This window comes from Cupressus sempervirens, chromosome 4, assembly GCF_028749045.1.
Source record: "Cupressus sempervirens isolate cs-2001-9-10 chromosome 4, ASM2874904v1, whole genome shotgun sequence".
Classification (NCBI taxonomy): domain Eukaryota; kingdom Viridiplantae; phylum Streptophyta; class Pinopsida; order Cupressales; family Cupressaceae; genus Cupressus; species Cupressus sempervirens.
In genome coordinates, this window is record NC_143121.1 from 723,583,530 (window position 1) to 723,727,708 (window position 144,179).

The 144,179-nt window shown below is 34.6% G+C and overlaps 1 protein-coding gene across 2 annotated transcripts; it reads left to right on the forward strand.

Annotated features, from left to right (window-relative positions):
* Positions 1–34,264: 34,264 nt before the first annotated feature.
* On the forward strand, positions 34,265–108,875 carry COS1 (6,7-dimethyl-8-ribityllumazine synthase / DMRL synthase / lumazine synthase / riboflavin synthase). Of its 2 annotated transcripts, XM_089826655.1 has the most exons (9): positions 34,265–34,523; positions 40,634–40,764; positions 40,912–41,007; positions 41,414–41,509; positions 42,635–42,713; positions 75,045–75,101; positions 75,376–75,422; positions 75,816–75,875; positions 108,471–108,875. In XM_089826655.1, exons 1-9 carry the CDS (start codon positions 34,394–34,396, stop codon positions 108,510–108,512), a joined length of 738 nt encoding a protein of 245 aa, XP_089682781.1. In that variant the 5' UTR covers positions 34,265–34,393; the 3' UTR covers positions 108,513–108,875. The 2 variants fall into 2 exon arrangements, with proteins under 2 accessions (XP_089682781.1, XP_089682782.1); XM_089826656.1 differs by lacking the exon at positions 75,045–75,101.
* Positions 108,876–144,179: the final 35,304 nt, after the last annotated feature.

A 144,179-nucleotide genomic window follows, 5' to 3' on the forward strand; every position in this document is an offset into this window, starting at 1 on the left:
AGATATTGCTCTCTCAATACCCTCTTGAACTTTATCTATTGTATTACACTCTTTTCTGAAAAATGCTCTTATTCCACTCCTACCAAATAGCCCACACGACTGATGTTGGAATACACTTCCAAAGATTTACAAATAATGAGTTTGAATAAAGGACTGGCCAAGATTGAAAGAGACCCCATAAATTATTTTGGAGTGGAGTACTACAGTTTAACTTATTCATGATGAAACTCCAACATTGATTAGCAAATAAACATGTAATAAGAAGGTGATCTACTGATTCTGCACACTCATTACAAAAAAATGCAATTAAATGACAGGTCAATGTGCAATCTATTCAATCTGTCATTAATCAATATCCTATGCTTTAATGCAAGCCAAGAAAAGCAACCTACCTTTGGAAGCACAGTATGATTCCAACAAAATGTGAATGCTCTACTAGTAGCTTTATTCGGTACATTTTGTTGCAAGATTTTATAACCCTCTTTCACTGAATATTGACCATCCTTAGCTGGAGCCCAAAAAATCTTGTCTTTAGATCTAGAAATGAAGACTTGTTTAGATGCCAAGATTTCTTTAAATTGAATAATTTCCTAAGATGTCAAAGGTAACTCATCTAGATTTTTTCAATACACTTTCCTAAATTTTCACAAATATTAGCTACATACTAATTGAGTTGTGTACCCCAATGAATTTTTGAAACCTTGATAATAGTCTAAGGTGTCAAACTGTTTGATTGAGGAGGTTGGCTATTCCAAGAATCCCTCCAAAAATTTACCTTACTACCATTATTTACTTCACAAGAAACATATTTTACTACAATATCCCATGAAGCAATCATGAAATCCCAAATAAGTGAGCCTTTTGGAGGATTCGAGATAGAGAAAATTCTTATAGAGTCATTATTGTCTAGATATTTTTGTTGCATAATCTTGCACCATGTGGAATGAGGCTTGTTGTACATTTGCCAAACTAATTTACCACCAAAGGCTTCATTTTTTTAGTTAAATCACGCACTCCTTCTCCACCCACTGTTGGGATATGTGTCATATCTTGCAGAGAAATAAGTGGTATTTTTTGAGAATCATTCATATTGCCTATCCATAGGAATCCCTTAATCATCTTTTGAATTTGAAGTAAGGACTACAATAAAGTAATTTGGAATTACTACTAAAACTGATTTAATCAGCAAAATTCTACTAGCCAATGACAACCATCTAGCTTTCCAGGCCACTATTCTGCTCTGAATACGTTGAAGAACTAAGGACCAATAACAAGCTTTATTTGATCCCATAAAGAAAGGAATTCCCAAGTATGTAGATGGTAAGAAGTCCATTGTGAAGCCTAACACTAGAATAATTTTGTCAGATATCACTTTGTTTGTGTTGAAAAAATAAATCTTTGACTTCTATGCATTAATGGCTTACCCATAAACCTCTGAGTAAAGATTGAGTACATGTTTTATTTGTTGAGCCTCCTGAACATTTGGCAATCCAAACAATAATGTATCATCTGCAAATAAGGAATGTGTGATAGATAGATTTGTACCCAAAATATTTGCACCATGCCACTTGTTGATCTCATGTTGATAATTAATGGTCCTGCTAAATGCTTCAGCCATAATGATGAAAAGAATTGGAGATAATGGATCTCCCTGCCTGACCCCTTGTGTTGATGGGAAAAAACCTATTGGCTTTCCATTAACTAAAACTGAAAACCAAGCACCTAAAATGTATGCTTTTATCCATTTACACCAACCTTCAGAGAAATCCATTTTGATTAGCACTTGAAACAAAAACTTCCAACAAACTCTATTATGTGCTTTCATCATATCTAATTTGACTAAAAAATTTGATGAGTGGTTTGAATTTATGGAATGAAGAACCTCATGTGCCACTAAATCTCCTTCCATAGTTTCTCTTCCCAGGACAAATCCACCTTGTTTTGGCAAAATGATGTGAGGAATAAGATGCTACAATCTTAAGTAAATAGCCTTAGTTATAATCTTATAAGACAAATTACACAAAGAAATTGGCCTAAAGTCAGTGAATGTTTGGGGATCCTTGATCTTAGGGATTATTGAGATATTTTTAGTATTGAAATACTTAAGCATACTCTTGCTCTTCCAAGATTCTTCAATAGCAGCTAATAAATCCCAACCAATGATATCCCAGCAACTTTGATAAAATAGAATAGAAAATCCATCTGGACTAGGAGCTCTATCTAGAGGAAAAGAAAAAACCACCTTACGAATTTCTTGGATGGTAAAAGATGCCATCAACATGTCATTTTCTTGAGATGATATCATATTTGGTATGGATTTTAGTATCTCATTGACTTGTGAGTCACTAGGAGAAGATGAAGTAGTAGGTGCAAGGAGATTCTTAAAGAATTTAATCCATTCATGCCAAATGAGATTTTCATTTGTGATAAGATTTCCTGAAGTAGCATCTTTGATTTGGAAAATTGATTTAGAGACTCTTTTGTTTAGCTGAAGCATGAAAAAAAATTGTGTTTCTATCACCATCTTGAAGCCATAACTCTTGAGTTTTGCCTCCAATAAGTTTCCTCTCTACTGCACAGTTCTTCCCACTCTTGCTGAAGATTTTTTGGTGTTACATAAGTGTCTTCATTCATACCATTCTAAATGATACAATTGTAGACGTCTTCTAACTGTTGTTTAACTACTAATTTTTGAGTGAAGACATTTTTGAACACTTGCTGATTCCATTGCCTAATTTGAGTTTTCACAAATTTTAGTTTCATAGCAAATTGATGCATCTTGAATCCATCAACATGTGGTGCCTCATTCCACCATTGTTGAACATTATTCAAAAATTGCGGGTGATGAAGCCACATTCTTTCAAACTTGAAAGAAGAATGAAAATGATTATCAATTCCTTTATCAATTTGTGAGAGAGTTAATGAAATAGGAAAGTGGTTTGAACCTGGTAATGACAAAATATATGAAGAAATATCCAAGCAACTCAATTTTTAGTCTTGTGATAAAAGAAACCTATCTAGATGAGCAGCAATATGTGCAAACCTAGACCTTTTATTTGTCCAAGTGAAAGATCCATTCAACGGGTGGATATCCATGAGATTGTTATTATCTAAAAAATAATTAAAGTCTTGTAGAGTCTTAAGAGGAGGAGTAATACCCCCAGTTTTCTCCTCCTAAGATAACAAAGCACTGAAGTCACCTCCAAGAATAAAATTTTGAGAATCTTGAGACTGGACGAAATGAGTAATGATTTCCCAAAAACATGCTTTGTCCTATGATGAAGATGGGCCATAAACATTAATCAAAATAAAAGAAATATCGAAAGCATAAATTTTCAACATTTGCCAATTGTTTTCTTGATGAATGGATTCTGCATTAATTGTAAGGGGATTCCAAAGTATTGCAAGACCACCAGAGGCTCCAATTCTTGGAGCATGTAGAGACTTCCATTTTTACCATTTAGCAATGGTTTTTTCAAAAGTGTCCTGAGATAACTCTGTCTCCTATAGCATAACTACATCTACCTGCATAGAATCAACAACTTGTTTAATTCTATGTCTCTTGTTAGAGGCATTAATGCCTCTGAAATTCCATGAATTTATTTTCATTGTGGACAAGGAGAACACCTTGTTCTCCTTGTCGATCTTTTGGAAACAAGAAAACTGTCATCCAAAGTAGTTTGTATTCCACCTGCAATTTTTGATCTAGTCTTAGAACCCTTTGGCCTGCCTCTGGACTTAGGCATTTTTGGAATGAAGATAGATTGTGACAGGGTTTTCATAATTGAAGGTGATTATTTCTTAGTAATATATTGGCTTTCATTAATGGATTCATAATCCTTTGAGAATTGTGAATGCTCATTCTGAAAGTAAGGAAGTTGAGGAAGCAAATAATTAGCTGATTTCTGCACTTGTTGGTAAACATTGTTTTCCAACCCCAGGGAATCCTCTGAGGCTAAGATTTCATGCACTTCTAAGCTGTTAAGTCGTGACCCTTGAGTGGTGTTCATGTGAATAGATGCATTTTTCATATTCACAATGGGATCTTCACCTTCATTAGTAGACATTTTATAAACAAAAGATTGAACCTGAATCAAACTATTCTAGTACTGAAATTCTCTAAGAAAATTATCGATCATAGGTGAGATATACTCGTCATCTAAAATGCCTTCTTCTCTTGCAATTCCAAAGATGATAGATGTGGCTATTTTTGAAATAATTTGATCTTCTACTTGACAGGACTTCAAATCTACAGATTTTGGATGGATAGACAAAAATCGAATGGGGCATATAGATAGTGAAAAACTCTTATTTTGGAAAATGAGAGATTGGATTGAACTTGATACCGATAATGTATGAGAGTCAGGAGAAGCTGTAAGGCTAGGTACCGAAACTGAAAAAGAATCAAGTGTAGCTAATAAGAACAATTTTGAACAAACAAACACCTGCTGGAAGAAATCCATAATCCATCTAAGAATGTACTCAAAATTAGTCATACTCTTTTGATTAGATGTTTCAAAAGAGCCTTGCTTGCCCAATGCCACAGAGTTATGTTGAGCTACCTATTCATATACTTTGGATTTCCAAGAACAACTCTTTGGATCAAAACAATGATCTAGACAAATTACCATATCATTAAGATCACTAGTTTGGCAATGGGTATTGAAATGACCAAGATTATGTTGAAATTTATTAACTGTGTTTGCATCTTGAATGTTGACTGACTGACACCATTCACCCCATTGAGATATGAGAGAAATTGAAGTAGGGAAAGATTTGCACATATCAATCAACAAACAAACTATAACTTCCAATTATGGACACTCAAAGGGAATGAGGTCATGTTTTAAGAAGATTCCCAACTTTTTAGTTAAGATTTCAATTATCTCTAGATCATGATACTCAAGTGGCAATAGTGGAAAAGAGATCCAATATGGAAAAAACTGAATGGATGAGTCACAAGATTTAAAATTTGGAATCCACATCATAGTATGCAAACCTATCCCTTGACAAAACCAACCTTTCTATTTGTGGGCAAAATTTCTTTCTTCCTTAGTCACAAATAAAGCAATAAAAAACTTGGATTCCAGATTAGTGTAGAAAATATCCTTTAGCCCAGGTCAAGTGGAAAATGCCCAATCCTTAATGTCCAAAAATGACAAGGAAGATGAAGTGAACTTACTTATGAGAGCCGACTAACTAAGTATATCAATCGAATACTGCAACAAATGACATGGAAAGCTAACCTGCAATTGGTTTGGTCCATGCCTATGAATTTGCAATCAATCATCATTACCCTAAACTTTCTTTCGCCAAATCTATTTTGGAATAAAGGGAGCTCTTGCAGAATTTGAAATAACTGGAACCTCCGACCCACCTTTAACCTCCTTGCTTTGAGTAGCTAACAAAGTACATTGAATTTGTAATGATGAACCAAGAGGAGCCCCCTCACAAATATCAAAAATGGGTTGCTTGTGAGCAGGCCTATGAATGGTTTTTCCCTATGTCCTAAATTTCTTATTTCCTTTGGGTTGAGGTTGCCTTTTGAATGTCGCATTTGAATCGCAAGGTAACTTTTGAGAAACCAAATTTTTCGACCCAAATTTTTTTTGAATCTGTGAATAATGCACAAAAGGAGTAGGGGCTTGGTTAGATGATTCACCTTTTTCAAAAGTTGATATTTCATTCCAGGGCTTACTACCTGTAGGTTTCTTACTGACTCCAACTTGTAACTTTGACCACAAATAATGATCATGAACTTGAGGGTTAAGGAAAAAAGGTTTTGCTAGTTGAACTATTGCTTTACCCTTGAAGATTGACTTACGATTTCCATGGTCTGATCTACCATTGTTCAAATTTCTTGAAACAAAAGAACATTTCTGAAAAGAGAAATCATGCTGAGTAGGTTTAGCTAGCTGGACCACTAGTGTAGAGGAAAAAATACGGGTAATATCATTTTGCCAAACCGGTTGTACCACTGGCGTAGAGGAAAAAATACAGGGAATGTCAAGATGCTCTAAGGTGGGAGAAATCTTCTATTGCATGCCCTTTTCCTAACCAATATGCTCAATATTTTCCCTCTATGGCTGAATATGATGCTTCAAATCCTTACTGAAACCCTGATGAAGCCAACCCTTGTCATGACTTGACAATTGATGCTGTGAATGTTTAGTCTGATACCCTAACCATTGATCAGAGGTGCCCATACTTGGTTTAGTACCTGACTTCGCTCCTCCCTCCATCTCCCTAAAAAAATTTAACACCAACACACTTTATTATTGTAAAGAACAAAAAAGTTATTCTAGTACAATTTATTATAATAGAAACCTTGTGGGGTATGCTTGCTCCTACTAGAATTGTACATGATATAATATACTAATGGTAAATTTTCTCTTGAACTCTATATTGTATCATGGTACTGGATATTTTACATTATTTGTTTGACAATTATGAAAATGAAGCTTCCTCCCATTACCAAACATATATAGTAGAAACTTGAAGATGGATGGTGAAACCATGATTTTTAGTCATACCTCCTTTGCCTACATTTTAATTGAAGTGAATATTTTCAAATTTCTACCTGGTGAAGTTATTTTTCATGTTGATGATGTATATTGGTGTTGGACCATGAAGTAATACATTCTTTTTCAAGCATTGTTATACTACTACAATTGTACCTTTTGAGCACTCTTGTAGCGATCATAAGATGTCTTCTTGTACCTAGTAGAAGAACATTATTCAATTCCTCGTGAATATTTTTCCAAGATATGTTAGTAAAAATGATGATATTTTAAACTTTATGGCACCCACTCCTATATCTAGTTCTTGAGGTTTATCAAAGAAGATTGAGGATTTAAGGATGACTTCAAAAATTTCTTCATACACAATTGCTTTTTCCCTCTCCGTACTCCTAAAAATTATGATAGCATGTTTGTTAATTTTATTTAAGGAAGATGAATTCGTTATAGCATAAAAAAATTGATCATTAAAGCTAGTGATATGTAGGGGGCACTTTCATAATGTGTCAGATATTGATATTTGTTTTAAGAAGTCTAATCTATAGTTTTTTTAATGTCAAATTCAATGACCTATATTTTGTGAGTGATAATGAATGTAAAGTTTTTGCGCTAAATTGAATTTACAAAAATGAATAGGTTAATTTTTTATTACAAAATCAAATAGATTGTAAATACTAAGATAAGAAAAAAAATTCCATTACTCTAAAAGAAAATTATAATTTTACTAACTTAATTAAGTTATATCAGTTTAATTCGAGATATTTTTGTAGATTGGGTAAGAGGTAGAAGCCAAGATTAATTGTTATGTGTTGTAATTGACTATTATTAATTAAGTGTGAGTATAGTCGAACCCAATACCTCCCACATAAGAGACTCCTATAGTATTTATTAAAAAGTTATTTACTTGCTTAAAATTTGCAAAAATAAAGAGTGGAAGCATATTTTTATTTTCAAAATAATATAATCTAACTTCAAACATAAAAATAAAGTAAATGCACTAATGTGCTTTCAATCTTTTCAAAGAAAAACTAACCCCACATGTATTCTTCCTCAAAATAATTGTAATGCCTCCCTCGTAAACTACAAATGACTATTTCAATAATTTGATCTCCTTGCAACTTTGTAGTCCGAATACAAAGATCTAACAAGAGACACAAAGTGTCGTAGTTCCTGCCATATGTGTCATGATTATAGTATTGTAGAGCGTGAATGCAAAATGCATTAGAACAACATTCTTTATATCCTTTGATCTTTTAGAGGTTGAAATATCTTTAAACTGTATTAAAATTAATTGTAATTGAACATAGAACTGAAGAATTAAAGATAGTGAAGAAACATAGACAATTACATTTTGCATTAATGTTTGTACTTGAATGTGAGTAGATAATTTATAGCTCTTACCAAGTGCAAAATTATTTCGTTGTGTCATTAGAATTTTAACATCAACGCCTTTACAAAAAAAGTTACAACAAGCTCTAAATTGGTTAAAAGTCAACACAATACAAGGTTTACTTTTCATATTGTAATGAATTTGGTTTTAGGAATGCTTTTGTAGAATAACTAAACAACAAAAATATTGTTTTTTTATTATAAAACAAGAAAAATAGGTCATACTTTTGATCTACTTTGAAATTCATCACAATTAAATGTGGTTTCTTAAAATAAGCTACTATACTCTATAAATATATGAAGAGAAGAAATTTAGAGCATCATAAATGTCTAATGACACAATTTAATTTAGAAAATGGGTAAATCTAAACTCTATTGTAGAAAACTTAAAAGTGTATAAGAATTTTAGAACAAAATAGAATTCTTTAACTTCAAGATTTTTGAGACTAGAAAGCGTCTTCATAAGCCCTCAAGGAATGTTGTTCAATTTCACTAAAAAATCATGCATACATTACAAGGCAACACATTTTTTGCATTATTGTTTTTTCCATGAGAAGTCTTGAGATAATAAATAAAATTTCTACAATATTTGTTTCAATGCAATCACGATGTTTATAAAGTTGTCATAAATGTCTTGTAATGTGTTGTGAACAAATGGATCATTGAGATCTTGTGCAAGGTTAATCAACAATACCAACCAAAACCCTAACAAAAGCATAAGCATGTTATAACTAAATTCTACATATAGAAAAGATATCCACAATTTAAATTGCTTATTCTTTATGTCTCGAAGTCTAAAGTACTATATATATATATATATATATATATATATATATATATATATATATATATATATATATATATATATATATATATATATATATATATATATATATTTGGCATGTTTGCAATGAAAGAAATTAGAAACCAATTGTTTATCCCAAAAGAAAAAATTATATGATTAAAAAACTATAGAAATTGAAAATTACCAAATGAAAATACATATTTAAAAATATTTAGCATTCAATAATTCTTTATTTAAAAAAAAAACTACAATTAGTTGTCATCTTTATACACTAATTTTATTTATAAAAAATATTTAATCAACAACTTGACACCCAAAATAGATAAAAGATATTTTAAATTTTAAATATATAAACAATAACTATAATTGTAGGTACAATAACTACCATTTTAAAATTCTTTGTAACATTATTTAGTTTTTAAAATTCTTTGTTATTATTTAGTTTTTATTACTTTTAATTATTTTAAAAGATAATGCTTTAAGGACAAAATGAATCAAAATTTTATGAGTTAGTACATTCTATTATTAATAATTTGACTAATGATAAAGTAAAGTGATGTGTGACATATCTTTTATAATAATTAGATTAATTGTACAATTAATACAAAAAGTTAGAATTTTAAATTTTCATTGATTTTTGGTTTAAAAAATTAAATTTCTCTATTAAGACTCAATAAGATCTCAATTAAATACTATTCTTGCTTTTCAAAAAAAAAATGTTCTAACTTTATAAAGAATTTAAATTCTCAAATTCTTAAATAATAAAGTAAAGTGTAGTGTCACATCATCTTTTATGAGATTTTCAATAATATTAATTGCACAATTAATGCTAAAAGTTAGAGCTTTAAATTTTCTTTGATTTTTTGGTTTCAAAAATTAATTTTCTCCCTTACTATTTTTAGTGAGAGCCAATAAGATTTGAGTTAAATAGGCTTTTTCCATTTCAAAAAATAATAAAAATGTTCAAACTTTATAAAAAACTTTAAACCTAAAAAAATTCTTCAAACTTATTGGTTAAACTAACATATTTTATAGTTTTTTATTGCATCTAATGGATGCAATAGTATTCTTGCCTATGGCAGGAACTAATAATAATATGGTCTGTTTAATCAATTCTTAAATGAGATATCTTGTTTTTGGGGGCCGAGAAAATAAATATGAATTTTCTAAAGTCAATTTAAGGAGCCCATTGTAGACAACTTCAACTCCATATCATTGCCTAGTTCAATGAGAGACTCGATAATGAGCACATTGCCTGCTATATCTCTCAATTTTAGAGACCTGTTCCAAACAGTAGACATCAACTCAATTAAGAATTGCTTTAAATGACAAATTGTTTATACACTTCCAACTTCACTAGGTCACTCACGTGGAAAAACAACAATCTTCAAACACATCAATACATATAAAAACACTACACCACAGCCTTGTGAAATCACTCAACTACACTGCAATAGCAACAAAATGGTTTTTCAGAGGACACAACATTCAAATACAACAACATTCCTAATTTTTGTGGTGTTATACATGGATTCCCTGGCTTCAACTAAATACGAGCAATATTTATCTCCACCATATTATTACAAATCTCCCCCTCTACAATCTGTTTCACCCCCTCCTCCGTCTCCCTCGCCCCCACTTCCTTACCACTAGAAGTCTCCACCACCACCTTCACCATCTCCTCAGGTCTTATATATTACTATAAATCACCTTCACGCGCACCCCCCTCCATACTATTACAAGTCCCTACCTCCACCATCTCCTTCACCTCCTCCACCTTATTACTATAAATCCCTAGCACCACCCTCTCCATCTCTTCCTCCTTCATATTGCTACAAGTCTCCTCCACCACCATCCCCATCTCCACCACTACCATACTACTATAAGTCTCCATCACCACCCTCTCCATGTCCTCCACCACCCTGCTACTATAAATATCCACCTCCATCATCTTCGTCTCCTCCTCCTCCAAACTACTACAAATCTCCTCCACCACCACCCCCCTCTCCACCACCACTATACTACTACAAGTCTCCTCCTCCACCTTCTCCATCTCCACCACCTCCATACTACTACAAATCTCCACCACCACCATCTCCATCTCTTCCTCCTCCATACTACTACAAGTCTCCTCCACTATCCCCCTCTCCACTACCACTGTACTACTACAAATCCCCAACTCTTCCATCTCCATCTCCACCACCTCCATATTATTACAAATCCTCTCCACCACCATCCCCTTCACCTCCATTGCCTCCATCTCCATCACCCCCATAATAATACTACTACAAGTCCCCTCCACCACCTTCCCCTTCACCTCCTCCACCATACTACTATAAATCACCACCACCTCCTTCTCCATCTCCACCATCCCCATATTATTATAAACACTCCCCCCACCATCACCATCTCCTCCTCCACCATATTATTACAAATCCCCACCACCACCATCTCCATCTCCACCTTCTCTATATTACAACTACAAATCCCCTCCACCACCCATATATTGATTGTGTGAGAAGGTAAAATTATAACATAGATCATTTTTTTAATAAATATCATCTATCATTTCTTTTATGAATTTTTAAAATGGGATATTCACTCTCTAAATTGATTCCAATCAAATTTTTTATTATCTAATGTTACTAAAAAATTAACTATTTTGTTTGGTTTTTTGTTTCCAGTAACATCTAGGTCTTAAGCCATGTGGTTGTTGTCTTCACATTAGTAATTTGGTTAAAATCAAATAAAGACTTTGAAAGCTGTCAATTAAGATATACTACGACATATTTTAGATATAGTACGACATAGGGAAAAGAAATTTTTGACTTCTCCCTATCTCAGAAAACTCCCTTTGTTCAATAATTAATTTGTTAGATTCAAGTGCAAATAATTTTTTGCATTTCTTTGATTCATGTTTTACAAATGATTTTATTTTTATGTGTAAAGCTACATATGGATAGGCACTTTTTCACTATTGAAATGTATGCAAGCTATTTTTTCATATTTAGTTTCTTTTTAATTTCTTTAATTATGTTGAGTTTGTCATATATTCAACAAAATTGGTTTTCATTCTCTAAAATGGGCCAAATTATCAAAACAAAAATCATGTCAAATATTTCATATTAGTGGCTTGCAATTTATCTTTGCCTTATTAACACCATAATTTCATTTTGACGTGGTGTAATGCTAGGTGAAGATTGAGAAACATCTACTACAAAGCTATTTTGAACCACAATTTTAAGAGTTTGAAGCTCTTCTTATAACTTATGATGAGGTTATAATTCTACAAGAAATTATTTTTAGAAAACTTCTTCTCCTATAGGGTTTTTGTATTATTGGAAAAATACCTAATTAATCAAGAAAGTAAAAAAAATTGTGAAATTTTTTTATTAACAATAAGTAAATGAAAATAATAATAACTTGTGAAGTCTTTTAAATTAATTTGTGAGTGAAAATGCACAATCTAAACAAATATTTGAGCAAATTAAAAATGTGTTTTTTAATTAAGATTGTTAAATGCAAATATACAAAATCTATTGCTTTGAATTATCACATCATCAAGAAGTAAGTGATATTCATTCTTCAAAGTTTTCTTATACTTTGAATCTAAGCTCAATACTATAACTTTTGACTTTACATTTGAGAATTTATTTCAAATAAAATATCAATGAGAAAAAGTTTAATATTAAAAAACTAAAGACCACTTAAATAAATGTAAAGTATAATAAAATATCTATAAAAATATTAAAAAATTAACGGTATAGTAAATAATGTAAAAAGTATTCAAATCCAAATGAAAAACATAGTTATCATTTTATATAATGAAATACTACTTCTTTAATTCCATGATATACCTACTAAACTAACGCCATAATTTGGAAGAGCTTTACTTTTTAAAAAAGGACCAATATTTACATGTAAATGAGAAATATACTAGGTTATAAGTGTTCAACATGGTTTTTTTGTCCAAAATTTAGAAAATGGTGAGTGGTGCTAGGGTTTCAAATGACTATGATAGTGGTCAAGGGGAGGATAGTGATGATGATCAAGATGAGGAAAGCCTACTTCTCTTACTTGCGAACTTGGACTGTGTTTGGGCAGAGCAGTACTGGGCAAATTTGTGATGGGATTTTGGACTTTGGCTATGTTAGAAAAATTTGTACTAAGTAGATTTGTAATGGGATTTTAGACCTTGGTTGTATTGGGCAGAGATGTGCTCAAGATTAGAGCTTTTGTGGTTTCCATGTCAAAAGGATGGGTTGTAATTTCCATTGTGTAGCTACTAGGGTTATTGAGAATTTTTGTGTGGATATTATTATTGATTCAAAGGATCCAATTGTTAGGTTTTATCCACATATCTTTAAAAGGGATTGTTTTGGGCCTCAGTTTATTGAGGTTTTTGGATGCAGTTGTTGGGAGATCCACATCTATCTTGGATTTGGTCTGTGTCTGTGCTTTTGTAAGGCCTAGAGCAATGATGTTGTGGGCTTCATTCCCCTAGAGTTAGGTGGGTGTTTATGTTGTGGGTTTCATTCCCCAAATGAACTCTATATTATTCCTTGAAGAATAATAGAAATGAATTGTACTTAATTCCTCTTTCTTTGTCCTATGAACCAAACCTCTACTTCTTCTGATCTTGTTACCATATTACAAACTTCACATCCAATAATCCCTTGGATCGCTTACTCACATTCACCAAACATTGTACTCTTTTTTGTACTTCGCATTCAATACTTGATACACACACACTTGCAAACAAGGAAGAAATCTTTCCTATATATTGTATCTTCAAAATAATTCCTTGAGTCTAGTATGAACCATTGCACCAAAACCCCAAGGTGTTAGTGAAGGCTGCCCACCAGGATCATAACATCCCACCATGTTTCGCAGTCCAGATTTTGGTTTGGATGTGTGCCCATACGATTGGTCCTCCCTTGGCCATATGAGCCCTAGATGAACATTACAATGTCAGCGTTACCACCTGCTCTAAGACTCAAACCTGAGTGGAGGCTCTGATACCACATGATCGAACCATTACACCAAAACTATGAGGTGCTAGTGAAGGCCACCCACCATAATCATAACATCCCACCACGCTTTGCAGTCTAGACTTTAAGTTGAATGTGCAACCATATGGTGGGTCATCCCTTGGTCGTATGAGCCTCAAGCAAACACTCCAATGTGGGTTTTGTCACCTGCTCTGAGACTCAAACCTGGGTGGAGGCTCTAATACCATATGGTATAAAAGATTGCACCAAAACCCCGAGGTGATAATGAAGGCCACCTACCAGGATCATAACAAAGTTGACCTCAAGGCTTTCCCACTTAATTATAATAAGATAATTAATTAATTCATAATTACAATAGCACTGTTAGCTCATAGTCTATACAAAACTTCACATGTGTGATACTAGGGCTTGCACACTTGCATACATCACCATCAGACTATCTTCTATCACTAGTTGATCGTACATCACCAAATTATATCTCTACTAGAAGATATAATAGGATCATCAAAAATTGCTTTCCATGCACTTTGTCTCTACACTATGCTCTATAAATCACTTATAGATTTTGTACATTTTTTACTTTGACTCTGTGCATTTAACCTCATCATTAGGACATAGGGTGCAACATGTCCTTAACCATGCTTCAGTTGTACATCAAAACTTTGTCCATACAAGTATGATATTTGTCTACTATTCTACCAGTCTTCATAGAATTACTGTTATGTTGACATCAATGACAAACGTAGTCATGAATACAACATGTCAATACTCTCCAATGATTAGGATACTCCCCCAAAGGAATACCATCAGCATTCATGCTAACAATCTCCCCTTTGGCATTGATGACAACATAGATGAAAAACATCTAAGTTCCAAGAATACCAAATAGTACTCGTATGTTGTTGTTGATGTTGTTCTCATCATTACAAATCCTCTTCATCAATCAAATCTGAAATCCTCTAGAATATTGCTTTGTTCTGTATCTTCATGCTATATATCTCCCTCATAGAGATATTCATGAATCTTTCTAAATCTCCCTAATAGAGATATGTACAACTATCTCTCCACCATTCAACTAGAGCATATTTTTCATGGACTCTTCTTCCCCATTAACATCAATGACAAAGGCATCATTATGTCAATTGTCTACTTCAAGTCTTCAACCAACTCAAGTATCCATAGACACTATTCAAGACCAATTACTAAGAGTTCTTGATGACTCTGCTCATCAAATATACTCCCCCATATAGGAAGCATCAACATTTAGTCTATCCAAACAATAGTGCTCTGTACTACTAGACTAATGCAATCTCTACATCATCTACCCTGTTGTAGGTAGGGGAATAATCCCAAGCATACCTCTCAAGTACTCGAATGTATCTTTAGGTAAGGGCTTCATAAAGATATCTGCAATCTGATCTTTAGTACTCACATACTCTAATTTGATCTCCTTTTCTACTACCTTATATCTCAAAACATGATACTTAATAGATATATACTTAGTCTTAGAATGCAATACAATATTCTTAGACATACTTATTGTACTTGTGTTATCACAATATATGATAACAGGTTCTAAAATTTTTGTCCTAATACATTTCAACAACTGCTTCATCCACATCACTTGATTACAATTGTTTGCTGCTACCACATACTCTGCCTCAACTGTACTCTACAAAATACAATATTGTTTCTTGCTCAACCAAGAAAATCAATCTTCCTCCAAGAAAGAATGCTCCACCACTGGTGCTCTTTTTATCATCCATATTGTTTGCCCAATCTACATCAATATATGCACACAAAGTGAAATCACTCGATCTATCATACCATATCCCATAATTAGATGTTCCCTTCAAATATCTAAATATCCTTTTTACCGTTGCATAATGATAGTCCTTAGGATCAACTTGAAATCTAGCTACAATCCCAACTACATTTGCTATATCTAGTTTGTGCAAATTTGTTAGATATTGTAAACCTCCAATCATGGATCTGTACTTCTGCTCAACTGTAGGTATCTCATCTTTGCTAGATAACTTGTGACCAGTTATCATTGGTGTACCAAAAGGCTTACAACTTTCCAAACCAAATCTCTTTAACAAATCTTTCAAATGCTTATCTTATGAAATAAAAATACCATCACTATTCTATACAATTTGCAAACCTATGAAAAACTTCATTTCTCCTATCACACTCATTTCAAACTCATTCTTCATTTCTTCAAAAAACTTATCACTTGCTTCATCATTACCTCTAAATATTATTTCATCAACAAATATTACTATTATCAACAATCCATTCTCTATTTCTTTCAAGAACAAGTTACTATCTATGGTACCTTTAGCAAATCGAGATTTTCCAAATAGTTGTCCAACCTTGCATACCAGGTTCTAGGTGATTGCTTCAGACCATATAGAGCTTTCTTGAGTCTACATACCATATATTTTTCTTTTATCATAGGGGAACCTTCAGGATGCTCAATGTATACCTCTTCTTCAAATTCTCCATTCAAGAAGGCTAGTTTGACATCCATCTAATACACTTTGAATTTCTTATTTGCTGCATAAGCCAAGAAATTATTATTGCTTCCTTTCTAGCTATAGGGGCATATGTTTCTTAATAGTCTATTCCTTCTTGCTGTGAATATCCTTTGTACATAAGTCTACCCTTTTTTCTTACAACTTCACCTTGTTCATTCATCTTATTTCTGAATATCCATTTGGTTCCAATAACATTCTTGTCTTTAGGCCTTGGAACTAATTCCCATGTATTGTTCTTCACAATTTGATCTGATTCTTTTTTCATTGCTTGAATCCAATGATCATCCTTACAGGCTTCACATGCACTCTTAGGTTCAACTTGAGAAATCGAACATGTCTCTTCATTCACTATGTTTCTTGTCGTCACTCCTTTGTCTTTACTTCCAATTATCTGCTCTAGAGGGTGATTCTTTGTCGAATTCTTGTTAGAGGTAGGAGTTGCTAACTCAACTCTTACTTCTTCTCTTGGTTAAGATCTTTCTTCTCTTTGCTCAATAATTTGCACATCATTCTACTGATCATTGTTAGTCTCAAAGAAAACTTCTACATTCTATCTATTAATTCCAGTATTATCCTCTTCTTCATTAGAATTGTGATCCATCATCTTTTCTTCAATTCTAAAATTTTCATCAACTTTTATATTTGTGCATTCAACTATAGTCTTAGTTCTATGGTTAAAACATTTGTAAGCTATACTTTTCAATGAATAACCAAGAAATATACCTTCATCACTTCTTGGATCAAACTTACAAATGTCATCATCTCTCTTTATATAACATTTTCTTTCAAAGATTTTGAAATACTTTACTAAGGGTGAATGACCAAAACATAATTCATAAGGAATCTTTGAATACCTTTTATACTCTGTACTATGTTCATAGTGAACACTATTGTATTGACCACTTCTCTCCAAAATGTCTTGGATACATCATTTTCAAAAATCATTGCTCTTGTTACCTTTGCTACTAATCTATTTATTCTTTTAGTAATCTCATTCTACTTAGGGGTCTTGAGTTAAGATAATTGTCTTTTAATTCCATTATCTTCACAAAACATGTTAAATTATCTAGAAGTAAACTCTCCTCCTCCATTTGATCTCAAACATTTTATCTTAACACCGTATTTATTCTCAACTCTATTCTTAAATATCTTAAACATCTCAAATGCTTCAGACTTTTCTTCAAGGAATGTTGCCCACATCATTCTAGTGAAATCATAAACAAAAATAATGAAGTGCCTTTCTCCATAGAATCCTCTGTTCTTGAGGGACCACTCAAATATGTGTGAACAATCTCTAGCTTCTCTGTAGTAGTGAACTTCTTGCTGGAAAAAGATACCTTCTTCTACTTAGCCAAGATACATTCTTTGCAAACAATATTAGTAGGCTTTATTATCTTAGGTAGATCTCTAACTACACATGTGCTACTAACCTTCACAATGTTATCAAAATTTGTATGACAAAACTTCTTATGCCATAGCTAACTGTTATCCACTTTTGCAACCAAACATGTTATTTTAGTGGGATTCAACTCAAATACATTACCTCTGGACCTTGTTCCTATTCCAATCATCTTATTATCTATATCTTTGATAATGCAAGTCTTTTTGGTGAATTGCAATAGGTAACCTTTATCTACCAATTGTCCAACATTCAACAAGTTATGCTTTAATCCATCAAAAAAGTAAACATCATCAGTGTTAGTCTTTCCATCAAGAGTAATAGATCCTATCGCTATGATGTGACAGGCTACATTGTTACCAGCTCTAACAATACCTCCATCATGATTCCTGAATTTTAAAAAATTATTCATATCACCAGCCATGTGATGAGAACATCTACTATCTATTATCCAATCAGATTTCTTTTCAACTTGGGAAACTAGAGCATTTTCCTCTCTAATTTCTATGTCAAGATCATCTTCTTTAATGGCTCCAAATCCTAGCTCATCATCACTTTCACTCTAAATTTTTTCATCAAATTCCTCATCTTCATTTGCATACAAACAATTTATAGGTCTTCTAGGCTTAAACTTTCCCTTATACTTTTTCTCTCTTTTAGGAGATTTGGATGCAGAATGACCAAATTCATTACAAGTCCAACATTTAAAAATCTTCTTACCATTTGGTTCTCTTCTTACAAGAAGGGCCATACCTTCTTCAATTTTCTTATCTTCATTAGATCTAGTTCTACTGCTACTAGTGAAATCTCCATGTGTGCTTGCACTTCTAGTCAAATCAGGCCAAACATTTAAGGCACTAGAAGTTGTTTCAACTCTTGTCAATTCTCTAGACTGTCTCAGTACTGTCTCTAGACTGTGAATATCTCAAACTTGCTTCTGTTGATTCCAATCTTCCAAGAAAGGTTTCTTTAGTAAACTTCTCAGTACAGGGTATCAATAGTTCAATCATCTGGGCTACTTGCTTGAATGGTGGCATCAAAGTTTTCAAGATCTTCCACGCAATCTCATCTTCTTCCTTGGATCTACCATATGATTTGATTCCTACAACAATCTCAAATATTCTACCAACATAGCTACTTATAGATTCATCTTCCATCATTTTATCATCTTGAAATGCGCATATCTAATTTTGCAATCTTATTTTCTTTGTATGCTTATCACCTTCAAAATTATATTATAATATTTTCCAAATCTATATGTAAGATGTTAATAGAAACTTTACCTGATTGTATTCATTCTCTAGAAGAGCTGATAGTAAGGCTTCTCTGGCTTACATATTATACATAAACCAATCTCTTTCTACTTCACTACATTCTTCAAGCTTTTCTTCTTTTACAATTTCCTTCTTGCCTTTTGTCAAAAGCTAATAATCTAGACCCATACACAATAGATGAGTCTTCATCTTATCCTTCCAACTTTCATAGTTGACCCCATCAAATTTATGACTATCCTTTATGAAAAGATTTGTCATTGATCTCCCAAAGCTATTAAGATTTTTATTTAAGGACCTGATGCTCTAATACCAATTGTTAGAATATATAGTCCACCAATATAACTAAGAGTAGGGGGGTGAATCAATTATCTAACTATTATCACAATTATCAACCTTAATAAAACTTAACCAAGTAAACAATATATTAAGAAACCACAACAAGATACTCATGCACAATAACACCATATATGTTAACTAAGGAAACCCTTGATTAGAGGAAAAACTCGATGGGGATGGTACCCACAAGATGATGTACTAATACAAACATTCCTTGTTAGAGGATGGACCTTGTTGAGAGTCTATAACAACATTCAATGCATATCAGTCTCTGTTAAGAGACTTTGAAATCCTGTTAGGAGATTCCAACCCTATTAGGAATTGTAGAAGACAGATGGACCCATTGTCCAAAAAACTTCAGGGGCAAGACCAATGAACCCACTATACAAATAATCTATGTATTATTCCTTGAAAAATAATAGAAATGAATTGTACTTCCTTCCTCTTTCTCTGTCTTGTGACCTAGATCTCTGCTTCTTCTGACCTTGTTACCAGATCACAAACTTCACATCCAATAATCCCTTGGATCACTTTCTCACATTCACCAAACACTCTACTCCTATTCGCACTTCACATTCAATACTTCTATCCACACTTCACATTCAATACTTGATACACACACACACTTGCAAACAAGAAAGACATCTTTCCTTTATATCGTATGTTCAAAAATAATTCCTTGAGTCAACCTTGAGGCTTTCACAATTAATTATAATAAGATAATTAATTAATTTGTAATTACAATAGCACTATCGGCTCACAGTCTATACAAAACTTCACACATGCGATACTAGGGCTTGCACACTTGCATACATCACCATCAAACCATCTTCTGTCACTGGCTGAGCATGCATCACCTAATTATATTTCTGCTAGAAGATATAATATCATTAGAAATTTCTTTCCATGCACTTTGTCTCTACACTGCTCTCTGTAAATCACTTATAGATTTCATACATCTTTAACTTAGACTCTACACATTTAACCTCATCATTAGGACACAGGGTGCAACATGTCCTTGACTGCGCTTCACTTGTACATCAAAACTCTATCCATACAAGTATGATCTTTGTCTTCTATTCTACCAATCTTCATAGAATTACTACTATGTTGACATCAATGACAAACATAATCATAAATGCAACATGTCAATGTTCTCCAATGCTTAGGATACTCCCCTAAAGGAATACCATCAATATTAATGCTAACACTTGTGTCTAGGTGCCTTGTTGCTCTTCTTAAGAGTTGTTTATGGTCTCTTAATAAAGATGTGTTTATCACTAAAATAGAGGATTTCTTCACTAATGGTGGGGTTGTCTTCTTTGTATCTATGATCTTGCTAGGGATTTTAGGCCCGTTTTTTGTGGGTGATTTGGTTCCCTACTCTTACGATCAACCTGTGATTATTTATCAAAACTTTATCCATACAAGTATGATCTTTGTCTTCTATTCTACCAGTCTTCATAGAATTACTACTATGTTGACATCAATGACAAACACAACATGTCAATGTTCTCCAATGCTTAGGATACTCCCCTAAAGGAATAACATCAATATTAATGCTAACACTTGTGTCTAGGTGCCTTGTTTCTCTTCTTAAGAGTTGTTTATGGTCTCTTAATAAAGATGTGTTTATCACTAAAATAGAGGATTTCTTCACTAATGGTGAGGTTGCCTTCTTTGTATCTATGATCTTGCTGGGGATTTTAGGCCCTTTTTTGTGGGTGATTTGGTTCCCTGCTCTTAGGATCAACCTGTGATTATTTCCTTTTTTGAGAGGGGGCTCATGATTCCTTTTTAGTAGTGATATTGGGAGTGTGTTGCATATATTTTAGAGTGATTATGGAGGCCCATGTTATGCTCTGTGGGGTTTAATTAAGTAATATGAGGAGGATTTACCTCCTGGTAGTGCAGTAGCCACTTTACTTAAGGGTTATTAAGAGGAGGGAGTTTCACCATTTGTTGATGTTGAGGCTTCTTCTCTTAAGAGTTTTAGAGGTGAATCTTTTTTCTCTTTTCCTATTTTTTATTACCTTGATTTTTTGGTGCTCCTTTGCTAGGGTTTGTTTGTTTGGATTTTTTTCAAGGGCTCCTCTCTACCTCTTTCTCTCTAGACCTTTTAGGTTCAAGGTTGTGACCCCTCTGATTGATGTCTATAGAGGTGAAGCCCACCTCTATTTAGGTGGGGTATTTTTCTAGGGATAATTTTGATGGGACTAGATGTCATGCTCCTACCCCCATTTCATTGGTGGATATGCTCCCATTGTGCTTAGGTGTCTTGACAACTCTCTATTTCATGTGGTGTGGTGTGGAAGAGTCACCAAGTGAGTTTTTGAGCTCACACAAGTGGTAGACTTGGAGTTTGTTGGTTAGTTCTTCCATGATTTTTTTGACGATGAGATTGTCTCCTATAGAGGTGGAGTTCAATCTTGTGATTTTGGTAGTGGAGGCAATCTATATTGAAGGGGAAGCTAGTTGGACTACCATTGGTGATAGCACAATTGTTTGGACATTTAAATCTTCCCAAAATCTGGTTTTGTGATCTTTCCTCCTACTACTCCTATTGAGTTAGATCCCTTCATTATTGAGGTGGGAAGGGACTATGCTGAGGGGCAGATGATTTTTGGGAATGCTATCCTAAATTGGTGCTCTTGTTGGTTGTGGACCTTTGGCTATGATGGTGAAAGAAGAACAGAATATCCATTACCTGAGGTTGGTTATTGGGCATTATGTAGATGAATTTGTCTCCACCTATTGGTTTATTTTCTTATTATGACTAGGTGGTTGCTATTAGTTGTAAAGGGATCGCTTGGGTCCTTTGTTCTTGTTTTTCATTTAAGAATGTAGCTAGTATGAGAGCTTGTTCTGTGTTTATCTTTAGCAATGTAGACCACAGTTGGTGGGTTTACAATATTTAGACATTTTTTTGACAGAGGTAGACCTTAGTTGTTGTGTTTACTAGGTGTATGACACTAGATGTTGTTTGTTGTTTTACAATGTCTAGTCTATGTTGTTTTTACCACTAATTAACACCCTCTTGTTGCATTTTTAATATTAAAAAAATGGTTATTGTTTAAAAGGTCAACTTAAATTGACCAAGTGCAAAATTAAAGACACAATTATAAAATGTGAAGGTTGACACTTGAAGTGTGTACTATTTCAAGACATTTACTCAAGGCTACTTAGTTTGACACTACAAGTACAAAAAGAACATAAATTACAAAGACAAAGGAAAGAAATCATGCTACATTCTTGAAGAAAAGAAATCATAACTCATAAGGTGCTGTGTTTGTTCCTTTCTTCAATTGAACTTGATTGAGTGTGTAAACAACAATGTTGGTTGCTTCTCTCTAGAATATCCGAGAGACCTCCTTCTCAATCATCAACTCCTCACACAATCCATGATATATGTATTTCTCCTTTCAACAATACCATTCTTTTGTGGAGTCCTTGGTGCAGATACTTGTCTTTTGATACTATTCTCAACACAGAATTTATTGAATTCAATAGACATAAATTCACCACCTCTATCAAATCTTAAATATTTAAGTGATTTACTAGTTTCCTTTTTAATTCTTGCTTTGTACCACTTAATCATATCAAAAGCATGTGATTTCACTTTCATGAACATTATAGTCATCATCCTTGAATAATCATACAAATAATATAAAGTATATATCACCATAATAACTATTAATTCTAATTGGACCACATAAATCAGTATGCACTAATTCTAGAATATCATTGGAAGTGTGTGACTTACTAGAAAAACTAGAGTTTGTCATCTTACTGAGCTAACATTCTTTGCACATAGCATTATTATGTTTTTGCAAATTTGGTAACCTCTTACTCTTTTCTTTCTACTAATTTTCACCATATTTTCAAATTCAACATGACACAACCTTTTATGCCATAACCACTCATCCTCAATTCTAGCAAATAAACATGTCTCGACTATAGGATCAAGGTAGAATAAGTTACATTTGGTTTGCATTCATGTTCCAATCAGATCTCCAATACTTGAAAGATGTAATCTCATTTAGTCTTTCCATGAGGAAAAGTTTTCCTTGTTCAGCTTTAGTGGCTCTCTTTTATGCATGTTGATATTTTTCTTAAGTTCTGTTAAGCTTCTTCCTTCAATCACTTAGAGATCTGATACCAAATGTTTATATAATTGAGAGGGGGGGAGTGAATCAGTTATGTTCAGTTATCTCATAATGCCTTCAAAGATTAACAACATTGACTTCAATACATTCAGTCCCTCAGTAGACATATTCAACATAAAACTTAAAATTCATACATTAACTTCTTTCCAAACTGTTATCAAATTGTTCCTTGCATTACCAATTGTCAGTAAATTTCCAGTTATTACCTAGTGATAACTTAGTTAATACTGAGTTACAGTAAACTGTAAAAACATGTAAATCAATTTGCAACACAAATAACATTCACAAAATTTTGACACCAATATTTAATGTGGAAACCCTGTTAAGGGAAAACAATGTGGGACCAACAACCCAAAAATTTCACTCTTCTAAATTGATCTTTGTAAGGAGATAGAATTGTGGCAAGATAATGAAATGAATAGGTGATTTTTAAGCTGATAGGCTTATTGTGGCAGCTTTGCTTCCAAATTTGTTTTTTGATAGAAATGTTGTAAGGCCTTCTCAATTATTTAATTTTTTTGTTGATGTAAAAATACTTAATTTTAGAAATTTAAGCTTTGTTTAGTATTATCAAACCTATAGGAAAGTTTCTAATTTTTATTTTCTTCTTCGTCAGTTATATGGCTTAAAGTAGCCATATTATATGGATTTAAGATATTTACAACTCAAAATTTCTCTTTGTAATCTCTTTCAACTATAAATCTTGTTGAACTTCTAGGAGAATTGGTATTTTTTTAGGTCCACATGTTACCCTATATTTCTTGTTACCTTCATCAACAAACCGTGTAATTTTTAGAAGAATTTATGAGCTTGTGAAATTATTTAGTTTTATGGCATAGATCAGAAATAATAATTTATAAAATTTTAGTTGATATGTATTACACCACTTGATTCTGGTGCTTTGTTTTCTTTAAAATATTTTATTATTTCTAATTTCAGCTATGCTTCTTTCAATTGCAATGCTACATGGATTTCTAAAGTATTTTTCTTCAAGAAATTTACATATCTACATCTCACTTTCTATTTTCTTTCAATGATAAAATTATGTTTTTTAACCTAATCTCACTTTCATGTTAATCAATAATAAACTAGGTCCCATTACCTTTAAATCTCTATATCCATCGACTTGCCTTTGTTTGAGTTAAAATTTTTGAACTTTCACAATTCAACTGCAACATATTCAACTTCTTAGTCTCACAACTCACAATTTATCAAATTTTGTAGTTAAAATGTTATAAAATTTTGACTCTTAGATCATTTATGTAGGGGCATAAACATTCAATATTGACAAAAACAACAAGCTATTTGAGGTAGTTAAAGCTTCCTCTTACTAAGCTTGAATAGAGAATTAAAATCTAATGAAAGTTATTTGAGAAAATGCCTTGGCTCAAGAAAGAAGTTTCAAGTTTGAATCCCACTAACAACAATCGAATTTAGAAAGTAAACTCTTTTACCATAGTGATGAAGTTGCTTTGGAACAAGGTGAAGATAACTCATGCCAAGTGAAGATAAATATTAGGCTGCATAGAGATTCGAATCAAAGAGCAATAACTCTATTATCAAAACTACTGTAACAGTTGAGTACAAAGCAATTACATCCCATTTCAATCCATTATGCAACACAAGCCTTGTGGTTTTAGGCCATTGTTCTCATCTTACCCAATGTATATATATTTTAGTATTTGTCTAATTAAATATTTTAGTTTATTTATATTTATTAGATATGATTGAAAGCTAAATAAAAAAACCTGTAGCAATTATGTGAAGGGTGAGTCTGGGGAAGTAGCAAGACACTTCATGAGAAACAATTATCACAGTCAAATTAATTTAGGAATCATTTTTAATGAAACAAAATTTTATAAAAACTTGTCAATTTTATGATTTTCCATTAATGTGAAAATATTCGTTTTTAGAAATTGAAAAGTTTCTAAATTTTTTTTCTTCTCTGTAAGTTTTCAATTTTTCTTCTATTACTATCAAATGTTTAGGAGGGTTTATGTAGAAAGATTCACCAAAGAAAAAGACAGAAATTTTATGGTGTTTCTTTATGCAAAAACATCTAAGGGCTTCAAATAGTTAATGAACTCTTAGTTATGGTTCTTTTAACTAATATGTCTTGTGAGCATGCAATGAATTATTTTTAAGCCGACAGGCTTTATGTGGGAGCTTTGCTCCCAGAAATGACATTTATTGCTAAAAATGTTGTAAGTCCCTGAAATTATCTTTTTCAATGATTTTATAACATAGCAAGTGGTCATCATTTCTAAAATTAGAGGAGTAAATCTTGCAAAAAAGTGACATGATTGATATCTATCTAAATCCAAATCCCAAAGTTGAGAAGATTAAATTAGTTTTTATTCTAATTGAATTAAATGAGAAAATCTATACAAACTCAATACAATCCTATGAAATTCACACATTTTCAATTTTTTTCATTGAGCTTCTCAAATATTCATTTCTCTTGCATTTGGAGTGTCTTCCTTGTAAAATAGTTGAATTAGTACTGCTTGTTTGATGACAAATGAAAAGAAGCAAGAGAAAGTGCATGCATTTGTATTTTGCAACAGGGCAAATTTTATGGTATCAATTGGAAAAATGACAAACTTCTTCCTCAGTTTTACAAAGTTAATCTTTCCATTCTTGTTTCCCCCAACCTAGATTTTTCATAGTAATCTCAAATTATTTTTAATGTTTTTATTCCAATTTTCTAAATTTTGTTAGTTAACATTTTTCATTGTTCTTGATAAATTTATTTAAAAAAATTGATTCTTTGATCAAACTTTAATTATCTTTATTATTTTTGGTTTGTTTCAATTTTGCAGTACTTCTTAAAGATTTCATGATAGAAGATTTTTCCAACAATAAAGGTCTCTACGAATTGAACTCAATACATGTTTTAATCTTTACAAGGAGAAAAGGGAAATTAAAGAATAAAGTTGTAAAGATTGCTTCGACTAATATAAACTATTGTAAATGCTTTAAAAATTATGGTAGTTATATTTTAGGTTTTTTTAATTCTTACATTATAATTTTGTTCCTTTTCTAAATATGAACATTTCACTAAATTGATATAAATGACAGACATTGAATTATTTTACTATATGAAATATCAAAATTATGATTTTAATTTTTTATACATACAAATGATTTGTATTACTCTTTATTCTAATTTGATGTAAATGGCATGCATTAACTTATCTCCAATGAAAGGTGTAATAATGATATTGAAATTTGATTTAAAAAAATGTTGAATAATATTTAAATAAGAATGATATACATACATTAACAAACAAGTGTAAGTTAGCTCAAATTGCATATAAATCTTTGTAGAAAGAAATGTTTTTCAAATGAATTTATTAAGTTGATCGGCTTACTGTGGGAGCTTTGCTCATAGAATTTAACATTTTGATAGAAAAGTTGTAAGACCTTATGAGTTTTATAATTTTCTGATAATGAATTCTTCAAATTTAACTTTCCTTTTTCCTCTTTTAGATGTACAACAATCAATTAATTAAATTTAACTTTCTTTTTTCATAATCTAAAAAAATCATTAAAATGTTTTAACTTTCTTTTTTTAACATATAAAAAACTAATAATTACAATGTTTCCAAATTTTCTTTTTTCTTTTTAAGTTTCTTATTTTCCATTGGATTTTGCTCAAAAAGATTAATACAACTAAGATTTTATTGGGATGCTTGAAATTTAATTTGATATGATTGAAAAAATTTGTTGCACATATTGATTCTTACTATCTATATTTGTATTTGACTATATTTATATTTGTGTATTGAGTCTAATTTTTTGTCAATTGTTACAGACATGTCGATAGGCATTCTCCAATGGCAGAATGAGTGAAATTAGATGGTGTATATGTTAATGTTAACATTTATCTATTTAGATTAATTTTGACAAACATTTACATGTCAAAATCTTAATATTCATTATAAATAAAGTACATTTAAAATACTATTTATTAAAAATTACATAATATATTTACTAAAATTATAGACTTTGGAGATATAAATACCATGTTAGAAATAATAGTTCACCAATATAACTGAGAGGGGGGTAAAGGGGGTGGGGCGGGGGGGGGGGGGGGTGTGAATTAGTTATATAACAAATTGAAACATTTATCCTCTTAAGCAATTTCAACCATTCAATCAAAGTAAACAACAACTGTAAAGAGATGCATACACACTTACATTAGATATGTTGACTAGGGAAACCCTTGATCAGAGGGAAAACCTCGGTGGGAATGATGCCCACAAAATGATGTACTAATATGAATATTCCTTGTTGGAGGATGGACCCTGTTAGGAGTTGTGGAAGGCAGTTGAACCCACTGTCCAAACAGCTTCAGGATCAGATCAATGAACCCACTGTCCAATTGAGCTTAGTTATATTCCTTTCAGAATAATAGATGTGTGACTTTTGCTTCTTCCTTGTGTCTAGCACGTCATACTTCTTCACATTCAGATCACATAATTAGGTCTAGAACTTTGTAACCATCAACAATAACCCTTAAGGTCACTTACACGCATTAGCTAAACACTTTGCTCTGTTGCTTCTGAATTCGCAACTCTTCTCTCCTCAACGATCTCAATGATGATGTCTTAAAACTTAGAAAACATCTTTCCTTTATACTACACTCAATATTAAATCCTTGAGTCAGCTTCACACTTTATCATCATACATTAATTGAATAAAATACACATTTAATTAATGTTTTCAGCTCATAGTTATACAAAAACTTTCACATGTATGACTTTCGTACATGCACACTCTCTAATGTCATTAGCAGTCAGTAAACTACTTGCAGTTAACTGTGCAACTCTTTATATCACTTACAATAAGTTATATCAATCATATAGTAGGAACTGCTTTCCTAGTGCTCTATTTTCATGTGGTTCTCTATATATCAACAATATCTTCTGTACATTGTCGATTCAAGTTTTGCGCACTTTCCCAAGTGACAAATACATACTGTAGCATGTGTTGGTAACTGCACATAAGCAGATAAGTAATGTATTGTCCTAAATACAAAAATCATAGTGTATTGCTCTGTCAGTCTTTTACAAGCTCATTACTATGTTGTCATCAATGACAAACATAGTTATAGATACATCATAATAATGTTCTGCAATACTCCCCCATAGCATAAACATTCATACTAATAATCTCCCCCTTTGGTATTGATGACAACATAGATGAAAAGCATCCAGTTCCAAGAATACCAACAAGTCTCTTCATCAATCAAATCTTGCTTAATGCAAATTCTTTATTGCAACATTTCTCCTCCATAGTACAATGTTTTTCATGCCATACTTCTCCCCCATTGACATCAATGTCAAAGATAGTACATAGATAGTTCAATTATTTTGAACATACAATAATCTATCAGTACGACCACAAGTCGGTCTGTTACTTAACAAATTTTGAATATAACTCTATAAACAACACAAGTGTCTAAAGACACTGTTGCATACAAATTACCAATTACCAAGAGTCCTTGAATGACTCTATTCATCATAGATACTCCCCCATTGAGGAAGCATCAACATTCAATCTAGTTTAACAATGGTGCTATGTACCTTGGATTGATGCACTTTTGCATCTTCTATTATGAACTGGGCAGGGGCATAACCCCAAGCATGCCTCTCAGGTACTCAAATGTATCCTTTGGTAAGGCCTTTGTGAAAATGTCTACAATATGTTCCTTAGTGTTAATGTACTCCAGTCTAATCTCTTTCTCTGCAACTTTCTCTTTCAACACATGATACTTTATAGAGATGTACTTAGTTTTAGAATGCAAAACAAGATTCTTAGACATGTTAACTGTACTTGTATTATCATAGTAAATGATAATAGGTTCTTTGAATTTAATTCCAATATCCTTCATCATCTACTTCATCCATATGACTTGATTACAGTTGTTCACTGCCGCAACATATTTTGCCTTTGCAGTGCTTCATGAGGTGCAATCTTGCTTCTTGCTAATCCAAGAAACCAATCTTCCACCAAGAAAGAATGCTCCTCCATTGGTGCTTTTTCTATCATCCCTATCTCCAACCCAATCAGCATCAATATAAGTGCAAAGGGTAAAGTTATTACTTCTATCATACCAAATACCATAATTAGATGTTCCTTTCAGATATTTGAATATCCTTTTTACTGCTACGCAGTGATATTCTTTAGGATTAGCCTAAAATCTTGCCACAATTCCAACCGCATTAGCTATATTAGGTCTACTACGAGTCAAATATTGCAATCCTCCAATCATAGATCTGTACTTCTCTTGTTCAACAATAGGTGTCTCATCCTTGCTTGATAACTTGTGACAGTTACCATAGGAGTTCCAACAAGTTTACAGTTTTTTGGACCAAATCTTTTAATTACTTTGTTTGAGAAATAAAGATTCCTTCTTTGTTTTGAACAATTTGCAATCCTAAGAAAAAATTCGTTTCCCCTATCATGCTCATCTCAAACTCATTATTCATGTCTTCTGAGAACTTGTTATTGGTTTCATCATTTCCTCCAAAAATGATATCATCAACAAAAATCATAAAATACCTTTCTCCATAGAATCTTCTTGTGTTTATAGGACCACTCAGATACTTATGAACCAATTCCAGCTTTTGTGTAGTACCAAACTACTTGCTAGGAAATGAGACTTTCTTTGGCTTAGCCAAGAGACATTCTTTACAAATAATGTCAGTGGGCTTAGTGATCTTAGGTAAATCTCTCACAACAAGTGTATTACTGGCTTTTACAATGTTATCAAAATTAATGTGACAAAATCTTCTATGCCATGACCAATTGTTGTCAACTTTAGCTACCAAGCATGTTGTTTCAGTGGAATTTAATTGAAATACATTACCTCTGGTTCTTATGTTAGCAGGTCAAGTAGTTTTCCTTCCTTGTTTTTGATAATGCACGTGTCATTACCAAACTATAGTTGGTAACCTTTGTCCACAAGTTGTCCAACACTTAGCAAGTTATGTTTTAGTCCATCAACAAAATAAACATCATTAGTATTTGTTTTACCATCTAGTGTGATAGATCCAATTCCTGTGATATGGCAGGTTGCATTGTTTAGACTCTCTGGCAATTCCTCCATCATGGCTTCTAAATTTGACAAATTTTCTCATATCACCAGTGATGTGATGTGAACAACCACTATCAATGATCCAATCCTTCCTTTCAACTTGTGAGATCAACACACTTTCTTCTCTAATTTATTTGTCAAGATCCTCTTCCTCTATAGCTACAAATCCTAATTCATCTTCACTTTTGCTTTGATCAAATTCTTCTTCTTCTTCTTCATTGGTATATAAACAATTTCTAGGTCTTCTAGATTTGAATATTCCCTTACACTTTCTTTCTCTCTTAGGACATTTAGATGCATAATGACAATATTAGTTACATGTCCAACATTTAAAGATATTCTTACCGTCCTTTTCTCTTTCCACAAGAAGAGCCACTCCTTCTTGGATCTTTTCCTTAACAGACTTGCCACTGCAAGTAATGTCTCCTTGTGCTTTTGTGTTCCTTGCTAGACTAGGTTTAATGTAAAATGTACTAAACGTTGTCTCAACTTTTGCTAATTCTCCAGATTGTCTTAGATCAAATTCTTCAGCTTCCAATCTACCAAGCAATGTTTCTTTGGTGAAATTAGTGGTACAAGGTAACATTACCCAAATCATTTGTGTTATTGTCTTGAAAGGTGGTGTTAGATTTTTCAAGATTTTCCATATTACTTCATCATCAGACTTATTTCCACCAAGAGATGTGATTCCTGCAACAATCTCAGATATTTTGCCAATACAGGTTCTCACAGTTTCATCTTCCATCATCTTAGCATCTTGGAATGCGAAATATAGATTTTGTAATCTAACCCTTTTTGCATGTGTATCACCCTCATAGTTAGCTTCTAAAATTTTCCAAATTTCATAAGATGTTTTGAGTTGTTTTATCTGGCTATTCTCACTTTCAAGTAGAGTAGACAGTATTGCTTCTCTTGCCCTTATGTTGCATATGAATACTTCTCTTTGTTTGTCGGTACAACTTTCAAGGTTGTCTTCTTTTGCAATGTTTTTAGATGCCTTAGTTACAAGCGAATATCCTGGACCCATGCACAGGAGATGAGTCTCCATTTTATCCTTCTAGTTGTCGTAGTTTGTGCCATCAAATCTCAGACTTTCCTTCTTGAATAGATTCGCCATGGATCTCCCAAAGTTGTTAAACTTTTTCTTCAAAGACCCGAGGCTCTAATACCAATTGTTAGAAATAATAGTCCACCAATATAACTAAAGGGGGGGGGGTTGTGAATCAATTATATAACAATCTGAAACATTTATCCTCTTAAACAATTTCTAGCATTCAATCAAAGTAAACAACCATAAAGAGATGCATACACAGTTACACCAGATATGTTGACTAGGGAAACCCTTGATTAGAGAGAAAACCCTGGTGGGAATGATGCTCATAAAATGATGTACTAATATGAATATTCCTTGTTAGAGGATGGACCATGTTAGGAGTCTATTACAACACTTAGTACAAGAGTCCCTGTTAGGAGACTTTGAATCCCTGTTAGAAGATTCCAACCCTGTTAGGAGTTGTGGAAGGCAGCTAAACCCATTGTCCAAACAACTTCAGGATCAGATCAACAAACTCATTGTCTAATTGACCTTAGTAATATTTCTTTCAAAATAATAGATGTGTGACAATCTTTTGCTTCTTCCTCGTGTCCAGTATGTCATACTTCTTCACCTTCATATCATATAATTAGGCCCGAAACTCTGTAACCATCAATAGTAACCCTTAAGGTCACTTACATGCATTAGCAAATCACTTTGCTCTGCTGCTTTCAAATTCACAACTCTTCTCTCCTCAATGATCTCAATGATGATGTCTTAAAACTCGAAAAACATCTTTCCTTTATACCACACTCAATATTAAATCCTTGAGTGGGCTTCACACTTTATCATCATACGTTAATTAAATGAAATACACATTTAATTAATGTTGTCGGCTCACAGTCATACAAACACTTTCACACGTGTGACTTCTGTATATGTGCACTCTCTGACATCATCACCGGTCAGTATACTACCTCCAGTTAACTGCGCGACCCTTTATATCACTTACAATGAGCTGTATCAATAATATAGTAGGAATTGCTTTCCTAGTGCTCTATTTTCATGTGGTTCTCTGTATATCAACAATATCTTCTGTACACTATCGATTCAGGTTTTGCGCACTTGCCCAAGTGACAAATACATACTATAGTATGTGCTGGTAACTTCACATAATAAGATAAGTAATGTATTTTCATAAATACAAAAATCACAGTTTGCTGCTCTGTCAGTCTTTTACAAGTTCATTACTATGTTGTCATCAATGACAAACATAGTTATATATACATCATAACAATGTTCTGCAATACTCCCCCATAGCATCAACATTCATGCTAACATACCATTTTGTAAAAATTTAAATTAAAAAAAAAAATCTAAGTGAGTGCAAAATAAATAAATGAAAATACGCAGAAATATACTAACTTTTTTATATTCATTTTCTAATAGATATCTATCAACATTTCTTTCGATAATATTTTATAAATATATCTATACTAGTTAGTAATATACACATCAGAAAAATATTTAAAAACTACTGTATGAATTTTTTAGTTGATCTTTCATTCTTTTATTGTTTGTGATTTGTTTTGAGTAATGATTTAACATGTAAGTAAAGTGGGGAGCCATCTTTAAACATAATAGGCACTTTATTTAGATTGTCCTAACAATTTAAGCACAATGTTGAAAATTTTTGACACTCAAAATTTAGCTATTAAAATTTAATTTATTTATATAATTATGTTTATAATAACTAATTTACCTTTTTATTTAAACTATCATTTTATATTTTATATTTTCTTTTATATAATTTTTATAATATGTAAACTATTTTACAAATTGAAAAATGAAATCTATTTAGGTCTATTTTGATTACTACTGTTTCTTCTCCATTTTCTAATCATATATACAAATGACTCTTATGACACATACATAAAGTACAACTACTACTTTTAAAATGAATTAGGCTTTTACCACTAAGTTAAATTAAACGACATGAATAAAATCTTTGATTTTTTTCAATTAGAAAAATGTAACTAATATACAAAAAAATAATAAAAAATGGTAATATCTTATTGTGATTTTTCTATTAGCATTTAACTCTATAGTTTTTGAGTCAAACTTATTGTCCCATGTTTCATGGCTAGAGATTCAACGTGAATCCGTCTCTCATGAGAATAAATGGAACACTTAACACTCATAAGATCGATCTAGGTGATGTTCACAGAGGTGAAGCACTGATACTTCTTGAAAGGTCATCCATTCCAGTACTACTCCATAACTTGTGCACGCTTAACTATGGAGTTTCCTCCAGAGTAAACCTTATGACTCAAAAACTACACTTAAATATTGGTAGAAATATCACAAATTGACTTGATGTGAAATGATCTTCTACTTGTTGGACGTGTCTATCCTCCTACAAAGATGTACAATTGACCAATTTTCAAAAGATCAAAAACAACATGAATTTTTTTGAAAATTTGCATAGTTTAACCACAAAAAATTTGAAAAAAAATAAAAAATGGTGCTTTTTTTTTTCCCCTGATGGAAATTAATTAGCCTACTGTACAAAAGAGACTATATTTACGCTGATGCATGCTTTTCCGTTGACGAGAAACGGAGCGTTGTCGGGAATATTTTTACCCACGGCACGTTTTTAAATAAACAATAGTGTGGGACGGAAAACTATGGACGTCTGGGAGCGACTCAACCATGATTCGTAACGGTTGATTTCCTGAAAGCAGGTAGAGCATTTCAAATACGGTCGCGTCGATTAAAGATTCGAAGACCGTTTTAGGATTTTTCGAAGCAAGGCGATGGCAACATCTGTAGCATTTGCGCAGGCATCCTTGTCATGCATCTCCACAGCAAAAGGAACTAACAAGTTATCCACCAGTATCTCTGCAAGGCATTCTTTGAAAACAATCAATTCCCCAAAGGTTCAAGGTGGGTGCATACCTTCAATCTCTTTGTTTTTCATTCCAAGTTGTCTGCTAAATGTAGCTTTAGTTAGCTTTTGCCAGTACAAACACATTGTGCTTCCTTGTTTTCATACAAATCATATCGAATCAATTTCTATGAAACTACGAGTTCAATGCACAGAACCGAGGAGGGCAGAAAGCAGCATGACTAACCAAAATCCACTAGAACACAAGACATCAATAGTCCTATTGATTTCCGTCACCAAAACTAGATTGCTGGACTTGATGCCAATTTTTTATTAGGGTTTCACTTTTATCATCTCCTCCGTTGGGTTTTGGTATGGAGGATTTCAATAATTACCTTAAGGATTCCATTCATCAGGACTGAAGCGAATGGGCATTAAGAGTTCATTACTAAATACTGTTGCGACAATCCATCCCATGCTAAGTTAACTCTCTCTTACTGATTTTTCGGATACCGTTTATCTAGAATCTCGACTCCAGTTATCTTCAATGGGCACGAGCTGGAGTGTTATAAAAACTTTTTGCTTGTTCTGGTCATGCTGATTCTAAGGACGTCTTTGTTTTATATCTCAAAACTGAATTGCAAAGCGCAAGATTAAAATGAATCCCAAACACAAACAGAAATAGATCTGAACGAAAAGGGCTAGCGGTATACAGGCTATATTTGCGTAGTAAATATTGGGCGATGCTGCGGGACAACCTGAAGCACACTCTGTATATTGTGCTCAAATGCAAGCCAAACTATCGCTAGGCAAATATGCTTAATTGTCTATTACATTTTGTTTAGAAGTTCTAGCTTAAGAAAGCCTTTGAATTTGACGAGGTATGTTTCTTTCTATGGGTGTGGATTATAATGTTATCATAACTAATGGAAGGTAGATAGATGTTTATGGATGCAAACCATGTTATGCTAATCCTTGAAAATGAAGCATGATAAAGTGCTTTGCTCTATTCTTTTTTTTGATGCAAATGATTGAATACTGAAAGTATAAGAAACACAAAGTACAAAATTGCTACTAAGTATAGTGTTGAAAATGCACACTTCTCCCCATGCTTTATGCACACTTTAGTGTCGTTCACTCTAGACATTGGGTCCTATATCTACTTTTTTTTGAGCCCCAAATTCCCTAAAGATGTACCGACCACCCATCTGAGACCTATATACCATCAACACCTGATTCCCCTTAATATGTGTTGATTCATGGTTTTGGAAACTAGTGAGCATCAGTCTTGCTTGCCAATTTGATTTCCTTTCTCCTGCCAATGATTATCAAAACTCTGACTCTAGTTATACTACATTCTTGAATGGTCCATTTGCTCTAATTTGGTTCATTTATGGATGCTTTTCATTTTTTGATGCAGAGCCTCACCTTGGAAAGCTTAGGAGGAAATCAATCACTTGACTAAGTTGCATCAAGGGGCACATACACCTTCAGGAACAATTAATAAACTTCTTTCAGATTGTTAAACAGCTGATTTTCTCAATACCCACTGAAAACTGTCATGCGACATGAACTTTCTTGACCTCCTGTCGCCACATTTCGGTTTCCTGCATCAACTTAGTGCAACCCGACCACTTCCTCATTTATATTAAAATACATGGATGCCTTGGTCATCTGCAAATACAAAAAATGGAACAACAAACTGATTGCAAACTGATTATTAATCAACACAATGCTATATAACCTGTAAACCTCAAATCTGAATATTATGTCCAAATCTGATTTTTTCTTTGTGCCAAATTAGAAAGAAATCAGAACTTTCCAAACACCCAAATCTGAATTTTGTATCACTTGACAATTTTAAATACCAAACTCTTAGTACCCGATCACATTTTCCATGCTTTTTAAAATCATATTGAAACCAATTCCTTGGTTGGAAAATTTGGATTCTCTCCATATCATAAAATGGAATGCCAAATCGATAAACTTGAAATCTTCGATCAAATACTAAATGAACTTTTCCCAAAAAATACATTAAATTGATAACGTGAATCATAGAGAGTATATAAAAAACAGAGAATGTAATAACATAGAACTCTAAGATTTATTGAAGATTTAAAAAAAAACTACAACTATCACCATGACTGTCGACAGCTAGAGGGTGGAGATAGATTTTACATTTTGTTCTTCTTCCTCTGAACTCTCTCTTTCTCTCTATCGATCATGTCCTTTTTATAATTACTTTTGGGCAGTTACAAATGACTCTTCATATTCTTATCGGTTGCATGATTCTTTGGATTCCTTTTCAGTTACAAAAGATTTCTCATTACATTTGGCACATCCATCGTGCATATTTCTCTCATAAATAAATATTTTCAACATTATAAAACTTCTGCATAATACTTTCTGCAACCTCCTGTCGCAAAACTGTTGTATTTTACTGATATTTCAGGTTGCCTTCCTGTTGCCATCAGACTTCCTATTGCAGACGTGCTCCTGCACCATACTCCCAAATTTGAAAAGTTTCCATGTCCCATGGAAACGTGCTTGACTGAAACCTGCAAAAAAAAAAAAAAAGAATCTCTACCTCTTCCTCTTCACTTTCTTTCACATCTCTACTAAACCATTTCTTCAAACTCAAATTCTCATCACTGAAATCTGTAATGGCTGCCTCCAAATGTCCACTTCTTCAGTGCTACATCTCTCACACACAAACAACTTCTATGCCTCACCTAGGAGTTCCTTCCATGCCTCTCTCCCCAAGACTTTTGGCAAACAACTTGGACCTCCTTCAAAGGCCCTCATGGTAGACCTCCATGTCCACCTTTTGCAGCGAGTGAACAAAACATTTGCAACCAATAAAAACTCTTCTAACAGAAATTAAATCAGAAAACTCTTCCACTTCCCAAATCTTTTACTCAGCTCTGATACCAAAAATGATGCAGAGCCTCACCTTGGAAAACTCAGGAGGAAATTAATCACTCAACTGAGTTGCTTCAAGGGGCACATACACCCTCCAAGATCAAACTAAAAATCAAACTCAACAATTTATTGACTTACTCTCTTTATATATATTTCCATGAGAACCTGCGGCATTAATGGTTATTGAGAAAATCAGTTGTTTAACAATCTGGATGAAGTTTATTAATTGCTCCTGAAGGTGTATGTGCCCCTTGATGCAACTTAGTTGAGTGATTGATTTCCTCCTAAGTTTTCCAAGGTGAGGCTCTGCATCATTTTTGGCAAGGCCTTCTTGCTTATTGCTTCTCTCTTTTTGTGGCCCTCATACCACTTTTCTACTCTTCACATGCCGTTAACCTATGCTAGCCTTAAGTCCTTATTTCTCCATTTAGACTTCCAGATTTTCGGGATTTGACTAGGGACTCAAGGTTAAAATTCAACGAATAACCTTGGCAAACCTTTGAGTGCACACACGGTTCAAAATATTTTTCTCACACTTAACACTCACACCCATAGTGTAGGATGCACACACATACGAACATCTAATCTACTTGGGTCAAAATACGAGAAATAGGAGTTTGACAGATGCAAACTCTTAATCCAAAATACTATTTTTTTTACACTAAAAACTTTTATAGACTGCAACTGCATCATTCATTTTTGCTAGCATCTTAGAGCGGCATAAAAGTAGGTGGACAGTCACAAAACAAAAAGTTTGAGCTTATAATAGTCAAATGTGATTACTGCCCAAGGAAGGTCATAAGCGCACTTGTCAAATACTAACACTTGGAGAGGGTCACAGTTGGTTATTTACAAATTTGGAGGGTTGCAATTGTTTTATGGAGCTTCCGAAACTAGCACGCATTCTGTGTTGAAAATAAAAATGTAGCTGCGAGAGAGATCTTACCACTTGAGAGATTACAAACAAAATTCTATTCTACAATGATTCATGGTTATCTCTGCAAGAACACAGTGTTTTTTTGTTATCATTCATGATGTCCTTAATTAAGTATTCTTTGCTACATCCTCTTGCTATTGTGCGATGCCTTCGTGTGCTCACTTCATTTCCTATGTGTGTATAAATTCATATTGAAATGTGATGCCATCGGGTGCATATTCAGTGTAATGGTATGTAAGCTTTATGTTCTAGTTTTATATGTTATTTCATATTGTCTACACTTCATTACTGGTTTCAAATGGTTTGTAAGCTTTATATTCTAGTTTTATATGTTATTTCATATTGTCTACACTTCATTACTTGGCTCAAATATTATTTGTTATAGATGACATGACATCCTTCTCACACTAATCACATTGTGGATATGGTGGTCTCTTGCTTGTGATGAAGTGGCAGTAGTTTCTAGTGGCAATTTTTGTTTTTTTATTCATAATGGTGAAAGTTGTAGCATCAACTAGAAGCGTTGGGGTGTATGAAGAGACTTTGGTCAATTCATTTTGTGCGCATATTCTTCTTTCAAAATAGCTTGTCCTAGCTTGAGTCTTGGAAATTCTGGAAACAAGGTGGTCTTCCTTAAGGTCTAGTATGTGCATCTACAAGAAGATCTCTTGTATCGAACTTGATTCAGCTGTCTCTCCATGTGTATGAGCAGCTTATTATTAAATACTATGGTCTGTGATATATTCATTAATTTCATTTTGAGGATCGAATCCTGCTTGAGGACATATTATGTTAAGAAGTCTGCTGATTGAATTCTGAAGATTTGTTAATAACAGAGTATTTGTAATAAGCTTCAAGGATCTGAATACAGGAATTACTTTTGTGTGGGCTGGGTTGTTTCCCTCGTTGAGTAGGGTTTTTCCTAGGATAATTGCATTGTGTTGTCTAATTGTTTTTGTACTCGTAAAAAATGTTATATCATTAATTCTGGTTCAATACTTAACATGGTACTAGAGTGGGTTGAAGGAATTTGATCCAGAACCAGAAGTATTTTGCACTTGTGTTCCTTTATTTCTACTTGATAGATGGAGGAAGTGAAGCAAGCCAATGGTCAACTACAAATGAAGTTAGATGCAAAAGAGGTGGAGCTCTGAAACATAGCTTAGATGATGAAGAGAGCCTCAGAGATTCAAATGCAAGCTAAGGCGGATTTGAACACATCTGAACACCCAGACACAGCAGGTGCATGAGTTATGGGCATAGTTGAACAAGTTATGGGCATAATCGAAGGCTACTACACCTGCACCACTAGGGATGCACCCCTCTTCTTCTTAGTCTTGTTTTGATGTACTTAGTTGTTTAGTTGTCTCTATTTTGTTGTCCAAAGACGACTTTTCTTTTGGGGGGATGATGTTGTCGGCAAAAGTCTAAACACAGCCAATGGGATTAGTTCGTGGCTGAAAGGTTGCGTGACGGTTGAGTCACCCCTTTGGGAGATATATGTACATCATCCAAATTGAACTATGAATCATCATTGTACTCATGATTAAAGTGCTATCTTGTTCTGTGTCATATTCTAGTCTCTTAATGCAATAACTAGTTGTTTACCCTGTACGGTAAACAAACCTCCCTTGTGTGAACTAGGAAAATTTACACTTTGACTATAAATAATAATAGCTATGTCAAAACGTGAGGAATTGGACATGGACTATATATTTTGTGCAAGCAAGAGCAAAGGCATGTGTATCCTCATCAGCTTGAATAACAAGGCATAGAAGTGTCTATTGCATCTGGTGAAATAGTCTTTGGGACTCTGCCATGGATTTTTTGGCAATATATTTAATGGTTTGGTTGAGTCTCTTAAGGATGCAAGGGGATGCGTGTCTATATTAGTTGCATATTGCATTTTTACAGTGTAAGAATGGGGTTCCTTGTGGTGTTTTGTAAAGATCTGTTAATACTACAGAGCGTGCTTTTACTTTTTGTGTCTTGATACCTAACAGTCATGCTAGGTTGGTAATGCATTTCATAACAAATATATCAGTAGGGTGTTGAGTATGCTTATGAATGGTATTACAGTTATGGTAAAGCTATGAAACCCATTAATGGGTTGGGAGGAGTTCAAGAGATATATGAATGGTTTTATATTAGAAATTAGGGATGGCATGCTATTAATGCAACCTGTATAATTTCTAGTTTTCATACATACTCCTATCTGTATGTCATGCCCAATTTGAGTTTTAATTGACCAGATAATTACGTCAAAAACATTTTTTTATCAGTTAATTTTTTAACGTGCTTTGATTGCAGCTACTCCACTACAGTCAGTTTCTGTCAGAAATGCAAATCATTGGAGAAAATCTAATACATTGACTGTTTACGCTACTGTTCGACAGCTAACAGGATCCATTACAAAACCAGAGGGCCTTCGTTTTGTTGTGGTAATTGTATTGCCTCATCTGGTCTTTTTGTTCTATTCTCAAATGCTATTATATGGGATTGGAGTGGTGCTGTAGAAAAGTTATTGGTGTTTTGTGTGTTGGCATTTCAATTTCCTAATCTTTGATAGCATCTGTTGATTCTGCTAGGTTGCTGCTCGTTTCAATGATATTATAACCAAACCTCTTGTTGAGGGTGCTTTGGAAGCTTTTAGAAGACATTCTGTCAGAGAAGAAGATATTGATGTAAGTCAGGTCCAGTCGAATTAGAGTTTTGAATGTAAATGTTAAATTCCGCTTTTAAATAGACAATGCCTGTCATAAAAGGTCAACATGTATAGAGTTGTTTCGATTTAGCGTTCTTAGATGATTGCTGATATTTTATATCTACTGTTTTAATTCTTTACTCTGTGCAGGCTATGCCAAACTGTCATCAGTTTCCTCTTGTTGAACAAATTTCTGTCCTCCTAAAGAGAACAAACATTGATTTCTGCAATAATTTTTGCTTGTTGCAAATAGAGTGCATCTATAACAATGTTTATGAAGCTCTGTTTCTATGCTGGTAGACCTATATCATTAGGCTTCCATCTATAATTGTGTTCCAGATACATTTCCTAAGCTTAACAATATGTAACGGCGCCTTGTTGAACAGGTGATCTGGGTTCCAGGAAGCTTTGAGATCCCCTTAGTTGCACAAACTGTGGCAAAGTCAGGGAAGTATCATGCAGTGATATGCATTGGTGCTGTGGTATATATCTTTCTGATTGCTTCAATTTCCTTTCACTTATTAGGTTGGAGAAACAGTGATTATATTTTCTTTACATGAGTATGTTAGGTTCTATTTCTCTTAGCCATATGTTTAATCATTGGATTTATATCAAATGCCAAAGTTCTTTGCATTTTTTATTGGAAACTCTGCTAGTCATGAATTTGATGTCGAATTTGCTTTTTCCCCTGTTTGTTGCTGAAAATTAGCCTCAAAGAATATCGACATAATTTTTTTGTTAATTTAAAATTTCCATAAGAAGGGTGAGATATATACAATTTCAAAACTCTGTATAAAGAACATCCTACAAAATTAAATTTGTGGACGAATTTGGGTAATGCAAACTCCCTCTGCATTCTTTGTTTGCTTGCTAGGGCTTCAATCACATTATTTATGTTTTACCAATCTGCTTGAAGAATCAATTTCCTTAGTTCTATGTTCCCTTTAAAGGTAGAAATAACTCTCTATTGTGAGCTTGTTGGGGTTACATTTAGAGGCTCAGTCTCTTTAAAGTTTCAAGTTGTCCTTGGAGGGATCCATGAATGCTCCTTCTTAGGCTTATCTCTATTCTTTTGTCATCTGTAACAACTGAAGTGCTAGAATTGCATCTGTAATGATCAAACTTTAAATGTACATTGGTGGAAACCTTCTCACTTCCCAGAAGTTTAAAAGCCAGATGGTTTCCCGGAATGCGTTTGATGTCATCCTTCAGGGCTTGCAGATTCTTATTTTAAATTTGAGTTGATTGATTGATTGTATATAAAATTGCAGTTGTGTTTAGTTTAATAGGAAGGATTGATTAGTAAATAGTAAATATAGGATATTGGATGTCAATGGGAAGAAGTTGAACGGTGTTAAGTACTTGCTACTACTTGGCTTGAATATACTTCCTAGATTTTCAAATTTGTAGTTTCTTTGGAATCTCAGAGATTTTAAATCGATCATCAAGGGTGAATCTTACATTAATTTCTATTACATAATATGCATGCATGCCTTTGTATGTGCATAAATAGCTTGTTTATGGTTGCTCTATACTTCTGCATTAAATATATACCATCTATGCATTAAAATCTGTGTTCAAAATATTGAGGAGGTTGACTTATTCAGGTAAGAGGTGCTACTACACATTATGAAGCTGTGGCGAATTCTGCATCATCAGGAGTACTTTCGGCTGCTCTTAATTCAGGTTGGTAATTTAACATTTTACACATTTGTCACTTTTATTGATTTATTGCTTCCTTCTATCATAAGCTATTCTGGTCTATATTTATCTTGTGGAATTTTTTAAAATTGTCCTTGAATGTTTGGGATGGTTATATTCAGTAAACAACATCTTCATCTTTTCAATTGAGGCTATGGTAAAAGAATGATTTAGGAGACAAGATGTACAAAATCTATCTGAAGGTTAACACACTTCACTGGGCTGGCCGCCTATGGCTCTGCATTTACTGCCTAAATGAATAAACTTATAGTATTATGGATTCCTGAGTAGGCTATGAATGTGCATGTTACCGACTTGCTGAAGGACAAAACCCCTGCAAACTTAAAGCAAAACAGAGGTCACAACCAGTCTATTATGTTCAACAATTTTCTAATGGAAAATATCTTTTACTGTCCTTGAAGGTTTGATGGTACATCTATTTGATAAATGGGCATTTATCATGTCGGCCTGAGAATTTATGTATCTATGTATGTATCTATAGGCCAGCCTATGCCCTGCATTTAATGCATTTTACATGTTCTTAAAGTTTTGACAGTACATATATTTGATAATCTGTCATTGATCACCTTGACCTGATAAAAGATCTATTTATGCATCTAGATAGATTGATAGATATCAATTCGGCAGCCAGCCTACGGCGTCCTGCATTTACTGTTTAAATAAATAAGCCCATAGCTTTATAGAGTTGAAGGTAGACTATGAATGTCCAACTCGCAGACATGCCTAAGGACAAAATCTGACCCAACATTTAAAAAAATAAAGTTGCAATATGACCCTACATTTAAAAAAAAAAAGTCAGCACCGGTTTATTTTGTTCAACAATTTCTTAGGGAAAATATTTTTAATATTGCTTACATCTCATCCTGAGAATATATATTGAAGAATAATATACAAACTGAAAACTGACCTGAATGCGATAATACTAAATAGTTGGAAAACTCACCAAAGTCAAAAAGTCACCAAGGCCTGAAAAAATATTCGGGAAAAACTTGGCCAGTTTTTGGTAAAAACTCGGAAACCTAAAAATTCCTTAAATTTAGTTAGAAATGCATTTGTTTTGCAGAATGCAATGAGAAGATGCATCCAATGATTCAATAAGTGAGAACACAAAAGAAACGAGCTTAATTTAGATATATTTATCCACAAGGTGGGTAAACAATCACATTCTCGTGAAGAATACTGATGGCTGGAAGAAAAATAGTAAATAATTTATATAAATCTAACAGTAAATACATCATTACAAATGCATCTTCCTCTTCCCAGCTCTAGTAAAAACTAAGGGAGAGGTAGAAGTAGAGTGTCTAGTTCTAGAATTCTATAATGGGCATGATTATGCATCCTCACTCAGTATGTCTGACTCAGTCAGTGGTTCGTCCTCCATCCTGGATGTACTTCTGTCTCTAGCTTCTCTTGGTACTAGCAATGACTACTAAGTCAACTCAATGTTATCCAATGTGAACTAAATCCAAAGCTGTCGTCTGTAGCCCACCTCTCCAAATCATTGATGTCATCCTCTTCAAAATCCACTACAAATCTGCCTCAAATGTGCTTATCGATAGAAATCAGTTTGCAAGTGTTTGAGTACACGTGTTTGGAAGACTATTTCCCCCTCAGCAAAAAACAAGTGGAAAAATGAGAAATGAATTAATTCGGGCCAGTTTTTGCCTTTAAGTGCAAACTATGACCGAGTTTTTAACAAAAGCTCGTCGAGTTTTTGGCAAAAACTCGGCCAGTCTTCCCCAAAAATTCTGAGAGTTTTTGGTGCCAGCAAAAGTTGTAAAAACTTGTGAGGCTATAAAACTCTGGCCAATTTTTGCAACTCGGCCAGTGGTACATCTATGCTTCTATGAACCAGGCAGCCTATGGCTCTGCATATAGTACTTAAATAATTAAACTTGTAGCTTTATACAATCTTAGGTAGGCTACAAACAATGAAGCTATGGATTTACTGAAGGACAAAACCCCGTCAAATGTCAGACAAAACAAAGAGCACAAACAGTCTATTTTGTTCAATAGTTTTCTCGCAAAATGTTTTAAAATTGTCCCAGAATGTTTGAGTCTTGAGAGTTATTTTATATGTAATATTTGGTAAATAAGATGTTTATCACTTCAAATGATCAAAAAATAAATTTTAAGGTTTAAATATCAGATAAAAGAAATAAATATACAGAACTGACTTGAAAGTCAGCATAATCAATATTGGCATAGGCTAGCCATCAAACAGTCTATGGTCCTGCATTCAGTCCCTAATAGCTTAACACATGGCTTTATGGAATCCCAGATAGAATACAGACATCCAAGTTACAAACTTGTCTAAGCAAAATGCTCTGGATCTATGATAAAATACAAAACACATCCAGTTATTTCATTCAGCAGTTCTCTTGTGGAAAATAATTTTAAATTTCCTTTGAAGGTTTTGAGAGTACATTTATAATTTTATTTGATAATTGAGATGTTGGTCACTGAGACCTGATAAAATACACACACACACACGAATGCACATGCACTCTCACATGTACACACACAAACTTGCATACATGTGCACACACAACACACATATCATGCTGATTAATTTGCCGATGTGGGTCACATATTCTTGTAGAAGCTCCACATCCTGGTGTATCTCTTGTTCCCCATCTTAGAAATAGGATTGCAAATTCAACACTCAGGGAATTAATATTCTTTTTGATGGAGGTCATCCACGAAATCATTTTGGCTACCTGATATGGGAGCACAAGCCAACGGCTGAACCTCTTTGGCTAAGAGCCAAGGACTAAGGGGTATCCGTTCTGCCAAATTTGCCTGGGGCATGATCCCGGCCTCATCCCCTTTTTAAAGTTGGAGCCTTACATTAGCAATACTTGATCCCTGGTGGGCTCTTTAAGAACCTATCAAATTCACCAGTAGACCAAGGGAATTAATATTTATATTTTTTATTCAGCATGCAAATTTTCGAAGTACAGTAACATGCAATTCTCAACAGTGACTACTGCCACTTCCATCTTCAAATTCAGGCACATATTCTGTCTGATTTGATTAAAGTTCAATCCAATGGTAATATTAATATTGTTTGTCACTGTTGCTGGCCAACATTTCCAATACACCGTTAATGACATCCTGTCAAACTTCTGTGGCCTAACGAAATTAGTTGCAGTTTATTCGCGCTTGCTGGTGGCCGTGGAATAATTGAGAAGTTGAGACTGGGGTGACTGATGTGAGAGTTCTCAGTAGAACATCACACAATTAAACTGGCATCACAATTAGCAAAAGCCATTTGAGGAAGAGGGAAGAAAATAGGAGAGCATTTAGCTGAAACTTGTATACACCACAACATGTCCTTTCTATTGTGGGGAAATCAGATCATCATATTAATTAGAAACAAACCAAGTTTCTGTCATCGTCAGTGTTGATTGTATTATTATAATAAATTTCTTTAAACTCATTGGTAGTGTAATGATATGGAGAATACAATGTGGTAATTTGACTGAAAACACAAAATGAGTTTATATTTCTTGCTGAAGAAAAGAAATCAAGAATTTATGTGTGCTTAGCAAGGTCCACTCAGCCTCCTTGTGAGCATATAAATTTTTTTCACAAAGGTGCCCCAATTCATGGGTTTTATTTGAAAGCTTCAGGAATCAATCCCTCTTTGATCTTTCATGTAGCTTAGCTGTTTATTTAATTTTTCTAATTACTCATAATGCATATGCAATTGAGGTAGAATCAGAAAATTGATTTGAGAATCCATACCGAGACTTGAATGTCTTTGCTTCCTTTTTGCATATAGTAGTTAGTAAAAATGCAGCAGGAGTGGTTTTTATCCATGGCTGAAAGTCAGATCAAAATATTGCATTTTCAAAGTGAGCTTTTCCCAAGCTTATAATTTTGCTTTAACAAAATGCCACCTGTTGTGTAGTAAAGTTTTTTGTTTAAAGTTAAAATAAGGTTAGTTTCTAAGTTATTTTTAGCATTTTGACATGTGCACCTTGAATAAGCATGTGCGGCTACCATATAGAATTGTACGTCAACATGCTTTATGTATTGGTAGGTGCTTACTATTAGCTGGTACCTCCTTACTTCCTTTTCAAATACTCACATTCAATGTATGAACTAAAACTAGATCAAGATAATAGAAGGATCTAGCCTAGTCTTTATTGTTGAAAATCTTTCTTCTTCCTAATATTTTTAATGACCAATTCTAGCACCAATTCTAGCAAGAAGTATGACTGAATGGAACTATTAGGGTAGAACATACATAGAAGGACATTGAGTGATCTTGACAGTTAGGGTGCTGATTCATTCATAAGGAAAGCATGTAGTTTGAATCTCAATTGATCATGTTTTGTGTAGTTGTTAAAGGGTGGTTTGGCCATGGGCATAACCATCCCATATAGGGCAAAATGGCAGAGCCAGTGGGTTTTTTGAAACTTGAAGCATTTCAACATTCAAACTCTTTGGTTTTGGCTATAAAAGACCTTTGGAGTCCTCTCTAATATTACTATAGTTGGCGTACAATGCCTATGGTTATGTTTGAGAATATTGGTTATCTGTTAATGTATTCATTGTTCATATTAAGTATGTTTCCATTGTCAGGGAGTTATAAATGTCGGATGGTTGATGCTTGTGTTCCTCTTGGCAATCATACAACATAAGGGATTCTTGGGGTCTTTGTGGATTCCACCACCATTTTGTCAAGGGTTTTCTCAACAAGCTACTCCTTTTATATGCTTGACAAAGAAGGGTGCATTTGGAGCTGTACTTGATTTTACTAGGCTTAGTTTATTGAGAAAACTCTAGTATTGCTTCTGCACTTCTCCATTCACAAACTTGCACTTTTTTGTTCTGATTTTCTGATATAATTTTGCCTTTAGGTTTGATTTTAGGCATAAATAGGGAGCAACGATTTGGTTTGAATAACTTTGAATCTGCCTTTTCCTTGAGTTTGATTTGAATCTGCTTTGCTCATTTGATTTAAATTCGTCCTTTATTCTGATCATATTACCTTTTACTTGCTAATGTCTGCCTTACATTTTTTTAGGTTTGGAAAAAGCCCTCTTAGTGGAGACGACACTTGATTTGTATTGATTCAAATTCTGATTTAAATTGTCCTTTAAATTTGGAATTCATACCTTTCTCTGCTCTTTTTTGCATTGAAATATGTTTGAAATGATGAGGGATTGATGGCTTTGATCTCCTATATGTATGACGCTTTTATAAAAAGGTGTGACCTTATTTGATTGAAAAGAGCTGACCCTAATTGTTAGGATTATTTAGACGGAAAATAATAATTACATGCAAATATAACCAATAACATAGGAATAAAGCACACATAAATTGAACAAAAGACAAAGATTTAACATGGTTCACCTAGTCCCTAGGTTATGTTCACCAGACATTGAGTCAACTATTTTTATCCAGTGATTCAACTTGATTACAATCTACAATCCATTGCAACTCAATACCTCTGCAAGAAGTTACTAATTTATCATACATTATATAATCCCTAACCCTAAGCCATTTTATATAAGACTTATGTTGGTTACAAAATTAGGGCTAGAATATGTCATCCAATAGAAAACTAACTCGCTTTTATAATAATAAAGTCATTTTTGGCCAAGACCCCACAAAGGGGTGTTGGCCCTTGACCCCATAATGGGGTTGCTGCTCCAAATCCCCGTAGAAAAAATCTAGGGGGGAACTGTGCCAAAGGAAGTCGGAAAAAATTAACCTCTAAGTTCTTTAGGTTCCACATAACAACACTGATAGTGTTTTCTACGCTTTCTAAACTTGTTCTCAATTAGGTCGGCTGGGCCCAAATTTGAATCCTCCTTGCCCACATGAAAATATATCATTGTTTCCACATTTCGATCTGCATGCCCAGATGTTTATTGTTGTTTGTAGCTTCTTTCTAGATTTACATCCAACACCAAATAGCCGCAATGCTTGTTTGGTCACTATATAAATTCACTTAGCTGTTCTTCTACAAGTACAGTACCCTGAAATGCAGATGTTTTTGTTTTTTGAGAAAACTGTGAGTTCATATGATAGCACTGGGTAAGTCCTAGCTTAGTTGTCTCTCATTCTTAGTGGCAGTCAGCAAGTAATACTCTGCCAGCATTAAAACACTACATCCTTGTAAATACGGCTCCAATGAAGATTGATAGAAAGCTCAAGACTTCTATTTGCTGATGCCTCACAACTCCTCATATTTGAAAGTTGAACCGTGGGCAACTTAAATCAATTAACACAAACACAAATTTTACCTTGTAGCTCTAAACTAGATCCAAGACCATGTGTTTCAACGACGTCAAGATTGACAACATAGAGGGTTTGAGTCCTCCAAGCCCAAGAGACATATTCTCCAAAGTTTCACAAGCTCATTCAATCTCCAAGCATAACCAAGTATGCTGAAAGAGGGCATTTCCGTCTCTTTTATGACATTTCCTAAGAACTTTTTCGCTCACATTGACAATGTGCAATAAACTAAAATCACCTTTTGTAGCTTCCCATGATTTTGGGGGTCTTGCTCTTATTTTTTATTGTGTTTTGCTCTTTTTTCCTGCACCTGCTGGCGAGAGTTTTGAGCTTGGGACTCGGCGAGTCTCTGGACTTGGCGAGTCCACATGGACTCTGCCAGGACTCGACTGACTCTGAGTCCAGAGGCCATTTGCCTCGGAAAGGCTGACTCTGCCTCAGATTCGTAGAGTCCCGTAACTATGGTTAAAACCCATTAGAGAAGCCTTCATGTGGCAAAACACAAGACTTTGCATGGTAAAACAACACATGCAAGAACATGCAACTCACAAAAAGCACATGGAACATTTGAAAATCAAAGACGTTTGCTCAAATCAAGAAAATTCCGCAATCAAAACCCTTTACTAGACTCCTGCTTCTCAATAATTTCTTTGAAGATGAACCACTAAAGTTTCATAAAATATCTCCAATGAATTTATTTTAAAAAATTGAAAAACAAATTTCTGAAAGCATATTCTAGATTAGAAGAGGTTTGAATTTTTCCTTAAAAAATTGCCAAATTTTATGAAATCCCTTCCACCTGCTCTAATACCACATTATGGTAAATTGATATTTTTATATTAAATAGAGGAGATGAAAGCTCCTTATAGAGGTTTACAAAGACGATGTTTCCTAAAATAAACAATTATGAACTAAAGACAAAAATAGAACTACCTAATAAACTTTAAAATTTAGATTAAATTTCTTACAGTTTTGATCTATCTATGTCTTTCTTATTTTCAAAATATGATTCTTAGTCACTGTACTTTCTTGCAGATTATAATTAGAGTATTGAACTTGATTGAGAAATATTGGTTATGAATTTCAAGTCTGTATTCTCTTCAATGATATTCGATCTATAAGAGCAGAACATTAATTGGTTACAAGGATGCTCTCTAGACTGATCAGGTTTGAATATAACTAAAGTTTGTAGAGGCACGCCAATGAATAGATCGATCAGGTTTGAATACAATTAAAGTTTGTAGAGGCACACTAATGAATAGACATGCCTCCACGTGAGTGCAGACATGTCCATTTATTGGCATGTCTTCACTCTAACAATATATTAAATTACCATTGTTTCTGCCAATTCAATTAGGCAATAACCAAACCCTTAACTAAGGCAATTATGATCTGCGATATGAACAGACTTGGGTTTGTCATAAATATGCAACATTTTCTGAATTATTGATTTGTAATCGATACTTATAATCTGTAATATAAATCGATCAGGCTAGATCAATAGATTCAGATTTATACTTGAAGATACATATCATATTTAAGTGCATCCTAATATAATAATTTTGGATTCTAATGTGTATGTGTATATGTTAATTTAAACAAAGTATATTGATATGTATGCATGCATGTTAGATAGTTATATTATCATCCAATTTTTATCTGAATGAAGCTATTGTATCAGCTGAACCTCTTAGCTAGGGAAAATAAAGAATGTATCCAAGTATATCACAATAGGTTCATCTATTGTGAGAAGAAATATCACGTATCTCGTGGTATCCGAGGATATAATATGCTCAAGAATATCAAGTCACATGACATTCTTCTTATATATCAACTGTCATAGTTGATAATAGTAGGATTTAGGAGCTTACCAAATAACCCCATGAGCAGTTTTCTGAGCCATATTGCTTCTCTTGCTCCCATAGAGGCTCCAATGTATTTGACTTCCATTGAACTTTGTGCCACTGAAGACTATTCCCTATCCAAGAAATCATAGCTGGTCCCAATTGAAGCAACATTTTGATGTGCTTTTCCGATTGGTTATACTTCCAACCCAATTTGAATAAGAGTATCCATGTAGATCTAGGTCAACATTTTCATATTTAAGACCATATCCAATAGTACCTTGAAGGTACCTCAATATATTCTTTGCAGCAACAAGGTGTATCTCTTGTGGTACATAAAATGGCTTAAAGCATTCACTGCATAACAAATTAACCGGTATAGTGTTAACTAGGTACATCAGTAATCTGATTATCTGTCTACAGTAGGACCTGCAAATCTAGATTCTGCTGCTGCTTCTTTCAACTTATGTAAGTTGGTTTCCATGGGTTTAGACATCGGTCTACAATTTACCATCCCAAATCTCTCTAAAATATCAATAGTATATTTTCCTTGATTCAAAAGAATACCATCAGATTTCTGCTAGACTTCCATTCCAAGAAAGTAATGTAAAATGCCCAAGTACTTCATATCAAATTCTGAGGCTAGGTCCTTATGTTGGATAATAAGGTGATCTTCCCATGTAATTAGCAGGTCATCAACGTATAGGATTAGTATTAACTTTTCACCTTTAATAACTTTAAAATAAAGATTTGGGTTTGCACCATTCTTTGAAAACCCTAGTCCCATAAGATAGTCATCGATGCTTTCATACCAAGCTCAGGGAGCCTGTTTAAGTCCATATAGGGCTTTCTTCAATTTGCACACGTGAAACTACATTATGAATCACAAAACCTTCAGGTTGTTTTAGATAGACTTCTTCAATAGTCAAATTCAAGAATGTAGCTTTCACATCCATTTGGTGGATCTTCTAGTGTTTAGCTGCTGCAATAGCCATGACTGCTCTAACAGAAGTATATTGGTGCAAACATTTCTTCATAATCAATACCTTCCTTTTGTGAGAACACTCTGGCAACAAAATGTGCTTTGTGTTACTATTGCCATTTGCAACATGTTTGATTTTTGAAGAGCCATTTGGAAGAGACAATATATTTCTCATTAGGTCTAGGTACTATATCCTATACTTCATTTTTCAAAATGGATTAATATTTTCCTGTCATAGCATCTTTCCATACTTGAGAGCTTCTGTTACACTAGTAGGTTCTGAGTCAATGATTTCGCTCATTAAGGCAAAATAACTAGAGAATTTGTTGGGCCTCTTACTTTCTCTGAAGGTTCTTTTGGGTGCTGCATCATTTTCAGCTTCCACAATCATCTTTCTAGCCCAGAGTGGTCTCTTTTTGTTGTTGTTACTAGGATTTTCTTCTGGATACCCCCTCTGAATCTTAGGAGCAATTTTGTTTTCATTTATGCTTTCTTCTAGATACTCCCTCTAAAACTGAGGAGCAGGATTTCTCCATATCTTTAGGTGAATCTTGAATTTCTATCTCATCAGAGCTCTTTGATCTCTTGAGGGCAATGTCTTCTTCAAAGATGACATCTATACTCAGTTCTATTTGTCTCTATCCATGTATGTAAATCCTTGTAGACTTTTGAGGTTTCACTATAGCCTACAAAATTTCATTTCTTTCTAGAAGGCTCTAAATTTGACCTCCTTTAGGCACATGGATGTATATAGGGCAATCAAATATTCTTAAGTGACTAATGTTAGGTTTTACACTAGTAAAATCTTCATTAGGAGTTTTATTATCCAAGTGTGAATGAGGGCATCTATTTTGATTGTAGACAATTGTCCTAGATGCTGCCCAAAATGAGGTTTCTAAGTTTTGTTCATATAACATTGCTCTAGCAGCTTTTGCAATATTTCTATTTTTCCTCTTAGCAACATCATTTTGTCGAGGATTATAGGGTACAGTAAACTCCCTCTTAATTGCGACATTTACATAGAACTTTTTAAAAGTTTCTAAGGTGTATTCCTTCTCATTCTCTGTTTTCAATATTTTAATTTTCTGTTTGGAAGGGAATTCCATAAACCTTTGGATTCATTTTGAGTCTCTACATTTAAGAATTATATCTAGTCTTTTTAGAGAAGTCATCCACAAAAGTTACATAATATATGGATCCTCCCATGGAGGGTACAAACATGGCTCCACATTAGTCAAAGTGGACTAATTCTAATATATTGGCTCTACTCAAACTATTTTGAAAAATTACCTTAGTGGTTTCCCTAAGGCACACCCTTTGCATGCCCCATTATGCGTTTGATTTAGTTTGGGTAGTCCTGTTACCAATTTTTCCATTCAAGTTAGGGCTCGAAAGTGAATATGTCCTAATCTTTGATGCCAAATCTCATTTGAGTTAGAAGTCCCATGGATGAGGGCTTGATTTGTCTCACTGGAAAGTTTGTACAGGCATCTGTTGATGTCAGTTTTGTACCTCTACATAACATATAGTGATTAAATACTTGACATGGAATATCAAACACTCAATCCCTCTCTTGAAAAGTAAATACTCATGAAGACATGAGAAAAACTCCAATGTTCCTTACACCTATGGTTACTAACTCCGTTATTTCAATGTGATTTGCTGGTAATCACGTAGGCAGCTTTACGTTGTTCATTTAGAGATAACTTGGACTTTGGTGTGATGGTGATGAATCTAGCTTTGTAAAATATATGAGCACCAAATGATGTTGATGGTGGTGATGATGGAGGGTGTGTTCAAATGACTTATGCCTTCCTAACTTTTTTAGAATGAAATCTGACTACTCAACTACTTGCTATTTTACTCCTACTCTTATAAATGGAAAGATTAGCAAATGGACGGGGATCAAATCTGAGGAAAGCTAACCAGTGGCTTTACTTCCATAGATGCAATAATTCAAGAGAAAAAAACTAGATTACCACGCAAGGCTTCCTTACAAGCCGCTAGGATGCTAGTGGCCTAGTTTATAAATCTCTATCAAACATCCACTAATATCACCATGCAGCTATCCATCTACTCTTACTCAACTTTCTCAAAATGAAATCTACTTTAACAACTTCAAAGGAAATCTAATTCTAACTATTGGAAGTAGAAACCATGCAATAACACCAAATGTTCTTAATCACCATGCAAGTCACAACAATGATAAAGAGAGGCAATTTTGGTATTATCTTAAGCAACACCTTTCTTCAACCTTTTACAAATGAGGGCAAATGGCCTTATATAAGGCCACAATTACAACCAACGGTAGAGATTAAGAGGCAAAATCGACGATCTAGATTGGATCCTAGAAACTCTAATTAGGGTTGCTACCCCATCGGCCAATGAGAAGACGCCACCTCATCAATGGATCAATGAAAAAAAGGAAAAGTGGTAACCAATGAGAAGGCACCAAAATGGTAGCCAATCAAAATCAGACACCTATCCTACCCAAGAAGAAGGAGAATTTGCCACTTGGGCTTACATCAAACGATCTTCTAATATAGTTCTACCCTTTTCTTTTATCTTTTTAGCCAAAGTGATGAACTTCGCTACCTGTCGTTGATTTCCTTCGTGAGAGGGCAAAGTGTATGCTTCATCTTGAGCTCAGCTGAATTCATCATGTTGCTTGCTACTTGCAGTGTTTTCTCATGATCCTTTTCATATTCTTTCGCATATCCAATAAAGGCATTGAGGGAGGCAAGGGTGCCCAAATGTTTCTTCTTGATGGCAACCTTCCCCAACTCATCCAATCTTGATCCAAATTCTGTCTCATTGACGTCCCCCTCTCTGATATCTTCAAAATCAAGTGCAGCCCTAACATCGCTCAACATGGTTGAAATGGAAGTGTCAACACTTGCGCTGTGCTGTGCATCTCATTCTGTATCTCTTCAAGTATTCTCAATCTGATAGTCAAGGCAACAAACCAAGACTTCATCGTACTCATTTCTCCTTCATCTACCAACTTGGCTCTTTCCAAATATTTTTCCGGTAGCTCGATAAATGCCTGTAGCCTAGGAATGGCTAAGTCCTTGACTGGAAGGAAATCCTTCCACTCACCTTCAAATGTTCTGAATTTGTCTCTAATAGCCACCAATGACCTGAATGTCGAGATAAAGGAAAGTAAGAAATTTCACCCGTCTTGAATTGTATCATGGATCTAATCCTTGACTTCGTGCAATTGAGCCAATATCTCTTCTGTGTTGCTCCCACTGTCTTGAGGAAGGGCTGCTTGGTGCAACTATTGGATAGGCTGACAATATCTCCAATTCCTATTTTCAGCCTCCAACTTTACAATCCTTTCGTTTGCCTTCCTCAACGTTTCTCTAATTGAAACTACGCCTTCTTGGATCTCCTCACATTCCATGTCATCTATGATTCTTTCCAAGTTATGCTCTACTATCTCATATTCCTGAGCTACAATCTCATCCACTGCCTCGCTAACCTTTGGTATAGCTATCTGAACTTTTCGATGACCATCATTTTCACTCCTGATTACCTTTGCCACCGTTTTTGCAATTTGTTTCTGTTTCTCGCTATCACCCTTTTCCACTAACCTTTGGATATCTTTAATTGTTCGGACAGTCACCACCTCACCTCTAGGCATAAGCATTTGCGTTAACCATAGCGGTGCCGTGCATCTCCCCAAATTTGGATTCGGTTCGACTAGCAAAGCATTACCAACGACCTTGGGTGCCTGGCTTATTTCCTTAGTATCAATTGGCTTATCTTCTTCTTCACTAGTGACTGTCACATCATCTCCATGTTGGTTCTCCGAGAGAGGAGAGTATTCGGTGCTGTGACTGTAACCACTTGATTCTGAATTAGAGCGCACCTCTATCGCGGCCCCTTGTCCACTCGTATTATCCTCTTGGCTTCTTGCCTCAATTATGCTCTCCCTTGACGGTGCTGCATTCTGTTTCTTTGTTGGAGGTTCCTGATGTTCTTTACTTTTCTCAACCTCCAAACATCTCTTCTTGCTCTTAACTGTTCTTTGTTGCTGGCTATTGCCTTCACCTTTCTGTCTGATTGACTCTACCGGACCTTCCTCTGGTTTCATTTTCTCATAAGGCGTACCTTCTGATTTTGTAATTGCCTTAACTTCTCATTGTATCATGACTTAGTGTGCAGATCAACTGTCTTTGTAACTACCTCTAAGGAAGGATTCTGATGATCATCCCAATCTACTGGACCTAATTCTGTTCCATCCACTGTATCATAATCTCCTCTTAGCACATTTTCATCATCTTCTAGTTGATCGGGAATACCAAGGCCTCTCCATCTGATTGGTCTCATCATGCCCATTGACAACCTTGAGAAAGCTAGCTTCTTTAGATGAAAGTCATCCTATGCATTGGCCCAAAAACCTTCTATAGTAGGAATATGTTTGAATGTATTTCCGTGAGATGCCTTGATAAGACCATTAGGATCGAATCCTTGTCTTGCTCTATACCATCCTAAATGATACCATTCTAACTCTTTCATCGCAGCTGCAAAGGTGACAGGATTGGGGCAAGTATCATTGCCTATTCCAAATGAGAAGGTAATCCCTATCTCACCTTTAAGTTTCATCATTTTGTCATAATGCTCACGTTGCCTAGCCAACTCCATCAAAACTACCTTGTCGGGTGGGTACCTTGGAAGCCTCTTGGGACAAATTGTACTTCCTGCTACTCTAATAAATGTGAATTGCGATAATTGGATGAACCAACTCCCATACTTCTTAACTTTTGCTTCCGCTTCCATTGAGAGCCTTCTAGTAGGTGTCCCTTGTAATATCATTATCGTCTTCATGGCAAAGGCGTCATAAAACATTTTATAATCTTTGGTGTTGTGCAAATGAAACTGTGGATGGCACGCATGCACCAAACATTGCCCTGGCCCATTGCCAATCACTCCTAAGGCCTTAAGTCTAGGATTTTCATATAGTCTTGCAAGCAAATAGAAAAGATAGGATCCCATATAGAATTGCTTTTGATTTTGTACTGTCCTAAGTTGCAACTCTAAATTTTTGCTTATAATTTTAGCCCAATCAAATTTTCTCTTTCCACTTTCAATTTTATCAATAAAGTACATCCAATTCTCGAATTGCATACCTTTAGCCACGCCCATGATTCGGCTGAGAAGCACAATTAGATCGCCGTACTCTAATTTGAAATTTGACTTGGTGAGCCTTGACGACTTGGTAACTCCCTTCTTGCCTTCGTGTAACCAATTCTGCTTTAGATGAATGAAATAAGCCTCCTGATTATCCTGAAATAACTTAGCCGCTTGATCGATCATTACCACTGTCATGCTTTTATAATGGGGAATATTAAATATTTCTTCGACCACTTGTCTGTCGATGTTGGCTAACACTCTCTTCACTTCACCGAAAATGGTGGACTTAGTAACAATATCAAACCGGGATGCACACTCCATTACCAATTCTAGACAAGGCAAGGTAGGAGGGAAAGTCGCTGCATGTATAATTTCGCTCTTGTAGATCTTCTTTGCCATGGGGGATTGTCCTTCCTTCAATCTGTCCTTCAATTGTACCATGTTTATTGTACCGATATTGGTATCACTTATTCACCTCACTTTTGAGAAGAAGGTGGTCTTAGGCATCATGTCTTCCTTGTCTTTTTTGGTATTCGTTCCCTTTGGGTTCTTGCTTGCACTAACATCTACCATCTTAAACACTTATTTCTGCCCCTTCATTCTAAATGACATGGACTATGCTTATCAATCTCCAACCTTTTTTCTACTGATGAAATATAGTTTATTTCTGCCTCTCCAAGTCCTATCTCTACACTTATCAATCTCCAACCTTCAACCTAGGGGTGGGACTGCCACTTATTTTTGCCTCTTCGTTACCTTAGGATGGACTATACTTATATCTCCCAACTTCAATCCTAGGATGGTCTAGCTTATTTTTGCCTCTCCAAGTGTCCTATCATGAAATCTATACTTATATCTCCTAACTTCAGCCTTTTAATGGAATGATGAAGTGGTGGATAATGAGTGCAAGAAGAAAATAAGGGAAATGAATAAAGCAAGAACAAGGAATAGAATCCGCCTTTAAAACCAATCTTCATCTCTAAAAAATGAATAGAATTTTACCTTAAATCTATCTTTACCAATAACCGGGCCCTCTTCAAATTCGGATCAGATTTTGGAAATTTCAACCTTCTTTGCAAATAATGATGTGCTAGCAAAAAATCAGAATTGCCCACACTTGCCAAAAATCAGACCTTGAATCATATTGTCCTTTCACCAAATAAAATTGCCCAATTCTGAAATTCGCTGCCAAGAAAATGGAAAAATCTGCCTTAACAAAATTGCCCTAGCTGGAGAAAAACCAGAATTGCTCCAAAAATCGCCCTAGGGCAGAAATTCGCCCAAGCAAGGAGAAAATGCCGCCAAAAAAGGAGCAAATCTACCTTAACAAAATTGCCCAAGCTGGAAATTGCCTTTAGAAGAAAATCGCTCACCCAAGGAGGAGGAAGAAGGAATGATGAAATAAGAGGGGGGGAAAGCCCCTCTTATACCAAATTTTTTTGCCTCTCCAAGTGGGCTGACTTGCCTGGAGGAAAGCAAAATTAAATTAGCTCCTTTATTAATGGCCCAGACTTAAATGCCATGTTAAAATTACTTAGCCTATAGTGAAATTAGCCCATTTAATTGCCAATTTTGATGAAAAATTGCAATATAAAAACAATGTAAGCCTAGGAGATGTCAACATTTTCATTTAATAACGTTTTGGCAATTAAAATATCATTAAAATGAATTTAGCAAGCTAAAATCAATTTTTAATTCTAATTTACCAATTTCTTTTAATATTTTAAAAATCTTCTAGGCAATATTTCAACCAAATTGATGCGATTTTGCAATTTAATTCAATTTTGATTTTGCAATACAATTTCAATTTTCTAACCAAAATAAATCATTTTTCTAGCAGTCAAAATCAATTTTCCAATTTCAATTCCACTATCAAAAAATTTCCCTTTTCACCAAAAAATTCAAGATTTTCCAAAACAATTAAATCTAAAATTCATTTTGAAATTGTCCGAGCTTAAACAATTATATCAAATTTTCAAAATCCGTATAGTCAAAATTTTTTGCAAATTTATCTTGCTGAATATTGTTCTAACTATTGAAAAAAAATGTTGTTTTTGAAATTTGTTTGGCCTAAAGATAAAAGTACATGTTCCGGAAAATCAAGTCAACATCAAGTGAAAAAAAATCACATCATTGCTCCTGGCCTAAAGGCATTCAAGGTGTAAAATTTTCAAATTGAAAACCTTTGGACAACTCTGAAAAAATTTGTCAAGGCAACCGAAAAAGAATGGGGTCCCAAAAATTTTGGGGCGATGATGTGAAAACCTCACAAGAACATCCTTGTCTTATACATATGATTTGAGCTTTCTTTATGCTTGAGTTCTTTGGCCATGCTAGAACTTTCCCATCCATAAAGGTAACCCTGTATCTGTTGTCTTCAAGGGCAGATATGGATACTAAATTTCTCTTAATTCCTAGTATAAATAGTACCCTAGTGAGTTGAATAGAGATGCCAGATTTCAATTTGATGGTGCAAGTTCCAACCCTTTTTATTGGATGTGCAGAATCATCCCCAATGTAACTTCTTCATCAGTTTCTTCTACCATAGTGTCTAGGTTTTCTTTGGATCCCGTGATGTGTCTTGATGAGCCACTATCAATCACCCAGGTGTTAAGTTTGTTTGGTTCTTGGTTTGATAATGCTGAGTAGAAAGCAAATTTCTCAAAATCATGTTCCGTATTTGTTTTTTCAACCTTAGCAAATTATGCTTGTTGCTTTGTTCTGTCAGGACATTTAATTGCATAGTGTCCATACTGATCACATCTGAAACATTGAATTTGGGAAACATCTTTACTCTGCTTGGACGAAACCTTTCCATGAAAATCTCTCTTGCTTTTGAAATTCTCCTTCTTACTTTTCTTATAAGAATTTGTGTCTAAAACATGAATATTCTCATCTATAGGTTTTTGTTTCTTTCCTTTTGTCATCTATCTTGATTTTCTTGTAGACAGTCATATCTAAATCAGGCAAATTTAGGGAGTTTCGATCTTGCACCTATCCCTTGAACAAATGACTCCATGAGTTTGGTAGGCCACCTAAGGCTATGAGTGTTAACTCCTTACTATCAATTTGATATCCAACTGTTCATAGTTGATCTCATAGCTCAGTGATTCTTGTAAAGCATTGATGGATTCTCCTTTGTTCATGCTTAGATGGTTAAATTTCCTCTATAGAGCAAGGCTTCTTCTGGTGTTGTTTATTTCAAAAGTACTTTTGAAGGATTTGAACATAAGGTATGCAATCCCATGTTTTGCTAATATAGGTACTATATTATCCGTTACTGCATCTACTATTAGTTTCATGGCTTTTTCATTCTTCTCAACCCATTGAGATTTCTCCGAGTCAATCTTTGGTTCAATCTTGTTCTCTTTCACAAATGAATATAGCTTATTCTCTTTTAGTATCATCATAATTTTGATCTTCCATGATGTGAAGTTGTTTGCAGCTTCGAGACGATCCTCAAATCTGATTGCACTTGACTTATGAAGAATGAAATGTGACTGTAATATCAAGGGAGAGTAATCTGATATGTCAAATTTAATTGGATCTTCCTTAACTAGGCTCTGATACCATGTATATGTAGATCAAACTTCTTTCAGATTTGATCTATCTATGTCTTTCTTATTTTCAAAATATGATTCTTACAGTCACTGTACTTTCTTGCAGATTATAATCGGTGTATAACTTGATGTAAGTTGAAGGTGATACCTAATCAATGTTGATAAATACTGATTATGAATTTCATCTCTGAATTCTCTTCAATGATATTCGATCTATAAGAGCAGAACATTAATTGATTACAATGATGCTCTCTAGACTGGTCAGGTTTGAATATAAATAAAGTTTGCAGAGGCATGTCAATGAATAGACATGCCTCCACATGAGTGGAGACATGTCCATTCATTGGCACATCTTTTCACTCAAACAATATTTTATATTACTGTTGATTCTGCCGATTCAAACCCTTAACTAAGCCAATTATGATCGGTGATATGAACAGATTTGGGTCTGTCATAAATAAGCAACATTTTCTCAATTATCGATTTGCAATTGATACTTATAATCTGTAATATAAATAGATCAGAATAGATCAATAGAATCAGATCTTACTTGGTGATACATATCAGATTTAAGTGGATGATAATATAATAATTTTGGATTCTAATGTGTGTGTATATCTAAATATAAACAGAGTATATTGATATGTATGCAAGCATGTTAAATAGTTATATTATCATCCAATTTTAATCCGAACAAAGCTATTGTATCAATAAAACTAAAGGTTAACATTAAAGAAACATTATAATATTCTAATATTTTGAAATTGTTGAATTGAGAGGGACAACTTTTGAGAAGTTGCCTTTGAATTGGAATTTCCTCTTTCATGTTGTCTTCAAACTAGAATTACCTCTTTTATGTTAATTTTCTTCTAAGGATATTTTTGATTTTCTTGAAGCTTTACAAGGAATTTTAAGAGAACTTATATAAGGCATGCATATTCTTGCCAAATTTAGAATCTCACTTAACGACTTAAATTTCTTTTCCCTCATTTAGAATATTTTTAAATATCAAATCATCATTTTTCCATTTCAAAATCCCGTAGTTTTATCCTTTACACCTTGTTTGACAACATGTGCAAATTTGACACTTAGTGAAATATCTCATAGCTTACTGTTTGCACCTGTCTTGGCGCTCGCTAGTGGCTCTTGAACTTGAATTTCCAGACTCTACTTACCCATTCTTGACTTGATATATCTTCAACAAGGATGAGATTTTGCATTCCTCTAGATTGAATAAGGTTTATTGCCTTTTCAAAGGCTAAGAAGCTAAGAGACTAAAATTATTGCCAAGCTAAGAAAACACCTACTAAGCAAAAATGGGGGCTGCCCATTTGTAGTTGGACATGTGTGCTTATAACATGACATGTAGGACTATGGAGTAGTACTAGATGGTAATAGCATAAGGAAGAAGGATATGGCAAGTCCATGGGGTAGAGTTGTATGGCAAAGCTAGGAGGCAAGATTGTATGAAAAAGCTATATAGAAATTATCAAGGCCACAAGGATGTAAAGGTGGTTGACATGGCTGAGTAGTAAGAACTAGGAGACTAGATAGGTCACAAGGTATAATTATCAAATTAAGAGGTCAATAGGCCGTAGAGCATATAGTGGCTTAGTCAAGAGAGAGTGAGTACTTTATCCACATTGGACATGGTCTAAAAGAATGTGACACAAGAAAATACATGGGAAAATGGGTCTATTACTTGATCTAGAGTAGGGGAGTATAAGAAATAGGACAATAAATTCCAAGAGTTGAGGCTAGAGTCTAAGAGGAAATTGAGTAGGGGAAAAAAGAAATTTTGCTTGCATTAGATGTAGCCTACTGAGCAAGCTATTAAGGATGCACATATGGGTTGACTATATGATTAGTTGGTTTATGAATCTAGGGGACTTGGTGAAGAATTGGGTTTGAGGTAAGGTCAAAGAAGATGAGTTAGGGACTCAGTTGAAGAACACTTTTAGGGAAGGGCATCAACTACTTTAAGAGCCAAAGTGGGTGTCTTAGAGTTCCAATGACAAGGAATGGTGGGGACTTGTGGAAGCACCAAGAAAAGCGTTGGGGTGTTGCTTTAGGGGTTGTAGTGTTACATTTTGGATGGAGCTCAAGCAGTGGAAATTGATAGGGTACTATGCACTAGAATGTGCAACAAAAGGTTGTCAAAGAGTCGGAGGTGAGTGTTGTGATCTCTGAAGTTTGAGATAGGCGTGGTTGGGAGTTGTGATTGTGCAATGCTTAAAGGAAGGAGAAGCCTGCATGAATAGGTTAGTCACATCGCTGGTCTTTTGATGTAACTCACATCGCTGGTCTTTTGATGTGACTGCATGGGTACATCTTGAGTTGCAATGAAGAGTAGAAATTTGTGTTGTGCGCCATGGACATGAATTAAAAGGTTTTGTGCAATGTGTATGATTCTTTGTTATGTATTGGAAGTGGTTCTAGGAATATTTGGAGGTGTGTGGGGGACTTGCAAAAGGTCTTGAGATCAATGGGGGATTGCCAAGATGCCACATGGGGTGTTGGGAGCTAGCCTTATGATGGAAACCTTGTGGAATTTGTTGGATGCTTTCCTTATTTAAATCATCTCTATCATCCATATAAATTTTGTTTACATTTTGTAAGGCTACTTTGTTGTAACTAAACCAAAGTAACAAGAATTGGAATCAGAGCAGAATCGGCAAGGCCAAATTGAATCGTGAATCGGCCATGAATCGGAATCAAATCGGCCATGAATCGGCAAATTAAAAAAACCCTTGAAATTTAGTAACTTATTTCATAAACCCTTTATCACTGATTTGATTCACCGATTGACAAAAAATCGTTTGGCTTGAATCGAATCGCCGAATCACGTGAATTGCATGAATCGCCATGATCCTTGGAACTATGAACTAAACTATTTGTAATATTGGTTGCACAATTGACTACACAAGTAATGAGTAACTAATCTATTCTTACTAGTAATAGCATAACTCATAGGAATCTGACTTAGTCCTAATGATGGTTTGATATATGACAAAAGATTCTAAGAAAGACACAAAGTACTTATGTCTAAAATATGTGCTAAGACTAATATTGTTAAGTCTAAGTGCATTCTTTTCTCTTCCGGCATCATATTATAGTTGATGCTCCCTTACCTTTCCATATAAATATACTGAACTGAGGATTTCAGCATTTGTTTTGACCGTGGATGCCTTTTGTTTAGTTTATTCTTGGTTTATCCCAATTGATCGACTATGAATGTGAGACCATTGGATTTAGATCTTAAGACTTCTAAAGCTCTTTTCCTGTTTTATTAGGCTGATTTCATTCTAGGCAAACAAAGCATTTGTTAGTTTACCCTTGATTCCTTTCATATATAATTGTGATTAGATATGAATCATCTTTAATGAGAATAGTTTCTATGGTCTAGACTCTATATTAAATGTATGATTTCTTGACTCTTCCTAGAGTTTGTGTAATGCCCCCTTTTTATGCCTATATATTTTGGAACAGATCTCTCTCGTTAATTCCTAAAATGTATTTTTGTTTTGTTTAGTTCCTCTTATACATTTTGCAATTTATAGATTGATGCTTTTACATATGTCTCCTTAGCTTTTATGAATGGGCTTGTTTAATGTACTTCTCATTTCTTTTAATTAATTTTCTATTAGGATAGGTATTGACTTTTATATTATTATTCCATTTGTATTGATTGATTATTAAGACAATATTAATAATTTCTTATTCATATTTATAATTAATTTGATCATATTTATTATATTATAATAATTATCATCATTAATATTAATATTAATATTTGATATATTATTTATTAGTTCCTGCCATAGGCAGGATACTATAGCATTCAGTGCAATGCTACTTTTTAATTAATTTATCCAATCAGAATCTTTTATTTTTCAAAAACTTTTTATTTTATATAGTTCTCATATATTTTGATATTTTATGAATTTCAAAAAAATAATTTATTTCGAATCTTATTGGTTGTAGCCTTGCTACAGTCATGAGTTGCCTTTTAATTTTCTACTTAAAATTATTATTTTTTTCCAAACTGCACAGCTACTATTAATATGATAAGACAACTTTCCAAACTTTACGCCCACTATTAATATGATCAGACAACTCAAATAAATTTGTCTAACAATATGTAACAATATCTTCACATATTCTGACATATCTTATCTTTCTCCCCTTAATTTTAGGCTTTTTCCTTTTTCACAATAGAAATTTTGAAAAAATCTCAGCTTCTTCTAGAAAAATCTTAGTCTAGAAAAATCTAAATAGGTTTAGTGCTAGAAAATTCTTCATACCCCTAACATGACATATGAAAAGCCTAGCATCATTGTTTAAATTTTTTAGGTATTGGAATGAAATTGCAAGTGTTTTTGTTTTGTATTGTTGTGGTTTACTCAAGTAGCCAGATTTGGTTTGAAAAGTTCTTAGTTTCGTCTCTTATTGATTTCATTACTTCTATAAAACTAATTTGAGTTCATCAAATAGTCGTCTGATTGTCAAGTCATATGAGGTGTTTTTTTGTGTCAAATTGCAAGCTTGTACCAATCGATTTGAATTTGATTAGAAATCTCCATCACAAATGTCTGGAAATTGAGGAAAAAGAAGTGGTAGAAAATGTCTAAGGATTGACGGATTCAAGGGAATGGAAAAGTGCTGGTGCCTTTTTTCATTATTCTCTCTGGTTCGCCATTTATCATTTGATTTCTCAATCATTTACTTTTCTGTCAAAACAGCAAAGCGGGATGGACGTCCCAACCCAAGCAGGTTGTCTGTAGTTGAAACCTCTAGCATAAGAATCAAGTAATTTGAAAGCTCCTCAACACAGGTGGATTTTGTTGACCCATTAGTTTATGTCATCTGATGCTAAGCAGCTACCAGAGTGGTGGTGTAGATTTCTTTTTGGAAATTCAGCCTCATACAGCTGTGTGAAGTTAAAGCTTTTGAATAGTATTCCTCAGCAAATTTTTATTTATTTATGGCCCATATCGAATCATTTTGCAACCCTAAAATGTTTCATTTGAATTGCATACCTCGTCAAAAGCAGATTTATTCAACCCAGTCGTACCAGATCTAAATAATTTGTCAATATGGTATATAAAAAATTAGACATGATTTTTCAATTAGATGTGAATGAAAATTATTTATTTGATCATTTCATTGCCCTTTCAAACTACTAGATCCGCTTGATCCGCAAGGTAGAGCTCAAACATCCGATCAACTTCTTTTTCAAGCATTTAGTAGTTGCCTGTATTGTTGGGAAGAGCATAAATTGGATGCACATGTTCTCTTGACGTAGCTAGTTTAGATCTTAAAGGGAATCTGACCTCCAAAGAAAAACAAAAAGATTTGCTCAAAAATGTATTGGTTGATGTATTCTTTTATATCTCATTTTGCTAATGGATCTAATCTAGAAGCTTCGTGTTCATTAAAGTTCTTTGGTTTTTTTCAAATTATTGTGTATCTTTGTAAATCAAGTACAGTGTAGGCTATTAGCTTAAACATTAAGGCCTCATTAATTTTTCAGGAATAATTTTACCTTTATTTGTATTTTTCAAGAATAAGGCCTAATAATTTTTCATAAATCCTTTTTAAAATTGTCACATATAAGAAGGCTCTGCACCATCACCGTATTCTACCTTTAGCTATGGCTGCCTCGCACACATTGTTGTGAATTGCACAAATTATTACTTGCTTGCCCTATTCCACCCTGCAAATTGAAGCCTGGACGATACTCTTATGATAAAGTTCATTATTGTTGCTACTCGCCAAGTGCAAAGAAAATCTACCATATGTGTGACACATCTCCAGCCAAATGTCCACACCTTTCCTTGTAACATTCGTAACAACATTTATGCCTATTTCAGTTATCCCCAATTTCAACATTCATGCAGCTTTCTCATTTGTCACTATATCACTCTTTTAAAAAATTCTATTTTTATGTTTACTACCACAACTGTTGTTGTCATTGATTTTCTCTTCATTGTAATATGTATTTTTTTCGATTTGTTTGGCTTTTTTGGCTTTCATTTTTTTGTTTTAATTGAAAGGATTTGAGTTGTGATATGCATGTTTGAAAAATTAAGTGCATGAAGTAACATGAACTTGCTTCTGATGTGTCTATTTCAATACATGTTAGATCCCAATATCGTGTCACTAATTAATAACAATATTCAATACGTTAATGGTTCTGATTTGATTATTTTATAATTTTATAACTTTTAATATAACCAATTGTTAATTCTTTGCCCTTTTCAAACTATTTTTTTCCCCTTTTTGTAGCAGAGGTGAGTTTGTTAAAATTATTGGTGATTTAAGTTAAAAAAGACTCAATATCAGTACATATGAAATGTTCATATTAGGTAAAGTTTATATTTAATGAATACTCAATTCAAAGAGATGTTAATAGTAACGATGGATAAGCTCATAAATAATGTCATTTACCTTATCATACAAGCACATTACTCATCTATATTCCATATTATTGCTACAACACCTCTCTATAAAAAACAATAAAAAACTACTTGCTACAACACTTGCCTATAAAAAGCAATAAAGAACTTATGGCAGGAACTAGACGCAATGCGTCCTTGTTTATTTTAACATTATTATATATTGTTAGTTATAATTTATTATGATCTTTAATATATTGTTAATTATTATACAATGAAAATCACATTATATTTTTATTATTTATGTATTTAGATAATGACATTGTTTATTTATATTATTAATTTTTTTTTGATAAGCAATAAGCCATGACTATATAGATTGTATTAATTACAAAAAGATGGTACATCCTGGCTTTGAGGAGCACTGAAAGGTAAAAGCCAGGTGGAAAATCTTCAGGTTTTCTCAAGATGTATTATTACATTCAGAATTGTAAAAACCCGTAGATACAAAATTTTGGCATTTGAATTTACTTAAGAAAAAAACCTTTGTTTGATACCACTTCATTTTTTATTGCTCAAGTTCCTAGAAAGGATAACTTAATGCCAGACAAAACAAGCCATTCCACTAAAAAACTTTCTGTTCAAGCTAATATCTAAGTTCTTTGCTGATTTTAAAAGATAAGTTTATATCCAATGTAACACCAGTACTGGGGTACATTAAGATGACAGGACGAGTTTTCGAGACAGGGAAAATGGGTCTCATTTTTAGTATGGTGGGGGAATGGCAGGGGACAGCTGCAAGGGGAGGATGACGCAGGAAGGAGTGTTGTACAATATACATATAGAACTTTAAATGCTTGTTATGAAATGATGTTTTAGTAGAACATACCGAATTAAAATACGTGAACATAGCAAAATGCAACATGAACTAGAACCATTGAACATTGAACATAGTAACATATTACCTATATAATAGTAACATTCAAAATTCAAAAGTCAAATAGAAATCCAAATCCCCATTCCAACGGCGGCATGGTTGTGGAATGGCAGAGGTGGGGGTACTTGGGTACTCGAGTACCTGGTGCGGGGGTGTCTCGGGGACAGGTACTTTGAGGTGGTAGGGGGGTGTGAGTCCCTGTGTAACTATATTTATATCAAGATGTGAGTGTTCAAATGAGATAACAAAAAAAGTGAGAATCGTCATTAAAGCTTTATTATTACCAATTGATTTTTAAACACCTATTGTAAGGGCAAAATGAAAACAAATTAAACAGGGAATGATAATCAATTTGCCACATTTATCTTCAATATATGATAGTTTCCAATCTTTTAGGTGAAACAATAGTATAAAGAAACACATGAAAATTTGCATGACACTCCAATAATCTTCCTACAATTCCCTCCTATGGGGATTCTAACTCCATCAAGTCAAAAAAAAATATAAATTCAACTTGCAAGGAAATGATTAATAAAGATGCTTGAGTTTTTGAGTGAAAAGTTTATTTTGCAGTGTAATTAGACTCAATGCTCAGGTATGATTAAATCTAAAGTTCATCAGCTCTTAGGTTTCCCTTTTTATAAATGTGGTTAAATGGCAGTCTTCCAAAGGATTTACATAAGATCAATGCTCTTGACAACATTGAATCTAGTCGCTAGTTCAAAGTGATCCCTTCCATAGAGCGTTGATGATAATTGCCAAGTCACCTTCAATTTCTATTTTTCATAAGTTCATACTATTACAAGGTTCTAGTCCTTCGACCAAAGACATAAGTTCTGCCCAATTGTTGGTTTCTATACCTATGGGTTTGGCAATATTGGCTATTTCTTTGCCATCTGCATCATGAATGCTACATCCAATCTTGGCATCCCAAGATTGCCCCTAGATGCTCCATCAAAGTTAAGTTTAAACAATCCTTGATTCGGGGGAGCCATTTGCTATTAGTTCAACTTTTAAAGATTTTGATCTTGATCCTACATAAGGGGGGATATGTAGACTGATCCATTTACCTCTTTGTTTATAATCCTAGTGGGACATTACAACTTCGGGTTTTTTCATGTTGATAATTCTATTGTTTATGATTTCTATAGAAGAGGATCCCATCTTGTTGATAAATTGTTTGGTTTCCATCCTTTTCCCTTGGAAAATGCTTCTATTTGGTTCCTTCCACAATTCCCATAAGATAATTGAGGGAGCTGATATCCATAATCCGCCATAGATACTTTGCCTTCATAGAAGGGGCCAACTCTGAAGCATCTCCAAAATAGTCGTGGGAAAGGCCGAGGACCATCCTAGCTAGGAGCATAGCCATTTCCAACATTGATTAGAGGTTGGGCAGTTAAGGAAGATGTGATCAATAGATTCTTCTTCGATTTCATAGAGAGGATAACTCTAAAGTTTTTTGCAGTGAGAATCTTCTTTTGAAGGACCAGCCAAGAGAAGAAGCCAACTTCTGGTAGACAAAATTTGTCCTAGCATATCCTTAGTGGGAGGAGGGACTTAGCCCTTAATTGATTGGAAGTTAGAATTGCATAGCCTTCCTTGGAAGAGTATTCCCTCGACTTCCCATCGTCCCAAACAAGTTTATCTTTGTTTGTAGAGAGAGAGAGATTTTCCTTGACTTGAGGATTCTAGAAAGAGATTCCTTTTCCAAGGGGGGAATGTCTATGTCATCGAAGCTATTCCATTTCTACCATAGTGTTTAACCTTATTACACCACCTAGATTCCAATATAAATTTAGATTGATCCTAATTGCACACTGCATCTAGGACCTCGTAGTCCTGTCAAGAATCTCACCAAACAAGGGCATCCTCCCCATTTCCTATATTCGAAGTGAGTTTATCCATAATAATACTCCTGCAATCCAACAGAAAATTCCAAATTCTCAACCCTTTGGGAGGGGATTTTCCCCTAAAAATATTGATTGGGTTAGGGGTACTGATGTATTTATTCATAAGGATCTTAACCCATGTAAGGTGTGAGTAACGAAACATTCTCCATACTAATTTGGCTCTTAGGGATTTCCCTCGAGGCTTTATGTTTTTGATACCAACTCCACCGTCAACTCGTGGCCTACACACTTTATCCCAAGCCAGTAATGTAATTTTGTTTTTATCCCCCATTCCTTACCAAAAGAATGATCAAAGACATTTGTTTAGTTCCTCCCTCTTGTTGGTGGGGAGGTCAATGCAAGAGAACAAGTAAATAGGTTGGACTAGGAGAACAGACTAAACCTTAGTTGCTCTACCAGCCATAGAGAGCCATTTCCCTTTCCATGATTCTATTTTCCTTTTGATCTTTTCAATGGTAAGATCCCACAACATAGAGGATCTACTTCTTGTGTAAAAGGTAAACATAAGTATTTACAGGGTAGGCATCCTTTTTTGAATTTGAGAATATGACAAATTTGATTTTCTACTTCTGGTACAGTATTGAAGAAAAATATTTCTGATTTTTTGGGGTTGATTGCTTGTCCAGATGCCTTTGTGTAAAGGCTGAGCATTGATTGGGAATGCTTTAGCTTCTTCAATAGAGGTTTGGCCATATAACATGGTATCATCGACACATTCTTGATGCTTTCGGTGTTCTAGGTCATTGGTAGCACAAATGCCCTTAAGCCTTCCTTCCTCGCATGATTTATTTATCGTCCTACCTAAGATTTAATAAGGATAAATAAGAAAGGGGAGATGTCTTAGCCCCCTAGAGATCCTTGAAGTAACCAATAGGCGATCTGGTGACAATGACATCTTGGGACTGGCAATGCATTCAAAAATCAAGTTAATCAATTGTTTAGCAAATCCAAAGGCTTCAAGATGTTTGCATAAAAATCTCCATTCCACTTTGCCATAAGCGTTCTTTATATTTAGTGTGATAATCATGTTGGGGATAGAGTTTGTTTTTACAGAATTTATGGCCTCCTATTCTATTATTAATCCATCATAAAACGATCTTCCAGGAACAAACCTAGTTTGATCTTCACTGATAAGGGATTGTAATAATTTTTGCAATCTATTTGAAAGAGTTTTGGTGAGCAGTTTATAAAGGGTTTTGCCAAGCGCAATAGGTCTGAAGTCATCAAAACTTTCCACTTTTTCCTTCTTGGGAATCAGGGCTATGAAGGTGTTATTTATTTCCCTGAGGAGATTACCTGAATTTCTAACCCCTTCCATTGCCTCTGTTATTTTTGAGCCCATGAAATCCCAACATTTCTAGAAGAAACAGGCTGGAAACCTGTTTGGATCAAGGGGCCTTATCTGGTTTCATACTTTTTAGGGCTTCTTGTACTTCTTGTTTAGTGAATTTTTCCAGTAACAACTTATTCTGTTCTCTGGAAATTAATTTGGGAATATCTTTAACCACCCTTGCTTGCTCCCCTAAATAAGAGCCTTCCTAGTTATTGAATATGTTTTGGAAGTAGCGAAGCTAAGACTCTATAAGGTTATGATCATCTCTAATTACCCCATTGCTGTCCTTAACAGGTGTTATTCTGTTAATTCTTCTTTGCTTTGTGCTATTGTGAAAGAAATTTGTGTTCTTATCCCTCTCCTCTAACCATGTCCCCTCAATTTTTGTCTCCAAAATATTTCTTCTTTAGCCGGGATCTCCTCATAGTCTTGAAGAAGGTGCTTCTCGTCCATATATAAAGGTTCATCCATTCATTTTTCCATTACTTTTCTGTTTACCTCTTTCAATTTGTCTTTCAAGGAGCCTTTTAACTTGAAAATGGTACCGAACCTTGTCGTATTCCATTCTTTTAACTTTTGTTTTATAACCTTTAGTTTATTGACAACTATGAATAGTTTAGAGCCAGAAACCTTCGTTTCTTTCCACCAAGGCTGTTTTTGTCCTTAAGCTACATTTGTTCAAAATTGAAAAGGCAATTGTTTGGTTTCACATCTACTACAAATTTCAGTTCTCTTGGAGAAATGGTTTGATCCTGAGATTGTTAGTATCTCTTATTCCAAAGTAAACGAGGAGTCATATAGGCTGTCGTAAGTGAAGAACCTGTCCAATTTTTCAGCTATGTTGCTAAAGCCTTTCGTATGACTGTTCCAAGTAAATGCATCCTTCGCTGTAGCAATTGTAAGGAAACCATTCCTTCTAATCCTATCACCATAAGGTCCTTACGCTGAGTGGAGAAATTATCTTCTATTTCCTTCCAGACCCTGGACTTATCACTGCTATGGATGGGTCCATACACATTAAGAATTCTGAATGTTAGTTTCAGGCTGTTATATTTAACTATGCCCCACATCCAGTTTTGATGACTTTCCAATTTGTAGAAAGAAATGTATCTTGGATCCCATAGAATAAGCAAGCTTCCAGAAGCTGCGAAGGCAGGAGAGTCCCAAATCTCCCAAAATCCAAGTTTCTTCCTCAAGCCTTGCATCTCAGAAGAGCTCATTTTAGTTTCCTGGATAAGAATAATATCTGCTTTTAACTTAGAAACGCAGCGCTTTAAGAGCTGTTGCTTGTTAGGCGCATTGAGGCTCCGAACATTCCATTTAAGGATATTCATGATGAAGTGGGAAGGTACTTACCCTTCCCTGCTTAAAGAGATTTCTTGCCGCTTTTGTTTGGAGGTTTTTGTACAGTCAGGAGCAAGCTTTGGAGCTATCCCTAGGGTCTCTTGCTACACTTGTTCTAATGATTCCAGATCGTACATAAGTTCGTCAACCACTTCTAATCTTCTACGGTTGTCTGCACTAGCTATGTTTCCAATAAGGAGTTCCTTTTGTCTCTTAAGCTCTTCTTCATTGCAGATTTCCCCCACGAATTTATCCATTAAATCATTTACAACCATATCACTTAGGTATTCTGAAATGATGTTAACTTCTTCGACTTTTTGGAGTTCATCCCTATTGTCTTCGACAAGCCTAAACTCCAGCTTGTTTGACGCCCTTTCCAGAACAGCCTGATTCCTGGTTTCCAAAGAAACATTTGCAGATCTAGGCCTGTCAGAGGCCTCTACCCTGATTGCTTTCCTTGAAGCCAAATTGGGATTGAAGCCCTCCAACTCCAGACATTTCTCCTAAGTTGCAGGGGAAAGTTTGTTCTGGTTAGGGGAATCCCTCTGATCCTCAGAAATTATGACCTTGTCCTGTTCCCACGGAGTTTTATCGGCATCTTCCCTGATCTCCCCCTCTTCTAAAAACCCTATTTCTGAACTGTATGCTAAGGAGAAACCCCCATTCCCCTTATCTAGGATAACTTTGATATTCAGATCAGAAATTGGAAGATTTGGAACTGGGGTTTTCCCGGGTTTATTCGGAGCCACCCATTCCTTAAGATTTCCTCTGAAGAACTTAGGTTCATTATGTTTGACCTTTAATCTTAATTTCAAGGTTTTGGAGAGTTCTGATGTTGATGTGCATATTCACTACAATTACTGGGCTAGATTACAGGAAATCGCCCTCCTTATAAGCCACAAATTTTCCTATTTTATTGCCTCTTAATTTAAGGGTATCTTTATTCAGGATTTCTATCAGAATATTGGGGAGCAGGACTGGTCTATCTATACAGAAGGATTGAAAATTGTTTGGATTGAAGCAGGATTGCCACTCTAGAACCTTGAAGGGTTTTGCTTTGAAAGATAATGCATTTTCTAATAAAAATTGTTTTTTTAAATTTGCATTACAACAATCAATATACAAACAATCCTGATCTAAAATTGCGAAGCCTATTTTGTTACCATAGATTGATTAAGCCCTTGCGCGATTTCTTTTATGTTCGATCCTATTTTGGGCCATCTCACAAAGAGACTGAATTTTTTGCATTGTTGTTGAATGAAGGTTATGATTTCATCACTAAATTCCGGGGCATGTTTCTCCAAAATCGAATCTGAAGGCAATTGAGTTGGGTTTTTAGGGGTTTCTCGTTTGAACTCTCACTCTACTCTTGAAGGCTTCGCTCCTTAGCGATCGCAGAATTTGAGATGATGGGGTTAATATCGCTTTTCTTATTACGGCTTCCCTGGTTTTAATAGCCTGAAATTTAGATGGAGAGTGATTATGCTGGAGTGGAAGGAAGGGATTATTTTCTCTAATGCAATGCAGAGAATCCATTTTGCCATGATTGAAGCGATGAGCCCTAAAATTAGATTTGGGGGGAAAGATGAAACCCCGATCCAGAATGATCTAATCCCCTTGGCTTAGACCTTCCTGTAGCCCTAAATTTCTTTGATCTTACTTTGATCCATTCTTCTTGTGTCTGGTCATCAACAGATGAAATGGGCAGAATTGAGATTGCAGAATGAAATGAATAAGGACAGCAGGAAAGCGCATATTTTGTTTTGCTGAAAAAATACTCCTGCTCTGACAGTGTTGACTGGTCCCAGAAATGCATTTTCACTGCTTGAATTTTTGTCCACCTGCAATTTCTTACTACCAATTGTGCGTAACCTGGTCTTTTTTCCTGAATCTGTGTTTGAGTTCCTTTAATCAAATTTGGGGGCTATGTCCCAATATTGTCGACTGCAGAGTTTTTGTTCTCAGCCAGAATGCACTGTGTTACACCTCCTGCAATGATTTTCCAAACTTCTAATTGCCCAAATCATTAGCATGCCAAAGAATGATGTCGTCTCCTCCTCTCCACCCTTCCAAACTCCAATTTGCTGTGCCAAAACTGTCCAGTTTGCACAGGAAGCATTTTTATGTCCGGTGCATATTCAAGTTGCTCTTGTTATTTATATTATTATTATATCATTCATTTATTTATTTATTATTAAGTCTTTATTTTAGAAGAGGGCATTAGGGTTCCTATCAAGGGGGGCATGACAGTTTGGTTAAGCTACTTCCATTTGCAACTTTTTTGTGCATTTTGTCATTTTTTGGACCATTGGAAGTTCTCAGGGGTTCCAAAACTCTATTCTGTTAGGCTGATTTTGCTTTTTATTAACCATTTCCTAAATTGAATTGAAAAGCAATCTTATGTGTCAATTCATCCTTGATTCATGTCATGTTAGTAACGACAAAGTAATATTTTCAGTTTTAATGAGAATTGTTATTTGCTCTTCATTGAATGAATAGTTTGTCAAGCTATTTACATTTGCAAGTCTTTCGAGCAAGTATGGCGATTTTTTCTAAAGCCAGATGTATTCCTACTAATTATTTTCTGTAGGGCACCATATGGAAAGATCCTCATTTGGCGAATATTATATGACGCCACAGCGTAGCGGTAAGCTGCTGAGAGCTTTCCATCTGGGAGGGCTTGAGTTTAAATCTCGATCATTCAATAATTTTTTTTTGTGGAGAACTATATGGAAAGACTATTTGGTGAATATTATATGTAAATTTTGTTTGGATTGGTATTTATTCATTCCATGACTAATCAAATTTTAATTTTATAAGCAGATTATACAAAAGGAGTGCTAATTTATGAGTTGAATAGTGAGCTTTGCATGTAACTGGAGAGATTGGGTACTGTTGTTGACTCTTTGTTACTATTGTAGGTGTACCATGCATATTTGGTGTCCTAACCTGCGATACAATGGAACAGGTAATGGTTCCCTCTGATTTTGCTACACCAGACCTTCAGCATGATCAAATAATTGATTCTGATAGAGAACTTTGGACAATTGTGTGTGCTCCAGTGGGCACTCAAGAGGGCATGCTCAAAATTATTCTTTAATATTTGTTTTGAATGGAACTTTACATCTGATATAAAATTTGAAAATGCATATATGTCAGGAGAAAATTAGTACTATTTATGTCTTTCATGGGTAACAAGCTATAATACATATTTTGAAGTTTGGAGGTCCTATTGATTATCTAGTTATTTTCTTCAACAAACTTATCTAATTTTTGGCTCTTTCATTTGGTTCATGTCCATTGTTGCATTGTAGGGGGGGGGGACACTATCTGTTTTTAAACTCTTTATGGATTTTTGTAGGCCATGGACAGAGCTGGTGGCAAAGCTGGAAACAAAGGCGGGGAAGCTGCTGTAACTGCGGTAAGGTGTAGTGAATTGTTTGGACGTAGATGGAAGTTCAAATTTGTTTAACTCTAAATAGAAAATAATTTTTGTAAAGCCTGTTTGTAAAATACAGATTATTATCTCTTCAAATTCCTAGTCTATTTATTCATTTGTTTCTGTAGTTTTTTGTTGATCCTTCAAAACTTATTAAATGTTCTAAATATTGGAACTTTTTTGGTGTGCTATTTTCCTATTGAGATGTCTCGAATGAGAAGAAAATTGGGACTGAGAGTATCCTTTATGTAAGAGTTTGATTGTAGATTATCGAGCAATTTTGGAAGTCTCAGTGGTAAAATGTGGCAAGAGTTGGACTTTGTGGTATATTGTTGGAATATGCGTAGTAGTACTAAAGAATGTGTTGCATCGTTGGAGTATGTGCAGTAGTGCTAAAGTGTGCATATCATTTCTAAGACTGCATGCAACAACAGCAAAGAATAGGCAATTTTTTTGGTAGGTGCTTTGGAATATTGCAGCTTATTATCGTGAAGATTCTGTCAGAGCAAGCAACATTCTCCGTGTTGTTGAGAGATACAATATGTAGAATACTCTAGTGACTTTATTGGAGGTTACATCTAGGCATATTGTAGTTTAGATTTTTAGATTTGTAGAGCTTATTGGATATCAGATTTGTAGAGGACCACATTTGGAAACATGAGGAGGTTTGAAAGGAGAAATACAAGAGCAAGGAAATAACAAAACCCAAGAGACTTAGATGATGAAGAAAAATGTTGCTATGAGAATAGCATGAACTTGGATAAATCAGCAAAAGACAAAACAAGGAGAAGGAATTTTGAAAGGGGAAAAGCAAAGAAAATCCCCCTGTGAATTATTATGAATGTGGTAAAGCTTTTGAAAGAGAGCAAGTAGCTCATTTACAATAGCATCAGTGTGTTGTGTAGAAGAATGAGAGGAGCATCTCTTAAATAGATATGAGAGGAGTTACAACATCGACTTACAAATCATACCAAGGAAGAAGGTAAAAATTGACATACGTGGCTTCCCATCCTCATATAATAGAGGCTATCATTAACATGACAGCGAGACATAATAGCTGATTTGTGTTAGCTGCAGCAATGGTTGTCCTCATGTTACGCAGTTTCCACATGAGGTGATTCTATTTTATGAGTTCCCCTACCTTTAACTGCTGTCCCTTTCTTTTGTGGTTAGACAAGGCTAAGATCATTCTGAATCTTATGTCATTGTCCTTGACCTACCACTTACCCAAGGTAATATATCCAATAGTCAAGTGGCTGCATTTTATCTATTTTGAGATAATTGTTACAAGGGAAAACAGCTATACTTCTTATCTGTCATCCTTATGCTATCATTGGGTTGCTAAAAATCTTTCCAGTGCTCTTGGTGTATTGTGCATGTGAGATTGAAAGATTATTTTGCTCGTGATATCAGTTTTTTATTGTTTTTGTGTTCAATGCTCTGTAATCAACGCACATCCACATTGTCCCATCCATCTTTTGAACCAGAACCACTGAGGATGCCAAAGTACTCTTACTTGGCCTAATATATCCCATTTCCAACAGCTCCTTGATTGCCTTTTCAATCTCATCTTTGTGTCTTTTCGTGTGCATATAAGGAGTAGATATGACCGGTTTAGCTCCTTCCTCAAGCTCTATTATGTGCGCAATACACCTATCTGGTGAAACTCCATGAGTAATGTCACTAAATAGTTTTCTATACTTATCCAACAACACAGTAATATCTGGCTAATAACTTATCTTTTACTGTCCTAAATCAGTAGGCATGATAATACATCTAGCTGCCCATACCACTTGATCATGTGTAACAAATGAATTTTCCTAACAAATTTAAAACTCCCAATGATCTAATAACTAATTCCATTTCACATAAAAAAGACTTCCTTTAACTATTTTAGCTAGAAGGTAGTAACTGCTTCCTATTTAGTTTACAAATTATAATCATCTAATGAAATTAAATAAATGAATATGCTGCTATCATTTTTAATCATTCTAACTGATAACATGTTCAGCTGAAGTAAAGTACAACTATCAACTATTATCTTTGATGTAACTGATAACATGTTCAGCTGAAAGTATAGTAACAACTATCTATTTAATCTTTTAGGAATCTAAAGGTAGGTGCAAAGAACATACAAAATTAATGGAGAAATCCCTTTGTCATGTTGTTCAAGCCTCAGCATTGGTGAGAGGAGAAGCATTGACATAGGCTTAACCTCCCAACCGTGGACCATACTTATCCCCACACATCCTAACTTAATAGAACGGCCCTCCCTACCTTGGGATTGGGCTTGGGATGTTCTTAAGTCCAACCATCCAAGTTACCTAGTGGTTTGAGGGTCCCATCAGTTATTCATAAATAACTGAAGCTTCTGGACAAACAAAAAAGATCTCATGATTGGCACATCTGCCTATATCTACCTTGGCCAAGGATTTCAAATTGGATTTGTAAACTTGATCTCCACCACTCAACTTGACAATAGGTTTCATCATTAGGACATGCATGAGCTATTATATGTGTTTGTTACTTAGTATCTGATTTCAATCTTGATTTTTTGCAGGTTATTTTCACCTCTTCACCATTTATGGCTTCCATGCCGATGAATCCTAGGTGCATGAGAGATTATATCTGCTCTATCTTGATTTACACCTCTTCACCATTGATGTTGTCTTTGCCGGTGAATTCCTCAGTGCTTGATCATTATGAAATCATTCACACTTCTACTAAATATATGAAAAGAAATGTAATATTACCGACAAGATCTTTATCTCATGGATTTTATTACAGTTTTCCATCCTCCATATAACTAGGATAGTCTCTTGATTATTGATAATAAGCGACATGATATCAGTTTCTTGTAAAGCTTCGACTAAGGAAACTATGTCTTAATACATTCAGCCCAGTATTCTGATCCGACAACAATAATAAAATTAGCAAGGATAGATGAACAATAACAGAACTTAGACTTGGTGTAACATTGAGTAAAGAGGAAAAGAGACAGAGCAGGCAATAACGAAATGAACTTAGCATGACTTGTAGCAAGGTAATCCTCCCCCTTGCGGTTGGATTAAATGAACTACCACGGCTTCCTTGCTCTGAGCTGGTTGACGGATGATGAAGAGAAATAAGGGATTCAATTCGAAATGGTATGATGTGAATTTCGGTGTCGAGCTGAGACTAACTCGGCTTGCTTAGCTTCGGGCAGATGTAAGGAAAAAGATAACGCAGTATGAAGAAAGGTTGTGTCAAATATGATCCATGATATGCTATTAATTGGCCGACCTTGGCTCTTTGGCTACTTTCTGTTATGAAGAAGGCCATTCAAATCCATCCAAATTTGAAATATAGAAGAGAGAAATAAAGAGGGAAAAAGAATAAGGAGTTGAAGAGTTTTAATTTTTATTTTATTATTATTATGCACTCTTATATACGTTCATGTATATAGATTGGTGAAATGACATCATTAGATTATAAAGTTATAATTTATTGGTGTCACTTCATTTTTATATATATATATGTTCGTATTTTTAAGGGTATAATAATGATTAAATAAGAGATTTCAATAATAAATCTTTAAAGGTATGAATTTTATATTTTTAATTTATATTAAGTTTTATTATATTGCTTTCTATTAAGCTCATGTGGTCCTATGATGCAATCTGTGGTCAAGTCTTCGTATCCTTTACAAGGTAGTCTTAGGTCATACTTGTCGATCCTAATGACTGGACCAATTGATCATCCCCTTTCGATGATCCCATTTAGCAATGCTTCCCCTCTCTTCAGTCTTCTTCCTGCAATCACCCAAGCAAAACATTCTCGCTAAGACATTAATTCAAAAATATATTGATCGTTAATTCCAATCAAACAATTGACAATTATAGGTTGCTTGATTATTTTTATCAATGTCTATAATAACTAACTCATTTCACATGATCATGAAAGAAATAATTTGTTATTAGTTGGTACAACGTATATTATTAACTAGTTTCACACGATCAAGAAAAAGAAATAGTCTGTTAACAGTTGATACAACGTATATAATTAACTAACTTGTTTCGCATGATCAGGAAAAGAAATAATTCGTTGAACCAACAATTATGATCAAATTAAAAATTAGGGCAAAATTTGGGATATAACATCATGTCTCATTAATCTTTCCATCCTCTTACAGGACAATACCTTTGCACCCCCATCTGTCATCCCATTAAGAAGAATTTTTTTTCAATCAACTTCAAATTTCATTGCCTTATTTTTTAAGTTCATCTTGAACTCACCAAGTGAATGTAGCCACAAAATCCCAAGCAATGTGTGATGACAACCCAATTAGAATCAAACTACATGCAACTTTTTTTCATTGCAACCTAATATAGAAGAATTCATGTAGCATAAACCCAGGGTAGCAATGAATTAATTTATCACCATTAACAATTTTAATTCATGAACTGAAAATGAACAACTAGCTATGCCTGAAAGCATACCTTGAAATTTTGTGAGGACATGCAATGCTTTTGCCTTTAGCTAGCTCTGAAGCGCTTGAGGTGCAATGTGAGCCATCCTAGTGGATATATTCTCTATCCACTCCTTCAAGTGGATTTTGTGGGCCATGATGAGAGAGATTGATTCAATCTACCCCTCCTATTGTTATCCGCTTAATTCTTAGACACCTAAGGTTTTGTATACTACATTTGAATAAGTTGTATCATGCCACACTATGAGTTTGGTAGCATACTATCTAACCATCCCCTCTCGAATTCTCCTTTCCTAGTAGTCCATCAGACAACCAAGCAATAAGAACATCCATCGCCGACATACAAATCGGCCTAGGCATGTATGCTCATCGCAAAACTCGCCCAATTTTTCCTAGATCAATGCAAGTTTTGCATACTTGCATGCAACCAACAATATCTATCTGCTATGTTGGGGGTATAGTTGGTAATCAATTGACATACTATGCTCCTTGACTACTGCTAATCTGGAGCGGGTAAACTCGTCTCAAGTGGGTCATACGATTTAATGTTTGGTGAACACCTTGGATAGAAAGGACTAGTCTATGTGCCAGAGGTACATTATTCTCTACCTATAACCTCTAGGGTTCTAACTCTATCCTTTGCAGTAAAAGCCAACGCCTGTACCCAACCCAACATTTTAACTAGAAAGAGATTTCTAATTGGGAAGTAGATAGTTTTAGACTACGCAACAAAATTTACTAGTGTAGACACTTCACCAAAAATCTAAGACTAATTCCTTAACTGTTCCCAAATTGCTAACATGGAAGAAGGTTTAATCACCTAGTCCTTGCTATGTCCTTCAGTTATTAACGAAATGAGAAGAGGTATCAATCATGCCAAGGAAGAAGGGAAAAATTGACACACTTGGCTTCCCGTCCTCATATAATAGAGGCTATCATTGACATGACATAGAGACATGATAGCTGATTTGTGTTAGCTGCAGCAATGGTTGCCCTCATGCTACGTAGTTTTTACAGGAGGTGATTCTATTTTATGAGTCCCCCTACCTTTAACTGCTGACCCTTTCTTTTGTGGTAAGACACGCTGAGATCATTCTAAATCTTATATCATTGTCCTTTGACCTACCACTTACCTGATATATTGCCCTTTGCTCTACTACTTACCCAAGGTAATATATCCAATAGTCAAGTGGCTGCATTTTATCTATTTGAGATAATTGTTACAAGTGAAAACATCCTATCTGTTGTCCTTATGCTATCATTGGGCTGCTACAAATCTTGCCACTGCTGCAAGGGTATTGTGCACATTACATTCAATGATAGTTGTGCCCGTGATATCAGTTGTTTACTGTTTTCCTGTTCAATGCTCTGTAATCAATGCACATCCACATTGTCCCATCCTTTTTAATCAAAACCACTGAAGATACAATTGTACTCTTACTTGGCCTAATATGTCCCATTTCCAACAGCTGCTTGATTGCCTTCTCAATCCCATCTTTGTGTCTTTTTAAGTGCCTACAAGAAGTAGTTATGACCGGTTTAGCTCCTTCCTCAAGCTCTGTTATGTGTGCAATGCCCCTCTCCAAGAAATGTTACTAAATACTTTGCTTTACTTATTTATCAACACCCTAATGTCAGGCTAATAACTTCTTTATTTCAGTCCTAAATCAGTAAGCATGATAACACATTTAGCTACCCACACCACTTGATCATTTATCATTAATCTTTCCATCGTGTTAAAGGACAATACCTTTGCACCCCCATCTGTCATCCCACTAAGAAGAATTTTTTTCAATCAACCTCGAATCTCATTTCCTGTTTTTAAGTTCATCTTGAACTCACCATGTGAATGTGGCCACAAAATCCCAAGCAATGTTTGATGACAATGCAATCAGAATTAAACTATATGCAACTTTTTTTCATTGCAACCTGATATATAAGAATTCGTGTAGCATAAACACAAGGTAGCAATGAATTAAATTATCACCGTTAAAATTTTAATTCATGAACTGAAAATGAACAACTAGCCATGCTTGAAAGCATACCTTGAAATTTTGTGAGGACATCCAATATTCTTGTCTTTAGTTAGCTCTGAAGCGCTTGAGGTTCAGTGTGAGCCATTCTAGTGGATCTATTCTCTATCCAATCCTTCAAGTGAATTTTGTGGGCCATCATGAGAGAAATTGATTTGGTCTACCCCTCCTATTGTTATCCTCTTAAATACCAAACAACTAAAGTTGCGTCATACCACACTGAGTTTGTTAGGATACTTCTAACCATCCCTACTAGAATTCTCCTTTCCTAGCAATCCATCAGACAACTAAGCAATAAGAACATCCATCGCCAACATACAGATGGGCCCCAGGCGCATATGCTCTTGGCAGAATTCACCCAATTCCCTAGATCAATGCAAGGTTTGCACACTTGCATGCAACCAATGATATCTATCCGCTGTCTCGGGGATATAGTTGGTAGTCTATTGACATAGTATGATCCTTGACTACTGCCAATCTCGAGCGGATAAGCTTGTCTCAAGTGGGTCATACGATTTAAAGTTTGACAATTACCTCGGTTAGGGAGGACTAGTCTATGTGCCAGAGGTACACCATCCTCCACCTATAACCTCTAAGGTTCTAACTTTATCCTTCGTCTTAAAAGCCAATGCTTGTACCCAACTCAACACTTTAACTAGAAAGAGATTCCTAATTGGGAAGTAGATAGTTTTAGACTAAGCAACAAAATTTACTAGTGTAGACACTTCACCAAAAATCTCAGACCAATTGCTTAACTATTCCCAAAATGGTAACTTGGAAGAAGGTTTATTCACCTAATCCTTGCTAAAACATATGAAATTTCCTAACATTGAAAAGAGGAATTGTATTATGAAAATAAAGAATTAGAAATGCGAGATATATAACCATAATACGGAAGTAACATTTTTAAATCCATTTCATATGTGAGTAACTGGAATATTGATTAACCAAATTAACTGATTTCTATACCAATTTCATGAGATGTCAATCATATTAACCAACTAATTGATTTCCATATTGATACAAAAAACTACAACATTTCCACCCATACAATATTATTTAACAAATACGAGAAATAAAATGCATGATAAAGAATTGAAGAGGAACATACATAGTTGGGCTGGGGTGTCTTATGTTGTTGAGCAAGCCTCAGCTTTTTGGCAAGAGGAGAAGCATTTGCTTAGGCTCAACCTCCCAACCACGGACCTTATCAATCCCCACACAATCTTTTAACAAGAAAGGCCCTCCTTACCTCGGGGTTAGGCTTGGGATAGTAGCAGTCTTCCCATTAGAGCAATACCGGTGTTTAGAATGTCCGCATAGTTAATAGACGAGCATGTTTGATTAAGTGGTGCCACCGACATCATGTGATCTATAGAAGGCAAGCATGCCTTTGACGACCTTGGTCAAGGTTTTTGGATGGGTTAATATTACTCGATCACCATCGCTCGACTTGACAATAGGGTATATGAATTGGACAATACATGAGCTTACTTGAAAGTTTCTTAATGTTTATGCATATAAGTTATCATGATTGTTCTCATTCTGTTCTTCCTTTTGTAGGAATCCTCTTAGCCTCTTCACCCCTTTCATGGCCATCCAGCCGAGATGAGTCCTAGGCATTTGATCATTAATAGAAATCTTCCATTTACAATTCATGGCTGCTACTCAGCTGATGCAGAGATGAAACTTAATTACTGGTGTTAAGCCGTCTCGAGACTCAAGACTTCACAAAAGTTTAATTAGAAATTTCAAATTTGTATTATTAGAAGTAAAGTAATGAAACATTGTTCAAGATATGATGCACATGTTGCTTGATTGATATATATTAGTTCGCCATAGACATTGAAATATAAAAAAACAAGAAGTTTGGCAGTCATGTTCTGAACATTATTAATCGATTTGCATTGAAGATATACTTGAGAAAAATCAATGACATATTTAAATCCAATACTTGCATTGGTTTTCTAATACACACATGATAAGAGCAAAAGTATTTACGTAACCTGATCAATGGAAATACTATTTAGGTAGTCCCGATTGGCAGGCTCACAAGGGTCTGAACAGAGTCTTCCGAATAATAACAATGCTTGGATTTCCACATTGTGACAGAAGCCGAGTGGAAGAAGAAACCGACTAGTAAGGAGCCGTATGGAAAGAAAAATAAAGTCGAATGGAATGAAAAAGGAGATGAGTCCCCTTAGCGAAAGAGAAATCTTAAGCTTTAAGCCGCGACCCAAGGTGATAGTTTAAAACAAGAACATTGGTTTCTTGGTTCACTCATTCAAAGACGATCTATATATATATGCTAATAGAGACGATCTAGTGAATTATTATCATGGTGGTATCATATATATATATATGAAGAGGAGAAAAATGGAGATGCCATCGTAGAGATGACAAGGCAATGGTTCTAAGCATGAAATTTGATTATGGATAAAAATATAAATTTTGAAATATGTTTTTAAGTAAGCTCATGCATGTCCAAGGTATGTACCCTACTATGAAGTCACTAGGTCCTTACCAAGGTAGTTAGAGGCCATATCCGACAAATGAGATCAATAGACTAGACTAGTGCCCCATTCCTTTAAATCTCGTTTAGCAATGGTTTCTCCACTTTGTCTGCTTCTGCAACCACCTGTGCAACATTTCCACAATAATAACCAGTTCTCCCAATTTAAATCAATATTTGAATATAACACAGATTACTGTAACAATGGCTAACTACCATCATCAAGTGAATAAAATCAAGTAATGACTAACTACCATCATCAAGTAAATATAACAAGCAATGGTTAACTACCATCATCAAGTAAATCTAACAAGCAACGGTTAACTACCACTCTCATTAAGCACTTATACAAAATAATTGTTAGCGACCAAGTTCACATGAAATAAACAGTTTATTATAACTTTACTTTTCACATGATCCAAAGAAACAATAATTTTAACTAATCATTTTGATGATTATAAATTATTTTAATCAGGTTAAAATTTTGGAATGTAACATACCCTCCCCCTTATGTTTCATCGTCTTCGATGAAAATACACACAAAATTTAGAAGTAGTATCTAATCTAGGTTTTTATTGCAATCATAGAGAGAAAAAACAATAGGAAAGATCAGGCTCCGGTCTTGGAAAAAAGATGAGGGTATTTATGAAAAATCTCATTGTAATCTTCCCAAGTAGCATTTCCCTTTGCATAGTGGCCCCACTAGACCTTCCATTGAATTATGTCTCGATTTCATAAGCAGAGCTTACTTACCTTGAGTATTCTTAGTGGTTCTATTTCCACCACCCCAGGTCTTGTACTTGCAATAAGTTCCAATCAGTTATATGATCATGATGAGTGATATATTTCTTAAGGTATGACACATGAAAGATGTCATGCATCCTGGCAAGAGCTAGAGGTAGTGCAATTTTGTAAGCTATTGGGTTCACGACTTCCAACACCTCAAAGGGTCCTACATACCTCGTGGCTAACTTGGCATTGTTGTTGAACATGATGGTACTCTTTTGGGGTCTCACTTTTAATAATACCTTTTCTCCCAATGAGAATTATCTAGGTCTCCTTTTTGCATCTGCATAACTTTTTTGCCTATTGTTTTCTTCCTTCAGTCTTTGACGGATTTGGACCACTTGTTCCTCCATCTCCCTGAGCATTTTGGGCCCGATAATAATCCTATCCTCAACATGGTTCCACCTAATTGGGGTTCTACATTTGCAGCCATATAGGGCCTTAAAAGGTGCCATCTTAATGGTGGATTGATAGGAATTATTGTAAGCAAATTCCACTAAGGGTAAATACATTTCCTATTGATATTGCTGATCCATACAATAAACCCTTAGAAGGTCTTCGAAAACTTGGTTTACCCTTTCTGTTTGACCATTAGTCTTAGGATGATATGCTGAGTTGATATTTAACTTAGCTCCTAAAGCCAAGAATAATGCTTGCCAAAATTTGGAGGTTATCTTGGCATCTCTGTTTGAGATAATCTTCTCTGGGACTCCATGAAGTCTGAAGATCTCTTTCATGAACTTGTGAGCGATTTCTGGTGCTCCATTGGTTAGGTTACCAAGTATGAAGTGAGCAAGCTTTGTCAATTTGTCCACCACTACTAGGATGGTGTTGTGTTTGCTTCGTGTCATGGGTAGTCCTTGTACGAAACCCATGGAAATTATCTACCACTTCCATTCTAGTACTTCGTTTGGGTAAAGGAGGCCAGTTGGATAATGGTGTTTTTGCCTTGACTCTTTGGCATTCTAGACATCCTGCCACATAATCCGTTATTTCCTTTTTCATACCCTTCCAAAAATGTAGTGGTTTTATATCTGCCATCATCTTGGTCACCCAAGGATGTCTTGCATAAGGAGTTGAGTGGAATTCTTCTATAATCGATCTTCGGATTTCTGGTACCTCGGGTATGTACATCTTGTCACCATACCTTGATCCCCTTCCAAAAATGTAGTGGTTTTATATTTGCCATCATCTTGGTCACTCCAGGATGTCCTGAATAAGGAGTTGAGTGGAATTCTTTTACAATCAATCTTCGGATTTCTAGTACCTCAGGTATGTACATCTTGTCACCATACCTTGATAATCCATCTTCTTCCATTCTGAAGTCTTTATACTTGGGATCCTGTGGGTCTCTGAGAAGAGCATGACTAACCTCCGTATAAAATTCATGTTGCTTTAGATGTTTTAATACTTGATCCCTTAATCTAAAATTTATGTCGGCCATAGTGGAAACATGCCTTCGTCGACTCAAGGCATCTGCTACCTTGTTCTCTTTACCTTTAGTGTAGCTAATGTTAAAGTTGTAATTTGCTAGAAATTCCAACCATTCTTATCTTCTTGGCGTTAATTTTGGGTTGAGTAAAGATTTATTTTAAGCCATGGTGGTCGGATCGAAGTTCAAAAGGCTTCTCTATTAAATAGTGCCTCCACATTTGGAAGGCATGCACAATGAAGGCTAGTTCCAGATCATGAGGACCGTAGTTTTTCTTGTAGCTCATTAACTTTCTTATCTCGTAAGCAATCACTTGTTCTTCTTGCATTAGCACACCTCTTAATCTTTCCTCGGATGCATTAGTTATAACTACAAATTTCTTTTGAGGGTTAGGTACTTTTAGTATAGGTGCAATAGTTAATTTTTCCTTTAGTTACTCAAAAGCTGACTGACATCTTTCATTTCTTCCCCTTTTTCTGAAGTGAAGTGATTGGGTAAGCTATCCTTGAGACTAACAAATACCCTATAGAATCTTGCCAACCCCATGAAGCTTCTAACCTCTGTCACATTCTTAGGTATAGGCCCTTCCTTAATTGGCTTGATTTTTGAAGGATCTACAACTATTCGTCCTAGATACTAGATCTCTTCTTGATAAAAAGCACATTTATACAACTTCCCGTATAGCTTATGTTCTCTTAGTCTTTGTAGGACTTTTTCTAGTTGCTCTTGATGCTCCTTTTCATTTTTTGAATAGATTAGGGTATCATCTATGAAGACCAATATAAATCTATCTAACTAGTCTTCAAAGATACTATTCATCAGATTCATGAAGGTTGTCGGTGCATTAGTTAAGCCAAAGGATAATACTGTGAACTCATAATGTTCGTATCTAGTTTTGAACGTAGGCTTGTGGATGTCCTCATCCTTGATGCGGAGCTAGTGGTATCCTGATCTTAAGTCAATCTTTGAAAATACTGTAATGCCCTTCATTTGGTCAAAAAGTTCGTCAATTCTAGGGAGTGGGTATCAGTTCTTGATGGTGAGCTTATTGAGCGTCTCGTAGTCAATGCACAATCTCATAGTTCTGTCCTTCTTGGCGAACAACATCGGGGCTCCCCAAGGTGAAAACACTGGGCCTAATAAAAGTTTCTTATCTAACATATCTTGTAATTGCAATTGTAGTTCCATCAATTCAGTGGTGGTCTTCCAATAAGGAGCTCGAGATATGGGTTCCGCTCTAGGTACTAAATCTATTGTAAAATCAAAAGCTTTGGATGGAGGTAGTTCGGGAAGTTCCTCCGGAAACACATTTTGAAATTTCTTGAGATATGGGTACTTGCCAACAATTGTTCTTTTTGGTTCTTCCACTATCTCTCCATCTTCCATTCTACTTCCACCCCTCTAAATCTTCAATTTTAATTGCAAAAATCTCACATCCCTTCCTTCTGCATTTCTTGAGTTGCATGGCAGATATTTGACAAGGTTCGATTTCATGCAGAACTCCCTTAATACTTACATGATTACCTTGATCATCCAAACATTCTACGGTTTAGGCAAGACACTGAACCTTGGCCTTGTGTTCACTAAGCCAATTTATGCCTATGATTATGTCGTAAGACCCAAAGGTGCTACATACAGATTTAGCTCTGTAGAAAATTTTGGAAAGTCAACTTGAGCCTCAAACAGACATTGCTTTATCTTAGCTCTTGACCGGTTTGCATACAAGACCATCCATGGTTTTTCCATGACACTAGATCTCTTTGGAAATCTACTTAATAACTTAGGAGATATAAAACATTTTGAGGCTCCAATATCAATTAATATAGAATTAGGGTTTCCGTAGATCTTACTCGGAGTTTCAATTGGACCTATCTATTGTTCTACCTGCCGATTATCTAGTGTGGCGTGAATCCATTGTTGGTAAACTTTCTGTTGTGGTTGTAGAGGTGGTCAAGGTGGTTGGTTGGTGTTTGTCTTGCTGGGGCATTTGTTAGCATAGTGGTCCACCCCACAGTTGTATCATCCAGACGGTGGCCCCTTCTTCTCATTGCCCTTGCCATTCCTATTGATATTGGGGTTACTTTTGAAATCCTTGTTACCATTCCCTCTTGGTTTTGGTTTGTTGGGTTTGTAGTCTTTAAATTGCTTCTTGTGGGATCTGACATTTGCACCCTTTGAATTCCAACATCTTTTCCTTTTGTTATCCTGGATAGAATCATCTCTTTTGATTTTATGTCTTGGCGAATTCCAACATTGAAAAGGTTGATACCATATGTAACATACGAAATTTTCTAACCTTGAAAAGAGGAACTATATTATGAAAATAAAGAATTAAAAATGCGAGATATATAACCATAATCTGGAAGTAACATTTTTAAATCCATTCCATATGAGAGTAACTGGAATATTGATTAACTAAATTAACTGACTTCTATACCAATTTCATGAGATGTCAATCATATTAACCAACTAACCGATTTCCATAATGATACAAAAGAACTACAACATTTCCATCCATACAATATCATTTAACAAATACGAGAAATAAAATGCATGATAAAGAAATGAAGAGGAACACACATAGTTTGGCTGGGGTGTCTTATGCTGTTGAACAAGCCTTGGCTTTCTGGCGAGAGGATAAGCATTTTCTTAGGCTTAACTTCCCAACCACAGACCTTATCAATCCCCACACAATCTTTTAATAAGAAAGGCCCTCCCTACCTCAGGGTTAGGCTTGGGGCACTATCAATCCAACCATCCAAGCAATACCCGTGTTTAGAATGTCTGCTTAGTTAATAGATGGACACGCTTGATTAACTGGCACCATCGACATCATGTGATATATAGAAGGCAAGCATTCCTTCAACAACCTTGGCTAAGGTTTTTGGATGGGTTAATGTTACCTAATCACCACCGCTCGACTTGACAACATGGTATATGAATTGGACAATACATGAGCATAATTGAAAGTTTCTTAAAATTTATGCACATAAGTTATCATGATAGTTCTGATTCCGTTCTTTCTTTTGCAGGAATCCTCTTAGCCTCTTCACCCCTTTCATGGCCATCCAACCGAGGTGAGTCCTAGGCATTTGATCACTAGTGGAAATCTTCCATTTACAATTCCTGATTGCCACTTAGCCAATGCAAACATGAAACTTAATTATTGGCATTAAGCCGTCTTGAGACTCAAGACTTCACAAAAGTTTAATCAGAAATTTGTATCATAAAAAGCAAAGGAAAGAAACACTGTTCAAGATATGATGCACACGTTGCTTGATCGATCTATATTAGTTCGCCATAGACATTGAAATATAACAGAAAAAAAGTCTGGTAGTCATGTTCTGAACATTATTAATTGATTTGCATTGCAGATATACTTGAGAAAAATCAATGGCATATTTAAATCTTATAGTTGCATCATTTTCCTAATACACACATGATAAGAGCATAAGTTTTTACATAACCTGATCAATGCAAAAATTATTTAGGTAGTCCCGATTGGCAGGCTCACAAGGGTTTGAAGTTTTGAACGAAGATTTTTGGATAATAGCAATGCTTGGATTTCCACACTGTGATGGAAGTCGAGTGGAAGAAGTTGACTGGTAAGGAGGAGCTGTATGGAAAGAAAAATGAATGAAAAAGGAGACGAGTCCCCTTTTTAAAGAGAAGTTTTAAGCTTTAAGCCATGGCCCAAGGTGGCAGTTTAAAACAAGAACATCGGTTTCTACATTCATCGATTCAAAGATACAGGGAGCACCAAGTGTATTCGACTCCTCACATAAAGAGTTATAATTTGAAATACTAACACGCTCCTTTTTAAAGTTTATTAAAAACAAAAGCTCTCTCTATATATAAATTTTCAATGATGCCATCATGCTAATATTATGTCCAAGGTCATACCTACTAGATACCTATATCTATATACATGTGTAATTTGGGGGATTATGATTTATTTAGCCTCATATCCTCTTGATATACATATATACACATGTATATAGTTATACATATGCTAATAGAGACAATCTAGTGAATTATTATCATGGTGGTATCATATCTTTATATACATAAATGCGTATATATATAAATATGAAGAGAAAAATGGAGATGCCATCATAGAGATGACAAGGTAATGGTTTTGAACATGAAATTTGATTATGAATAATATATAAATGTTTTTATATGTTTTCAAGTAAGCTCATGCATGTCCTTACCAAGGTGGTTAGAGGCTACACCTGACAAATCGGATCAATGGACTATAGTAGTGCCTCATTCCTTTAAATCCCGTTTAGCACTGCTTTCTCCACTTTGTCTACTCTTGCAACCACTCGTGCAACATTTCCACAATAATAACCAGTTCTCCCAATTTAAATCAATATTAGAATATAACATAGATAACTATAACAACGGCTAACTACCATCATCAAGTAAATAAAATCAAGTAATGGCTAACTACTATCATCAAGTAAATATAACATGCAATGGTTAACTACCATCATCAAGTAAATATAACAAGCAACGGTTAACTACCACTCTCATTAAGCACTTATACACAATAATTGTTAACGACCAAGTTCACATGAAATAAACGGTTAATTATTTTCACATGATCCAAAGAAACATAATTTTAACTAATCATTTTGATGATTATAAATTATTTTAATTAGGTCAAAATTTTGGGATGTAACACTAAGTCCTTCCGTTATTATTGAAATGAGAAGAGGTATCAATTATGCCAAGGAGAAGGTAAAAACTGACACACTTGGCTTCCTGTCCTTATATAATAGAGGCTATCATTGACATGACATAGAGACATAATGGCTGATTTGTGTTAGCTGCAGCAATGGTTGTCCTCATGTTATGTAGTTTCCATGAGGTGATTCTATTTTATGAGTTCCCCTACCTTTAACTGTCGACCCTTTCTTTTGTTGTTAGACAAGGCTGAGATCATTCTAAATCTTATGTCATCGTCATTTGACCTACCACTTACCTAAGGTAATATATTGTCCTTTGATCTACCACTTACCCACGCTAATATATCCTATAGTCAAGTGGCTGCATTTTATCTATTTGAGATAATTGTTAAAAGTGAAAACAACTATACATCTTATCTGTTGTCCTTATGCTCTCATTGGGTTGCTACTAAGCTTGCCACTGCTGCTAGGCTATTGTGCACGTTACAGTCAAAGATAATTGTGCCTGTGATATCATTTATAACACATTATCCCATCCTTTTAACCAAAACCACAAAAGATGCAAAAGTACTCTTACTTGGCCTAATATGTCCCATTTCCAACAGCTGCTTGATTGCCTTACCAATCTCATCTTTGTGTCTTTTCGAGTGGCTATAAGGAATAGTTATGATTGGTTTAGCTTCTTCCTCAAGCTCTGTTATGTGTGCAATACCCATATCCAATGGAACTCCATGAGAAATGTCACTAAATACTTTGGTTTACTTATTCAACAACACTGTAATGTCAGGCTAATAACTTCTTTATTTCAGTCCTAAATCAGGAGGCATGATAACACATTTAGGTGCCCACACCACTTGGTCATGTCTAATTAATCTTTCCATTCTCTTAATGGACAACCCCATTTGTGACCCCACTAAGAATAATTTTTTTTCAATCAAACTCTAATTTCATTTCCTTACTTTTTAATTTCATCTTGAAGTCACCAAGTGAATGTAGCCTCAAAATCCCAACCAATGTGTGATTGCAACCCTATCGGAATCAAACTATATGCAACTTGTTTTCACTGCAACCTAATATATAAGATTTCATGTAGCAATGAAGTAAATTATCACCATTAACAATTTTAATTCATGAACTGAAAATGAACAACTAGACATGCTTGAAAGTATACCTTGAAATTTTGTGAGGACATGCTATGTTCTTTTCTTTAGCTAGCTTTGAAGCACTTGAGGTGCAATGTGAGCCATCCTAGTGGATCTATTCTCTATCCACTCCTCCAAGCGGATTTTGTGGGCATGATGAGAGAGATTGATTTGGTCTACCCCTCCTATTCTTATCCTCTTAGGGCCCGTTTGTTTGCTGGAATTAACCTGGAATAGGGAAACAGGAATAGGAAAATTGGAATAAATCTATTCCAATTTTGGTCCAATGCAAGAATAAATCTAATTCCAAAAAATACTTAGAATTCGATTTATTCTCATTTTGGGCCAAAATTGGAATAGATTTATTCCAATTTTCCTATTCCCGTTTCCCTATTTCAGGTTAATTCCAGCAAACAAACGGGCCCTTAATTACTAGACACCTAAGGTTTTGTCTACCACATTTGAATATGTTGCGTCATACCACACTATGAGTTTGTTAGGAAACTATCTCACCATGCCCACTTGAATTCTCCTTTCCTAGTAGTCCATCAGACAACGAAGCAATAAGAACATCCATCACCGACATACAAATGGGCCCCAAGCACATATGCTCTTGGCGGAATTCGCCCAATTTCCTAGATCAATGCAAGGTTTGCACACTTGCATGGAACCAACAATATCTATCCGCTATCTTGGTGGTATATTGGTAGTCTAATGACATTATGCTTCTTGACTACTACCAATCTCGAGCGCATAAGCTCGTCTCAATTGGATCATATGATTTAATGTTTGGGGAGCATGTTGGATAGAGAGGACTAGTCTATGTGGCAGAGGTACACCATCCTCTACCTATAACCTCTAGTGTTCTATCTTTTTCCATAAAAGCCAATGCTTGTACCCAACTTAGCATTCTAACTAGAAAGAGATTTGTAATTGTGAAGTAGATAGTTTTATCCTATGCAACAATATTTACTAGTGTAGACCATTCACCAAAAATCTACGACCAATTTCTTAACTATTCCCAAAATGATAACTTGGAAGAAGGTTTATTCACCTAATCCTTGCTAAGTCCTTCCATTATTAATAAAATGAGAAGAGGTATCAATGATGCAAAGGAAGAAGGCAAAAACTGACACGCTTGGCTTCCCATCCTCATATAATAGAGGCTATCATTGACATGACATAGAGACATAATAGTTGATTTGTGTTAGCTGCAGCAATGGTTGTCCTCATCTTATGTAGTTTCCACACGAGGTGATTCTATTTTATGAGTTCTCCTACCTTTAACTGCCGACCCTTTCTTTTGTGGTTAGACAAGGCTGAGATCATTCTAAATCTTATGTGATTGTCCTTGACCTACCACTTACCTAAGGTAATATATTGCCCTTTGCTCTACCACTTACCCAAGGTAATATATCCTATAGTCAAGTGGCTGCATTTTATTTATTTGAGATAATTGTTACCAGTGAAAACAGCTATACATCTAATTTGTTGTCCTTATGCTATCATTGTGTTGCTAGAAATCTTGCCACTGCTGCTAGGGTATTGTGCACATTACATTCAAAGATAATAGTGCCTGTGATATCAGTTTTTTATTGTTTTCATGTTCAATGCTATTAATCAATGCACATCCACATTGTGTCATCCTTTTCAGTAAAGATGCAAATGTACTCTTACTTGGCCTAATATGTCCCATTTCCAACAGCTTCTTGATTGCCTTTTCAATCTCATCTTTGTGTCTTTTCAAGTGCCTATAAGGATAGTTATGACCAGTTTGCTCCTTCCAAGAGCTCTGTTCTGTGCACAATACCCCTATCCGGTGGAACTCCACGAGGAATCTCACTAAATACTTTGCTATACTTATCCAGCAACACTGTAATGTCAGGCTAAAAACTTCTTTTTTTCACTCTTAAATGAGTAGGTATGATAACACATTTAGCTGCCCACTCCACATGATCATGTCTCATTAATGTTTCCATCCTCTTAAAGGACAATACCTTTCCACCCCCAATTTGTCATCTCCTAAGAAGAATTCTTTTCCCATCAACCTCAAATTTCATTTTTCATTTCCTTTGTTTTTAAGTTCACCTTGAACTTACCAAGTGAATGTAGCCATAAAATTCCAAGCAATATGTGATGACAACCCAATTGGAATCAAACTACATGCAACCATTTTATCATTTTAACTTATATATAAGAATTCATTTTAACTTTTTATATATATAAGAATTGAAAATGATTAACTAGCCATGCCTGAAAGCATTCCTTGATATTTTTTGAGGACATGCATAGTTCTTGTCTTTAGCTAGTTCTGAATTGCTTGAGGTGCAATGTGAGCCATCCCAGTGGATTTGTTCTCTATCCACCCCTCCAAGCAGATTTTGTGGGCCTTGTTGAGAGATATTGGTTCGGTCTATTGCTCCTATGGTTATCTTGTTAATTTCCATACTCATAGGGTTTTGTCTATTGCGTTTGAATTAGTTTCGTCATACCACACTATGAGTTTGTTAGGAAACTATCTAACTATCCCCACTAGAATTCTCCTTTCCTTGCAGTCCATAAGACAACTAAGCAATAAGAATATGCATTGCCGGCATACAGATGGCCCCCAGGTGCATGTGCTCTTGGTGGAATTCGTGTAATTCCCTAGATCAATGAGAGGTTCCCACTCTCGCATGCAACCAATTGTATCTATCCGCTATCTAGGGTGTACGGTTGGTAGTCTTCTGACATATTATGCTCCTTGACTACTGCTAATCTCGTGGGGATAAGCTTGTCGTAAGCGTGTCATATGATTTAATCTTCGATGATCACCTCAGATAGAAAGGACTAGTCTATGTGCTAGAGGCACACCATCCTCTACCAATAACCCTTAGGGTTCTAACCCTATTTGTTGTTGTAAAGCCAATGCGTGTACCCAACTTAACACTTTTACTAGAAAGAGACTCCTAATTGGGAAGTAGATAGTTTTAGCCTACCCAGCAAAAGTTAGTAGTGTATACCCTGACCAAGAATCGAAGACCAGTTCCTTAAGTATTCCCAAAATGGTAACTTGGAAGAAGGTTTTGTCCTGCTTTTTGTCACCGCAAAATGTAGGTAATAGTAGGAAACTTTTTCAAACTAGTTTCGCATTTCTCTAAGTTGAATTTGTTATTTGATTGCTTAATGTTGATCGATCAATCAACTCCAATTCACATAGCAAATTCTTTTACGAAGGCTTTCAAGTCTTTTTCTTTTTTCTGTTTGCTGAGCCTGTGCTTGATTTTTGAGGCCTTCATCATCATTTTCTTCGTTTTTGAGTGTGTGTTTCTTGGTCTTTAGTTCTTTGGTTTTGCTCAGTCATTGCTTTTGGTTTTCCCTTCGATTTGATCTAATTTGGGGCTTAATTGGAGTTGTCAGTCAAAAGATATGGCCATTTTAGTGCCCAAAAAGTGGACCTTTTGATGCAACAACACGAATTAAAAATATCATGTTATATTTTTCATTTGACATTCACTTTTTGAAAAATATAACTTAAATTCACTTTATGTTATGTTTTTAAGTTACTTTATCTTTTAAATTTTCACTTAAAGTAACTGTAGTGCACTTTATGTTATATTTTTAAGTTGAGTTTACTTTTTGATTTTTCACATAAGCAACCATATTAACTATATAGTTCATTTTAATTTTTGATATTTAAATCAAATGCTCTAGTAAATATTACTTATTAAATGATATTTACACATTATATTGTTAATATTATAATGTAAATATAATTTATGTCCCACTTAAGTAATATTTGTTCAAAATTAAATTGACACATGCTTATTATTATCACTTAAATGTGTAAAATCATTTAAAAGTGGACTTTTTTCATGTCATTACATGTAAAAGTCGCTTAAAATTGGACCTTTTTCATGCTATTGCATGTAAAATTCAACTTAAAGTGTAAAATCACTTAGAAGTGGACTTTTTTGGTGCTATTGCATGTAAACTCACTTAAAATGAGCAATGACATCAAAAAGATGAGCTACATGTGTTATATGCATATGCACCAAAAAGGTCAGCTTTTGCTTTGAGTTGCATATGCATGTAGCTTAAATATGCATATGCACCAAAAAGGTGTGATTTGCTACATATAACATTTTTAATATATGCATACACCTCCAAAAGGTGCGTTTTGCATTGACACATGTATTTGCCCTTCCAAAACCCGTTTTTGGAAAAACTTCATGCATTTGGCTCTCAAGAACACGTTTTTGGTGTTTTTGCTTGATTTCTTCCATGGAATTTCTTCAAATCTTCTACTTTAGGGTCGTTTTTGCTAATCCAAGTGTTTCTATGGTAAAATCGTTGAATCTTCTTGCTGAATACATCATTTTTCATCCTCTTATTGACCCACATTTTTGAAAAAATGCCCACTTTTGGAGTGTTTTTGGTCACGTTTTGAGGCAAGGAGGAAACATTTGATATTTTAAATGCATGTTTTGATCATTGAAGGGCATGCTTTTGTATTCAGAGGTCAAAAATGACTTATAACATGACAGATTTGAATCACGTTTTTATCCAAAAATGTCCCATGAACATGCATTTGCTCAAAACGTTGGAAGTTTGAGCATTCTTATGGCACGTTTTTGGCATTATGCATAAAAAATGCCTCATTTGCTGCTCACTACGGGTTTCTCTTGCAAAGTTTAAAAAGATCTAAGTTTGTTGGAGAATTTTTCAATATTGGAGTTTTTCCCTCCATTTCTGGCACATAATCATCATGTAAGTAGTGGACAGTTTCCTTCTTGCTAATAAATTTGTATTTATCTTGCTGATTTTTGCATGTTTTAGCTTGATGTTTTACACTTTTGATTTTGTTGCCATGGAAAGTGTGTTTTTCCTTTAAAAATGATGAAATGGTTCATTTTCATGGTTTTGTTTTTTTCCCAAATTTCAAATTCGAAATTGCATATTGAAGTGCTTCGCTTGTTGACATGTTTGGGTCTTTTGCGAAAGGTATGTTTTTCTTTTAAAGTTTTGTTTTTGTGTGTTTGCTTTTCGGTTAGTTGCAAGTTCTTTCCCAAGAACTTGGTCATGTTGCTTTTCACTCCATCTTCCATTTCATGCAAGAGCATCATCACATTCCATTTCCATCTTTTCATGCCACAACACTTTGCATCTCATTCGTCATATGCGATTACATGTATTTCATCTCATTCATCATCTGCACGTACATGTAATCTCATTTTCCATTTCCATTTCCACTCATCTCACTTTTTGCATCCAATCGCACGACATGATTACATGAAAAGTCTTTCGTGTAATTTCATCTCTAAAACCCTTTTTTGACTTAGAGTCACTTTTTGAAAGGTCAAAAATGTCATGTGCATGTTTTCCTATGTACTTTGACTTCACCTTCCACAAAGACGACTATAAAGTTCATTTCACCTCAACCTACATTCCATTTCCATCTTTCCATATGCACTTACGCCTCCGTGAGCAAATACATGTTTTTCCACTTCCCATGTCATTACACACTTCGCATCTCATCCATTGTCCGCACTTACATGTAAGCTCATTCTCTATCCGCATCCGCATCTCATCTCACTTTTCATTCCTCATTACATGTTGCATTTACATGTAATCCATTTTCCATGCAATAACATCTTGAAAACCCAAGTCACTTTTTGGAAATCAGCAATTTCCATTCGCACACATTCCCATGCATTCCACCTTCAAATATATCCATTTCCTTCTATTTTCACTTTCATAATGTTTCATTCCATCTTCCATTTTCATCCACTACATATGTATGATGTCTCTTTTTGAGATCATCTCATTGGGTCTACGAAGTATCTAATCCATACTCGAACCTTTGTTGCTGTTCAAGAATCAACCTTTATGGCGATTTCCTCTGATGATGTAATGTTTTGGGATTCTTGTATTGCAACACAAGAGATGCCATCTAAATCTAAGGGCAAAATGAAATACCAGTTTGATAAAGAGTTGGCTCATAGAACTCCATCGCAATTCACATCCATTCTTGACAATGTATTAGACACAAAAATCAGACACGTGGACATGACTGATTTTCTACAGAGAATAGAAACCCCGGTTGATCATGAGATGAAACATATCAAGAGAAGTCATATTCGCTTGGTATCTACGTTTCCCATGGCTGCCATGGAACTTGAGTTTGTTCTCGGATGCACAAAATGTTTAAGCCCAAAGTCAATGACAATCGAGGATGTTGATGGCAGAGTTGTTATTAGTCTTAATTCAGAAGTTATCAAGCAAATTTTCAAAGTGCCACATAATGCAGAATGCGTAGATCTGACCAAACAATCATCTTTGGAAATATGGAATGAGAAGAAGGGAGATTATAAGAAGTATGTAAATCAATACTGGTTGGATACCAAGAGGAACAACTTCTCCAGATGGCCAAAGACCGTTCACAGGTCTAATTTCAAGCAGGAATATAAAGATCTTATCATTCTTTTCAGAAGGGTTTGTGGTCTTAAAGATTCCACCAATTTTGAACCATGGATGTATAAATTCATCTTCTAGATAATGGAAAATAAAGAACATATCTTTTGGAGAGAATTGATTAGTACTACACCTTGTTTATATTGCTGCTGCCATGGGATCTTTCTTTGGACTCTCAACCAAAGGAGATCGTCTACATATTCCAGTTTGGGATTACTATGATCAGATCACTCTGGCTAATAATAAGTTTCATTTCAAAAGAGTTCAGGATGCTTTCTTTGGGCATTTTCGGTGTTTGTTTGATAGAGAGTTATCCATCAAAAGGGTATCTGATGAAGCTTGGGAAAAGGTAAATCAATATGGTTGTATCTTTATCCAGTTCCAACTTTTACTTACTTGAGGGTTGGATATTTTAAAGGTGAACCGTATACCTTACCTAGGTATGCTACTGATAGGATCATTCTGATGGAATTAGCTAGACAACTTATGGAAGTTCAATCTGATAAACATGCTTTACATAGACCTAGTTTCGGTATTTCTTTTGCCAAACCCTTGGCAATTGGCAATTATTTGATCGATTTTGTACATAAAGCAAAAAATATGGAAGCATAATTGTAGCTGATCACTTTGAAGAAATTCAAAGCTAGATTTGACTTTGATTATAGAGAGATGAATTCTCAACTCAAGAGGGCTTTCACACATGTTCATCGCATCGAGGATATTTGGATTGACATGCGAACAAAACTAGATATAATGAAGATGGATTATTGTAGATTAACTTTGCAAAAAATCATTGATCTTAACATGCTTGAGATCCCGTCGGATTTCCAAATTGAAGATTATGGCAATGTTCTTGATCCCGAATATTATCAAGTAGGTTTTAATAAAAGATGCCCTTTTCCCATTCAATGGCAATAGAAGGAAGGTACATCCATTCTTGATAGATTTCAATCCATTTTAGCAAACACCAAGAAGTGGCTGAAAATTAAAGGCCTCAAAAGGGTTAATCTAAAATTGGGTTTGGATTGTGGAAGTTTTGGTCCTCCTGGAAGGAAGTCATAGCTGGAAATAACAGGTAAAGATGGAGCTTCTTATTCTGATGCAAAGAAGTCTCTTAAATTCAAGTGGAAGGGCAAAAAGGGATCTAATTCATCTTAGATCCCTTAACCAATTCAAGAATCAGAGGAGGAATTAGAAACAAAATCAAACCGAAGAAGATGAAGAAGAAGGGGAAGTTATGATCATATCTCCTCCAAGACTTGCACAGACTCATGTACCATCTATGCATGGAGCACCTTTTTTGGATGAGATAGATGATTATGTGGATTCATTTTCTACCGTTTTCACACCTATTACAGTTTCAGAAGTCAACATGTTGGCTCTTCCTATTTCTTCAACCGCTCCTCTCATTTTAGCAAATGAACAATATGAACATTTGTGAAGTGTGCTTGAAGATTTTCCAACTCTTACAAAGGGTCAAGTTTCTCAACTTGATACATCTCTGACAAGTTTTGAGCTATTCATAATAGAATCCTTGCATTATGCACCTATGAATTCAGCGGTGCAGATTGAATCTTGTTTAGTCACAACGAAGATACAATCAGGGTCAATGCCAATGGTCTCCACTGTACCTGTTTCTACAGATGAAAGTTTCAGCTTGCGTGCATGGTTGAGCAGGATTACAATGAAGAGAAGGAAAGTGGTTGTACCTCCGGATAACCTCCCTGTAAAGAAATCTAAGTCCAAATCTTTGAAAGATAAGATTGTTTCAAGCATCTTAGTTGATTCGGAGAAAACTAAGTTTGTAGAAGCTGCTGAGCCACTGGTGGACAAACCTGTTGAAGAATTTACCCGTTCTAATTACAAGTTCACTAAGGTACAAATCAAGAAGGAGTCACGTTTGAGTTGTTTGCAAGATGCTCCAGATGCATTAGCTAATGTATCAAAAAGCAATCATGAATTATGGGAAAATAAGAATCAACTCAAACAGGAAATTGCTCGCCTAAATGAAGTCATTCGGCAACAATTTTCTCAAAGTGCTGTTATTTTGTCTTAGACATCCAAGGAAAGAAAGCTGATTGAAGCTGCTAAGTCTTGGATAGGGGAAGTCATTTATAAAGGAGTTCGAGCCATTATAGAAACATTTGCAGTTCTTAAGCGTATCAAAGATATGATTCATTGAATGAAATGGAGCAAGGCTTGATTTCTTCCTCGACTGAAGAAGCAGATGATTTGAAGGAGATTCTCAATGATTGGGATGAGAATGCTAAATTTGATTGAGATTCGATGATTTCATGTGACATTCTTCCATCCTGTGAAATGTTCTTCACGTATCAAGGGCTTATGGGTTATGAAGAAGAGACATTGAGAAAACTGGTTACAAAGTTGCAGACAACTCTTGGAGATTGTCAGATGATAGAAACATAGGTCACATGTGATTTAGAGCAAATGGGATGTCAGATTCTTGACGAGCAGGGAGGTGCTACAATTGTGATCAAGTTGGGCATTCAGCCAATAGGTGCCCTGAGAAACAAACACCTAACTCTCAATGACAAGGGAAGAGGACTTGTTTGGTCCAAGAAAATGAGGAAGAACATATCAGACGAGCAAGACTAATGGAAGATGGAGAAATGTTGATGATGAGAAGACACGATGTGTGGCCATGCAACAAGGACTTGAGTCCAAGAAGGAACTTATTCAAAACTGTAAGAAAGTGTAGGTGTAAACTTCACAAAGTAGTTATTAATTCTGGTTCACAGGACAATATGGTATCTAATGAAATGGTAGATAAATTCAATTTGGCTAGGATACCCCACCCAAGACCCTATAAGACATGTTGGGTCTCAGACAATTACTCATTAATTGTGAAGGAGCAAGCTTATGTAGATTTTCAGATTGGACAATACTGGGACAGGATTCTGTTACATAATTCCTATGTATTGTTAACATTTTCTATAAGGAAGGCGTGGCAATTGATAGGGAAGTATTGTATGATAGCAACTCATGAGTCAAAGATCATTATGTTCTGTAAGCAAGAGCCTCTCAAGAGGGAAGAAGTTCATGCCATTCCAAGGCTTGAGGAATCACACCACCCGGGTTGCTTGAAGGGGTCATGGTAGGGACAGTTATGTGTCCTATTATACACAAGAAAGAGAATATGGACAGGGCAGACACAGATACCACAAGTCTGAAAACAAATTTGAAGGATGAGCCTCCTGTGGGCAAGATGGTGGATCAAGTTCCAAAGGTTGTCTTTGGGGTCATGAACAAGTGGGACCCTTCCTATCTGCTTCTCCTTGTTTTCTAACTTCACGTACAGGTACTTACCCATTTTTTGCAGGTACTCAAGGAATGCAGTATCCCTGTGGTTCATGGTTAGTTCTTTTCAGGTGGGGGGGAGTATGGTGCAGAGGCACTCCATTACCCCAAAGACATACATGAAGGTCAACCAATGAAAGATTTGCTAATAAGGTCTACAAAGACCATACTTAATGTAATAATGCCATAAAGAGCCTAATAGGTGCAATAATGCAGTCATTAGGTTGTAGGTCCTGAAAGATGACATAAGTTGCTACAAAGGGGTCCTAATAAAACAACACTAATAAACAGTCTGACAAAGTTGTCCTAATAAGTAGTTGCGCTGTTCACAACTCACATTATCAACCTTGTGACATAGTGATGTTTTCGCTATTTTGCAACTGGTCCATATTCCTTGTGAAATAGCGATGTTTAGGTAATTAAGGAAATTGTTCCATAGCGATGGTTTTAAATAGATTTGAATATCATGTAAATGCTCTGTAATGGTTGAAGTTGTGAATTGGCAATACAAAATCAAGGGTTCTCTGCTGTTAATCACGGTTTTCCAGTAAAATCAGACTGATCACAGTCCGTTTTTATGCATAGACTGATTGCAATGATCTGACAATTGTTTCACATTGACGAGGCATTAATTCTTTTACATTTTGGTGTTTGAATCATTTCGTTTCTTTCAGTTCTTAGAAAGATATTCAAGTTTTTGTTTAAACTGGTTAAACCCTTACTGGGGTTTCCAGTGGCATAAAACAATGTAAAAAGTCCATGTTTCTCGTCCAATAAACTCAAGGAATATCTAGCATGCTGTAAATTATATTTAGCATGCTTTTGATGCCCCAGTGTTTGCACAGGACCATGCATTAAATTGCACGTGGAACCAATAAAGGAAACTCTAATTTTTCTATCTCATAAATGTGTTTTTAGCCAGTAAACTGTGTATGGGTGAAATCAATGCATGCAAGGATATGACGGAGGGTGCCAGAATATCTAGGCACGTGTAGTGGGAAGATCTCTGACAGTTCCAAGTGATGGGAAGACTTTTTGGTTTAATATACATTTGGGTGACTGTAACTGTCACAGTCTGACAGTAAACAGAGTCCAAGTTTGTATGTGGGTCAGGAATTGGGTAGTGAAGGGCTTGAGGGTTTTTATGGAGTCTAAGAAGGTGTTGAAGACCTGTTGAGTTCATTGGGAAGGGACTGGTTAAGTTTCAAACATAAAGAGGGGGATGTTCATTGTAAGTGAGGGTGTGCAGACAGTCATAAATATAATGTGAATGGGTCATATGCCTTAGAGATTTTCTGGGGAGTACAGTAATGGGTTGTTGAGTCACGTGTAGGGGAGTCAAATTGATAGGGTTGGGAGCAAAGGTGGTGTGAGAGCAGTTTAAGGAATGAGAGATCAAAGGCATCTCAATAAGACAATATGAATTGAAAGACAGAGGGTTTGGAAAATCTTATGACAGGAAAGGTGTTGAATTGTAGGACACCAAGTTGGCAAATTCGGGTAGTGTATCTCTAGTTTGGTGGTTTAGAGGTTGGATGCTCTGCATCAAACCCAAAAAACAAGAATGTGTAACAGGAAAGGCAGTATCATCCCTATGATGAATACCCTGAAATGGGACGACCTGCCTTAGATGTACAGCCAACATGACGTATTCCATATCAGAACACTACAAAGTTATCATCAATCAGATCCTACCAATCTATAAATCTTTTTTAGAACACAGCAAGCTGCATTGAAACTCCAACTGATTTCTAATGTGACGAAATTAAATCAATTTTCATTTATTAATTGTTTGAAGCAGTATTTTTTTTTTCTTCCTTATTTTCTTTAAAACTACTTATTATAGGATTAACCAGTGTTCCACAGGATGTGCCCCCTATGCTTTTAGGCTCGTACCCGTCCAGGGGACGAAACAGTGACGCAGGACAGATTTTTGCTGTCTCCAAAGCTGTTGCTTTTTTGCCAAATTCAGAAACGTCCCCGAAACGGCAAAAAATTTTGGGCAGTAAACTTGGGGATGGCCAGCAGTACCTGGGCCATCCCCTAGCCGTCCTCAAAACTTCTAGCTGTCCCCTTTTTTCCAGCTAGTCGGGTAAAGAGAAAACAATAAATTTTTCCTTTTGTGCGGGTCCATAGTTGTCTTAAAGACATAATAAATATGTGCAAACCATATTTGTCCATTAAAACACTAAAACACTAACTCTTCTACTCATTTTAAGATATGTACTCGCTAAGAGGGAAAAAGAACATAGAGCAACAGTAGTAGCAGCAGTGAGGAAAGATTGCATTTAGTATTTCTCTTTACTACTTACTATTTTAGTTGCACTTCTCTTTATTCCATTATGGTTTTATGCATAATACTTGGAGACTTTAGGCATTTTGATTTTACTATGTATATATGTGATATTTTATAATGGAGGTACTTAGTATTTGTCATTTGATAATTTTCCGTGTATTAATTTTCTAAAATGTCTGTGGTGAATGGTTTATCAATGTTATGATATGCATACCTGAATTTTGTCTTTCTATATAAAAAAATCCCCTATATTTTTAATTGCCATCCCCTAAGGCCCCATCCCCTAAATTCTGGCTTTGACCCGTCCCCGTACCGGAAACACGTCCCCGTCCCCTAAAACGTCATTTCCGTGGAGCATAGGGATTAACAATTAGCTTCATGTAGCAGTTTTCACCTTTAAACAAGAGAAACAAAGTGTCATAGTTCCTGCCATATGCATAATAGTTGTAGAGTTGTAGGTTGGAAAGTAAAGTATAAAACACAAAATTTGGAGAAGTGAGAAGAGTTAATATATTTGCAGTAAAAAAAATACAAGCAAATTACAAATGTTTGATCTTTGAATACTTAAAATACATATAAAGTAAATGTGAAAAAATAAGAAGTAGCAGTTGGGATATATTTACTATGAGATCTACAATATAGCATAGTTCTAGGATAAAAGTAAATAAAATAATCAGAAAAATTGTTTGACATGTTAGAAATAAATATATATAAATATAATATATTCTCTTAAATTTTAGAATGACAAGCATGCATTTGTAATGTTATATATTTTCAATCACTTAAATAACTATCAAATATGTATAAAACACATATCTAAAAATTAAAGAACATTAAGCTATTAATTTGCAAATAACATTATTCATATAATAATAAACATCAACATTTTAAAATATAATATTTAATGAACATTCTAATTCTTGAAAAGAAAAAAACATCAACAACAAAGAAACAAATAATCTGTATCATATAAAAAGAACAAACCTTGATCTAACTCCATCAACATAATTTTTCTTACTACCATGTAACTTGTTTACTAGTGCTGACATACTTCACAACTGTAGCAAGCATTTTTACATACCTAAGGGTGTTTCAACATCTGCAAAAATAGAAAATATTGTCACACATAACAAAAGTTATTCCTTCAATAGGAGGCTTCCTGAATGATGCCTGTGGGATGATCATTATGTCCTCTCTTAGGCGCTCAAGTGGTGGCCCTATACACATTAATTATATGATATCTTTTGGGTCAGGTTTGATGAAGCCCTCTCTCGTATCATTTGCAGTAGAACAGTTCGATTACCAATACTTAGAAGAAATAAAGCAACAGATCTTCTTCCTTAACCATTAGTATTTTTGCCTCATATTTGCCATTCTTCTGACCAATACAGTGATATCTTAAAGAGCACGGTTTGGAATCTTAGATTTTGTGAGTTTGATATCTACGGTTTCTTAATATGAACCATAACTCTCACTCATTTAGTAGAACTTGTGGCATTTTTTCACCTGTACGTGTGGCTTATCTGTGCTTTCACAGCTTGCGCTCTCTTTTAAACGTGGCTTATCTATGCTTTCACAGTTTCCACTCTCTTCAGAGCCCATTTGTTATCATCCTGGTTTACTCTATTGCAGCATATATAAATGGTGGCTCTGTAACTCCACTTGTTGGAGAAGATTACCAGGGATTCCATGATTTGTGATAGGGAAAAATCCCCTATTTGAAGGCTTCTCTGGGCAAAGCTAAGGAAGGATTTTTTTGAATCCCATACTCTTATTTCTCGAGTACAAGCCGTGGGTAAAGATTTTTTTTGATCTCACTTGAGGAAGAATGTATATAAAAACGGAGAAGCCGGGAACCATATTGGCTAAGGAAGCACACTAGGATACTCCCCAGATGCTAAATTGGAGTTACATTTTTTTGATTGCTGATCGCTGATTGCTTCTGGAGGTTTGTAAGCAGTACTACTTGAGACTGACAGGGCAAGCAGGCAGGCAGGGCTGTGTTGTCCTCAGTTGTCCTCAGTTGTCAAAATGGGGCTGATGCCAATATGGTCTCGCATGACCCAAATGGGCATCAATAGATTGTAAAATTGTGCAGTGCAAATACAGGACTAGAGTTTGGATAGGGATGGGGGTATTTTGTGCATAATCAGAGATCAGAGAGTGGAGATTTCTGATTTATTAAGTATATTGTAGGTCCAATTTCAGAGTTTGGATATTTGGGAGAAGTGTGTGAGTAAAAAACATTGATTTGGTGAATTTGGTGAATGTGGGCAGACACTTCACAATTTACAGAATCTACGCCCTGTTAATCCTCGTATGAGAAGTTTCCCTCAATTTATGAACAGTCATTTGCCAGCTGTTTGTGATAAGAAAGAAAACAATCAGGGTCCATGGAAATGCAGGTAGATGTAGAAAAGGAGTTGCCCATGGGGAAGTCCAGCAAAATTATCAAGAGTCTGATTCTGGGTGCAAAAGCCTTCTCCAAAGATCAATCAAGGAATGAAAATAAAGAGCAATTTGTTAGTGCGATTTTTTTTGATTCTGAGTGCAAAAGCATTCTCCTAATTTTATAGCTATTCAATTGAGCTATCTGGCACTAATAACAGAGGAATACCCAAGCAGGCTCCTACCTAGCTTATATTCCTTGTGGTCTCCTTTGGCGTTCACCGAATCTCTGAGCATATTTCAACATTTACGAAGTTTGCAGTGGAGAATACAGCTGAACAAAATGTGTCTGTACATGGCCTCATAAATGATCATTACTTGCATGCTGATAAATCTGGAGAGTTCTTTAAATTGCTGGGAATTAAACTGTTAGGAAAATGAATTATTTTCTTATAAAAAATTGTGGGAGTGAATCATATTGAACTATTTTATATAATTTTTAAATAAGTGAAAATTTTAGAACTTCAAAAACAGCAAATGTGTCTTTGGTCATTTTATTAAAATATTATATTTATTTTGCATTCAATGAAACTAATAAAGTCCCTTGTCCAAGACATTCATTAAAAACAACTTTCAATGCCTTCAAAATGAGCTATTTAGATTTCACCTTTTGTAAGGGAGTACAAAATAAGAAACCTTTTGTAACGTATTCTGGCTTTAGTTGCTTCGTTCTTAGCAGGTATAAAGCAAGGTTTGTGTTAAGGATTTTTTTTCATATATCTAAAGAATCAACTTAATCAGAGCGATCTACTGAACCAAAAAGTGCATTTGGTTGCAATCAAGTTTATTGTCTGAAAACATTGATTTTACATTTCATGTTCCGTTCTTTACTTTATGGAGGTCTTCTAGGCTCGTTAATTGTGGCAGTTTACTGGCAAAGATATGAACAAAATACATTAATAAGTTCATAGAGACTCTCATTTTTGCTGCTTCTTGTATATCTTTTTTGTATACAAGGTAGTATTTAATCATCATTTTTATTGTGTTTAATGCAGATTGAGATGGCTTCCTTATTTCAACATCATCTGAAACAGTAAAAATGCATGATTATTGGTACAGGGAATATGAATGCAGCACCGCCCATGAAATAATTGAATAATGATTCTAGTTCACTGTAACTATGAGAGATTTTCTGGCTTTTTCATAGGTCTGTGAGCAATTTACAGTGTTCTTTAGGTTGAATCTTTGTAGCTCTAATACGATCTACCAAATCTGGCTGTTAACGTTTATGTTTGCGAGTCTGAAAATCAGATGGGATAATACAGTCAGAAATATGCATTGAAGATGTGACAAATACGAGAAAAACGAGAATGCCAAATATTGTTGTGAAATAAATGGTTCTTTGTAAAAATTACTTGAACAAGTGACGTCAATAAAATTAGCATATGTCATGACACAAATCCTTTTTGTTTTGAAAAAAAGTTTTCTATTTAAATGATACGAATCCTGATTAAAAACCTCAACTTAAACAAAGTATAGAGCTTAAAAGTTTTTTTAACATCGATGTTATCACAATTTGACTTGCTACAAAAAAAAAAAAATCTCCTACTGATCAATTGCTGAACTCAAGGAGGTAGGACACTTGCTAAAGGTTTTGCAAAGTCGTTGCATGCAATTTGGGCTTTTCCTGAAGAACACTTGAGCTAGAATAGTACTAGGATAGGTGACCTGAGAGTCCTATTGTGCTTCATAATCTAGATTCAATGAATTCTAAGCGCTCCAGTCATTCTCATGAGAGATAGGTTCTTTTGAACCACTAATGAAAATGGATTAATGAGTTTGAATCAAAATCTACTTAGTTGAATCCTAATAGCAACATGACAAAAAATGTTATCAATTACAAGTTTGAGGACGAACATAAATATAATTTTTTAAACATAAATAAAAATATGAAAGTAATGTTAAAAATATTAACAAAGGAATTCATGTCTAAGAATATTTAGAAGAAAGAAGATGCTAATGTAGTTAGTTGATTTTTCAATAAATATAATTTAAATTATTATATAGCTATAATAGAATAACTTTGATGTGTATTATTACAATTACAAACAATATTATAAAAAAGATAAATATTTTAAGACAAGACAAAGGGAAGAGGTGGAAATAAAGACAAAAGACAAGTGTGGTTTCTACGCGAATGCAATATTTGATTGCCAAAAGAAACTCAACCCCCATCTATTGTTGCAATTGAGGTTAAGATATTATAGTTATGGATTAACTTGTGTTAGATTTTTTTGCATTATTGTTTTAGATCACACACTGTGATCAACCACTAGGGTGATAGAGAGCTAAAAGAGCACAAGGAGAAAACATTGATAATGTTGCATACCTAAACAAGCTAAATCTAGTAGAAGAGGTGGAAGGCAAGAGTACATTCTTTACTTCTATGTCTCCAACCACCTCTCCCTCAACTTCTACATCACTTTCCAACTTGTCCATTACATCTAGCTTTTTGTCCAAGTCTGCAACTTTATCCATGTTTTCTCCTTGTGCTATCTAATGCTCTCTATCATCCAGATGGACAACAATATATGATCCAAAATCTCAGCAAACAACAATTTACATAATTCAATCCATAATTTATTGCATCTTAATATAATGGATTGTGGAAATCTCTTGTCAAAAAAAAAAATTTGTTGGGTTGGTTGCCAATTTCTGTTGCCTTCACTTTTCTCTTGAGAGAAATTCTTTTCAGCCAATCACTTGCCCAACCAGCCTGTAAATGTGGTGCTTATTTTTGGAGTGTTGAAGAGGGTTTGGTTTTTGAAAATGCTTGTCTAGTGTTGATACTATGCTCTTATTTCTAATGCTAATAAAATTAATTCTCACTAATATATGGTGCCGTATAAGAGTACATAGTCTTATAAACACCAAGTCTTACAATGTCGTTAGGAAACTTAAGAGATAGGATGAGGTTTTTAATAGTTGAACAAGGTTTGTTCTCTCTAATGAAGAATCTTAGATATCATAGTGGAAATGCCTTTAATGTAGATGAACGTGGAAACATAGGACAATCACTGTTTATAAGGGACTTCAACAATTTCTACTAAGGGAAACTCAAATTGCATTCATTGTCACAATTAAAGTTGTTGGGTGGTTCCCAATTTCTATTGCTTCTTTGAATTTAATTTCCAAAAATATGCGGCGTCAGTGATGGGGGATTGCTTAGCGTGTATTTATATTTTAAATTTTTTTAATTTGGCTTCTCCCAGTTATGTCATTGGTCCACAATATTACATTGTATTCAAGGTGGGACCTAACTATTTGAAGAAATGCAAAAATAACCAATGTAATGATTCACATGTGGCATTATTCCACATATCCCCAACTTTATTTCTGTAATAGTCTTATGGTCATTTAATGCTAGCTCAATGGGGGTGGACTCAAGCATTTCATTTTATGGAAATATTGTGTTCTTATAACAAAATATAATTGACTCACACAATATATTAAATTTGTCATTTTGATAACTTCATTTTATTGCACCATTAGCTAATAGTTTGCACATCATCAAGTTAACTAAGGCCTATAAAGTTCGATGATTTGGATCCTAAGGACATGTGATAGCCCAATGTTCATTAAATGATTAATAAATTTGCCAATTTTCTTGTTGTGACATCTGTATAAAATAGATCTATTCGAAAACTCTTAGCTGAAAGTGAACATCAAATTAAACTCTAATGATGTATTTATTGAAAATTTTGCACAAATCTAGGCAAGGTATCATAAATAATTATTAGAAATAATCTAATGAAGACACATTTCAACACAATATCAATGAATTGTCTTCAAATTTGGACATCAAACTGTCAATAGAAAGTGAACATCATATAACTCTCAAATGATATTTTTTGCGATAATTGATTAAGATTTTGGTACAAATGTCGGCAAGGGGTCAATTTATAATTATTAGGAATGGTCCATTGACGACACATTTCAACATAATATGAATTCCTTTAAATTGATGAACAAAAAACACAAATTACAAAAGATAAGGTGCACAATTCTTAAATATTCAACCATCTTCAAAAAAATTCAACAAAAGGCCCTTGCCTATTATAGTCTACCTCCCTTTATTGATAATAATGAAATCCCTTATATATTGTCGACTTGTGATGATTTCCTTATGTATAAGTGAATTCATTAGGAGATGTGATCCCATATTTAAGAACTATGCAATTTGGCTTTTTAAATTTGATCTTGGTTTACTAATGAAGGAAAATTGACATGTTTTCCAAAATGTCTTCATGGAGTCCTTACTAATAATTATATATTGATACCTTGCTTTATATTTCGTATTATGTCTGTCCAAAATTATGTATTTTATAGTCTTTTATTATTACCACATTACATTATACTGATTGGAAAATTGAATTATAAGAAATTTTAATATAAAAATAACTATTAGGTGCATCCCCTTAGGATATATTCACTTTCTAAAATATTATTGTTTTTTCTTAATAACATTGATGCAACTCTATAAGGATAATAGATAGAATTAGTTTCTAAAGATTCAAAGATTGTTTTGCAAGTTAAATTCCACACTTAAAATAATTTCAATATGAGGTGAAGTTTTTAGATATTATAATAAAATATTAATAATTTTTGGCATGTTCAATAGGACTCAAAACCCATAACTATGGTTTCATTGAATGAGATAATAACTCATATAATAGGATTTCATGAGTGAAAGAAATGCTATAAGATCCCTTTTAGAATCTAACCCTAATATTTGCCTCCCTCATTGGTAAATAACCACAAAAGAAAGGTAGCACAACCAAATTTATTATGACCACTACCTTAGATGGTTGTGCTTTGAGCTACCAATTTATTTTTGGTTTGAATAGTGACAATATTTTGTTTTGTCTAGTCCTTGCAAGTAGATGAGATCCTCTAGAGGCTCTTCTAAAGTATGTAGGAGGAGACATAAAGACACTCTAAAAAAACTTAAGATATCATGGACATATGTATCATTCACCATGCCACTAAGAAGAATGTTGCTCTAAGATTACTCATAATTTCTTTTAAGGATAATCCATGTATTGGTACTTTTCACATCCATCTAATGTTATTGCTTCATGGAATAATTTAGGAAATATATTTTTTTCTTCACTTCAATGAAAAGGGGGGTAGAGCCTTACTTTCAGAGCAATAACTAATAACCACATCAACACCTTAGTATGCGATCATTGATTTTAACACTCCATTTCAAAAGACTTGGCAAAAGATCCCTATTTTTGTACAAACCACTAGGGGATATGGCAATTATTGTTTAATTTCAACATTTCAATTCAAATGTTCCTAGAATAACTTGGTCATGCCTTATCTTTCTCCTATGGCTTATGTTGTAATTTTTTGCAGAATCTTATTTGTCCAATATACCATACATGTATGTTTCAAATGCTTAATGCATGTTACCAATGTTGATCATATCTCTCACTATGTGTGTATTAAAAATATCTTCATAGGTTTAGTTTAATCAAATCAATTAAAAAATATAAAACATTTAAGCTAATTAGAACTTTGAATTGAAAATTTGATAGCCAACCTATGTTTCTCTAATTAGAAAGAAAATTTGAATGATCTATTATTTGCAAAGCATTCCTACAGTGACAACCTAAAAAATGAGAGTACAAATTAAGCACATGATGCAAATTATACTAAAAAAATGGTGAATTGTTATGCAAATAAGTCTAATAGTGCTACATCAAGACTAAAATGCTCTCAAAATGATGCTAAAAATATGAACTCAATTCATTATAATGGTGGTGCTAAATGAGAGTTAATGATTTTCTCTAAGAATGCATCCCATTTATAGGATTTTATCAAAATTAGGAGGCTCAGTTGGATCTAACCAAAGGCTAGAGTCAAGGTTGATTTGTGTTTCAAATATTGAGTCAAGAAGACAATATGAGTGGTTTATTCTAATTTGTTCGAGTCTTCATCACTTTGTGCATTTAATTTATTTATCTGTTCATAAAAAGAGAATAATTGTTTTCACTAGAACCTTGGTCTATATGCCATAATCCAGGTTTTAGTTTTCTTGATCTCCATGTGGTTTCTATAGGTTCCAAAAATCCCTCCTTTCTTTTCCAATATGCCCTATGCCTTGGTATCCCATTGTCTTCATGATTTGATAATATTTCCCATATTGATGTGTGAGAATGTTAATATATGAACTCTTTTATCTAAAATTTCATCTTCATCATCTTTATAAATCAATTTGAGGATTTCATTGTCTTCTTCATTTGAGGAATTTGTAGGCATTACACCATTTTCATTGTATTGCCACAGATTCATTAGGGAATGACATTCTACTCCAAGTGCTACTCAGATTTAGGCTCGGGCCCGTGGTCTCCTAGGCTTGTATCCTCCAGTGATGGACTTCTTTGTACCGAGAAAGGATATCTAGTCCTTCTCTCGTCTATTCATTCTTGTTTCCTGTCTTTGTTTTGTTTTGTTGCTAGTTCCTTTTTAGACACTGTTTTGTGCTCCTGCTAGGTTGCTTTTCTACCCTGTTGTATCTTCCAGTCCCTTGCACTCCTTATTGGTCTTTTGTCAGACATGAATATCATTATCTTATCTTATCTCATCTTAGGGGTTTTTTCATAAGATGATAAAGAATATTCTCTTACCCCTTTTGATGAAATTTACATTATTTTTCAAAATTCTTCATCATAGTGCCCATCTTTTCATAATGTTTCATCTTTTCTTTGTTACAAGATAGGGTTGCCATTGCACCAAAAGATTGACATGTCAATGCCTAATACAACCACTAGACTTATAGAACATGGAGGTGGTTGATCCATGCTACACATCCTAAAGGGGAACGTTGGTGGTTACTCCAACAATGCCCACCAAAACACCCCCCCCCCAAACAACGTTACAGAAGGAGATTCAAGCCTATGACCAAGATCTGATACCAATTGTTAGCAATAGGAAATATTAAGAGTGGGGGGATGCCAATTGTTATCAGATTATAGGAAATACAAATTTTAGATTTTAATCATAGTCCTCTAGATGTATACGCGAATTCAATATGTTGTTGCTGTAACTTGTAATGACACTTATTGATTTTTGTGTGTTTCAAGTTACTCTTTCAATGAATATGTATATGATATGAAGAGGCATGTCTCCCATAGGGATACACCTCTTTGTTAATATCTTAACTCATATTAGTTATTTCTTTAACATATTTCACAAATGATATTTGCTCAATTTATTATAATATACATATGTATAATATATCTCTTATATATTATATATATAGATATATCTTCTTAATATTTTATTATCAATAACAATAATGCTCCATGAAAATAATAGAGAAGGATATATATCAAATGTTTAAGGATAATATGCCATTTAAATATTTAATCTCATCAATTGGAATCATCTAATCGAAGCTACAATCATTAACACTCCCTCTTAGCTAGGGAGGATGATCTCTATCAAAATAAAATTTATAATGTACTGCTATTACATCAAAAGTATTGTATGCCCAAGTATAACAACCATATGATATTCACCATACTCATATCTTTTCTTGGTATGTACATTGACATTATGTCTTATGATGTCTGCCAAAGAAGATATTTGTACATGGTGTCTCCATGATACTACATCTCATAGTATCTTCTATGCCATATCTCAGTAATATAACTTATAGTAGTATGAATACTACTTATTTAACCATCATGATAGAAGGCTAAACGATTGTAAAGATCAACACCTTACAATAGTAACCATAAGTAAACTTTCATCACCTATCAAGAAGTTCTCACAAGATCATGCAATAACTCACATTAGATCCACCATGAACTATATCAAAGGGCAGATCCACCATGAATATTCCCATTGGATGGAACAATGGGTTTCATCTCAAATTTATCTCTCACAGAGAAGGTTGTTGCATTGAGGTACATCTCAAGAAATCATTGATCTTGAGTCTCCCTCTTAGTAAGGGCTTCAATCCATAGCTCCAAGCTTGTCTCTAATAATACATGTACAAAATTCACTTTGGTTGAAGGCTTTGGAGAAAATATTGATTATATAATCTTTAGTGATAATGTACTCCGGGTGAATAGCATTCTAGGTATTCATCTATGGTTTAGGTATTCACATAAAGACCTTTTAGAATACACATACGAAACTCCATCTCGTGAATCATAGTCCTCTGAATGCTATAGTTTCTTGATCACTAGAGAATTTTCATCTTGACATGGTTTACTCCCTATGAATAAATATGACCAAGATGCCCAAACTCAACTAAAGCATATCCTTCATTTTCTCCCTCTATCATGGAAGCATACCTTTATTCATAGTAACATGAGTGAATGTATTAAACTCTAGATTTATCCTTATATTTGGAAACACAAGATGTTAAGATAATACAACTTCCTTCTAAAGATTCAAGTACATGGATCAACCTCCTGATCTTTTCATCCAAGGTTTCCACTAATGAAATGTTAGGGTCCCTCTTGATATAGAAGGATGCTGAAAATCCCATGAGATCAAGTTCTAGACCAAATAGTTATTTAACCATCTTGATATTTGAACAAATTTTCATCGTAGTTTGCTTCCTCTCATCGGAAGACCCCCTTATATTGACTTAGTTTCATAACCCTAGATGTTATCACTCACAAAAATGCCTTAGAAACATTCCTATTGCACCATTCGTCCCTTTCTGCAAGGAATAGAGTGAAGATGAAGGAAAATTTCTCGTAAGTACATATAGAAATATAAATAAGGGGTTGACCATAAAAATAAAATTAAGATATTACTCAAGGTATAATAATTAGAAAATTCTTATTTCATTATTCATTAGTAAATGCTTATCTTCATCCTTCCTAATATAACATACTCTAATGAATGTCACGTCACCTTGAAAACTTAAGACCGATCCAAAGTCACTTTCATTTTTCCATAGTGGTTGAACCCAACCCTTGTAAAGCCTCTTCTAATTGCTTGTAATCCCTATGGGAAATATCTTCTCACCTATAGTATATTCAAGTTCAAGTTGATGTCTCTAGGCAATGGCTATTTTGAAATTTATCATATACTTTAGGCAAATGAATCCTTTCTCAAGGGTCAATAATGATGTTTAATGTTGACTTCCACATTATATTGCATCAATCTATTGATCGACACGACTTTAAAAAATGTGTTTTATAACACTGCATAATCCCTTGATGATAATTGTGGACCTCTATGTATCACATTTATTCTTATTACCACTTGTCTTAAATGTATAAAGATTCAAAATGGTAGTTCCATTCATAAGTTACAAATGATGAAAAATATATTATTTCTTAAAATAGTATATTGCTCTAGTAGACATCTCAATTATTTCATTCGACTTTGCACACCAATCCAAAGGAGAGTTGGACTTATGTAAAATTGGTAATTTCTTGAGTTAGTACCAAATTATTTAACTGATGTCAACGTGGCACATGATTGTTACCAACTTCTTTGTCAAGCCGACTCTTGTAATGTAGAAAATCATCATTTATGATAAACATTGATAAATGCACGTCAAACAATTGTACAAATTGACAAACTATCTTTACCTTTTTCTCAATATAAAGGACCATTCAAACTTTGCACGTGTCATTACCCAACCTCTTCTAAAAAACCTAAACTAGTAGTTGCACATTTATATACGTGCAACAATTAGCCAATAGGAGCGATTTGTCTACTTCAATGCAAGTCAAGTAAAATAAATGATTTTTGATTTAATTAGCTGGGTAAGTTTAAGAGGTTGGGTCTCATTTTTAAGCAAAAAGTAGAAGTATTTTTCCTATTTTTGAAATTTCTTATCACTTGATGTCAAAATTCGAGGCATTTAGAGATTAAATATTAAAAAAATCCAGAAATAAAGATTTTAGTGCTTAGAATCTACTTTTTGAAATGTAATTTATTTGTGTTCCAATATGATAGATTTTCTTTTTGGTATGGATCTTTAAAAACCACTTTTATAAAATGCATGTTTCAGGACCATACCACACTCATGTACATACACCATAATTTGACACAAATAAATGAATTTTTGTAAATCCTTTTTAAAGAAAGTTACCTAATACATCAAAGATTGATTAAATTTTTTTCCTTAATTTTTTCATAGAATAATTTTTGTAGTATTAGTTTTTAATTGGCTATAAAGGTAAAAATTTAAACCTCTCATATACGGACACCATAATTTGATCAAAATTTCATTTTTTCAAAAATTCTTATTATTTTAATTATTTAAAAAAAAAAATTGTATGTAGATTGATGACATATACATCAATTTAAGAAAAACTATAAAATAGAAAAGTTATTAAAGTTTGGTGAACCTCGCTATTTTACATTTAAGTACCACTTTTGATTAAAAAATAATGTAAAAATAGTAAATAAAATCATAACACTATAAAATTTATATTTTTAAAATCAGGACAATGAGAACTCTAATGGGTTTTTGGGTTGGGTATTTTTCATATGTGGTGATACAAAATTGGTTCTTGTGGCGGTATTGAGCTGTAAGGGATTACGGATTGTAATCAGGTTGTAATCACTAGATTGTAATAAGATCGGACTTGCTATTTGGTGGACGTAGCCTAGGGATTGGGTGAACCACGTTAAATCTTGGTGCCTTGTGTTCATTTCTGTGTGTTCTATTATTTTTCTGTTATTGGTTATATTTGCATGTAGTTTTTATTTCTGTCCGTGGTTTATCCTAACAAGTGGTATCAGAGCAAGGTTGTCTTTCAATTATCCTCTGCAGGAAAGTCTCACGGTTAAGTGGGAGTCTCACAGTTGAGTGGGAGCGATGGCAGATGAGGGTAAGTTGAGGGTTGACAGGTTTAATGGGCAGAACTTCCAGTTATGGAAGATGCAAATGGAAGACTATTTATATCAGAAGGATTTATGGAAGTCGTTGGAAGGAAAAGCCAAGAATCAGGGAACTATGTCAAAGGCTGAATGGGATCTTTTGGACAGAAAGGCACTCGGAAGCATTCGGTTATGCTTGGCACCATCGGTGGCATTTAATATTACAAAAGCAAAGACGACATAAGATTTGATGAAAACCCTAGCGACACTGTATGAAAAGCCCTCCGCTTCAAATAAGGTATTTCTCATGAAGCATTTATTTAATATGAAAATGGCAGAAGGTGGATCTGTTGCAGATCATTTAAATGATTTTAATACTATTACTAGTCAATTATCTTCTGTGGGTATCAATTTTGATGAAGAAATTAGGGCTCTCTTGATTTTGTGTTCTTTTCCTGAAAGCTGGAATGGCTTGGTAATGGCGGTGAGTAATTCTGTTCCTGGATCTAGTACCCTAAAATATGATGATGTGATCGGTGTTATTTTAAGTGAGAAAATTCGTAGAAAATCCTCAGGTGGATCTACATCAGGAAGTGCTTTAAATGCACAAAGCAGGGGCAGAACGACTGAAAGAGGAAGTAACTCTGGAAATCGTGGGAAATCAAGAGGAAAGTCAAAGGGGAGGAGGTCTCAATCGAGAGGACCAAATGATTGCTGGTACTGTGGGAAACCAGGGCACAAAAAGAAAGATTGCTGGACTCGAAAGAAAAATGAAGGAGATAAATCAGATGGAGACAAAGAGGCAAATGTGGTAAGTAACAAATCCGAAGAGGATGCTTTGCTTTTGTCTTTAGAGAATGTTGATGATTCATGGGTTTTAGATTCTGGTGCTTCTTTTCATGCTACACCTCATAGAGCTTATTTCACTGATTATGTCCAAGGGGATTTTGGGCTTGTTTATTTGGGGGATAATGAACCCTGTCAGATTGTTGGAAAGGGAAAAATTAAGATTAAGTTGCAGAATGGGAATCATTGGCTACTACATGAGGTAAGACATGTTCCAAAGCTGAGTAGGAATTTAATTTCAGCAGGGCAACTCGGTGATGAGGGTTGTGTAGTTACTTTTAATGATAAAAATTGGAAGGTTTCAAAAAGTTCCCTTGTAGTAGCAAAAGGTGTGAAAGTAGGCACCTTATATCTTTGTACAGGTCATATTGTTCCTTCTACTTTGATTGTTTCAGAGAAAAATGAATATTCAGGAACAATTACTGCAGTTGAACAGGGAGAACAAATAGCTGCTGTAGATTCTGATACAACGTTGTGGCACAATAGACTTGGGCACATGAGTGAGAAAGGTATGAAAGTACTTCATTCAAGGAAAGTTTTACCAGGTCTAAAATGTGTGAATATGGATTTCTGTGAAAGTTGTGTGTATGGAAAACAAAAGAGAGCGAGTTTTGTAAAGACTGGGAAGGAAAACAAAAAGGAGAAATTAGAGCTTGTGCATACAGATGTATGGGGACCGGCTCAGGTATCTTCCCTTGGTGGCTCTCATTATTATGTTACATTTATTGATGATGCAACTAGAAAAGTATGGGTTTATTTCCTTAGACAAAAATCTGATGGATTTCAAACTTTTAAGAAATGGAAATGCTTGGTTGAAAATGAGACTGGTAAGAAATTAAAATGTCTCAGATCTGATAATGGTGGTGAGTATTGCAGTCATGAATTTGAAGATTATTGCTCCACTAATGGTATTCGTAGACAAAAAACTGTTCCAAGGACTCCACAGGAAAATGGAGTGGCTGAACGCATGAACAGGACTATAATGGAGCGCGCAAGGAGCATGAGGTTGCATGCTGGGTTGCCCTTACACATGTGGGCGGAGGCTGTCAATACTGCAGTATATTTGATTAATAGAGGTCCCTCTACTCCTTTGGGCTGTGGTATTCCAGAGGAAGCATGGACTGGTAAGAAGGTGAGTTATTCTTTTCTCAAAACCTTCGGTTGTGAAGCTTTTGCTCATATAGACTCTGAAAATAGAACCAAGCTAGAAGCTAAATCAAAGAAATGTGTCTTTGTTGGATATGGCATTAATGAATTTGGCTATAGGCTTTGGGATTTTGAAAATCATAAAATTATAAGAAGCCAGGATGTCATATTCAATGAAAAAGTGTTGTACAAAGATCTGTTGCAGCAACATGAGAAGAAAGAAGATGATTATGTAGTGCTGGATGATACTCCAAAAGCTGATGTTCCAGCCATTCCTCATGATGTGCAACAACTGCAACAACAAATACCACACACACCAGTGAATGTTAGACGGTCAACAAGGCCAATTAGACCTCCACAAAGGTTTTCTCCCTCTTTGTATTCTATTTTACTTACTGATGCTGGTGAACCTGAAAGTTATGATGAAGCTGTGCAGGTGGATACTAAGATTCAGTGGGAGTCTGCAATGAAAGATGAAATGGAATCTTTGCTAAAAAATAAGACATGGGATTTGTGCAAGTTGCCTGCAAGTAAAAAGGCTTTATAGAATAAATGGGTTTACAGGTTGAAAGAAGAGGAAGGAGGTAAGAAAAGATTTAAGGCTAGGTTAGTTGTAAAAGGATTTGCACAGAAAAAGGGAATTGATTTTGATGAGATATTTTCTCCTGTTGTTAAAATGACTTCTATTCGTACTGTTTTAAGTCTTGTGGCTACTGAAGATTTGCATTTAGAGCAGATGGATGTTAAAACAACCTTTCTTCATGGTGATTTGGATGAAGAAATATATATGGCTCAGCCACAGGGTTTTGAGGTCAAAGGTAAGGAGAACTTAGTGTGCAAATTGAAGAAAAGTTTATATGGCTTGAAGCAAGCACCTCGGCAATGGTATCTGAAATTTGACAATTTTATGCATGAGCATGGATATAATAGGTGTCATTCAGATTACTGTGTTTATTTTAAGAGGTTGGATGATGATAGCTACATTATTTTATGTTTATATGTTGATGATATGCTTATAGCTGGGTCTAACATGGATCATATTAAGGGGCTGAAATGCCAATTAGCACATGCATTTGCTATGAAGGATTTGGGGGCAGCAAAACAAATCCTTGGTATGAAGATTTGCAGAGATAGGAAGAATAGAACATTGACGCTATCTCAAGCTGATTATGTTGAGAAGGTGTTGCAACGTTTCTCTATGGAGAATGCTAAAGCTGTCAGCACACCTTTACCTGGTCATTTGAAATTGACTAAGGAGATGTGTCCCCAGACACAGGAAGAGGAGGATAAGATGTCCAAGGTACCCTATGCTTCAGCTGTAGGAAGTTTGATGTATGCTATGGTATGCACTAGGCCAGATATTGCACATGCAGTGGGAGTCGTTAGCAGGTATATGAGTCATCCAGGATTTGAGCATTGGAATGCTGTCAAGTGGATTCTCAGATATTTGAGAGGAACATCCAATAAGTGTTTACACTTTGGGGGCTCTACTACTAATTTACAGGGCTATGTTGACTCAGATTTGGCTGGGGATATTGATACCAGGCGGAGTACTACAGGTTATGTCTTTACTGTTGGTGGGGCAGCCGTGAGCTAGGTTTCTAGGCTACAGAAGATTAATGCTCTCTCCACTACAGAGGCAGAGTATGTTGCTGCTACAGAGGCAGCCAAAGAGATGATATGGCTTCAGTTCTTCTTGGAAGAATTGGGACATCCTCAGAAGGATAATTATTTGTTCACAGATAGTCAAAGTGCCATTCATCTTGCTAAGAATTCAGCTCTGCATTCTAAGACCAAACACATACAGTTGCGGTACCATTTCATTCGGTCAGTTTTGGAGGATGGACAGTTAAAGCTAGAGAAGATACATACCAATGAAAATTCAGCAGATATGTTGACAAAGGTTGTAACAAGGGAGAAACTGAACTCCTCTTCAGCTTCAGTTGGTCTTTTAGACTAAATGTGAATAAAAGAACAGCAGAGTCCAGGGTGGTTTGATCCAGTGGGAGCCCCATGCAGTAGTTGTATTGCTACAGGATCAGTCTCCAAGTGGGAGATTGTTGTTTAGTGTGGAGCCTGATTAGTCCCCAAGTGGGAGATTGTTAGATTGTGGTGACTGATCAGGAAAGTACTGTACATACTTCATAAATAGTGGGGTTTGGGGCATCGCCCTGAAATTTTTTATTTTTGGGAAGTAGCCGACATGGTAGTCGACATATTATGACCGACATATGGCCGACATGTTATAACCCTAAAGCGGTTTAATACTTGTATAAAAAGGGCTTAGGGTTGGGTATTTTTCATATGTGGTGATACGAAATTGGTTCTTGCGGCGGTATTGAGCTGTAAGGGATTACGGATTGTAATCAGGTTGTAATCACTGGATTGTAATAAGATCGGACTTGCTGTTTGGTGGACGTAGCCCAGGGATTGGGTGAACCACGTTAAATCTTGGTGCCTTGTGTTCATTTCTGTGTGTTCTATTATTTTTTTGTTATTGGTTATATTTGCATGTAGTTTTTATTTCTGTCCGTGGTTTATCCTAACATTTTGTTTCATAAAAAAATGATTAGGAAGACCCTTTAAAAATTATGGGAAGGTCTGAATTTGTTAGTTCAATGCCTTAGCCAAATCTTGAAAGGTCAAGGCATAGCTTTGGTTTGATCAAGCCTATCCTGAACCGAAGTCCGAGTTGAGAGAAAAAAATCCTGCCTCATGTTGTAAAAAATGAGCACCCATTTTGAAAAAATATTTTCAACGTTTAAAACACATTTTAAATCCCCCAAAAAAATGAATTTTAAAAAACGGGCACCCATTTAAAAAAAATACAAAACGGGTACTCGATTTTAGAAAAACGGGTACTCGTTTTTAAAAAAATATTAAAAAAAAAAAATGGGTCCCATTTTTTGAAATTCGGATTGGGCACCCAAGCCTAATACGGGTGCCCATTTTCTAAAAATAGGTGTCCATTTTTAGAAGAGCATGATCTCAATGCGCGAACTTTTGCAGAATTGAAACTCATCTTTGTGCACTTACCCACCTATTTGTATATAATGGATGCATAAGTATCTTGCAATAGGCATAGACTTTTAAACAATACTTTGTCAATACATAATAAAATATTTAGTGCTCATTTACATCGAAATGAAAAATGTATAATTAAAATATAAAACCTTTATTTTTTCAATGAATCTCATGCACTCCTTTTTATTGACATAAAAATAAAACAAATGAAGATGACCATATGCACCTCTTCTACAACAATAAAACTTGCAAATGAACTTGTTGCATTTTTTATAATGTGGCAAGACAAATAATGTGAACACAATAACCAAACTTCTTGACTTATAGATTCATAGGTGGTACTTTTTAGTTAAAATAAATGACTTGAATTTTATTATTTTTGAAATTGTCACAACACTTTTTGACATATTATGCATTTCACAAAGTTTCTCAACAACATAATTACTTTCCTAAATTAAAAATAATCATTTTCATTAAAGATAGTGGTTATGTGTTGTAAATTTGGATGCAATATAATCTTGTGTGTATTTTTTTTTTATTAAATGAAACTATAGATAATACAATGTATTTAAACAATTATTATTAACTATCTTTTGTATTATTATCTAGATTACTTATAGTTTTTTAATCTATCCTTTTGTAAAATAATATGCATAGTTTAAATTTTTTTTTCTTAATATTACTACCTAAAATTTTGATCAATATAGATAGATTTATCGAAATCAATTTCAAAAAAACATTAACTTTTTTTCATAGATATTATGAAGTAGAAGTTTAAAGTACTAATTATGTGGAAAGGCATAAGAAATAAGGATTTAGATAAGGACAAATTTCAAAGAAAATCACTATAAAGTCAGGTTGCCTTAGTTTTTAGAAACTTGTCACATTGATAATTTATTTATTTATATAAATTTTTCAAAATGATCTTCTACACATCATCATTAGAAAATCAATTGGAAAATTAAAAAACTAACAAAGTCTTACAAAATTTCCATAAGCCTATCAGCTTAATTAAGGGAAAATAATAATTTCTCTTTGTATAATGGATATGAACTTTATTAGACTAACAAGAATGCAAGGAGCTAACATGAAAAACATAAATGAGTTTTCAAAGCATACACTTAGGCATGACTCAAGCCATTTTCTAAAGCCTGATACCTATTTTGAACCTGGCAAAAAAATTAATAATTTGTTGTAAAGGATTCTTGTTGTATCATCTCATCTAAAAATTGATACCTTATGGACACGAGTTGAGATAATATAATATCATCTAGAATTCATCTATTTGTAGTAGAGCCACGATATTGTCATGATAATTTTGGCACAAATTTTCTTTCTCATACCCAGCTCTTGTTATGGGCTTTATAATGTCAACAATCCTTGTTTTACTATCCAATTTACACTTTGTGTGTTCCTTTGTATTCTTCTATGAGTACATTGCTTTTCTAGGTTAGAGTCCAAAGGAAATAAGATGTGGCATTACAAAATTGAGAATTGTCAAGAAGGTTGCAATTATTGGCTAAGGGAAAAAAATTAAAAAATAAACGTGCATCACGTAAACTACTCAGAACTAGGATAGATTGGAAAATTGAATTTACTTAGAACTAGGATAGATTGGAAAACTAAATTTTGTAAAGCATTTAGAGGAAATATTACACACCATAACCAAGTACCATCTTCTTCTATTTGATTCAACCATCTAATTAATCTTATTGACACTCCCATTCTATGAGTATTATCTTCTATTGATCTCATTTTGGTTTTGACAAGGCAGTGACAAAACACTTAAGTCATTACTTAACAGAACTCAGTATGTGCCGAGTAAGTAGTGTATGCCAAGCAATATACATAGTGTGTGCCAAGAACTAGTATGTACCGAACATATTATATGTGCCGAGTCACTCAAGTGCCGAGAAAGTCATATATGTTGAGTAAAATAGTGGAAGTCGAGTCATTCAAGAGCTAAGTGACAACATTAAGGATATAGTGAATGTCAAGCATCAGAGTTTTCCAATGTCGAGTAAATAGTTTTTTGTGTAGTTGTTTGTAATGGAACAAATTCCTATGTAAACTATTTTTAGGCCAACTTAGAATTGTTTTACAATTCTAGAAGGTATATACAAAGGTATATTGAGAATCCCTATGCAGTACATGCAACCAATCAGAAAAAGGGATGTATTAAGTGGCAAAATGGATAAATCAAAATTGTTGATTCCTACCTAACCCTAGCTCACCTAAGTCTTCTCAAGGAGGGAAAACTCTAATGAGTTTGCATATGCATATGAGAGGAGAAGAACGAATGCTAAGTGCAGAGAGAGATAATTCATGGTGACTATGGAGTTTATGGAAGGATATGAACTATAGAATGCATTAGAGAGAATAGAGTAGAGTAGTTAAAGGACAGAGGGAGGATCAAGGATATACTTGGAAAGAGAAGAACTGATATTTAGTAGTAGAGTGCTAACTAAAGGATTATGGTGCTAAATCATTCTAATAAGTGATGCAGAGAAAATCTCCTAACAAAGTAGTCTTAATAGGCTTGTGTAAATCTCTTAATCAAGTGCTTACTTTATTGCAAGTTTAAGTCCTCTAACAAGGCACATTTTTAGTAGGGTGTTGAAATCATTTAATAGGGTAAGATTTAATAGTCTTTGTAAGCCTTTAATAGGACAGACCTTTCACAGGCTAGATCACAATTTATAATCAAACAATGGTAACCTTAATTGAATACACTTTATAACTACAATAGTGAAGATTTTTGGGTGCCATCCCCACTCTAGTTTTACCTTCTCATTGGAGAGTTTTTGGGTAACAAACTTATTGTGTTATGTGTTATTTGTTTTATGCTATGGATGAACATGTGTAGTTAGCCATTTCAATTTTCACACTAAATGATGAGATGGGTGTGTGGCAAATGTTTTATGTTTAAATTTTTGAAGTATTGATTCACCCCCACCCCCCCTCTCAGAATTTACTTTCCCATTGTTATTTCCAATAATTGGTATCAGAACCTTGTTTTCTAGAAAGGAAAGATTTATAGCTTTGAGGAAAGATCTTGAAGATGGATGTCTACAAGTTGGAAAAGACTATTGAGAACCAGAAGATTGAAATACTACTTTCCCTACACCAACTCATGAAAGTAAGAGATGAACTGCAATATTCATTGAGGAGAAGGAAAGAGATAGCTATTGAGAAAAATGACACTCATTACCGAGAGGAAGACACTACTAGACTATTTAAGAATGGAAACTCAAGTGAGTTTGATGTAGCAATTGCAGATTTGATGGAAAAGAATGGTACCCTAACTAAAGAGGTCAAAAATTCTTAGATAGAACAAGAAGTCCAATCAATATTGCTATGTGAGGTGATCAAGCAGAAAAAGAAAGCTGAGGAAGACAAAGTCATGATTGAAGATGACAAAATAACATTGACCAACATACTAGAAGAGAAGACATTAGAGATACAAAGGATTTCTCACATGCAACTAGATACAATGAATCAATTAATGATTGTAAACCATTAATTGAATGGAAAGGACATTGAGATCACAACCTTGAAGTTACATAATGAACAATTGAGGAATGAACTAAGAAAAGAAAATGATTTTTTTGAAAGTTCCAACAAACCCAATGAAGCCATCAAATACTTTGAGAGACTAATGAGATCTCCTAGATCCAACAATGATACTGTTGGATTAGGATACACTAGTACTGAGGAAGGAGAATCATCTAAAATTGGTGAATAAAGAAACACAAAAGGTAAGAACTACAAATCCACTTGTCATTATTGTGGAAAGTTAGGTCATACAACAAATGTTTGCATGAGAAACAATGCAAGTCAGAACCCTAAGCAAACATTCAAGGGTTACTTTCATAAGTGCAACATGTAAGGACATCAGGCACATGAATGCAGGACTAGGACCTTAAGCACATAAATTTGAAGGATATTGCCACAATTGTCAGAAGTATGGACATAAAGCATATGAATGCAAATCTAATGCCAAGTGGACATCAAACAAAAAAGCAAAGGTACAAAAAAATGGAAAATCCTAAATTGAGATTACAACATAAGGTACATTTGTCACTGTTGTCAAGAAGATGGACATATTCCTGACAATTACATTAGAACACATTTCAGAGACAAGTACAATAGATGGTTGAGTGAAACTACATGCTTTAGCCTTTTGAAGACTGGTCATATTAGTAGAAACTGTCCAACCAGATCACTAGTGCCAAGTAATGGAAACAATAAAGGAAAAAAAAAGGCCAATGTTAAGAAGGTCAAAGTGCAGATGAACAATACATGGAAGAAGAAGGAAGATTGCAATACATCAAGTTTAGATGAGGTCACTTCATCCAATGGATCAGGTGATCACATCACCCCCAACTAAGCAATAATAAGGTATGTGTGGGATTGGTATTTCAAAGTTATATTATACATCAATTTCAAGAATCTAAGTTATAAAAAGATTATACATGCATGAATTAAGATGTAATGCATTGGTTAGAACCTGGAAGAAATCTATAGTTTTTTAAGTTTTCATGTTGTTGCTGAGCATAGAACGTTTCACAGTTGTTGCCGAGTGATGGAATTATGTGAGTAGTGGCCAAGCTCATTGTGGTTGCCAAGCGTAGCAAAAATCATGTATAAGCCGAGTGAGTGGAAATCCTATGATAACCGAGCTTACAACTGTATAAGCATTAAACATTTATTGCCCAATATCAAGGGTTATATAGTTGATTTTTGACTCATTTGCACTCATCAGAGATCAAAGAGAGCATGAAGAACATAAGGAGAACTGAGGAGAAAGATTCAAGTATTTGTAAATTGGATTCAGCTACTACTCATTATCATTCATTAGATTCAAAAGGTATTTCACTACTATCGAGTTTCGTTGTTCGAATTTTCGTGAACCCTACTTACATAAAATGACATCTAGCTCTTTTGTGAATGTTAGGAAAGAAGGAAAATAAGTTTTTAATGTGAAATTAATTAGTAATCAAGTTAGACTACCACCCTTCCAAGCTATTCCTGAGATAGCATATAAGGGAGATCCATCCAGTGCGCTATTGATGATACCATCAAAAGTTTTAATGATACAAGATGTTAGATGTTGCTACATTGGAAATGTAGAAGTAGGAGACATGTAAATAAGAGATGCATACATAAAATTATGTGATAATGGAGTTTTGAGGAAAGAGTACAAGTTTGTTGAATGGAAAGGGTTAGTCCATGCCCTAGATTTTCCCAAAGTTTTTTAGAACGATTGGATACACATTGTTTAGAGATGTATTCATAACAATTTGATTTGGTTGGAAAATGGACCCATGAAGATCACAAAAAGGATCATCCACTGAGTATCAGGGTATCCAACCATAAAAAAACCTGAAATTATGCGAAGTGATGCAAATTAGGTAATTGAGAGGAATACATGGGCAACATGGAATAAAAGAGGGATGTCCATAGATAAAATTTCAGATCCCATAATTGACTTTGTAGTGAGAGTAATTTCTCACAAGTTCTTTTAATCGAGTAGATTGAATAATGTATCTTGCATGGATGTGGATTTGGAATACAAGACAATGAAGAAAGATCACACTTATGACCTTGCCAAGTTGCAACTTTAGAAGTTATCAAAAAACTTGGAGGCCATAAGAAAGACAAAGAGTGCAAAATGTGAATTTGGTTCACTACTTGTCTACATATTCCTCTATGTGCAGAACACTTTTCCAACTTTTGGTCAAATAGTGTGGAAGACCAACAGGCCAATGATATTACAGATATCAGATCTAATTGAACAACTTGGAGACAATTTTGAAATAGTAATGACAAACTATTTTGAAAACTTCAAGAAGTCTATGAAACAGAGGCTAAGGATTCCTATATCACTAGTTGAATAATATTATGATGATGTTTGCTTTCTAGTTGATGCAGTTTACACATATGTGCAGACAACCATACCTAGGGTTAGATGGCTAAAACCCTTTCCTTATGAATTCAAAGTAGATGAGGCATCTACAACTATTATAAATTTACTAGTAGAGGAAGCTGATAAGAGTGCCACCTTATTTGGAAACTACGAGGAAGCCAAATCAAGAATCACAGTTGATTTAAAGATATCTACTATGATAAGAAAGAAGAACAAGCTTGTGAAGAAGCTTAAGGAGAGATTTGGTGAAGGGGGAGAGGAAGAAGATGAAAATGATGAAGAAGAACATGAAGCTGAAGCCCCATTGGAGGTCACTCTAAGCCAAAGAGAAGACCAAGAAGAGCATATTGAAAGTGCCGAGGAAGAAGAAGTCGAGGAAGCACCTAAGCCAGTTGAAATAAATAAGAGGAAAGAAAATGTGCTTGAAGTGGAGAAACTAAAGAAGAAGCTTGTGAAACTTTCATAATAAAATCCAACAATACCTGCTAATTGGTTTAACACAAGATCAACCACAAAACAAGAAAAGGGGGTATATAAACCAAAAGGAAAGAGGACTATTGCCCCAGTAGAGCCAAGCCAACCTATAAAGAAGACATATGCAAGGAGAAAATACACTCCAGTAGCTGAGTTGAAGAGGAGAGGACAAAATCAGATGACATCAATCAAGTTTAGGTGCTAAGCCACAATCCCTAGTTAGATATTGACAACTTGTGTGAAAATGTTAAGAATAATGTAGATTTGTTTGGTTTTGTACATGTTGTATTTGATAAGTTAGGAAAGATTGATCAAAATAAGGTGGAAGAAGCAATATATGAGATGATGGCTACATTTAAGACCACACCTATAGATATTTCCAATTCATTACCAAAACGTCTTTATGACCAAGTTGAGTAGAAGTGGTAGTATAGTTTGAAAATAGAAAGACAGATTAGGGAAACTACACTTTCTAGAGTATTGCCTACTTTGGATAAGGAAATGATGAAAAAGCTATGAATAAATTCAAGGGGAGATTTGCCCCCAAAAATAGAGTATGAATAAATTCAAGGGTAGATTAGCCCCCAAAAATAGAGCTTTTAATATTTTTCAAAATAAAATTGAAGAGGTTGTCAAACAAAACACCTAGATATGGAAAGTCATCTATGGGTTGACAATAGAAAAGCCAAGTGATCAAGTTTATGAGGAAGTTGGAGATAAGAAAGATTAATAGGGACAATAAGTCCAAGTCAAGGATGGTCATGTGGGAGGTACTAAAAAAAAAACAACAAGAGAGGCCACAACTAATGATGAGCATCAAGATGATCCAAATGTACCAGAGGTATACATGCCGAGTGCTAGTCCCTCACATGTAGATCAAGTGAGTCACTAGGACTCAATACAAATTAAGGATGTTCCTGAAAACTTTTCTTAGAACATAAATCCCTTGATAGACGAAGACATGAAGAAAATTTTGATTGAATCCACCACAACAGCTAAATTATGCAGCCATCATATATTGGTGAGAGTAGATGAGATTGAGAAAGCTAAAATTGGCATCTACATGGTAGAACTCACAAGAAACATCCAATGTGCCCCCTTAATCTACATAAGAAAAAGAACAAGCATCACAACTGATACACAAATTGCAATTTCCATTGTGGTATATCAGGTGAAGGATGTAGTGACACTAGATGTCAACATATTAGTGCCAAATCCTTCAATACAAGTAATATTAACTATTGAGAAGGATGGGACAAGAGTCTACATAAGTCAAGAAGCCAACCCTACACCTATTTCATAATTGCAAGGTGAAGATGAAAATGAAGAGAAGGAGAAGGATAGGACCGAAGAGTTAGTTTTGACTACTAAGCAAGAGGAACAAATTTCTATACAGACCTTGGTTATCCTACCAGTTTCTGTACCACCTCCTACTAGTCAAACTCTTCAATGATCGAGTACAGATGCTACACCCTTACAAGTATCAAGGCCTAGTCCTAGTATATCTAAGTATGTTGAAGAGACATCTTATGGAGATGTAAACTTAGATGAGGTGATTGAACTACAGAGTTTGATCTTGCAACAATCACCATAGAACAAATGAGAATTCTACATGAAGTTCTTGAAAGGAAGAAACAACAAGAGTTTCCTAGACGAGAGCATAAGAAAAAGCAAGTACTTCATGACATCAAAGATATATTTCTTGATGTATTTAGTCTTCCAGAGCCGAGTGAGGAAAAATCAATCATTGAGAAACTGGTCAACATAGTAGATAAGATCAGGGATGAAGACCTAGATTACAATATTAAACTTCTAGAATAATCTGAAAATAAGTTTCACTCTAAAGTTCTTGAAAATACTTCTAGTTCTATTGCACTAAGATATGTTGACTTAGCAACCAAAATGGAGCATGTGAAAAAGATGTTGGAGAATATATTTTCTCTTTACACAAAGCTTTGTGATGTGAATTTATTCACACAAGAAGTACAAAGGGCTATTGACTAGCTACAAGGAGATCAACAACTCACACATACAACATTGATACTATCTCCTAGTCAAAGCCAATCTCATTTTTAGAGACTACTATCTACTCAAGGTAAGCTAGCCATGCTACAAACACAAGAAGCAAACATAAGGGATACCTTGATTAATATCCAATCCATGTTGACCCCACACATGGAAGTATTGCATAAGGAACTAGCCTTCGCTGAAACATTGATGAAGAAATATAATCTACTTTCAAAACATGATGGCCTAGTTGACCTTGCTGCCTAGCTAGATGTTCAATAGCACTCTCTAGAGGTAACATACAATAAATGGGATGTAGCATTGGAAATAATCATGGAGATCCATAATTTTTTTTTTGGATAAACACACTATCAGTGTACCACTCAATTGACATAAGTGTCCAAAAAGGGGGATTATAAAGTTTTTGAGCCAGCGAGAGTACTCATGCAAAAATAGGAAACAATAAAAGATCACACACTTGCTCAACATGGGTACACAATTCAACTATAGAAAGGAAATATCAACTCAGGGGGAGTTATGAAATTTTGGTGCAATAAGGTATGATAGCTCTATGTCATCTATTTTGCAAATTTTTAAATTTTTTATGAGAGCCAAATAATGTATACAAATTATTTGAGTTATGCTCATAGTTGGGTTTTATATGCATGACAAAGTGTTTTTGCCACTCATGTCAAAGGGGGAGATTGTTGATCTCATTTTTGTTTTGACAAGGTAGTGACAAAACACTTAAGTCATTACTTAACACAACTCAGTATGTGCCAAGTAAGTAGTGTATGTTGAACAATAAACACAGTGTGTGTTGAGCCCCAGTATGTGCTGAGAAGATGATATGTGCCAAGTCACTCAAGTGTCGAGCAAGTCATATATGCTGAGTAAAATAGTAGATTCCAAGTCGTTCAAGATCTGAGTGATAGCATTAAGGATATATTGAATGTCAAGCATTAGAGCTTTTAAGTGTCGAGTAAACACTATTTGGCGTAGTTGTTTGTAATGACACAAAATCCTATGTAAACTATTTTTGGGCCGAATTAAGGATTTTTTTTATGATTCTAAAAGATATATATGAAGGTATATTGAGAATCCATATGCAATACATGCAACCAATAAGAACAAGGGATGTATTAAGTGACAAAATGGATGAATCACAATCATTAATTCCTACCTAACCCTAGCTCACCTAAGTCTTCTTAAAGATGGAAAACCCTAACGAGCTTGCATATGCATATGAAAAGAGAAGAATAAATGCTAAGTGAAGAGAGAGAGAGTATTCACATTGACTATGGAGTTTATGAAAGATATATGAATTGCAAAATCAAGTAGAGAGAATAGAGCAGAGTAGTTAAACGACATAGGATACATATCTGATTAGGAGGATCAAGGATATACTTGGAAAGAGAAGATCCGATATCTAGCAGTAGAGTGCTAACCAAAAGATCATGGTGCTAAATCATTCTAACAAGTGATGTAGAGAAAATCTCGCAACAAAGTAGTCTTAACATGCTTGTGTAAATCTCTTAATCAAGTGCTTGTTTTATTACAATTTTAAGTCCTCTAACAAGGTACACTTTTAACAAGGTGTTGAAATCCTTTAACAGGGTAAGATTTAAAAGTCTTTGTAAGCCTTTAATAGGATAGACCTTTCATAGGGTAGATCATAGTTTATGATCAAACAATTGTAACCTTATTTGGATACACTTTACAACTGCAGTAGGGAAGATTTGCGAGTGTCATCCCCACCCTAGTTTTACCTTCTCATTGGAGGATTTTTGGGTAACAAACTTTTTGTATTATGTATTATTTGTTTCATTCTATGGATGCACATGTGTAGTTAGCTATTTCAGTTTTTATGCTAAATGATGAGATGAATGTGTGGTGAATGTTTTATGGTTAAATTTTTGAAGTATTGATTCCCCCCCTCTCTCAGAGTTTACTTTCTCATTATTATTTCTAACATCTTCTACTATTTGGAGCCACCATCTCTACGAAATTGAGTACAAGAATTGACAACATCCATTATGTCGTTGTTATTGGAGAGTGAGAAAGGAGAAGAGGGGTCAAGTCAGCCACCCTTAAACATCACATACTAAGGAATAAATTAAGCTTGAGACAATATGATACAACATTTGGAGTCAAATTTCTATGACAGTGTAATTTGTGGTCATGTTCATGTTTTTTTTGTAATTATCCTCGACGTTGTCACAATACCAATGTCAGTGTTGTAATTGCAACACCCTCACGAGCATTAAAAAAACACAACAATTATTGTCCATTTTTTTTGATTTTGGAGAGAGATGTACGCGAAAGAGGTGGAGAGATATGAACATTGTCGTGGCCCTTGTGATTAGTGCATTTGGATGTTGTGCCCTCATGATCTCTACATTTCATTGTCTTGCCCTTTTTCTACAATTTCATTATCGTGTCGTGCACTTGCTCTGCGATTTCATTATTGTGTCTTGCCCTTACTCTATAATTTTATGGTCATGTCATGCCCTTGTGATCTATGTGCCCTAGCTCTACGATTTTCTTCAAGGGCGAGAAGGGGTACATATGTAAATATTTTTTTCTTTTCCTTGTAAACATGTATGTCTTTATATTTCCTTCTAAACATTATCTCTTTATGTATTTAGAGAGATTTTTCAAGGTGCTTATTACATATATGATCCAGCTACATACATATTCTAGAATCCAAATAATAAAACAATAAAACTCACTCAACCCATGCTAAGAGACTTACCTCAAGATCCTGCACAAAAATTTAATGTAGACCACGAAAAATGGGCCGAGTTTGTAAGAAATTTTACAAAAATATAAAATAGAAGATATGCAAGGGAATGAGCCTCATGATTATGCATGTGTTTGGTGCATTTCTTTCTTGTGATACATCTCTGAATTTCGTTGTCATGCCCTTGCTTTGGGATTTGGTTGCCATGCCCTTGTGACCTCTACTTTTCGTTGTTATGCTCTTGCTCTACAATTTTAGTGTCATGCCCTTACTTTGCAATTTTATTTCCATGCCGTGCCCTTGCTTTGTAATTTCATTGTCATGTTGTACCCTTGCTCTGTGATTTTGTTGCCATGCCCTAGCTCTACAATTTTCTTCAAGGGTATGTAAATGTTGGTTTCTTTTCCTTCTAAACATGTATCTATTTATATTTCCTTTTGAACATGTATATTTAGAGATCCTTTTAAGGTGCATATTACATCTTAGGTACACACCAGAAAAATTGATCTAGCTGCATACATATTCTAGAATCCAAAAAAAAAAAAATCACTCAACCTGTGCTAAGTGACTTACCTCATGATCCTCCACAAAAATAATGTAGAACAAGAAAAATGGGCAGAGTTCACAAGAAATTTTACAAAAATACATCATAGTAGATATTTTTAGAAAGAAACTAGCCATAGTTAAATGGATCTAGTTGCTAATTAGTTGGGTTGATTACAAATTCCTTTAGAACTATCATCAGATTAGGTATAATAAAATGAAAAATTAGTTGTTCCCAACTAGCAAGATAAAATATAGTTTTCCAAGGTGATAAAATTGCATATGCAAGGAATTGAAGAATAACTTCAATGAAGAGTTGAGTGTTTTGAAGAAGCAAGTTCTGCTTCTGTGTAAGTGCAATAATCACGAGGCTCATTCCCTTGCAAAAGCCTCTACCACAATGACATTACCTCTAAACCATGCAAAGGGTGTTGAAGTGGTTCCTAAGACTGAACACTCTTATAAGCATAATTTGATACTTGGGATAATCATAGGGAGACTGTGCGAATACTTGAAACACTCTTATAAGAATTTGATATTTGGACTGTAAATTCTCAAAGACACTTGCAAGTGATTCCAATGTCATAGTACCTACCACAACACTTTCCTAGATTCTATCCAATGGCTCCCATAATATCCTCTATGTTTTCTAGCTATTGTTTCTGCCATGTAGTCTCTTTCTAAAGCCGCTCCTTCTCCTTTTCTCTCATGCCTTAAATTTTGATTATCAAACTTCTGAATATCTGCCTCTACCTTATCTAAAATAAACTTCATAGTGTGTTGTAACTCTAGCATAGGTGTTTGATCATTGATAGCTTTCATTTTGGCATTCAAGTTTTCAAGATTGGTCAACACCCTCACCTGTGGACCTCTCATGTCAAGCACCTTTTGTACTATTTCAACACCATGTTCTTGCTTCTGAGCTAACAATTCTTTAGATTCATTTTCTTGTAAAGCATTAATTTCGTTGAAGAATTGTAAACTCTTAGAAAGTTCATTGTTGTTTTTATGTATATATGTATGTATGTATATATGTATGCATATATATGCATGTATGTATATATACATAAAGATCTTGTGGATTGTAGATTATGGATTATAAACAAAAAAGAAAAGAAAACACAACATTAATCATTCCCCATTTATTTTGATTTATTGTGGAGAGTTGTACGAAAAGAGGGTGGAAAGGTCTGAATGAGGGTGGAGAGCTCTGAACGTTGGTGGAGGTCTAGGGTTTTGTTGTCATTCCCTTGTGATCTTCGTGCCCTTGCTCTACAATTTCTTCAAGGGGAGAAGAGGTACCTATGTAAATGTTCTTTTCTTTTCTTTCTAAACATGTATCTCTTGTTCAAAGATAATAGCTTTGGTCAGATTCAAGGATAATTGATTATGATGATTGTATGCATATGTACATGTATGTATATAAATCAGTTCACTATGTGAACTACTTTACATCCATACATACACACTTGCATAGTACTTGTGCTAAATTAAATTAATCATTCATGTCTTGAATTCACACAAGAAATTATCCTTGCATTGAATCGAATTTATTCATACCAAACTAAGTATGTAAAATTTTTTACTAACAAATTATATTATCTCTTGGTGATTGAGTAAAGATCTCGTGCATAATATCGTCCAGGTAATGATCAGATGCATCAAAATTAAGTCATAATAGGATCAAGCAAATGATCCATTTATGTTACTTCATACTTGTTTTATTGAACATTTTGTTTAACAAAATCAGTAATACTAGAATTATACAACTACAACTAGTACTCTTGTTTATTTTATTTAATCATATACATTTAAGACTATTAATTTTCTTAAAATTAGATTGTATATTTGTTATCATTAAAACCAAAATTTAGATCTCTGATAGTTATCTTTTTTAATTTTAAGATCTTCATATTTAACATGAAGAGTTTCCACTACTAGACAATAGAATAGCCACAATGTGGAGCCATATAGATCATGGCTTTTTCCACCAAATTATATTTTTATTATATTTTTTTCCCCCAAAAATATTATAGATGAATGTTCTTCTAATTTTCCATATATTTAATAATTTATCACTTATCATTTGAGGTAATTTTGTATTATGAGATAGAGACATTTATCATAAGGATGGACATGTCAATTTTGATCATCCCATTTTCAAAGTTGATTCCCTTATCTAATTAATGAAACTACTTGCAACTGACACCTTGATTTTTTGCAACTTGCCCGATCAACTATTCACACAAATGAATCATTCCATATCCATAAACAACATCTTATCTTTTGTTAGTCTCTCTCCTCTAAAGACCCAATACATGGAGCCATTATCATCATGAGTAGACTCACTCTCCTCAGACAAATTCAATCAAAACTATTCATACCAAAATAAGTATGCATAAATCTATACCTACAAATTATATTATCTCTTGGTGATTGTGTAAAGATCAAATACAATTTTTCAAGGTGATAAAATTGCATATGTAGATGTATGTATGTATGTATATATGTATGTATATATGTATGTATGTATGCATGCATGTACATGTATATGTATGTATGTATGTGTGTATATATGTATGTATATATGTATATATGTATCTCTTCATCTCGTTGTCATGCCTTTGTGATCTTTGTATATGTATGTTTGTATGTATGTATATACATATATATAAATATGCATATGTAGATATATGTGTATATATACATACATACACGCACATATGTGTGTGATGTATGTATATATACACATACATATACATAAAGAGAAGTTTCTCTAATCACTTGCTGGGGGAAATATAAAGAGATACATGTTTAGAAGGAAAATAAATGAATATTTACATAGGTACCTCTTCTTCCCTTGAAGAAAATCGTAGAGCAAGCACTACTACATTTGGGCCCGAACACCCCAAATTACACCATCATTGCAAATTGCCATCACAATTTGACCCCAAATGTTGTAGTGCTGCAAAAGGCACATAGATTACAAGGGCACAACATGACAAAGAAATCACAGAGCAAGGTCATAGAGATCACAAGGGAACGACAATGAAATATAGAAATCAGAAAGGTATGATAACAAAATCCTAGATCTCCACTGATCTCCACTAAGGGTAGTACAATAAAATGCAAAGAACACAATGGCACAACAATGAAATGCAACAATCACAAGCGAATGATAATGAAATCTCCACTAACATTTAGAGCTCATTAACTTTTTTCAGAGCTCTCTACACTCTTTCACATGCAACTCTCCACAATCAAAACAAATGGGGAATGATTTATGCCATTTTTTTTCTTTATATCTAAAATCAACTTCACATTGTGTTGTAACTTTGCCATAGGTGTTTGATCCTCGATAGCTTTCATTTCAACATTTTAGCATTCAAGTTTCCTCTTCATTATATAGTCCTTTCCACCCTAAAAATCACTTTGTTACTTCATTAAAATTAGGACTTGAACAAAACTAATGATAAAGAAAAACCCATATTCTAGAATCCAAATAATAAAACAATAAAACTCACTCAACCTATGCTAACTGACTTAGGTTAAGATCCTGCACAAAAATAATGTAGACCGAGAAAAATGGGCAAGAAATTTTAGAAAAACATATCATAGAAGATATTTTTAGAAAGAAACAAGCCATAACCTAGTTAAATTGGTCTAGTTTCTGATTAGTTGGGTTGATCACAAATTCCTGTAGAACTGTCATCAGATTAGGTACAATAAAATGAACAATCAGTTATTCCCAACTATTAGGATCAAAAACAATTTTCCAAGGTGATAAATTGCATACGCAGATGTATGTATGTATGCATATATAGAGAGAGATCTTGTAGATTGTGGAGATTAGTGAAGATCTAGGATTTTGTTGCCATGCCCTTGTGATCACTACATTTTGTTGTTATGCCTTTGTGATCTATGCATCTCATTGTTGTGCCCTTGTGATCTCTGTATATGTATGTATGTACGTACGCACGTATGTATATACATATATATACATATGTATATACATATATATACATATGTATATGTATATATATGTGTATATGTATGTATGTATGTAAATAAACAAAGAGATCTTGGCACAACCAAAACAATAAAGCTCACTCAACAGGTAGCATGGCCATGGGTATTGTCACAAGCTTTTGAACATAACTATATAAGGAGTGAGTTAGGATGTATATAGGTTAACCTTATATTAACTATAAGGTTGCACTAGGGTATTACAATATTTTAATTATAGAAAATTGCTTGATTTGCTTGAGTGGGTGTATGATGGTGAAGAGTTGTGTTAGGTGAGTAAAGCTCATTGGTGGTTATAGGAATACAACTACATCAAAAAAATTAGAAACTAGAACCACATATTCATTAGAGTGAGTAGTTCAAGGGTGTTGATCTTGTGGACACAGGTATGTAGGCAACCTTTTAGGCAGAGTATGCCTCCAGTGTGCTTACGCCTTAGACATAGTTAGGTAGAGCTTAACTATTTTAAGACATTATATGTTAACTTACAATGCTTATATTTTAAGACATTATATGTACCTAATGTACCTAACTTTTGAAAGTAGAAGGCTAAAATTTGTGTTTCAACATTAACTTGACTGGTCTATTTAGACTCATTGATTATTGTCACAAGATTTTAAACATAACTATATAAGGAGTGAGAGGATGTATCTAGATTAACCTTACATTAACTATAAACTACAAGACAAAGGTTTCACTAGGGTATTAGAGTATTGTAATTATAGAAAACCACCTGATTTGCCTAAGTGGGTGTATGATGGTGAAGAGTTGTATTAGGTGAGTAAAGCTTACCAATGGTTATAGGAATACAACTACATCAAAAAAATTAGAAACTAGAACTAAATATCCATTAGAGTGAGTAGTTCAAGGGTCTTGATCCCATAGATACGAGTATGTAGGCAACTTGGTAGGAAGAGTATGCCTCCAGAGTGCAGATGCCTTGAACATAGTTAGGTAGCACTTAACCATATATGTATGTATGTATGTAACTATTCTCTACTTAATAGTTGTTGGGTGATGCGATGTGCTCCCCTGCTCACAGGTGGTTAATTATGTGGTGTTCCATGTTCACTAATAGTCATGGCTTTTGGTGCAATGGAAAATGGGCCCTACAATTGGTATCAGAGCCTGGTTTTGGCCTGGTCATGGGTTCAAATCTCCTCAGTGCCTTCCCGACCCGCGTAAGCACCTGGTATGCGTGTTGAGAGGGAGATTGTTGGGTGATGCGACACGCTCCCCTGCTCACAGGTGGTTAATTATGTGGTGTTCCATGTTCACTAATAGTCATGGCTTTTGGTGCAATGGCAAATGGGCCCTACAATAGTACCATCCACATGGAGGGGAGGTGTGTGTGTAGTTGAGCTTGCACCTTCCGCAATACTTCATTTCCATTATTTGTATTCTCTAAATCAAAGGTATATAACTTTATCACTTGTAACTATAATTTTCAAATAGTAAAAACCACAATAGTTTCTTATAATTCTATGGTTCTCTTTGTAAGTTTATAAAATTGAAGTTCAAAAATTAATTGCATTTACTTACATCTTTTTCAAGTTTGATATTTCTCTTTTTCATTGCAGTCCAACAATAATTTTTCAAAACACATACTGACTAGTTGGAGATTGAGCCAAAAAATTGCAAGAACAATTGTGCCAAAAGAGATTAAAAAAACATGATTGGTGCACAATAATAATATTTTTATGCTCTTTTTGGCATAGTTGTTCTTACATTTTATGATTTTTGGTGAGAACAAAATTCCAAAGTAATCAGGTAGGTGATCCAAAATTAAATACTTATTGGTCGAGGCATATTTAAATACCTTATTTCACATGTTATTGAATGTTATGTGTTTATGTGCTACTGTTAATGAATGTTAAAGGATGAACTAATGTTAGATGTTAGCTTTGGCCATTATGAGATTATTTTATGGATGCTCATAATTGTTTTTTTACTTCATGTGATAATGAATGAATTCTATATTTTTTTAATGAATGAATGTGAGATCCATCTCTTCTTAGGTACTTTTTCTATGCTATTGTACCAGTTCTTAAGCACATTCCCTCTATCTAGATGTTTCAACAAGAGGAAAGGTAAGTCTTTGGGAGCTATAAACTTTATAGGTAGTAATTATATAAACGTCATGAATATCAACATACTTGGAAATTGTAGATAAATCCTTCGTAAGGAGTTTCCAAATAGCAAGTCTGCTAGGATTCTCTACTTACATAATTTACTCCTTTGCCCATAGATAACCGAGCTTTCATCTTGTCTTGTGATAAGACCTATTTCTTTATTTAATAATAATTATATAAAAACATAGATTATAATTCTATATTGATTTTTTAATTATTAAATGCAAATATACCACATAGACAATTCCTGCATGTAATCTTTCTTAACCCAAGTGCATTATAAAATCTTCTAGAAGTGTTTAACATTGTGACCAAAGAGATTCTTGAATTGACATTTCTTACCCCTAAAATGCAATGACTCTGAGATTAATCGACATATTTCATTATTAATGTGCATTGCAAGTTGACAACAAGCATCAACTATTTGAAGGAGAAAAGATTATCCAAATTATAAACAACCACCTTATCAAAACTAAGATTATAAGAGCTCAGCTATAAAGAAGAACATAAAAATAAATTAAGAAAGTTTAGATTTTTTTGATCTCATACAACATCAATCAATATGGATTAAGTGAAATGGGTGGTCAATATTTTATCCACATTCTAATTGTTGATGCCCATATAATTTACTATCGCTTAAAACCACTTTTCGAGTTGAAAAGAGGAACTCTATTCATTCCCTCCTTTTTTCTACCAATTTTAAGCACAATATAAAACTTTTGACAATACTACTTTGAATGCTCTATTAATATGCATCTAATTTGCCCCCAAAGAAGAAACCCCATTAGATAATTTGTTGCCTAATAAGTTGAGACAAAGTTTTGACAATGCAGGGACAAATGATATTTTCAATGGCGTGGAAAAATTGAGTTTATTTTTAATTGGTTTTGGCTAATACAAGCTTTTATTTCAAATCTATATTTTGTTTCCAAATGCCATGATATCTAATGAAAAAATCTAGCTGAAATATTGTATAGAAATCATAGAATTTATCTAATTTTGTTAAGGGAAAATTTGTTCATCTTTTTAAAGAGTATTTGTATTTAATGATTGCTTTCTTTTGCAATAGGGTTTGAAATATCTTTACTTGTTTGTGCCTCTTAATTATAACTATGTTTTCTATGTACTCAAGAAATATGAGTTTTTGAAATTTGAATTTGACTTCAATTAGATTCAGGAAAATTAGCTAAGACAGGGTATTAACAATGTAGGAACATGTTGGGAAACTTAGTGGACGATGTTATTATTTGTTCTATGTTTTCTAGTAAATTTAATTGGAATGTTTGGATCTATCAAACTTGGTATTTTATGCCTATCTTATTAAAGGTTTAAAAGAATTGTAGATAAATAACTTGATTTAAATTTTGCGAGTTTTGAATTGTATTGGCATGCTCTCCCTTCAAGGATCCCAAGTATCTACTATGCTGTTAATTTGGTCTAGTTGATGATTAGCTGGGTTGATTACAAATTCCTATAGAGCTATCATCATATTAGGTAAAATAAAATGAACAATTAGTTGATCCTAGCTAGCGAGACCAAATACCATTTTCCATGGTAATAAAATTGCATAAGCAAATGCATCACTTGAATGCTAGGAATGAAGCGCATTCCCCAATTTATAATGGATGGTTGGATATAAAGGCTCCATACACTGACCCAAAAATGGAAGCCAATAATTTAACCATGCATGTATTGGCATACTCTCCCTACGAGGATCCCAAGTATCTAATGTCGTTGTCAATTTGGGCATCACTATATGATCTAGAATGTAATGAAGTAATGAATCTGATAGTAACTTCTCCCATGTCTCCAAAAAATGTAGCATAGGTTTAGGGTCCCTTGGCTCCCAGGAATTTGTACTAGTTATTCTCAGTGCTAGAAGAATAACTTTAGTTAAGCGTTGAGTGAAAGGAGTTGAAGAAGCAAGTTTTGCTTCTGTGTAAATGCCATAATCACAAGGCTCATTCCCTTGTAGAAGACATAACCTAGTTAAATATACATATATATACAAGTCATAACTCAGTTAAATGGGTCTAGTTGTTTTTGATTAGATAAACAGGTTTTACTGCAACCTTGAAACCCAAGAGTTAAACCAGTAACAAGGCTGAAAATAAGCGTGAAAAGCCCAGCCAAAAGAGGTCAAGTTCAAAGGCTGAAAATAAGCACAAGGCCCAGCCGAAAAAAAGAGAACTTAGGAAAGACCAGGAATAGAAATAACATGAACCGACAAAGGCAAAAGCCCTGACAAAAAGCCAAAAAAAGGCATAGATAGAAACAAAAGAACAAGTAGTGGATTAGTCCTCATTCTTTCTCTCTAGCTCTTGCATGACCTGAGCAGCCTCATAGGTCATCTGGTTCTCCTTAGCCTCCTGCTAGTGCACCCTTTGATCCTCCTAGTCCTGACCATTGTTGATGTTGTCCTTTGCAGGGTCGATCTCCACTCTGGCTTTTTCCCTATCTTTTCCTTCCTCATCTTCTTGCATAACTTTGTCTTTGATCCAGCCAGTTAAAGATATGATGTTGTTGTTAATGGAGCTTAGCAGCGAAATCATCTGGTTCAAGAGATTGTGGTTGTAGTTCTCGAGGTTGTTAATCCTTCTCTCCACCAAATCGAGCCTCTCACTGTGGCCATTTCTATTATCAGAACTCATTCCATTCCTATTTTCCTCCATATGACCCACCTGCTCTTTGACCTCCTCTAGCTCATGGAAAAGCCACTTGATTGATCTATATTTATCAATCATACTATTGTGGGTATTGTTCAAGAGGTTCATCCCAGTTTCCCTGGCTTTATCTGAAATAACCACAATCATCGGGTCTATGAGATCTTCAAGCCGCGACCCTTCTTGGTTTTCCATGAGGACCTATGGATTCATGACCTCTCTGAAAATGCCCATTTTCGAGGTCCTAACATTAAAGTTTTTCCAAGATTTCCTCCTATATTTGACCTGCACCTCCCCTCCCTTAGTCTCAGAATCCATTTTTTGCTCAGGTTGGGCTTGAAGATGGATAGGAGAAAGAGGCA

Coding starts and splice junctions, on each gene's coding strand:
- COS1 (XM_089826655.1), top strand. CDS start 34,394: ATGGCAACATCTGTAGCATTTGCGCAGGCATCCTTGTCATGCATCTCC. Junction 34,524..40,633: donor CAATTCCCCAAAGGTTCAAG/GTGGGTGCATAC, acceptor CTTTGATTGCAG/CTACTCCACTACAGTCAGTT. Junction 42,714..75,044: donor TTCGGCTGCTCTTAATTCAG/GTTGGTAATTTA, acceptor TATTTTCTGTAG/GGCACCATATGGAAAGATCC.